Source organism: Hermetia illucens, chromosome 4 (assembly GCF_905115235.1).
Source record: "Hermetia illucens chromosome 4, iHerIll2.2.curated.20191125, whole genome shotgun sequence".
NCBI classification, from domain to species: Eukaryota; Metazoa; Arthropoda; class Insecta; order Diptera; family Stratiomyidae; genus Hermetia; species Hermetia illucens.
This window is the reverse complement of record NC_051852.1, coordinates 135,969,008-136,113,186: the sequence shown is the minus strand read 5'-3', so window position 1 is coordinate 136,113,186 and position 144,179 is coordinate 135,969,008. Positions and strand designations below refer to the sequence as shown.

Genomic DNA, 144,179 nt, shown 5'->3' with positions numbered 1-144,179 from the left:
TGTGACGATTAGGAGGAAGTCCTTGATATCACCCTACTAACCGACAATAGGATTCTTAGGGTGGAGAACTGGAGAGTGTCTGACCAGAAATCCTTCTCAGATCATAGTTGGATACTTTACAGTCTAAATCTTGCCGCAGAGTCTCCAAACCCTTCAGAGACACCAAGAGAATCGACTGGAAGAAGTTTGGTCAAGTAATCAAAGACAAAATCTCCGTGGCCTGCTAAATACAGCAAGAAAACACTGCCACCGTGGTGCAATAAAGATCTCTCCAGCATAAATCAGCTGACCAGGGAAATCTTTAATATCGGCTACAAGCGTAAATCCTGGCAGTCATATAAGGACTGCCTGAAGAAGTACAAGTCGGCCATTAAGACCGTCAAGAGGTGGTCAGAACATCGAAACCACCAGCCGATCTGCGAGGCTCAGTCCAAGGAACATAAGAGCCAACCCTTTCTTAAAAAGTCGGAAGGCTTCTGGATGGATCTTCTGGTGATACTTTGGAGCTACTGGTTCAGACGCACTTTCCCGCCAACAAGGAATACTGTAAGTCAGAGCCTTGTTTGGAGAGTTTGCAGCCACTCCAGCCGTGCGAAACCATCAAATCGGTAATTACCGAGGCTGGACTATAAACAGCTTTTCCGGGTATATATCTCCGGGTCTAGATGGCATAATACTACAGAAGCAGCAGGAAAGGATTGTGATGTAGCCTGTCGAGATTTACCGGAGCGGTATCTCTTTAGGATACGTACCACAGTCTTGGGGACGCGCACGACTGATTTTCATGCCGAAAACGAGCAGGCGCGGCCACGGACCCCCGAAGTACTTGAAGAAAACCGTAGAGCGCGTCCTGGATTTCACCTAAGGGCGATTAAGGGGAGAACGCCAAGTCCCAACATGCCCGCCTCAAAGACAGAAACCGCTCTCCACCAGGTAATTGATACGGCTGTGCGATCACTGCAGTACAAGCAGTATACCTACCCTAGCTGCCTTCTTGGATATAGAGGGATCATTCAACAACGTTATTACCAACGCCATCAAAGAAGCCTTGAACAGTATTGGATTGGAGGGGTATCTTACACATTGGATTGCTAAAAACCAGCATAATCCAGTCGGATCTGTTGCCGTATATTATGAGCGACATCATGGAAGAAGCGTTACGAAACGTGTGCCTGTGGGCCGCAAGAAGGGGACTCGATATAAACTCAACCAAAACAGAACTGATGCTATTCATCACCAAGACAAGGGAACCTGAATTCCACCTACCACAGCTTAATGAATAAAGATTAGTTCTTTCCTCCAATGTAAAGTATCTGGGTGTACTCCTGGATCTAAAGCTAAATTGGAGAGTTGTATGTTCAACTAAAGATTAAAAAGGCATGTATAGCCTGCAAGAGAACCTTTGCAAAGAAATGAGAAATGGGATCTCCGGCCGAGGTTCTCTAGATATACACTGCTGTAGTGCATTCCATCCTAACGAGCGGCTTTCTGGTATGGTGGCACGCTTTTAGCAAAGGGAACAAACATAACAAAACTTAATAAGATTCAAAAAATCGCATGTGCAGGTGCTACCAGGACGCTGCATTCCTGCTCGGCAGATGCTCGCAATGTACTCCGGACCTCCTACCCCTAGACCTCCACACTAAATACGCTGGAACGCGCAGTGCTGTCAGATCAAGTGAGTCCGGATGCCCGACAACCAAGCCCTACGGCCATTGTAACATTCTAGACAAAAGAACTCGGGAAATCTAAAGGAGGAGGGGTGCATGTATCTCGAGAAGTTCTGGGAGGATTGAAATTCATTTGAGCAAGCCATGAACAATGTCACATAGGTGTGATTGACACGGTATACCTCACTAAGGGCTGAGTAGCATATGTATTTTAACGAATAAATTAATCTAGATGTTCTAGTGAAACAAAGGAATCAAGTAGATGCGACCCTATCTGATCTGAACTTTAGCCTATCTATTTTCTGTTAGAAAAATCTAAAATCATCTCATCGACAGAGGGCAAATAATATGAAAAGCTGTAAACAATTACTAAGGGGGGTATATAAAATGATTAGGTATAGACCTGATTATGATCCTTTTTCTAATAATAAAATTTGTTAAATTGTTGCAAACAGTGTAAGAAATATCATTGCAACACATAAAAATAATCCAAAAACGACTTATTCTGCTGCCACTTCCAATAGGAATGACACTAAAGTAATGGTTCAAATTGAGATAAGAACTTGGTCGTACATATTGGCTTCTATGCTGACCGTACATAAACTCAGGAATAGATACTTAAATAGGTCATAAGTTGTTGAATTTTATTATGTTTACTGGTGATAACCTTCCTGAGTATTTTACTGAATAGTTGATCTGACCTTTGCATGGGGATATCTCTACAAAGTGAGCCTGTTTTAAAATTAAAGTCCACAACGTTTTATGGAAACTTACATACGTATCTCTGCGCCTATAACTTTTAATGGCTAGGTTATCAAGGAAATGTCGAAATAGCAGAACTGAAGCTGTTATCACTGGAAGTAATGTAACAGCTGCGATAAGGATTTATTCAAAATTTAATATTTTTATTGACAAGTAATTAGCAAAGAAAATATACGGAATGCTGACGGCAGTTACTAAAAACTTGGCGGATGGCCTGAATAGTCTGTTTGGCATTCTAACTAGTTACCTTCGTCCATCTTCCTAATTACTCCTCCCGTTCCAACTGGATGACTTTGGCCCTCCATTCTTTCTATTGCTCCGATAAAAATATCTTCTCTTTAGTCTTTCATCGGTTATTACATTATTGGGCATTTTTGTTGTGAGAGATTTTGTTGTTTTCGTAGCTTTTGCCAAAAATCATTTTTATTTAAATCGGAGCTTTCCCTTTAGGCGTGTTGTGAGTCAACTTTTTGAATGATTTCCTCGTAAACTATCCATGTCAACATAAGTGCGAGTACAAGGATTCACTTATGAATGCCACACTTTTTTCTGGTAAAATTTACATTTACCTCGTGTTTCTTAAGCTTCTGCCAAAATGCCAAAACTGTGCGGGTGATATATTCGTCCGTTGTCTTAAATAACAGTCTAAATTGCTTTTAATGTGTGATCGGCCTTAGCCATGTTCATTTAAGTGACAGTGCGAAGGTTTTCTTTTTTTTCTCAGATTTTTTTTGTCTTATTTTTAGTTTTGAAAATTGTCAAATTCATTTTTTTTTTCAAATGGACCTCATGACAACATCACATACTGCATACATCTTTCAACCCCAAGACATCACATGTTTGAATATTCGCAACATGCTCACATGGGAAGGGGGCGGGATCTTTTAAATAACTTGGAAATTATTGTGATGTCGGATAATCACAACTGCCGAGGAGAATTTTAAATTCGGTTTGATTGATTTACAGCACTTGATGGAGCTATTATGATGACAAATAGTTAGGTCAGTGTGGTAGACAAGAGTTTTTCTCGAAGAAGAAGGCCCGAGCGTTCAGAATTTTCCACAAAGTGTATACAGAGTGGAGGAAGTGAATAATCCGAGGTGAAAAATTCTTTTGTATGCTTTGATACTTGATATTTATAGATTAAAGAATTTTTATTCAGATTTTCTCCTCCAAAGACTATGATTCACGGCCGAAAAATAGCATGTTGAATTTTCAGATAAATATATTATCTTGATAATAGACGTTCCATGAAGGACATACAAGGTGCTGAATAAGTTCCCGGAATATTTTTGAATGTGAAAATTTTGTGAATGAAATTAATTTCTCTTAAATGTATTTAAACCGTCGGACTTTCTGCGATAAATACTTCAAGCAGTTAGCCAGCTCTTCCGCCAGAGCAAAGGCCACTCACTACCAGCACACCCACCATCCGAAAATTTATCAATTACTGCCTGAAAACAGAGTTCTTTTTCCCAAAATTCTTCAACATTTTACGAGAACAACCAAATATCCCAAACAACAAAATGCTTTCGACTACGACTACGGCAGCCAATGAAAAATAAAGTAGTGTCAACCCCGCTGACAATGGGCTAGGGTCATATTATACGTCAAAATTCCTACCAAAAATAGTCATGTTCGTTTTCGTGGGAAATGACCTCAAAATTAACACCAAAAACTATTCAGCGATATCTCTGAGGCCGAAATGATCCACTGTGCCGAAGAAACTACTCAAGTTGACAGCAGGACATCCAATTCAACGCCGGTTCATTGCTTAAAAAATGGCGAAGTGATTTTACAAAACTTGTTTAACAGCATGAGGCCGATATTTGACGCATGTTGCGGTTAACTAATTGCCATCATTCCTGGAGGTCTCCACAGAATATAATTTTTTCCAGATTAAATTTCACATTTTTGCTGATTATTTTCTATTTTATTGATTTTTTAGATTTTTTATTTCTAAAAGTCTGCGAACTCTTTCCACACCCTGCAGTATACATGTTTGTCGCCAATTCGAGGCCGACTTTCCCATATTTTGAAGGTAATGCCCAGCACAATGCTCGTGTTTGAGATTGACCTTGCACGTGTCTAGAATAGTCTCAAATAGTCGATAAACATTGGTTTGTCCGTTTTACCCTCTTGGAAGGTCAGCGGTTTGAGAAAAAATGTCTAAAACGGAAGGTGAGCACTTCAAATAAAAAAGGGTTTCCTTGTATAAAAACGTTGGACGTATTACTTGTCCATGTACATAACTATTATATATGGATGTTCCTAAAAACTAAATTAGAATTCAAGAACTGCCTGTAGAGACTATTAGTGCTTGCCTTTAAGACGAGATTTGTGCCTTATTTGGCAAATGCACAGTAATTTTTAATTAAAACAGAAGAAAAATGAATGGAGAAAAACAGAAACTTTCTTTGTTACTCTAATCTGTGAATACTTTATAATTACATTTTTGCAACCGCTACATCAAGCACTAACTAAAACTTAATGCTTCCAAATTGCCCCAACTAAGTTGTATCTACTTTCAAAAACGGTTAACTTTGCTGACCGACAGTGACGTGGCGTGGGTTTAGAATGAGGGGAAGTAAAACGATAATATATATATATAATAACCATTAACATATCTAAACAAACAATAAAATAAACATATAAAATAATTTTAGTATGGTAACACATTTGGTTCTATCAAATGCCTGATCCAATCCAGCGTTGTTGTTTCGGTCGGCCTCAATGTTCAGACCAATCTTGGCAAGTGAATTCTCGTTGAGGCGAATTACATGACCCTACCATCGAAGATGCCTCTCTCGCAGTTTTTCCACGATCGGTACAACCCAATATCGATCGTGGATATCCTCATTTCGGATGTGATCAAAACGTGTCACACCACTAGTCCAACAGAACATCTTCGTCTCCATTATCGCAAGACGCCATTCATTGTCTTTTATAGTCGACCACCACTCAGAACCTTAGAGAGCGATAGAACGGACGACATTGTGGTAAATTTTAGATTTGAGACGTTCGATGGTACGTCGATCACAAAGAGCACCAATTGTGGAACCCCACTTCATCCAGGTTGCGTTAACGCGTGAAGCAATTTCACAATGTAGTCCTCCATTGACTGATAGCATTGACCCGCTCAGTTCGCTCAGTTCTGGACAGAACACTGCCGCTGACAGTGATTGTGCCTGTTTCATGGGGATCGGTCGTCAAAAATGCAGTTTTATTCAGAATCTGAGACTATGAAATATATACATATTATCTATATCACAATACACATATAATCAATATAACAATGCTTTATCATTTATGGTCTGCAATGAGTATCTATCAAATTCACTTCAGATAAAGTCAAAATCGATCTCAAATGTTTAGATAACTCCGCCATGCTATTAACATAGTATGCTGGTCCCAAGCCCAGGTAAAGGAGGAGGGTTTGAGGCAGCGTACTTTGTACTATCCTCAGTAGCACAAAAATAAAGTGCTGAGATCAGGGAAAGGGATAAATAAAGTATAGTTGGAGTTATTCCACGATGGTAAATCCTACCTGATTTCTCTTGATGACAGGTCTCGCGACAGGCCGACCACGAAAATGCATCCATTGCCATGCCATTAAAGAAGTCGAACGTTTAGCTAATCGGCTGATGAAGCTCACCGTTATATCAGCTGATCGCACTATTCACTTCTTCGCCGCGTACGCACCACAGACAGGTCGACCTGATGCCAAGAAAGATGGCTTCTGGCAACTTCTCGATGAAATGTGCTTGCTGACGACTATATCATCATTGCTGGCGACCTTAACATTCATGTGGATGAACAGGCAGACGGCAGCAGGTGCCATGGGAGAAAGCGGTTTGGAGCGCGTAATGAGAGTAGCGAGCGAATAATCGGTTTTGCGGACACCCGCGACCTTGTACTTATGAATACATGGTTCACCAAACGATTGTCTCATCTTCCTACATTTTATAGTGGAAAAAGGAAAACGCAACTCGATTATATTCTCATAAGACGCCGACATTTTACCACTGTCACTGATCGCAAAGCCGTTCCCTATGAGACCGTCGCATCTCAACATCGGCCGTTGATTGCCGTCCTGCGAATTAAGCCACCGATAAAATAGCGTGAGGAACGCACTGGCCCGCGGCGCATTAAATGGTGGCGATTTAGTGAGAAGAAAGAAGAAACGGTCTCACTCATACGATTGCCAACCATTACGAATGTGGAAGAATCATGGAACCAAATGAAAGACACGATCCACAAAGCGGCTTCTGCAACCCTCGGGGTGACCAAGCCGGGTAAGCGGTACATCAACCGAGATACTTGGCTTTGGAATGATGATGTTGAAATGAAGGTCCGTGAAAAGAAACGCTTCTACCATAAATTTCTTGACGATAAAACGCTAATTGGCAAATTTATAATAATACCAACCGGGAAGCAAAGATAGCGGCCGCTGTCACCCGAGCGAACCATTTCAAAAATCTTTACGATAAACTGGACACTCGGGATGGCGAGAGAGATCTGTATCGACCAATAAAACAGCGAGAGGAACGCCACGCATTAAATGGTGGCAATTTCATGAGAAGAAGGAACAAATGATCTCACTTACGCGATTACCAACCATTACGAATGTGGAAGAATCCCGGAACTAAATTAAAGGCACGATCCACAAGGCAGCCTTTGCAACACTCGGGGTCACCACGCCAGGTAAGCGGTGCATCAACCGAAATACTTGGCTTTGGAATGACGATGTTGAAATGAAGGTCTGTGAAAAGAAACGTCTCTACCACATGTTTTTTGACGATAAAACGCTTGCCAATTGGCAAAGTTATAAGAATGCCAATCGGGAAGCAAAGAAAGCGATCAATGTCACGCGAGCGGTTCATTACAAGAATCTTTAAGATAAACTAGACACTCGGGATGGCGAGAGAGATCTCTATCGACTTGACAAAAACCGAAACGAAGGCACACAGGATACAGAGGCAATGTTTCACCGTGTGCCACATGAACTCTTCTGGCATCCTCTACGACAACACTTAGTGCCAGATGAACTCTTGCGCTGGGTTCAATTGCTCTTCCACGATCCGAAAAATAAAGTTCGAAGCGTGGCGGGTGTATCAAAACCGCTTCGTGTCTCTGTTGGTGTTCATCAAGGTAGCGCCCTCTCTCCACTCCTCTAATAGCAAAAATGATTTCGAGCAACTTGTACAGAAATGGAAAGATCGCTTGATGCAACACTGAATTTTTGACGACCGATCCCCATGAAACAGGCACAATCACTGTCAGCAGCAGTGACCTGCCCAGAACCGAGCGATTTAAATATCACGGGTCAATGCTCTCAGCCAATGGAGAACTGCGTTATGAAATTGCTTCGGGCATTAACGCAACTGGATGAAGTGGGGTTCCACAAATGATGTTCTTTTTGATCGACGTATCAACGAAATGTCGTCCATTCTATCGCTCTCTATGGTTCTGAGTGTTGGCCCACTATAAAAGATAATGAACGGTGTCTTGCGATAATGGAGACGAAGATGTTGCATTGGACTATTAGCGTGACACATTTTCATCACATCCGAAATGAGGATATCCGCGATCGATATGGGGTTGCACCGATCGTGGAAAAACTGCGCGAGCGCTAACGAGAATTCACTTACCAAGATTAGTCTGAATATCGAAGTCGATAGTGAGCGACCAAAAGACCGGCCGAAACAACGGTGGTTTGATATGCTGGATAAGAATTTAAAAGCCTTGCAATTACATCCAGATCAGGCATTTGATAGTACTAAATGTCGAAACCGAAATGACGATCCAACCCCGCTTGTGAACGGGACAAATGCTGAAGAAAAAGAAGAAGACCCTAGAAAGTCACCTGATTGATCTGGATAAAGGTAGTAGTATCTCGGGTGGTTCTTCCGAAAATGTCAATATCGTCAGAATATGCCAGTATTTGAGTGGACTTGAACTGGATGATGCCTCTCGCATTAACATTTGCACCGTGGATGCCTTTTCCGGGCCAGGATAAAGAGGATGCATTAGAGGAGATTCATTTGTCTTAGACCGTTGTTGATATTGAATGGTCCCAAAAATGATCCTGATGCTGCTAGTCAGTCTTATCAATTTGATCGGGATACCAAATTCCCTGTACAGAGATGGCGCTGCCAAGCAGCTAGCCGATACCCTGTTCCAATATAGGACTGATGTAGCAGCGTTACAGGAGATGCGTTGGATAGGGACCGGTTTCCAGAAGAAGAGTCACTACACCATATATTATAGTGGCCATCCAGTAAACCATGTGCACCGAGTAGGTTTTTTAGTCAGCAAAAAAATAGAAACTTGCTGTTATCGGCTCTGAAAACATAAGCGAACGGCTATGCACTCTGTGCTTACGAGGCAAATTTGGAAATATAAGCCCCATTAACGTTCATGCCCCTACAGAGGAGACTGTAGAGTCGGAGAAGGACTCCTTCTCCGAGGCAGTAGAACGAACCCGCGAAGCCTGCCTCAGATATGATATCAAAATCATACTCGGGGATTTTAACAGCCAAAAAGGAATGGAGCCCGTAATCAGGCGATACGTTGGCTCCCATAGCTTACACCACCCAGTATAGAAGAAACAGTCCGTGCAATTCATCGGCTTAAAAATCATAAGTTGCCAGGAACCGATGGAATTGCGACCAAATTGGTTAAATAGGAAGGCGACCAATTACACCAAGTGGTTCATCAACTCATACTCAAGGACAGCGAATCAATGCCTGACGACTGGCAACGAGGTATTATCTGTCCTACACGTAAAAAAGGAGATATCACACAGTGCAGCAATAATATTGGTATCACGTTGTTGAGTACCATCTATAAGATATTCTCCGCTACCTGCTGGGCCCGATACGCCCAGAACATCATTGACCCATACCAAAGAGGGTTTACTACAGGCAAATCAGCAACAGATTAGATTTTCTCTCAGAGGTAAGCGATGGAAAAACTACTGGAGTCTGGCAATCAGTTGCACCATCTTTTCATCGGCTTCAAGGCCGCCTATGATAGCATAGCCAGGGTAAAACTGTACACAGCCATAAGAGAATTCGATATGTTGACCAAATTGATAACAGCTGACTAGACTGACCCTGACCAATGTGATCATGCGTCCTCTTTAATCTGGCCCTGGAGAAAGTGATTCGCGATGCAGATGTCAATGCAAGAGGCAGCATCCTCTTCTTCATCCAACTACTGACCTACGCTGATGATATTGACATTGTGAGAAAAACAACCCGAGATTTATCTTATCTAGGGTCAACAATCACAACCGATAACAGCTATGACGATGAAATCGGTACATGGTTATTGGCTGCCAACAGAGCCTATTTCGGCTTACAAAAACTGTTTCGCTCGAAACGCCTCACCACAGAGTCAAAGCTCTTTCTGTACAAGACTATGATATCGCCAGTTCTTATGTATTCCTCGGAGACCTGGGTTCTTAACTAGAAAAATTGCGCACTCTTAGCCGCGTTCGAGAGAAAAATCCTCCGATGAATTTTTGGCCCCTACATGAGGATGGTCGATTCCGTAGCCTACATAACAACGAAATCTATGAGCAATATCACGACCATCTACTTGTGGATAAAATCAGGTTCAACAGGTTGCCGTGGGCAGGTCATCTAATCCGTATGGATGAGGATGATCCAGCCCGGAAAGTCTATAAAGGGAAAATCTGTGGTAGAGAACGATGGCGTAGGTGAGGACGATAGACCGCATTTACGAATATCGAATTGGTAGACCTCGTCGCAAAGCCGGGGTATCTAGTATTTCTTACTAAGGCGGGCCTAGATCGGATACCGGTTGTTGCATCGTTGATGATGATGATGATGTTGACATTCTCAGCCGAGCTCACAGAATGCCTGGTTTTGTGCTTCCGCAATGCTAACGCTTTTAAGAGTCTTTCGTTAAACTCTTACGCTACTATTACTTCCCTCTGCCAAGAATGCTTCACAAATGCAACCGCTTTCAGCTTGGTCCTTTGTCTTCATCATTTGATTTATTTAGAAAGAAAGTAGCGTCCATACTCTAATAATTTGTAATTTTTTTTCTGTCATTTTTGTTTTTATTCTCTATTGTTCTTTCTGTTATATATGCGCGTACAATATCTTCATGGATTTTTTATGTGTTGTACAGTTAAGGAAGGTTAAGGCGCAACGACCTTGGTAAAAAAGGTATAGGGGTGCGAAGGATGGGAAAAATAAAAAACAATTACAGAGTAATTAGTAGAGTTAAAAGTTACGGTATAAATAGAGGTAGTTTAAGGGGGTCATCCCGTGTGAAGGCCGTTTTTTTCGGCTTTTTTTAGAAATTTTTTGTGAAGAGCTGGATAAAGATACAAATACCAATTTTTCACCATAAATTTCTTAATATCTTGAGTGTGTTTAGTAATTTTTCCACCCCGATTGCATAGTTAGTTATTGGAATACAGGGCAATTTATACACGCATCTTCAAAAAAAGGTGTTTTTATGCTGCCACGCTAGAGGGCGCTGTGATCATCTTAAAGAAGAATAGTAAACGGCATTTTAACGTACAGACTTAACTACAGTCCGCAAACTAGGATTATTAAAAAATATTAAAAGCTAAATTTTTGGTGCCGTATTAAACTTGTAAATATGCTCTGAATATTCCGTTGGATAGATTTTGGGCTATGGTGGCAGCCGATTTTCAACATGCGGTTTCGAGAAAAACGCATTTAAAAAGTAGAATGCGATTTTTAACCATAAAATTTTAACTGACCCTTAATCTGCTATACCTAATCCGTAAACTTTAGGTTTGTTGAAGAAACCCATATACAGCCTTGGCTTCAATTTTTGTCCTTTTGGCGAAGTCATTCGAACGTGATTCGGATCGACAAATGTGAGCTTTATTACGGTGATCGACATAAACCTGACATGTTATTTATCACGTGTTTAACACTATAATTTCCGAAAGCCCCCGAATATCAAAAAATCACTTTGCCCATATATTCTACACTATATCTAGATATAATTGATGCCAAAAAAAAAATTCGATTCCGTCTCCGAAACAATTGTATCCGGAAGGAAAATAAAAAAAAATATTTACAGTATTACGAACAGTACCTAGTTCTTTTCTTAATTTATATATTAACAGTAAAAACAAACATGGACATTAATTTCAACTTAAAGTCAGCTAATTTTGAACTATTAACCGCAGTCAACAGAGGACCTCGAAATGAAGCATCAACCAACGATCTTCACAATCACCTGAAGAACGTTATCATAGATACGACCACAAACAGACTTGGCCCCAGCCGCAAAAGGAGTCGGAACGGCTGGTTTGACGATGAATGTAAGCTAGCAACGGAACAGAAGAATGCCGCATACCGAGTAATGTTGCATTCTCAAAGAACGCGGGCACGCGCAGAGACTTATCACGAACTCCGTCGAGCGGAGAAGTGACTTCACAGACGGAAAAAGGAAGCCTGGGAGAACCAACAAGTCTGTGAACTAGAAAAGTACAGGGAGCAACCGCACCAGGCGCGGAAGTTTTACCAACAAGTTAGCAGGATGAAGCCTTATACACCTCGATGCTCATCCTGCCGAGACAAAGAGGGAAATCTGATTTCCGACAGAATGGGCATATTAGAGCGATGGGTTGAGTACTTTGATGAGCTACTGAACTACCAGAACATCGGCGAGTTGGAGGTCCCGCCAACTGAAGACGACGGACAAATACTGCCACCACCAAGTTTAGGAGAAACAGTCCGTGCAATTCATCGGCTAAAAAATCATAAGTCGCCAGGAGTCGATGAAATTACAGCCGAATTGATTAAATATGGAGGCGACCAGTTACACCAAGTGGTTCATCAACTTGTGCTCAAGGTATGGGACAGCGAATCAATGCCTGACGATTGGCAACGAGACATTATCTGTCTCATACATAAAAAGGGAAATATCACGCAGTCCACCAATTATAGAGGTATCACGTTGCTGAGTACCATCTATAAGATATTCTCCACTATCTTGCTAGGCCGGATAGCTCCATACGCCCGGAACATCATTGGCCCATACCAAAGAGGCTTCACTCCAGGCAAATCAGCAACAGATCAGATTTTCTTTCTGCGGCAAGCGATGGAAAAACTGTTGGAAAATGGACAACAGTTGCACCATCTATTCATAGACTTTAAAGCCGCCTATGATAGCATAGCCAGGGTAAAACTGTAAACGGCCATGAGAGAATTCGGTATCCCGACGAAATTAATAAGACTGACTAGGCTGACCCTGACCAATGTGCGAGGCCAGATAAAAGCAGGAGGATCACTCTCAAGACCATTCGACATCAACAACGGTCTACGACAAGGGGATGCGCTATCATGCGTCCTCTTTAACCTGGCCCTCGAGAAAGTGATCCGTGATGCTGAGGTAAATGCAAGAGGTACGATCCTCTTCAAGTCCACCCAACTACTGGCCTATGCTGACGATATCGACATCATGGGAAGAACCACCCGAGACGTACAAACTGCCTTCATCCAGATCGAGCAGGCGGCGCGAGATCTTGGGCTGCACATCAATGAAGGCAAGACAAAATATATGGTGGCAACGTCAGCATCGAAGACGAATCAACCAACAACATCAAACCGCACTGGTCAAACACAAACACGAAGAAGAATAAGGATAGGAGAATACAACTTTGAGACCGTTGACAATTTCTCCTATCTAGGGTCGAAAATCACAACCGATAACAACTACGATGATGAAATCCGCGCACGGTTGTTGTCAGCCAACAGAGCCTATTTCAGCTTACAAAGACTGTTCCGCTCGAAACGTCTCACCATAGGGTCGAAGCTCTTACTGTACAAGACTATGATCTTGCCAGTCCTCATGTATTTCTCGGAAACTTGGGTTCTTAGCAAGAAAAATTGCGAACTCTTGGCCGCGTTCGAGAGAAGAATCCTCCGAAGAATTTTTGGCCCCCTACATGACGATGGACGATTCCGTAGCCTACACAATGACAAAATCTATGAGCGATACCATGACCGTCCGGTTGTGGATAAAATCCGGCTCAATAGGTTACGGTGGGCGGGTCACTTAATCCGTATGGATGAGGATGATCCCACCCGGAAAGTCTATAAGGGCAATATCTATGGTAGAAAAAAAAGACGAGGCAGGCCCTGCCTAAGATGGAGCGATGGCGTAGGTCAGGACGCCAGACAGCTTTTAGGGATATCGAATTGGTAGACCTCGGCGCAAAACCGGGATGTCTGGAGTTCCTTATTAAGGCAGGCCTAGACCGGATACCGGTTGTTGCGCCGTTGATGATGAATTTTGAACTATAGGTTTCGCAAGTCTGATTTAGAATTTTCCAAAGAATTTCAGATTTTTCCAAACTGATTTCAGATTTCTCCAACTCAGTTTCAGAATTGTTCATTTCCAATTCGGAATTTTCCATTCCAAAATCAGAATTTTCCATTTCAAATTCCGAAATTTTTCATTGTTCCACAATAAGGTTTTATATTAACATTTTACCACTGGATAAGGATGCAGTGAGAGAAAATCTTGGCTGCCCATCAATTTTCTGTCATTGTTTGATTTCATAGTCTGGGAAAAAATGAGATCTCCTTAATCTTTGTTGTTTTTCATGACTACTACTTATGACTACAATTAATTTCGCCGTTTCGTGCAGAGCCTCATTAATATCCGCTGATAATCAATAATAATGTTTGGAAAATGCGGAATTTGATTTGGAAAATTCTAAATTACACTTGCAAAACCTATATAAGCGTGCATCACGAAAATAGTATAATCACACAGTAATGAAAACCGCTGGGTACACCTTTGAACATAATATCCCTAATTTTCAAAACGAATTGAAAGAACTGTCGTCATACTTAAATTTTAGGGGAACCACAAAGTAATTATTCATTTTCCTATCATGTAATATATTCATATTAGCAGTTATAGTTTAATCACCCTTATCTCTATCTTTAAGGGTTACCCGTAAATTTTTTTTTTCTATTTAGAAAAAAAATCCAAAAAGTAAAGAATTCCAAAAATTCTAATTTCTATAAACCTACCAAGCAAAAATATAGAAAAATTGCGGTATTTCATTCTTCACAAAAAACGCGATCGTTTCATTATGTTAATACATATTTCTATGCTCATGTGTATACATTTGTGAGTATAAATGCCCAATGGACTTGATAATGAATAAAGGGAAAAAAGTCAAATAAAAATATTCTAGAAACTAAAAATAAATTATTTATTAACCGCATTTGCCGATAAGAAAACGAATCTGTTAACATTCAAAGGTCATTCTTAAGGGTCAGCATGGCATCCGATTTTCCTTTGCTTTCACATGAATATGCACGACCTGATCCATGACGGACGCGCCTATTACACATTTCCAATGATAACGAGCACCACTGTAATTCTACCATTGGTCGTGAGCTTGTCTGCGAAGGAATCTCAGTCGTTAGAATCTAATTAAAAGAAATATTGATTATGAGCCAGAATGTGTTTTTCAATAATCTTATCTCTTCTGACTTGTCCTTTTTTGTGGAATACAATATTTTTTGGATCGTTTCACGCCTGCATTCATATTTAAAATTTCGAAAAGATTCCTATTTATGGAAGCTGTTGATAACCTCCGCGATAATCCCTTTTAAGTTCAATTCCAGTCAGAACAGTAAAGAAGATATGGCCACTTTGTTGAGAGGGATATTTTCGCTAGTGACGTTATTGTTGGTCGGTACTTTAGGTTGGTACTATGCGTTGAATCATAGTAACATCTATGATCTCAAAATTAAACATTTTTATTACTGATAATGCCACCATTCCAAACTTGCAGTTGAATTACTTTAACTATCAAATTGTTATCATTAGGTATGGTCTCTTGTCAGCCGCCGACATTAAAATGTTATATTTCTCTAGTCATTTTTCGAATATATCAATTCAATTCCCAATTCAAATCAGACAACAAATTCAGAAATATTTAGGACAACACTTTAATTAAGCGGAGCGTTCAGAATTTTCGAATAACGATTACAGATACTTATTATGATTCAATTTGAATGAGTTCACTTTTGGCGCCAATAACATTCAGATCAGCAACCATCAAAAAAGTGATTAAAGAGCACAAAATCAGGAACCTGACGTCCACTAAGGACAATTTAATTTAATATTAAAAATTAAAATGAAATCTAATGTTATTATTATTATTCTGTTAAGGGAAAGTCGCACCGCGTCCTTGAAGAACTATTGTGCCCCTTTTACTGGTTATAGTGTACCTGTTGATCATAGTATCTCAAGCAGGCCTGTAACCATTAGGAACTTTGGTATGTTCCCCACTTCCAGAAGTTTCAGTTTTGCATCTGGTATTAAGTGTTCTCCCAGATGTATCGACCTACTTAGCACAAGTGCCGGACACTGTCCCAGGACGTGCATAGAAGTTTCGTCCTCCTCCTCACAGAACCTGCAGGCAGTGTCCGTAGATATCCCTAGCTTCCCTAGGTGATAGTTCAGCCGAAAATGACCAGTGAGAATTCCCACTATGATTCGGAGTTTCTTTTTGGTGAGGTTTAAGCAATCCTTTGTACGCATGGGTTCGTATCCCCCAATAAGCACCCTGGACTGCTCCATCCCTGGTAGGTCCGCCCAATATAGTTCCCTCAACCGTTTCTCTTCGTTTCTTAGATTCATAGCCATGAAACCGTTTCCGATTCCACAGGAGGATTCTGGCCCGTATAAAGGTGTCCCTGCTCCCTTCTTGGCTAGTTCATCCACTGCCTCATTGCCTTCCAACCCAGCATGGCCTGGAACCCAAAGTATCCAGACCTTGTTGGACGAGCCGAGTGTATTCAGTTTCTTAAGGCATTCCCATACCAGTTTAGAGTTCACCTGGTTGAACCTAAATGCCTTGATCGCTGCTTGGCTATCGGTGAGAATAGCTATGTTCTGCCCCTTGTAGTTCCTTTGCAGATTAAAGGAGGCACATTTGTCTATGGCGTAAATTTCCGCCTGGAATATGCTAGTGTACCTGCCCATTGGCTCAAAGTACATTTTCCTTGGACCAATGACACCGGCACCCGGTCCCTCTGCTGTGAGGGATCCGTCAGTGTACCAAGTAATCAGTTGGTGGTTTAAGTCGTACGTCGCAGCCACGCTCTCCCAGTTTGCCTTGTTACTCCAACGTGTTTCAAACTTCTTATCGAAGTGAAACCTCGTTGTCATGTTGTCCCTCGGTATCAGTAATTCGGGATACCGCCTAGAAAGGATATCAATCTTCCTTCGATTTAGGCAGCTCCCCGCCTCACTCATACTACCGGCCATCCTGAATATTGATCTCCTTGCCTGCATCTGTATGTGCAGATGGAGAAGGGTTAATCCCAGAAGGACCTCCAGGGATTCCGTTGGGCATGTCCTCATTGCCCCACTGATACACACGCAAGCCAGCCTTTGGAGCTTATGTAATTCCCTGGCTTGTGTGCTGAGTTGGGTTCTTTCTGCCCAGATTACCGCTCCATAAGTAATCATTGGCCTTACTATTGCAGTATATATCCAAAGTAGTATCTTCGGGCTGCAACCCCATTTTTTTCCTGCTATGGATCTGCAAGTCATTAGAGCCCTCGTGGCTTTCCGACAAGTGTTTCCGACATGTGTCTTCCAGAGTAATTTTTGGTCTAGAGTGATTCCCAAATATTTGACCTCTGTTTCTCGTTTCACCTCCATATCATGTAATGTTATGGCTTTCAGCTTACGCCTCCTAGTGAATGGTACTATGGTGGTTTTGGTTGGGTTGATCTGCAGTCCCACCTTCCTGCACCAGGCACTAGTAACCCTTAATCCAGTTTGGATTCTATCACATAGGGTATCTTCATATTTGCCCCTACAGATTAGAACAATTTCGTCCGCGTAGCCCTGGACTTGTATTCCAGTATTAGTTAACACGTCCAGGAGTTCATCCACTACCATACTCCACATCAGCGGCGATAGTACTCCACCCTGTGGACAGCCTTGAGTGGTGTTCATGATAATAGAATTTGTACCTGTTTGTACCTCTATTTGCCTGCTTTCTAGCATTTTGCCCATCCAGAGTGCCAGGGTGTTTCCCACTCCTTTGCGGCTCAGGGCATCCTGTATCTCTGTGTGCGATGTGTTGTCGAATGTTCCTTCGATATCCAAAAACGCGCACAGTGCAATTTCTTTTGTTTCAATGGCGTCCCGTAGTACCTCTGTCAGCTGATACAGAGCAGTTTCAGTTGACCGTCCTGCCCGGTAAGCGTGTTGACAGTGATGTAGAGGATTACGCTTTAGAACGTTAGTTCTAATATAGTTGTCTATGACCTTCTCCACCGTTTTGAGTACGAACGATGTTAGGCAGATTGGTCTGAAAGATTTAGGGTGAAAAGGATCCTTTTTACCCGCTTTCGGAATACCCAGTGCTATGCTCCCCCTTACCACCCTCAGAAGAGACTCTAAGATAATTCCTAGGCCTCTCTGGATAAGTGCTGGGAAAATGCCATCTACTCCGGGAGATTTCATTGGTTTAAAAGTTCCCACTGCCCATCTTAGCCTAGCTTCTGAGCATACCTCTTTTGCTAGTTTCCAGCTCTCTTTCCTTCCCCTTTTATTCGTTGTTGGGGTGTCAGGCGGATTGTTGTCGCCTGCCGCCGAGGGGTAGGACCCCGGGAAATGAGTTCTGAGAAGCAGGTGTACCCTGCCCTCCTCATTTTCGGTGAATGTCCCATCTTCCTTTTTCAAGCAGACAGAGGATATTCCTCCGTCTTTGGCTACAGCCTTGTACAGCCTGGTTGCTTCTGTGATCTGTTCAATCCCTTCACAGAATTCCCTAAAGCTGTTCCGTTTCGCTTCCCTGATCGCGTTGCTATACGCAGTCAGTGCATTTTTATACCTCCGCCAGTCCCCGGTTTGTTTTGCCCGGTTAAAGAGCTTTCATTCTCATTCTGGCTAGGTTCTTGTTCTTGACTGTCTTGGCCGGACAGCTGGAAAAATGTTTTAATGTTAGTTGGAAAATAAGTCAGAATCCGGAAGTTTGGCGCCTTCTTCCGGTATCTTCTTTACGGCGAAAGTTAAGCGTTCTTTTACACGCATTCAAAAATTCACATTTAAATCGACCAGAAAATAGGAAGAAGTAGCTTCATTATTTTTTTGATTCTAATGTACTGGCAAGTAACTGACGCTATTTTACAATTAATAGAAATATCTAAAATAATAAGGAAAATCTAATGGTCACCCAACCGAAAACCTACTACTTCCAGCAGTGCTTAATTTCAGTGATCGGACGAGTGCCGATCTTTTTTTGTGCCCAACAGATATGTAAGCTAGTCAATTTTTGGAAACGACCTACCATAACTTGATTAATAATACATTGTAGGAATTGCACAAAAAATACGAAATATTGCCTATTGGGAGTTCCTTTCTTTTCAGCTTTTATCCCTTTCAGAGCGGTGTCTCATGACCGGTTGCGCCATTTTGCTCGATCATAAGCCTGAGCAAATGGTTGTTCCCCATCGACTTCCAAGTTCAAACCAACCTTAACAAATGATCTCTCCTCGGTGTTAATTACATTTCCATACTAACGAAGATGTCTCTCCCATATTTTTTCCACAATCGATGGCATCCCATATCGACCGCAGATGTCCTCACCTCGGTTGTAAGCATGATGTATTACGCCACTGGTTCAATGCAATATCGTTTTTATTACCGCGAGGCACCGTTCTTTGTTTTTTATAGTCGGCCTGAACTCGGAACCATACAGACCAACAGGGCGGACGACAATGCGGTAAATTTTAGATTTAAGACGTTCGTTGATGCGTTGTTCACAAAGAACGCAACTTCATCCAAGCTGTGATGACACGTGAAGAAATCGCCGCCAATTGATTTGCAGCCCAAGACGTTCCTTACGTTATGTTATCGGTGAGTTGATTCGCAACGGCCAATGTTGAGGTACGATAGTCTCATAAGAAATGGCTTCGCAGTCAGTGACAGTGATAAAATGTCAGAATATAGTCGATTCGTGTTGTGCTATTCCTACTAAGAAGATGAGATAATGGTTTGATAAACTCGCTGCCTCAGCTCGCCTTCTCTGTACGAGGATTTCTCTGACAGATTATCAGAGGTTCTAATCGTTTTGTTTCCCTCACTTCCTTTCATTCCTGTCTTCTAGAACCTATGCTGACTTAGTTTCTTTTCAAATTTCTATGTTCCTCGGTCAAATTCTTAATACGTAAGTCCAGAAACGAATATTTGACCGGTGTTTAAGACGCACTAAAGCGCGGAAACTTCAAGCCTTTCCGGTCCCACATTCACAACTCTCGCTGTCCTGCCCAGTTATCCCCTCCGTCCATTTAATTCTCTAGCTCCTCAGGTAAATCTTTTGATTTACTCTTCCGCTACTTTTCCACAGCCACATAGATTATTTGTTCGGTTCATTACCTTTTACCGAATTGCTATACAATTCCATATCCATGTCTACCAAGACAATGCGTTAAAATAGGCCTCTAACTTTATGCTGTGCATTATCAAAATGAATGAACTAATACAACAGATACAAAGAACAGATAAAAAGAAATTGTCTAGCTCCGGCCAAGTTTTGATCCGAGCTATGGGCGGATTTACCCTGAACACATTCGTACCCTTGTTGTGCTTTACGAATTATTAAGGGAGTGTACAACACCGCTTCGGTCACGCTACTCCCAGGGCAGAGGTGAGGCGGCATCTAAGGAGTTGCCTTTGCCCTAGTAAGAAACTGTAGCCGTCTTCGTCCCTCTTTTCATTTTTGAACTTTGGATATTAACCCAAAAAGAGGAGTACGTGCACTATAAAGAATGCGAGCAAGTTGCTCTCCATTTGGTCCGGTCAAGCATTGAATGGATGCGAACTTAGGACTCCTCAATCCTTAAAAAAAACACATACAATTTTTAAAAAAATTTTAATGAAAATGATTATCTGGCTTCGAAACGTTTGACTGACTCCGCTTTGAACTTTAATTTGTCCACACACTGCTCCGAAAGGTGTTGATGTGGAAAAAATAGAGTGAAAACTAGCTTGCTTTCTGTCGATCAAGCTTTCAAGGTACTTTTTAGTTTAGTTTAGTTTATTTACTGGAGGAGCCGCAGCTCCAAGCACTCAAGCCATTGTTAGGCCCATTGTACTATCCCCGTAAATCGCCTATTCAATGGCTTTAGCGAATCTGAGCACATTCTTCAGAGAGTGTGCAGATTCTTCATTGAAGAAAACCTTGCCAAAATGTCTTCGTCTGAGATCTGAGGATGCCGGGCAGCTGCATAAAAATGCAGGGCCGTCTCCTCCTCCTCCTCACATTGGCTGCACATAGCCGCAACCACTACCCCAATCTTTTCCATATGGTATATTAAGGAGCAGGACTTGACAGTAGATGATCGGATTCCAAGAGCTGGTTCTAGCCCCACCATTGTAGATCCAGACCCTCAGCGAGCCAGTCTGTCAGCCTCCTCATTACCAGCGATGTTAGAGTGCCCCAACACCCACATCAGGAATGTTTTGTTCAGTCGGCCAAGCTTCAGCAGCACCTGATGACAACTCCACACCAACTGGCTTGATATGTCGTTGCTATTTAGTTCTGATAATGCCGCCCGACTGTCGGAACAGACTTGAATGGTGCGACCCCTTCACTTTTGTCACAGACATTCTTCTGCTGCCCATGAAAACACATATATCCGTGCCAAGTGCCACAGTCGGCGTAGTACTCATTTCTCCAGTAATACTTAGGCAACCAAGTCTCTGAATCTGCGTTAGCAGCTTCCTGCTGTTAGCAAAGTTCAGTCTTGGCCACGACGATGCATCCATATATCAAAATCGGTTTTATTATGGATGTATACATCCAGTATATCCGTTTGGGTGAAAGTCCCCAGGTCTTACCTATCGCATTCCTACAGCACCAGAGCAATCTGCAGGATTTCTGATATTGTTCCTGGATATGGTGCTTCCACATTAACTTGGAGTCGAAATGTACCCCTAAGTACTTGACTGTTTGTGCCAGCTGGATTTCCGCCCCTGCTAAGGTGGGTAGCGTATAACTACCCCACCTGACGTTCCTAGTGGGCATAACTAGTCCAGTCTTCCTAGCGTTCACCGTGAGTCCATTGCGGAGGCACCAGCTGTAGATTTCATGCAGAGTTGCATTCAAGCGGTCACAAACTGTAATACTAGTAGGAGCAAGCTACCTAGGTTTATTTTTATTTAGAAGAACTACAAACATCGGAACGATAACTATTTTTGGAGATAAAGATGTTGCGTCGAACCAGTGGCATAACACGCCGTGGTTACGTCCGAAATTAAGACATCTGCAATCAATATGGGTTGCACTGGTCGTGGAAAAATAACGAGATAGGCCTCTTCGTATAGGAGGGTTATTGAATTCGCTGACGAGAACTCATGACCAAAAGGCCGACTGAAGCAACGCTGGCTTGGTACGCTAGATGGTGATTTTAGAGCGTCTCGACTCGCAATCCGACAAGTCGCGTCCACCCCGAATCGATACTGGCTTTCCTAGGCAATCACGCAATTCAAAAAATAGACTCTTAACTGACGTGGCCAAGATGCCTTAGAATGCTTTCAATTTACTCACCGAATCAATTATTCATATCTTATCCCAACACCACTGCAGCAGATTAAACTTTTACTCGAGGGTTCGCCAGGGTCCATGAAAGTTGTCTGTCTTCAAGTCATCCTTGAGAAAAGTAAACAATATATTGCACTTTCGAGTAGGAAAACCCACTAAATGCAAATTTCCAGGGAAAGGCTGAGGCTGTTAAATTCAAATTATATAACGTGCAATCTAAAATTTAACACAGATAAAAAAAATAGTTCAGGAATTTGATGGGGTAAGCATTTATTTATTTATTCGCGAAATTGGTTCTCCTTGCAAAATTTCATGCTTTATTCAAAATGTACATTCGTAATACTGATCCGTATGAAAGTGGGTTATGTCTGAAAACTCCAGTTACCATCCATTATTCAACACCTCCAACACTTTTCATATATGTAAGTATGTTCAATTTCGAAAATCACTAAAAAAATCAAACATGACGATTGGCGAACAGCAAATCGATTCGTTTCTTCGATTACTTAAGTGGCCCTCGTAGTCAATTCTATGTATTCAGTGGCCACATTGGCCCCGATGTATTCCGCATTAACTACACAATGACCCCCGGTCAAGAGGTATTTTTGTTAGTCATGTGCATACCTTAATTCGCCTGGAATGAATTAATTCCTGTCGAATTCCTTTTCGTTATTTTTGTCATCATCCAGCAGACTGTGTGGTGTGAGGTTCCCATCCTTCTGGATATCCACCTCTTGCTGAAGATCGGCTCTTACCCAAGGCACTTAGTAGTCAATTTTCAATGGGGGACGAAAAAAATCAATTTGAAATTCTCGAGAGAAATTCCAGCTGCTGATTTTCTCTGTATAAAATGTGGGACAAATGTTGATGAATTTTGGTAATTTTAGATGAGCTCACGTAACCTCAGAAACACAACAGTCGAGATATTTTTATTTTACCTAAAATTACCATAGGACTCCAATGACTGCCTCTAGGTCTGCTGTATAAAAGGAACGATAGACAGAGAGGTCAGCCAGGAATTTTAATCGACCGCAGTCACTGGCCTTTTTCATGATTAAGCCGTTTCGTTCGAGGCGGAGTTACGAGGATTAGAATTTCAAATTCTCAAAAATATTCTTGAATGACAATATCGAGGGCGAATTTTGTTGATGTCTAATGGATAACGTCTAAATCGATTTGAATTCCCGAATATGTGGGGATTTTAATGCTATGAGTAACTCGTGGTAAGATGCAAGCAAGCGGAATATATGGAAGAATTTCAGGATTGTTCGAAAAACTATGTAGAATGCAGAGCTATAAACTGAAATAAATAACCCTAAATAGAGCGAGTGGGCCGGTCAAGACGTAGCCGAAGCTTGCACCATAAGAGATGGCTGACACATATAATTGTGCTGTTAGGCTAGCTATTTGGGAAAGTAGCCGACGTCGAGTCCTTTCTTGTAAAGGTGATAGTCCCATCGTTGGTTTTACCAAGGCAAATACAAAAACTGCCACGTTGAAAAAAAATCATCCCTCTATCTTCTAAGACTCCCTAATTTTGACTCCCTATAGCTAAAAGCCACGATAATCTGACTGGAAAGAACCCAACTCAGCACACAAACCAGGGAATTACGCAAGCTCCAAAGACTGGCTTGTGTGTGTATCAGTAGGGCAATGAAGACATGCCCAACGGCATCCAAACAGATGCAGGCAAGGAAAGCGATATGCAGAATGGCCGGGAGTACCAGTGAAACGGGGAGCTGCCTTAACCAAATTACTGATACCAAGGGATAACATGACAACGAGGTTTGACTTTGATAAAAAGTTTGAAATACGTTAGACTAACAAAGGCAAACTGGCAGAGCGTGGCTGGGACATACGGCTTAAACCAGCAACTGATTACTTGGTACAATGACAAATCCCTCACAGCAAAGGGAGCTGTGCTTGGAGCCAATGGGTAGGTACACTAGCATATTTCCGACGGAAATATACCCAATATCTGTCTATGCCCCCTTTAATCTTCAAAAGAACTACAGAGTAGTTCTTTTGAAGATGAAGCCGGTATTATCACCAGCAGCCAAGCAGCGATCAAGGTATTTACGTCAAACCAGGTGAACTCTAAACTGATATGGGAATGCCTTGAGAGACTAAATACGCTCGGCTGGTCCAACAAGGTCTGGATACTCTGAGTACCAAGCCATGTTGGGTTGGAAGACAACGAAGCAGCGGACAAACTAGCCAAGAAGGGAGCAGAGGAAGAGGAACGTTTGAGTTAACTATACTGGGCGGGCCTACCAGGAATGGAGCAGTCCAGGGTGCTTATTGGGGGATACGAACCCATGCGCAGAAAGGATTTCTTAAACCTCACCAAAAATAACCTCCGAATTCAAGTGGAAATTCTCACTGGCCACTGCCGACCGAACTATCACCTAAGGAAGCTAGAGATATCTCCGGACACTGCCTCCAGGTTCTGTGCCGAGCGTGATGAAACCTCTATACACGTTCTGGGACAGTGTCCGGCATTTGTGCGAAGTGAGTCGAGGCATCTGTGAAAACACTTAATACCAGATGAAAGTTGAAAGATCTGGAAGTCGGAAATATACTAAAATTCCTAACGGATGAATAGGTACACTATAACCAGCAAAAGGGGCACAATAGTTCTTTAAAGACGCGGTGCGACTTTTCCTTAACAGAATAATAAATAAAAGCCGCTTCACACCTTGTTGACCCCAGAAATTCAGAGGCTGTCGCTGCTAATGTCGGTGTGTACCAACCTCAATTTGTCCTAGGAACCAAAACAAATATTCATCGACACCTCACATTGATGCGCTAATTCAGCGCAGAAATTTCATGGTACATTACACCATCAATGGAATGAACACTGATTTGAGATGCTAGAAAAAATGCATCTGCACAGAGCAAATCGGTAGATAGCCATGCAACTGCGTCCGTTATGAGAACAAAGAATAGTGGCCTGAAGACTGGTGAATACCGACTGAGATATAAAGTGGAGTTAATGTATCGGCTAAACTTCAACATATGCTTTTTGAACAGTCGTTCCGAACTATCCTTGCCACTCAAGCATGATAGTAGCCGAATAATCAGCAAAAATTCAAAAAAGTAATATAGAAAAAGGGATATAGAATGTAACCTCCAGTAACCGAAGGACAACGTGAACCACCGCAAGGCGAACGAAACCGGGATTCAACAAGACGAAAAGCAAATGCAAGATTGAAAAGATATCGGTACCAAACTGCAGAACCAAACTGAGAAAAAAACAAAGATCCTTACGACTTTCCAGAAACAAAACGAAAGTTTACTTTAAAAGCACGAATAGGTCCTAATAAATACTGACAGTGGTCCTGACTAGAGTATTGTCAGACTACCTGGACCGGATCTTTTAGCAAGACCCTAAAGCAGTTAATCCAAAGGCACTTCCCCACTAGGGGCAAGGACTGTGAATCAGAAGCCCGCTTAGAGGTTGTGCAGCCCCAATCGTGTGAGAATACCGAACCAATGAATAGGAGAGGCGAGAAAATTAACTGGATTTTAAAGAGCTTGACTAGATATAAAACAGCAATAAAAGCTTATGGCGTGGCTTGTAGAGATTTATCGTAGCTACATTTAGAGAAGTATCGTAGCGTTCACACCGAAAGCGGGCAAACTTGGCCTTAGTCCACAAAGGGCTTTTGATCAATCAACCTCACGTCTTTCATGTTGAGGACTCTAGGGCCCGTCCTGGATATCCACTTAAGCACGATCATCAAGAAGTCACATTTATCCAAATCTCAGCGTGACAACCTCAAACGGAAATTTGCAGAATCGCTCTTCATAAAGCAATCAGCAAGGTTAAGTTGTCGTTACACTGCAAGGAGTATACCTTAACTTCCTGAATATAGACTGAGGGTTCAAGAATATGAATACCAAAACCAAGGAGGTAGCCACTTGACCAGAGCTGTTACTGGAGAGACGCTTCGGGATGGGGCCCTCTCCAATGGCCTTCTTGACAGTGATAGATACTATACTGCGAATAGAGGACAAGAGCGGAATGAAGGTAGTCGAATATGCCACCGACTTGGTTCAGGCAGATTTCCCTTCGTTATCCAAGGGGGCATGGAATTTTACCTCATTCGACTAAGTGGAAGAAAATTGGCGAGAGGCCGACGCCTTATTTTTTTGTACTTTTATTTAAGGACGAAAACCAGCCTTTTCTCTATCGATTAAAAGTTCGAGACATTCGATAGGAAGCATACAAATACTCCTTTAATTATTGCACTCAAGGTAAATACTCTTTTTTCAAATCTTCACGAGCATCCCCTTCCTACACTCCTTGGCATTTTAAGAATTCCCAGATAAATGGAAGTATCAGCTTTGTAGAAATAGCAAGAGCTGCAAAGAAAAATTTCACCGTAAGTTCGCTTAAGCTAATTTATCCACGAAAAACCAACTCCATAGCTTCAGATCGATAAGCCTATGAAGATCCTAAGGGTTTGATGTGAGGCACGTAGGCATAATCCCACAGTCTTCTTCGCACATGGATTGATTTGAAGACCACGATCAAAGTCCGTACTCGTACTCATTTATACTGAATGCAGGTTCAGCAGTGGATGTGAGCCATATCTGACACTTTTGCGGTAACTAAGGTGTACGGCGTCCGAGCTGTACAGCCCAACTCCACACTTGATTCCACAAGGAACTGGGTTCGTGATATGAGCACAACCACAACTAGTAAACTCCCACAAGAAAGCCAATCGCAAATAACCATGCCAAAAACATATCAACCAGAAATTCTCTTGATATATATGCTCTCAGAGGGCCATCTCGATTCCCATAGTACTAGATAACCTCCGATGAGGCCTCGCCTCTAAAGCCACTACGGATGAATCTCCCTCTTCCTTGAGTACGTGGAGACGGCAAATATGCCCAACACTGGTATTGGCCGACTATAAAAGGCAATGAATAACATCTCGCGATAATGGAGATGAAGATGTTGCATTGGGGTGACGTAACACGACATGACCACATCCGAAATGACGATGTTTGCGGTCGATATGGGGCTGCACTGATCATGGAAAAATTGAGGGTGAGGCGTCTTCGATAGCATGGTCGCGTAATTCGCGCTAACGAGAATTCACTTGCCATAAATAGTCCGAACATTGAAGTCGATGGTAATCGACCAAAAGACGGAGAGAAGCAACGATGGCTTGATACGCTGGATGAGGATTTGAAAGCCTCGCGACTGCATCCGAATCAGGCTTTTGATAAAACAAAATGGCGCAACCGATGACGACGAGCCGACCCCGCTTGTGAACGGGATAAATACTAAAGAAAAAGAAGTTTAGAATACAGTATTATACCCAGAAAGTATTAATCTTTGTCCATTTCACCCCGGTAGGTAGAATCCGGGTATCGTTGTCTTGGTTAAGTTGCATCAACTCCATTTTGGCTGGATTTATGACAAGTTTACATCTTGTAACCCACAGGCACATCTTTCCCAATGCTCTTTCCATGATCTCGCTGATAATGAAGGAAAACACTGACACCAATATCACAAAGCCACAACCTTCACGCTGCTGCTGTCTAGTATCAGTAGAATTTGATTCAGCGCTACCAACCAGAGCACTGGAGAAATGGTGCCACCTTAAGTCGCGCTTCTGCTTATGATCCAGGCCAAATTTGGAAAAGAACGACTCCATGGTTCTCACATGATTATTTCAATTAGGTACCGAATATACATCGAAACCAGCTTATCGGCAGCGACCGAAACTAAACCGAAAACGAACTAAACCGAATGGGGCTGTATACATGATGAGCCGTGGGAACCTTATTTATCTGTAAATATATGCTCATAGACTTTCTTTTCAAATTGCGCATGAGTAAGTGGTTGCTCATGTCTGATGCGTGGGCCAAAATGGCTTTGAGAAAGATACCTAGAATATAGAGCCACAATCGACGACAAGAGAAGGAGTAAACTTATGGTTCAGAGGCTCGGAACCCCAGTCCCGACGGATTTTGGGTGTGAACAAGCGGGTTCCCGGTAATCGACATCCCTCTACCGCAGTCCTTCGATGTTGGACAAATAGGCCACCATGGCGTATAATGCTAAAAGAAATCTTCTTACCGAGCACACCAGTAATATAATCCAAAAAAGATAAGCTGGAAGCAGATCACTGCCTGGCGAAAGCGGTACAACGCCCACCGCATTTGTTCATTAGAGGTGAAAGCAATATTTACTACAGAACCACGTCAACTCTGAAATCCCCGTCAATATTGCAAGATCATAACAGGTATGGTAGAGGGAAGGTCAATACATGCCAAAAGTGAAAGAATATGTAATTACTGTTCACCTACCATGGGGTAAAAATAGTTGTACGAGTCTATCAAGGACAATGACAACGCGCACCAAGCCAGAATGAATATAGACTGGGTTATCAGAGTCCTCTATAACAGGTCACCGAAAGATGAAAATAATTCCAAGGAGGTGGCACAACTTGTTCTACCAACGGTAGAGCAGGCCACCGTTTACCTTTAACCGCCAGCGAATTACGGTCAAATAAAAGAGTATAGGATAAAGATAGGGTTCCCTATGAAAATTAAAAGCACCTTAAGGGAAAAGAGAATGCAGGCAATTCCAAAAAGCGGAGCCAAAGGTTCATAAGAAGGAAAGCATGTGGCCAAGTTCAAATTTCGACAAGCGTAGCGGAACTCATGGGAGGGAAAACAATAGATGGTGTTTCAAGGGAACTAATATCAAATCGGGAAACTGGAAGCTGGACGCTTCAGGTACGAAAGGCTTTGTATATTTCTTAGTACGTAGCGCATAATATATGCATATATTATAATATGTGATGGATATTCGGGTGATATTGACATTCATAGTCTTGAATTTGTAAAGAAGCAACAACTTTGACGTATTACAGCTTTGTTAGTAATAGTGCGATTTCCACCAAACTTGGTAAGATCATGCTCTACATTATAGCCTACATCGTGGTGCTAGGATGAATTTAAGAGGGGTTGCTAGCCAATTACAAACAATTATAGTAATATACTATTATTAACTTAATTTGAAGAGATATCGGTACGGAAGGTATTTCGGAGCCCAGGCACCATATATAAGTGTATGGAGAAAGACCATATTGGCAGGGAGTGCAATAGGGACCCGGAACGCCCATTGCGCGACGGAATAAATGTAAATGCCTAGAAGACTCAGTGGTAAATGCCTGGAAGAATCGTTGCCAGGTCGCCCAGGATTTAGTTGAGCAGACCATCTACGAATCTCAGATGGAAATTGCAACTGAATATATTTTGCGGTAAAAAAGGGTTATGTGGTCATAGGTCATGAACACCTTCCGAAAATCCACAATTATAGACCTGTCCTTTGTTACTCCTGTACTGGCGCGTGGTATGTCCTAGGTCATTAGCGAGAACTACATCCACAACGAACATCACCATCCACTATGGGTGCATCCACAAGACAAATCAGTAGCATGCTCTAAAACGAGAAAGATTTAAGGCTGGTCGCCAAAACATTGAATAGACAGATTTTCATAAAGGCGTGGCTAGAACAAGCTAATAAAGTACACGCCTTTACGGAAAGAGTTGTCCATGTGGCAAAATACATCACCAAAGCATGTGACGCGTCCATGCCTCCGAGATGCTCAATCCCTGATCGAAGAAAGAGAAGAAGAGTAAACTGGTCAGCCTTAAGTCAGCCTGCCATCGACCCAGACGAATTGCTCACGGGCAAAAAAAAGCACGCCTATATGGAAGCCCGCTCGAAAATATATGTAAACCCTTGGGGAGCACCTGTAACATCGTGATAGAACGAGAAACCCTTCATCTCCGCAGGACACCTGACTAACCCTCTTAATTAAATTTATTCAGGAGTTATTTTCGCAGCAAGAGGGGGCACTGACGAATTTCAGCAACCTCTGAGTGTGATGGCAATTCCGGCAATCACCGGAGATGAGCTATCTGCGGTGGAATAGGAGACAACAAAGCCCCCTATCTGGATATCATACCGAATAGGGCCCTCATCATCGCCGTAAAATCCAGACCAGGCATATTCGAATACTGAGTTGTTCGAAGTGTTCATGTTCAAGGGTATATTTCCTGCACCATGGAAGCGGCAGAGGTTGGACTAGACCCATGTGTCTTCCAGATACTATGAGGATTTTCAATCTTTGGTCCGTTCTGCTCAAATGAGCAGATAAATAAGACTACACAAATAGGTACTCTGCTTTGAGTGTAAAGCACTTCCAAGTCTCAGACGGTGTTCAACTTTTCTTCCGGATAATTCTTTAGCACAACGCGTCACATCAGAGGAACTAGTGCTGCTCGGTAGGTTCCCACAGGTAAGGTTGCACTGGATGCACTGGAACACGTTTCTTCTTCGATTGGTTGAAATTAGTTTTGGTCTCGTTAGCTGGTGACGTTTTCCATTCTGACCTTCACTTGGTTCGGAGGTTCATTTCCAGCTCTGATGTTCGACAAGAATTCCGGTAGCCTGCACAGTTTAATAGGCCTTCCTTCTTCCTCAGTATACATAGTTTCTTTCCCCGTTTTAGAAGTAATAGCATCCATAGATATGCCTGCAGAGTTTGTGTTTCCACTGTTCTGACCAGTTGGCGGTGGTGAAGATTTTTTCGCATCCTGAGCTTGTGCATGGATTTAGGAGTGCGCTCTTTCCGCCGGTCTTTAGAGGTTGACTTGAGGCAATTGCTGTTTTAGTGCTTTGTAGTCTGCTTTTTTTGGTAAATTCTTGTTATGTGTTCCTGCGAGTACGACGCAAATTGATGGGACACGTTGCCAGCGACCCCATCAGACATGCAAAAGGGGTCCGATCAAAATACCATTTACTCCTGGCGCCTCTATTATGGGTTACGCTTGGATATCCCAAGATTTCCCAGGAAATAGCCCCTGCTAAAACCAGGTAATCACAGGACGGAGCTTAACCATAAATCAATATTCGAGCACTTTTCTGAAGTGTCCGAATAGCTGAGTGGTTAGAGCACAAGGCTGTAGTACGGAAGGTCGCGGTTCAAATCTCATTGGTGGCAGTGAGATTTGTATCGTGATTTGAAGTCGGATATCAGTCCACTTAGCTGTGAATGAGTACCTGAGTCAAATCAGAGTAATAATCTCGGGCGACCGCAATGCTGACCACATTGCCTCCTACAGGCTATCCTGTAGTGTACCATAAGGGTCTTGAATGAAGTGCTACAACACGCTTCAAGGCCCTGATCCCATTGGATTGTTGCGACAACGATTATTATTATTCTGAAGTCCACTACCTAATTTGAAGCTATTCCTCTCAATAAACAATTTGCAATTTTAGAAACATATTATAACATATATTTACGCTATGTACATAGTTTAATAATAAATTATTATTTACAATAAAAACCATTCATTCTGGCATCTACCAATTATTATGACCAACCTTTCCGCTGATCTCAGGACAAATTGTACTCAAATTGAAATTAGTCAAATTATTGCCACTACTTCCAGTGCCAACTTGATTGCAACCGGACAAGTTCGCTTCATCCCCAAAAGGAGCAACCACTTGCGCATTGGGATAGCTCGCTCCTGTGGTTTTCGCACCTCCCCAGCTATGCTGAATGTTATTTCCATAGTGAATGGGGTCAAAGGTGTCAACCGTAGGAAGCGGATGTGGCATAGATGGTGCATTATGAGCAGAGTCATATGGCATTAGGTTCGGCAACGGAGCTACATTGGATTGATCCTTCTTGTCAGTCGTTCTATATGAATTCCCGGAAGGAAGAGGCTTTCTGTTGAAAGAGGTAGAAGTTCTCCCAAGTTGGGTATCACCCGAATATGACGGTAAGTAGTCCACATCTTGCATGTAATTCTGATTCGCTGGCATGTAGTTGTAGAAATAATTTGTGTTGTAATTGAAGTTGTCACTTTCTTGAGACATGTAAGGGTTCAAGGAATCGTTTTGAGAGGGGTAGTAGTCGTTGTTATGGAGATGATGCACAGAATGCGGAAGAGGATGGCTTCGATGCTTTTCTTTTTTGGAGATGAGAGCCTCAGCTGAATAGTTATTTAAAGTTGAAGGTTTCTGGTTATGATAGACATTTTGTGAGGAGTTCAAGGTGCTGTTGGAAGAATTTTGAGCTTTAAGGCAATCCTTCATTTTGTTTGAGGTGCTTTTCTTGCCAAACGTATCGCAAGTCTTGGGTGCGTTCTGATCAACTAATTGACTTACGGAGAAGAAGCTTGTTTGGCTTTGGTTACTAGGTTTGTTGCATGGTTTGGTGCTTTTCAAATTTCCCTCGATTGGTTTAGGATATGACTTCTGCGGTGCGGGGTATGGTTTGGATTCGTTGTTGGGTGCTGCCAAAGGATTCAATTCGTTGTAGTAGGTCTGCTGCGCAGGGATAGATGGGAACAAATGGCTCGTGTCGAGAATTTTGGAAGGAGACCAAGGAGGCAGATTATCTTCAGGGTTTCCTGGTACAAAGCAGTTTCCTTTGTTATTGAAATCAACCGAAGGAGCCACATATGAAGGATAATAGGAAGGTGCCTGTTGATTGCAATTCGCTAGCTCGGAGTGCTGGCCTGAAGTCATCCAGTTTACATGGCTCTTTTGCGAGGTCTTAGTTTGCTTTTCTTGGTTCGACCCATAGTAGTTTGGAGGGTTTTTGGTTGCATCTTGGGAATGGTGGAAGTGGTTTGATTTATTCATATTCGAAGAGGTTTGTCGGAAGTCAGGATTTTGGGCAGTTGTTTGTATGTTTTGTTGAGGTATTGTATGCGTTTTCTGTTCATTTTGAGGACTGTAGGTTGTACTGGTGCCCAATGTTGCATCAATTGAAAACGAGCCAGTAAACCTTTGTGGGATCCTCGAATCCATTGATCCGGAACAGAGGGAAGCGCTTTGACTTGGTTTGGTTAAGGCGAATGTGAAACTTGTCGCTTCCTTAGAATATGTATCTGAGAAGTTGCTGTAGCTATAAGTGTTGTAGTACGATTGGTACTTTGATTCGGTTACGTTGCAGCTTGGCAATGGTTTCATAAGATCTGAGGAAACGGTCGTGGTACTTACTTTAGGCTTCGCTAACGAAAACGTGAAATTAGTGGCGGAGTTGAGAGTTGATGAAGGGATTACTTCAGGGAGAGTGTTCAGATGTTTGCTTTGACGCGAAGGTGGATTGTTAGTTAAGCTACTGGAAGAGTACGTCACCGATGGAAGGGTAACTTCAGGATAGGGGTATGCGCCTTTATTGAAAGGTGAAGCATCTGAAGACGATTTTATAAAAGAATTGTTCGATGGAGTCGATTTGTAGTACGAACAGCTATTCACTGTGTCGGTAGATGTGGTGTAGGTTGTCGTGCATGATGTTAAACTAAAGGTGAAGGGCGGACAGTATTCAGGCATTGTTGAAGACGGCAACCATTGCGCATTTTGGTTCACATTGGTCAGCGGGAAATATGTTTGATGTTGACTTGAAATCGCCGTTGTTGTGCTAGAAGACGAGGTAGTAGAAGTAAGGCTGAAAGTAAACGCAGCACTAATTGGCGGCACCATGGGTGGATAGTAGTAACTCGTTGTGGAAGTGTAACTTGCGGGATATTTTGAAGAAGCATTGCCTGTAACGATCGAGTCCAAGTTGAATAACGAATTCACTTTACTAACGCTGGTGGCAGAGTTGGGTTCAGCGACAGAGGTTTTAACCTCGGTTAATGATGTATTTGTGAATATCGGTTTGAACGTGTTGTCGATATTTAAAGAAGGTTGTGTAAAGGAATTTACAGAAACGAAAGTTGATATCGGATCGATCGACTTCGATAAACTCATGGCAGTTGTCGTAGTTTTACTGAAATGGGCACTGGAGGGAACTCCTCCCACCGTCGTTGGATAAGACAATTTCGTAGCTTGAACAGCGGAACCTGATATAGTGGAAGCGGCAGCAGAGGTAACTGAAAACGAAGTAGTCTGAGCTAAGGATGTTGTGATAGTCGTAGTGCATATTTTGCTATTGGGTTTCGCCACAAATGAATCAGCAGCACTACATTGGACCGAGCTGGGCCCTGAAGGTCTAAAATGACTCAGATTTGGCTCCGCCGCTCGCAGTGGGTCATGCGGTTTTGTTGAAGTTGGAGCTGGGTTCCGAGTGGTCGATATGAAACTGAAAGAATCCAATATTTTCGTCGAACTTGAGACTATAATTCCAGCTCTGTAAGCCGTGGAACCATCTGCCACTACTCCTGAAGGCCGGATTTCAGTCGCATAACTTGACGACCCTTTTCCAATTGTTGGATAAGAAGAGAAAAGCGTCGGGAAATTAGTTGGTTGCGGCAATGCCGCGGGTATTGGATTGGGGAGGGTATTGATTTTGGTTGGACGTTGCCCAGAGATGGCAATTTCAGGAAATAGTGTCAACTTATTTGTTGCACTTGGAAGACGCGTGCCATAATTAGGCAGGATTGTCGTCACTATCGAACTAGGAACGGTTTTAGGTTGACTACTGGAGGTTGAGTACGTTAAGGGAGTGTTCAGAGAAACAGGTTGAATGGATTTCCCTGGTTCTGATCGAATAGCGTCCTTGGTGCCAGGCACCTGTGAGCAAAGTTCTTTTGTGGTGACTATTGTTGACGTGCTACTTGTGAATATGCTCGAAACTGAGAAATTTGAAGGATGAGCTGCTGCTTTAGAGCTTGTAATATTACCCACAAACGGTGAGCTATTGATGTAACTGCCAGATCGACCGCTAATTTCCAATCCTACTGTTGTCGATGGCATAGAGTGTGCAATGGCTACAGGAAGCTCCGGACCTTGTGTCAAAGTTGAGTTTGATGAGCTAAACGACTGAACCGACGGTAACAAAGCTTGTGCCTTACTAGGAGCGGATATCAGAGCTGGGTAAGAACTTGTCGCTATCACAGAAGAGCCTCCAGACGAAGCAATCACACCACAACTTTGCGAAGGCCACGTAGGAATCGCTGGTTTATTCACTACTTTAGACTCGGTTAGCATTTTCGCTTCATTCGAAGAAACTATCGCTTCTCCCGACGTGGCACAATTTCCCGTTCCGACTGTCTTGGATGCACTCTCACCAGACGATTCCTTCTCATCCTCAATCTTATCTGGTCCGCTCGTACCTTGCCCACAGTATTTGAAATATTCTTTCGTGCTGAAAAAATTGTTAAGATTCTCTAACCCCTCACTCAAATGATGGTTGTCTCCTTTTTCGTGTTGGTTATCCTCAGCACCTTCTTCTGCTGCACCGACGGTTTTGCCTCCACCACTAGCGTTGACTACAGGAAATGAAAGCAAGAAAGCTGCTGTCGGCGAAACTGAAGTAGAATTTGAATTTGCATCAGGTATTTGGAGCGCCGTAAAATATTCTTCTGGCAAATCATTTTCCGGCATTGACACTTGCTCCTCAGTTTTCGTGATCGTCTCTTGGTTTTGTTCGATGCGTTTCTGGTCGTTGTTTTCTGCATTTGCTTGAGGAATCTCAACCGTTTTCTCTTTCGTACCAGACTCCCCTTTCTCCTCAGTTTTAGGCACCTTCGCATTTCTTTCGCCACGCGAGCAATCAACCGACTTAGATAATTTCCTCTTCCGACCCTTCCCTGTGGATTCTGGCGCAACCATTTTTCTTCTTCTTCTAAATTTCTTTTTCACTGGTACCTTCTCACGTTTGAGAGCTGGAATTGGTACTTTATTGTCCGTTCGAGGGACGTGTACCTTCAGAACGGGATACGGCAAGATCTTTACTTTGCCATCTTTGTCTTTTGCCAGCTTCTGAGGGAGGCAGTTCAGCCGCGGCAAGTTCTGAATAGCTGAAATGTTACATTTCGGGGGGACAACCACTTTCTGGACCATATTGACAGGCAATGTTGACTGCAACGGTTGGCTGGCAATCACAGGTGGCTGCAAAGTTTGGCTGGCTTGCGATGTTGGTTGACATGGTATCAGAGGCAGAAGGACTCCCATCGATATCACAGCTAATGGGAAAAATATTAATCATATCATTCTGTACATAAACAGGAGCGAAATTAGCTTACCATTCGTAGTTTTCGTGACAGCAGCAGTCGCAGCCGTCGTAGTCGAAACATTGAGGGCTGTTTCGTTTGACTTCGTAACAGAAACATCAACTTCCACTGGGCCAGGCTGTTTCTGATCCCCATCCTCCTTCTTTGCCTCATTTACATTCCCATTTTCCTTATTTTCTTGCGACTGGGCCTTATTGCAATTCCCATTGCAGACAACCAAGTTCGAATACTTCTTTGGACGTCCAACCGGTCGAAGCCTGAACTCCGAACTGGGGTTATCAGGAAGAAGATTGTTTTCCGTTAAAAGTTTGGGGAACTTCGCAGGAGGAATACTGATTTTCGCTTTGGTAAGGAGATCCGCGAGTTGACTGTTGCGTGATTTGAAGAATCTGAGGGTGTCCAGGAGTTCCTTGTAATCGCCTGAAACAGGACAAAGACGCTCCCTATAACACAACGTACACTTAAAGCAAATCCTACACTTACTGAGCGCCTTTGGGTCATGAGTTTCAAGCATTTTTTCGTGCTTTTCATGCAACTCTTTGATGTACGCGATCGACTTTTGGATGATTTCATTTTTGCTCCAAGTCACAGTTGGGTCGTATTGCGGCAGCAACTTGGCGAGGTCCTCAAATGTTCTATTGAGTCGGTCGCGTCGGTCCTTTTCCCATGCTTTGTTTTTCCTAATAATTCAAAACCCTGTAGGCAGCCGCCATACACAGATATTCAACAAAACCTTACTCTGATGGCTTTTTAGATTTTGCTTTTTTGATGGTTGACATGTTTAATAAAGTTCAGCATTGGCTTCCTCATATTAGCGACAAATATCTTTCATTATTTCACATCACAGATAGCAGCGGACAGCGCGGATTGCTTGGAACTTGTTTATTTACTTGTGGAATTCAAAACACAGCTGATTGACTGAAATGTCAGTTTAACGTCAAACGTCAAACATCGCGCTACATGGGAAGGTGGGCTTGTATAGTCTTTTTCGTCGTTGAAATCCAGTCGTAATTCGCGGTTACTTTCAAACGGGAAAAAATATTAATCGACAGAGTTAAGATTTCATACTCCTATAACAATTAATCCGGAAGAGTTTATAGTAAATAAGATAAGAAAAGTGTTGAGTGGGCTCTTACTGTTTAAAGTCCGCACTACGGTCGTCACGGAGCGTACTTTATTCAATTTTACAAGTGAACGCGGCTTACTATGTGTTCAGTTTTGCTAAAACAATTTATCACATGTTCGACATGGAAGTAAAAGTGAAATCTTATCAAAACCCAGGGGGAAGGGAAGAGTTACTTTTTTAATTCCAAAGTGAATAGAAAAGAAACATAAAGACAATGATCGATACGTACCACTAATCGTGAAAAAAACGCCTGTTAAGTAAGCAAAGTGCAAGGAGCTAAAAGCATAAAAAATGCATGGACTGGAAATTCCAACAGATGCTGCACCTGTCGATATCCAAGACATCAATTCATCCCAGCGCCACAAATTGTGACGCCATCGGATAACCACGAAATAACGGTTAACATAGATAGGTCTTGTGTTATTATATGGTCGTCATTCAATCCTCGATAGGACATAGCGCGTTAATCCGCGCTTACGCCCCCTCATAGGTGGTTCGCTGAAATGCGCTTCATCTCCTTTCAAAACTTCCCATGATGCTCGCACTCATCCGCACATCGCAGACATATATTAAGGAAGTCTTGAAGTTTTTAAATAACAGTAGGAGGTCACTTTCCATGTGCTACTCCTATTAAGCAACACACAATGAGCACTAGCATGAAACAGCCTCAACTTGATCTTGGTTTTGAGATAACTGCATTTCTAGATTTTGGACAAAGCTGTGAAAGCGGATCTAGCGCGGTTAATGCATCGAACGCAATTCAGTTCGATACTAACATTTCACAGTGGGTCGATTAAATAATTTAAGTGTAAAAACATTCAAGTAAAAAAAAAACAAAATTATCACGGTTCCGGGAGAGACTGTTATTTCGATAACCTTGATTTATACAATGTAGTATGTATTTATGAAAGATAAAGAAAGAAAATAGAAACAAGAACTCGTTCATTTTGACGGAGGCTTACCTGTATTAAAAATTGTTTTTGATTATAATTTTTCGTTGGTTTATCACTACCATCATCATCAACGGTGCAACAACTGGTGTCCGGTGTGGGCCTGCCTTAATAAGGAATTCCAGACATCCCGGTTTTGCGCCGAGGTCCACCAATTCGATATATCTAAATGCTGTCTGGCGTCTTGATGGTGGAGTGAAGGGAGAATTTGCTGTAGATGTAGAGAGAGACTGAGGGCATGATGGTCTGAGTAGGCTGCTAGAGAGGAGCAGCTAGTGACACATGCTGAGAGATTGGACGAGATTATAAAGCCGTCTAGGAAAGAGGATCCACGAGGAAAGGATGGCACTCCCGCGTTAATGATGTCCACGCTAAGGAATGGACCTGATTGGAACCAATCGAAGAGCACTTTGCCGTTTTCGTTGTTGACTGAGTCGCCCCAAGATACGTGCCTCGCGTTGAGGTCGCCGACAAGGCGTTGAAACTGCTCGCGATTTCCCAGAGTTCGTGCAGAATGGGAGTGAAGTGACGACCTGTGCCGCCCGGGAAGTAGAGAGCGCCGATTAGGACTCGGAGGGCGCCACCACCCCTGACAGGAAGTTTGACTACTGCTAACAGGCAGTTTGACGTCAGTGCAGCCGATGGGATACTATTTGCACTTAGTCCCGCTTTGACTAGTATGGCTGTGCTTCTGCCCGCGTCGTTGCGGAAAGTACTGTAACCGGGAGCATGTAATTTTACGTTGGGGGCTTCCCCCAGTCTGGTTTCGTTTAGGAGAGCGAGATTAGGATTGGAATCCTCTAAGAGCTTGTGGAAAGTGAAACGTTTGTCGTTAGAAATGAGCGAATTAGTGTTGAATGTGAGCACCTTCATTTTGGTTGTCTAGCAATTTGAAGAGGAGTTGTAGGTACGCTTCGAGTTTGTCTTCAGAGGGGAGACGGAGATAGTTGTGATAGAAGTCGGAAATTATGCTCCACAGCGAGGAGAAAGACATATTGAATAGAGACCTCGCTTCCATGAAGAAGCCCTTTGGAATGGAAGAATGTGCAGGCGATAAAGGGCTAAGGGTTTCGGGTCTTGCTTGACCCCTGGTCACTGTGGCAAAAGACGGGGCCAATGAGGGAGGGGCGGTCCAGTTGGCATGAGGCAGCGTGTTAGACTGCGAGACACGAGCAGGCGAGGGTCTGTCAAGGTGGGGGAAGGACGAAGCAGATCGAGAGTGCGGGATGCTTTTTGCTCTTTCTTTGCGTTGGATAGATAAAAGTTGGCAGGGTGACCCAATTGGCCACAATTTGCACATTTTAGTGGTGCCACCGACTCCTTTTCTGCGTTGTCTTCTATATTGGAACGGGGGCAATCCCTGAAGGCGTGTGGGCCCGCGCACTTCACGCATCTGGGGTCGTATCCGCAGTTTCCGGATACGTGGCCAAATTGTTGGCAATTGAAACATTGGGTGACTTCCCCTTTTCGGGGCTTCTCCCAGCTAATCCGTTAATGCAGGGGGGTATTTTTTTCTGTGACTATATTGGCCTCTGCGTCAGAGTTGAAAGTCACACGGAAGAGGCTCAGATTATTGTTATTGGCTCGTGACCACAGGGTCGAAAGCCTAGTTACTCGGACAGGTGTGATCTGCGTTAGCTCCTTGATTTCCGAAGCCACGTCTTCGGGAGTGAACTCATGGGGGAGATTCCTCTGAGGATGAGGGTTGGCTTCCTCTCCTCTTTCAGCGTGAAGGAATGTCCTTCCAATTTGGTAATCTTAATTAAATGTATTAGTTTCCTATGGATATTGGGACAAGTGAGCCGGACTTTGAGCCTGTCGGCCGGTAGGTTGGTAATTTCAAATGTGGAATTTTTGTCTATGTTTTTAATTACAAAGCCTAGTGCCCTGGCAGTCAATTCGTATAAGAAAATCGGGGGGAGAAAGCTAATTATATTCTTATCTTTAACCAACGGTGGAATGGCCGAGTCAGCGGATTTCGAGGTTCCGGGACGTGCGTGCGTCGCTTCGGGGCGATGCTCGTTGTTGGAGAGGAGATAAAATCGGTTTTTATTCGCTGGGGCCTCGTTGTCCGAGATGCCCGAGTCTGTTTGTTTTCGTTTGAAAACAGACTTACCTGAAGCAAGTTTGAATTCATCTTGGAATCCTTGGATGTAGTTAACGCAGTAGTTTTCTTCACCAGTCCGAGCGTCGGGCTGGTTCCCAGGAGGGAAGCTGTGGTCGTCGTCGACAGTTATGACGGGGCAGTCGTCACTTATCATTTTTTCGGCCGTAATGGTTTGTCGGCCGGATGGAGCAGCTGTGTGGAGATATTAGAGTTGTCCAATCCATGGGCGGCGGCAGTGTAAGCTGGTTCCGCGTCCTTTACACGCTGTGGTTTCGTGTCCCTCGAGTAAGGATGAGTTCCGCACTTGCGGCGCGAGGCTTATGCCGGCTTCACTTTGTTAACGCGAAGTCACGGTTATTAAAACTCTAATTGTCACTGTTTTACAGTTAAATAAACCGTTAATCAAACACGGCTAAATCAAATCAACATAGTCGCACTTTCATTAAGATTCTACCATTCGGAGCCGAGAGTGAAAGTCGAATAAAGTTCAACATAGTTCGCTCGATATGTTCCCATATTGCGGGAAGCCTATGGTGTTTTACGTAGGCACCTGTCGTGAGACTTAATCCTACGGTCTTCTTCAGACACGGATTGATTTTGTGACCACAATCAGACCCCCGCTGAGACAAGCAACAACGGTACCAGTCTATACCAAGTGCATGGCTTAGCATTCATACTGGTGGATGCAAGAATTACCTAAATCTCTACCGAACTATGGAGTACGGCACCCGTATTGATACGCAACACCACGTCGAGGCCCGAAGGCCTCTTCTCGCTTGAGCATAACCACAACCACCATGAAACTCTCACTAGGGAGGCCAACCGCAAATAACCGAGCTGTCCTCACATACAACAGAAGTTCACCCGAAGTATGTGAGTCCAGGGGCTTTCCCGGTTCCCATGGTATCAGTATACCCCTGGTAAGGTTTCGCGACCAATTTTCCACTTCAGATGAGTCCCCGTTCAGATTCGGGTCTGATCGCCCTGATTAGGCCTTTGGAGCATTCGCCTACTGAATCACGGCCGGCAAACCGAAGTGATTACAGCGTCTCCCGGAGGAGGAGGAGGTTCTCCTCGGCCACTTGGTTTTGGTTTGGCCGACAGGGTTGCCGCCCCATCTTCCTCGCCGCCACCTCTGAGCACCCCCATATTGCGGGAGAAACTTTAAAACCATTTAGGTTCAACGTAGTTGGAGGTCTTAAGGCCCTGAGTTGGTAAGTTAATCTCAGCACCTTAAGTGAGTGCGAACTGATAAGGTGACATAAGTCCATTATGGTTAGAGCTTTCGAAAATGGGCTGCGCCATCTGTGAACATTTGTAAGAGCTTCAACAATGCCTTAAGTCCAACATGGTTAAAACTATCTATAGATGTCGGAGTTTTATCCTCAAACTTGTGTTGTGACATTTGTCGTGGTTTGTCAAACAAGCGTTGTTTTGGAAGTAAATTTAATATTTAGTGGAGAAATGGAGGACAGTTTGATAAAACTTGTAAAGAGTCGTGAAGTGCTTTACAACAAAGCGCATCAAAGATACTTTGATGCGAAGTATAAGAATGCAATTTGGCGGGAAATTGGGGACACTTTGAACCGAAGTCGTAAGTATTTTTCTAAAAAAGCTGACTCTGTGTTTATTATAATTTCTCAACAGGCGACGAAGTGAAGAAGAGATGGAAACATCTACGGGGAACGTTTGTTAAGAAAATGAAAATATCCCCCACAGGCAGTTCCCCGGAGTGCCAGTCATGGCCATACTTCGAAAGTATGTTGTTTCTGAAGGCCTTCTTACGTCCTCGAAGGTAAAATTATTTTTACAATTCTGACGGCGAAGAGTACACTATTCCGTTCTTTACAGGACCCAATGTAGTGAAATATCATTTGACGCTGACACTCTGATCAGCCCCGTAAAGTATGAAGAAGAAATTCTGGAAAAGAACGATTCTGTGTCTTCAATATATGCTGAGATGATTGCCCCGCCCCCGCCGAAGAAAAAAAGCACGATGTCAACAACTTTAGCTGCCATTGAAAATGCCGCTTTGGCCATAAAGGAGAAAGTCCAAACCGAAGATAATGACTCCATCATTTATAAAACCATTGGAGTGCTCATGGGCGAAATTCCAGCGCACAACAGAGACGCAGCACGGGAGGAGCTATTTAATTTTGTATTTGAATTAAAGAGAAAGTATTCTTAGTTCGAAATAGACAATATAGCAAGTAAGTAAGAAGATACATGCGTTACAATGTTTTTCGTTATTCGAGTTTGCCATTGAATCTTTGAGGTATTAACGAACGCTGGATCGATGTATGTTCACCTCTACTCGCCATCTGAAGATCATCCATCATTATGAAGTTGTGTGGAGCCAGCAAAACATTTCTTACGGTGGCTGCCTGAATAGATATAGAGAGGGCGATGCTTCTCACAGTAATTCGCCTTGAGTAACCACGCAGAATATAGTCATTCAGCATTCCTACAGTTTCTGACTAACTCAGTTTGGCTGACGGTAATTCAAAAGATGCCGCGAATGCGGTTGTTATGGGGTATGGGATAACAGTAGGGTCAAGTAGTGGATTGCAGGGCAGTCTGACGCGGAATATAGCTCCTTTGAAGCCAACCCGTTCCTCTCTGGGGGGAGATATAACCCTCCAGGTGCCAAAACTCTCATCTACCAAGACCATTAGTGAGTGGTGACAGCCACACCCTATACGAGGTGATCCTACAATTAACAAAACGCCAAGGATCTAGACTGGGAAATCGAAAACACCTCCCGCAATCTAGGGTGTTATGCGAACCGTACGCATTGGATAGTTTGCGGTGGGGGGTAACAGACTGCATTTGAACGGAGCCTAACTGATACCCTCTCAGTAACTCTGAGTAACTTTCACCTTAGCGTGCTACGGGAAACTATGGCACCGCTGAGCTCCTAACCCCATGCTCGTGGGAACCAAATGCCCCAACGAATATTAAGAAAATTAAAAATAAATAAGCAGGACCCCGTGCCCCACGCAAACTGGTGGAGGCAAATCTCCGAAACATTCAGAACCAGGTGATTACACCCAAAAGGGAGGAGCTTGGGAGTCAAACAGTGGAGCCAAGGTCAACATTGGCCTACTGTGAGTATTACAACAAGAAAGGTTGCTGCTCACTGAGATTAGTATATCAGGCGTAAGGAAGAAGACAGGCCTCAGTGGCGCAGGTGCTATATAGCTGCATTATCTGAAGGAAGGCCTAAAACCAAAAGAATCTGAGATAGAATCGTGCATTTACCCGTAAGGGGCCAAAAACTCTTCGAAGGATTTTTTCTCGAACACGACTAAGAATTCGCAATTCGGCAAAGAGCCTAGGTCGGTGAATTGCCTTATTTTTAAGGTTTTGTGTAAAACAAAACCTTATTAAAATCGATTCAATGTCTGTCTGTCTGTCTGTCTGTCTGTCACATGCATTTTTCTCCAAAACGGCTAAACCGATCCGAACGAAATTTGGTGGACAGATGGGAACTATGAAATCCCACGCATACAGTGAGTGGCATAAATTTAGGTGGAGTTTAAAGGGGGGCTCCCCATACATGCAAAGGGGGGATTCAAAATTTTTTTTCACCGGATGTAGTTGTGTAGGGTATCAAATGAAAGGTCTTGATTTGTACTTTCCGAAACTGATATTAGTTTTGGCATAAATTGCAAAGTGCGTGAGTGATGAGTCAAAATGTACGCACTTGAAGTGAGACAGGACTCATTTTCGGAAACTACCCAACCTAAAAATCGGAGTGGTGCGCCTAGATGAAATCTAGGCCTCAAAATATGTCTCATTCCGGTATCTGCTCAAATAAACTTGCTAATAGTATATTACTACTTTTTAGAAATTTACTGAAAAACCCCCCTTAAATTCATCCCAGGACTTCCGAATTTTTTACCAGCATAGGGGACAAGATTTCGTATATATGTGCTAAATTTCGTGGAAATCAGGCAATTAACGCCAAAGTTATAGCAGTTCAAACTTAGCAATTTCGCGCGAGTTTACTGCTTCCAAAGCCATGTAAATCAGATGCTGACGTCATAATTACCCGGAATAATTGACATTCGCGTGGAATATTAAAGTCGCATATATGAAGAATCTATTTATCTGCAGCCCTTTTTAAGTTTTTGTGTAAAACACTTATGTGAAATCTAATCTTCGAGAGATGACCCATTCCGGTATCTGCTCAAATAAATTTACTAATAGTATAATGTCAACTTTTAGAAATTGACTAAAAAACTCCCCTTAAGTTCATCCTAGGTGTACCAAATTTCCCCCCGCCACAGAGGACAGTCTCGTGCATACACATGCCAGGTTCCATGAAAATCTAACTATTAGTCTCAAAGTTATAGAAGTTCAAACTTATCAATTTCGTGCTAATTAACAGCATCCTAAGCCATACAAATAAGATGCCGACGTCATAATTAACGAGAATAATTGAAATTCGAGTGAAATATTGAAATTCCATTCAAGAAGTATCTAATTCTGCCTAGCCCTTTTTAAGGTTTTGTGTGAAACAAAACCTTATAAGAATCGATTCGATGTCTGTCTGTCTGTCACAGGCGATTTATTCGGAAACGGCTGAACCGATTGTCACGAAAATTGGTGGGAGTATGTGACCTGCATGCAGCAACTGCCGCCATTTTGTGTTAAGTTTAAGGGGGGCTCCCCATACATGTGAAAGGAGGGTGCAAAATTTTTCATAAAATCTGGCCATGTGGGGTCTCAAATGAAAGGTCTCAATTAGTATTTTTCGAAACTGGTTCAATATTTGATATTGGGTGAAACATAGGGGAGTGAGGGCCCAAAATATGAACCCCAAAAAGTGTAACAGGTCTCGTTCTCAGAACCTATCCAACCGAAAAATCTTGAAAAAATCTCAATAGTGCATCTCTACGAAATCTAGGCCTCAAAATATATCTGGTTCCGATATCTGCACAAATAAAGTTAATAATAGTATATTTCCATATTTTAGAAATTTACTCGGCACCCCCCTTATGTTCGTCCTAGAAGTACAAAATTTGGCATGGGTATAATGAAGAATATAATGCACAATTTGGTCAAGTTTGAGGAAAATCCAACTATTATTAACAAAGTTGTAGGCGGTAAAACTTTACAATTTTTTGTGAATTTCGTGCACTCTACAACCTGATGACGCCATCATCACATATCAATTTGTCAATACCACAACGAAGTAAGTTCGTATGAATTGGGTGGAGAAGAATTATTTTGTTTTAGTTTTTTAATCATTTCTATATGAATATCAATTATTCCAACGAGACATGTGTATATGTAGGTATATAATATATGCGTGCTAATGAACTTTGCGGGTAGAGCCTAATTCAGATAGATATAAGAAGTAAATCGGAAATATGGGTACGATCAATTTATATACGTGCCTATATGTGTACAGTATTCGAAAATAGGCAGTTTGTTTGTTTAGGGTGAGCGTAACATCTACGGCTGTAATATGTACGTATGTCTCGTAGTTTTGTAGCTGTATACGGGGAGAAAAATGTCCGTTGAAATTTCTTAGATAAGATGAACACAAAACCTTTATACCCGAAGCACGAGCTTCCGGTATTCCGACTTGTTTTGTGTTATAGATGGAAACTTACGTGGGCCTCTCCAGACGGGGCCACTTTCAACCAAATTGACCACATGTTGATCGAACGCCGCCACCTCTCAGCCTTGATGAATGTCAGAACATATAGGGGGGACAATATAGACACGGATCACTATCTCGTTGGCATGGTGTTCCAAGCTCGAATAACAATACCACCTAGAATCTCCTCTGACAATCAGGTGAGAGTGAACACTGAAGCCATCCAAAACACAACCATCCGCGACACCTATAAGAGGGAAATGGATACCGCAATAACCGCAGTCAACAGAGGACCTGGAGATGAAGCATAAACAAATGATCTTCACAATCACCTGAAGAATGTTATCATGGATACGGCCACAAGCATACTTGGCCCCAGCCGTAAAAGGAGTCGGAACGGCTGGTTTGACGATGAATGTAAGCTAGCAACGGAACGGAACAATGCCGCATACCGAGGAATGTTGCGTTCTCAAAGAACGCGGGCACGTGCAGAGACTTATCACGAACTCCGTCGAGCGGAGAAGCGACTTCACAGACGGAAAAAGGAAGCCTGGGAGAACCAACAAGTCTGTGAACTAGAAAACTACAGGGAGCAACCGCACCAGGCGCGGAAGTTTTACCAACAAGTCAGCAGGATGAAGTCTTATACACCTCGATGCTCATCTTGCCGAGACAAAGAGGGAAATCTGATTTCTGACAGAATGGGCATATTAGAGCGATGGGTTGAGTACTTTGATGAGCCAGACTTTGACAACCAGAACATCGGCGAGTTGGAGGGGGGGCGACGGGCAAATACTGCCACCACCAAGTTTAGGAGAAACAGTCCGTGCAATTCATCGGCTAAAAAATCAGAAGTCGCCAGGAGCCGATGGAATTACAGCCGAATTGGTTAAATATGGAGGCGACTAGTTACACCAAGTGGTTCATCAACTTGTGCTCAAGGTATGGGACAGCGAATTAATGTCTGACTATTGGCAACGAGGCATTATCTATCTCATACATAAAAAGGGAGATATCACACAGTGCAGCAATTATAGAGGTATCACGTTGCTGAGTACCATCTATAGATATTCTCCATTATCTTGCTAGGCCGGATAGCTCCATACGCCCAGAACATCATTGGCCCATACCAAAGAGGCTTCACTCCAGGCAAATCCACAACAGATCAGATTTTCTCTCTGCGGTAAGCGATGGAAAAACTGTTGGAATATGGACAACAGTTGCACCATCTGTTCATCGACTTTAAAGCCGTCTATGATAGCATAGCCAGGGTAAAACTGTACACGGCCATGAGAGAATTCGGTATCCCGACGAAATTAATAAGACTGACTAGGCTGACCCTGACCAATGTGCGAGGGCAGATAGAAGCAGCTGGATCACTCTCAAGACCATTCGACATCAACAACGGTCTACGACAAGGGGATGCGCTATCATGCGTCCTCTTTAACCTGGTCCTCGAGAAAGTGATCCGTGATGCTGAGGTAAATGCAAGAGGTACGATCCTCTTTAAGTTCACCCAACTACTGGCCTATGCTGACGATATCGACATCATGGGAAGAACCACCCGAGACGTACAAACTGCCTTCATCCAGATCGAGCAGGCGGCGCGAGATCTTGGGCTGCACATCACTGAAGGCAAGACAAAATATATGGTGGCAACGTCAGCACCGAAGACGAATAAACCAACAACATCAAACCGCACTGGTCAAACACAAACACGAGGAAGAATAAGGATAGGAGAATACAACTTTGAGACCGTTGACAATTTCTCCTATCTAGGGTCGAAAATCACAACCGATAACAACTACGATGATGAAATCCGCGCACGGTTGTTGTCAGCCAACAGAGCCTATTTCAGCTTACAAAGACTGTTCCGCTCGAAACGTCTCACCATAGGGTCAAAGCTCTTACTGTACAAGACGTATGATCTTGCCAGTCCTCATGTATTTCTCGGAAACTTGGGTTCTTAGCATGAAAAATTGCGAACTCTTGGCCGCGTTTGAGAGAAGAATCCTCCGAAGAATTTTTAGCCCCCTACATGAGAATGGACGATTCCGTAGCCTACACAATGAAGAAATCTATGAGCGATACCATGACCGTCCGGTTGTGGATAAAATCCGGCTCAATAGATTACGGTGGGCGGGTCACTTAATCCATATGGATGAGGATGATCCTACCCGGAAAATCTATAAGGGCAATATCTATGGTAGAAAAAGAAGACGAGGCAGACCCTGCCTAAGATGGAGCGATGGCGTAGGTCAGGACACTAGACAGCTTTTAGGGAAATCGAATTGGTGGACCTCGGCGCAAAACCGGGATGTATGGAGTTCCTTATTAAGGCAGGCCTAGACCGGATATCGGTTGTTGCACCGTTGATGATGATGATGTTATAGATGGAAGTGGCAATTTTAGAAAGATGTTACTGCTCCACATTGCTGCAGGGTGTCGGATTTTCACTCACTAACACGACAATACTTCTTCGCCCATATACTTGCGGATTCATCGCAAAGTATTACTTCGCGGAAAGAGCTCCGGTGCATACCAGCAAATCACGCTTTCGCTCTTTTCGAACTCGCTCCGGTTTCAGTATCTTTTCTAATATGGCGGTTATTGTTACTTTTATTTCAGTTCAAATCGCTTCCAGTGTCCGGATAGCTCAGTGGTTAGAGCACTGGGTTGTCATACGGAAGGCCGCGGTTCAAATCTCGCTGGTGGCAGTGGGATTTGTATCGTGACTTGACGTCGGATACCAGTCGACTCAGCTGTGAATGAGTACCTGAGTCAAATCAGGGTAATAATCTCGGGCGAGCGCAATGCTGACCACATTGCCTCCTACAGTGTTCTGTAGTGTACCGTTACGGTCTTGAATGAAGTGCTCTAACACACTTCAAGGCCCTGATCCAATATGGATTGTTGCGCCAACGATTATTATTAAATCGCTTCCAGCACTTCCTCTATAAGATTATGAAGTCCGATAACTACGTTCAGGACAATATTCAAACTTCCTCTATCATCCACGACTCACTAATAATGGAATATAACATGCTCCGGGTCCTCGTTTATAGCACCCCATTCGGAGGAGATGGGTCTAAACCGCCTAACTCTGTTATTTACATAACCATTGTGTCCCATAGGGAACAATGTCAAGTGGTAATTTACTGTATCCGTGATCAGTGTATGGGTCCAGCGGCCTTTTTCGATATGATTCCACCGTTGCTGCTACCTTCTGCGCAACTTTTTCCTAGCAGCTTTTCGGAAAAAGCTTAAACAAAGTTGCTCTCCTTCTCTTGTAGAAACAACATTTACTTGAACAAATACTTCCTCACCCGATGTTGTTCTACATGCGCTCCATACCCTCATGTTGAACGCACGCTTTTCAGGTTCACCTGGTGGTAAAGTACTCCAGCTTAGACTGTAGCCGCATATAGTGGAATGTTTTTCACCATCTCTGCTACTATATTTTGACCCTTCGATTTTAGACATCAATCCAAATTTAGGCAGTCCTGTCTTTGCAACAAGTCAAAACCAATCAACTTGCCTTCTTTGTCATGCGAAGGCCAACCGCTCTATTATACATTATATTGCATTGTAACCTGTCTCCTTCGCTGGGCAGTCATTGCCATAGAAATACACTAGACAATCAGTTTGTTATAATTTTGTCATTCAGACTGATGCCAGACTAATGAAATACTGATCGTCTAAAATCAGCCATATACTAGTGGACTGAGAGACGGAGGATACTGTGGAATGACAGGACTATAGTCCCTAAATTACCAGGCTGGGAAGGAGCAGATTTGTCGTAATGTGCTGAGGATGATATACCAGGAGCACAAATGGTGACAGTGTTTCTTTCTAAAACCACAGCGCTAGAAACGGAGGATCTTATGGGTCTCCAAATATATTTCATCTTTCAGAAGCAAGGCGGAGCGCAGGTGACCGATCCCTAGAAGCAATCAAACGTCAAAATTACCATATCAACTATAAATCTGGTAACATACCATATGCACAGGGAAAAGTCGAGAAAGTACACTTCGGAGGAGACATCGGGTGCAAAACCTATCGAGTTCCCCGAAGGAATCTCGGAGACCATAGAGCCTGAAAGAACTGGATCAAGCAGAGAAGTAGACCTACTGTCCCGTGAAGAGCAGAAGCTGGACGACCTAGAACTGGATCACCTGGGGCTTAGGATGGACAGCGATTTACAGGAAAGGATAAATATGATACATACTCGTACAGTGGCGAAAAGCTCCAAACACTAACAGAGCTAATCGTCAGCACAAAGATAGCCCAGCTAAATCTCCACCAGTGTAGTGATTGCAAGGCCAATCTTCAAGGATAATATTGGAGTATCGTTGGCTCAAGAATCTTGAATGTGCCGGGGCAGATTCGTGGTCTGTAAGGATGAAGTATGCAAGTAACTTGGGACCACTGATGCGAAAAATCAAGAGCTTTAATCATTGTTAAACGTAAATTAATACATATACTGCCCGGATACCTTGAGGCCGTTTAACATACGTAAGTCGAGACCAAAAAAGCGAAAAAATGTTTTTAATCCAAAAACAGCCGAAACGGATGAAAGTAGTTTCAGTGCCTCGGCAAAAAAATTTAAAGAACAAGAGGAAATCTCAGTTCCGCGTGATCCGTCTGTTGAGTATCGCATTTTAAATTTTATAACAGTGTTTGCAGCAATTTCTGAAAATGTGAAATGTAAGGCCTGTGACGGAAATGTGAAGTTTCAAACTGCTTCTGAACGAGGACTTGGTTTTAAAATTGTTTTGCTGTGTGATAAGTGTGCAGATCGTAACATAAATTCTAGTCCTTTTGTTGCGCACTCTTATGAAATAAATCGACGATTTTTATTTGTCATGAGAGTCCTTGGTTTAGGGTTAAAAGGTGCAGCAAAATGTTGTGGATTAATGGATATGCGGGCTTTATATCACAGTCCACTTACGATTTAATAATTAATAATATTCACTCCAGTGTAAAAACAGCCATCGAAAAACTTTTTCAACATGCTTGTACTGAAGAAAAAAAAATTAACTTCCAAACATTCGACAGAATTAGCTGTATCTGGTGATGGCACATGGAAAAAACGAGGGTTTACTTCCTTGTACGCTGTGACATCATTGATCGGATACTATTCTGGTAAAATCATTGTTATTGTTGTAAAAAGTGCCTACTGAAAACTGTGTGAAACTTGGAAGAAGAAACTCAATACCGAAGAATACAATGAATAGTATGAAGAACATAAAAATACTTGCACTGCAAATCATTCTGCTTCTTCTGGCAAAATGGAAGTAGATTCAGTCGTTGAAATGTTCCAACGTTCATTGGAAAAATTTGGAATCATGTACAAAAATTACATCGGAGACGGTGACTCTAAAACGTACTCGGGAATTTTAAAATTTGCACCTTACGGTAACCAAGAAATTGTGAAAAAAGAATGTATTGGACATGTACAGAAACGAATGGGCACGCGACTCCGAGATTGTGTCAAAAAAAATGTTGAAACAGTTGAAAACAAAATAGGAAAAAAAAAACTTGGTGGAAAAGGCGAACTTACTGGAAAGATGATCGATAACTTGACAGTTTATTATGGCTTAGCGATAAGGAGAAATTGTGATTCTATTGAAAAAATGTATATGGGCCACATATTATCATTATTGTTCAACTGACGAAAAACCTCAACACGATAAGTGCCCGGACGGACCAGACCCATGGTGCAGCTGGCAGAGGGCTGCAGCTTCCGATGAATCATCCACTTTCGAACATGACTATCAGTCATTACCAGAAGATGTTGCTGTGGCTATATTTCCGATTTTCACAGATCTCAGCAGTAGGAATTTATTAGAAAGATGTGTAGGTGGTTTTAACCAAAACAACAACGAGAGCTACAATCAACTAATTTGGAAAGTCTCTCTCAAAATTATTCCGGCTGGTTCGACAACTGTGGACATCGCTGCATACATAGCTGCCGGCATATTTAATGAAGGAATGGCATCACTATTATATTATATGAAGGCAATAGGAATCACACTTGGACCCAATGCGCATTCATATGCTGAAAAAGAAGATGAGCAGCGCGTGACCATTTCCGATATCAGACCGCGTGAGAGCACCCGAGATGGAATAATGGCTCGCAGACAACATCAGCTCGAGTTATTAGAAGCTGCCGAAGCGACGGAGGGTTTATTATATGGTCCTGGAATAGATCTTATGTAAAGTGCTTTTAAAACTTTAAACGCGTTTTTCTCAAAATGGTGTTTTCAAAGTCGGTGACCAACATTACTCAAAAACGGCTAAACCGATTGATCTCAAATTTTGACACAAGCTTCTTAAATATATTTTTAGTAATTGATCGAAGATTTTATCTTACCGATTAATACTTTTTTTTATAAACAGTATAAATTTTGGCCGAAAATCAATTTGTGTCAAAAAAATTTATTTTGCTTATTCCTTCGATTAATTACTAGATTTAACATTACTTTAACGAAATCTGTTTGGTTTTTTAATTTCAGAGGTTCCAGTTCAGTGATATAGTGGTCACCGCAAAACGTCTTTTTTGAGAGGAGCTCCCGGAGATCAGCTGTAGCTCCTGTCCAAATAAATATTTTTACTAGTTTTAAGTCTGAAAATATTGTTAAAAGATACCATAATATATGTTCAAATATTTAGATCAATAAATTTAAAAGGTTTCTCAAAAAAAATTCTGGAAAATTCCCTTTTTTTCGGCCTTCTAACTGTATATAACCCCTTAAGAGATATTCTCATTTCTCTAGAAGCCTTCATTTTCAAATTACAAATAGAATTTTAACGAACTCACAAGTTTACTGCTTGACTTAGCTGGTTATACTGACTACCACTCTTAAATATTTTCCAGTTTGGAGAGAGCAAAATTAAAATTTACCTTTCAGGTATAAAAACGACAATAACACACTCAGAGTGAAATTATGCGGTGTTTCCAACGATTAATTAATTGAAATAATAAAACTTGTTGTTTCTTTTTCGTTGGTGTGGGTATTTATTCTTGCAAATACCGATATTTCGGGAACCACTTGTTCCCTTCATCAGTGCAAACAAGTTGCAACTTGTTTGCAAGAATAAATACCCACACCAACGAAAAAGAAACAACAAGTTTTATTATTTCAAATAACACACTGATGTTCTACCGATCTAAATACATTAGAAGGGAAAATTTAGAATAGGTAGGTGCACAAAAGGGACAGCGTTCCAGGTAAGCGCTGCGGCTCCGGCCTTATGCTTCCAACCGCTCTGAAACGCCTTTTAAAATTTGCGTGTAACTTCGAAAATATTCACCGGAACGATATGAAATTTTCTGTGTGTATTCTTAAATATATGTACATTAAGAAAATAAAATAAAAAAAATCGATTTTTTGAAAATTCTAACTGTATCTAACCCCTTAAATCTCACTTGAAACCGGGGGAGAATGCGAGAAGCATCGTGGCATCGGGTTACTTCCCAGGAGACAACATCCGGATCCCGCCGGAGCTAGTCGCTAGACTGGTGAAGTATCGTAAGAAGAGGGCGGTACCACTTCTCTTCGACTGCAATGCCGGTGCCTAGAAGTCTGGAGAATCAGCGACACCAAATAAAGGGGTGAGAACATTCTTGTATTTATTCCTATCAATAAGTTAGAAATAACATAGGGAACACTCCAACATTCACGACCAGCACGAGACAGAGGTGCTCGATATAACTTTACGGAAAACTCAGTTGAATGGACTGGTTAATAATTGGAGGAAGTTAGATGAGCCCTCTATGCTGGATCACAAAATAATCAGATGCGACATTGAGGGCAACTTCCACATAAAAAGAAAAATAAGGAATTCCAGAAGGAAAGATTGGGACTCCTATGCAATGCACCTGAGCAATAACATGACTCATCTACAAAGGGCGGTAATATCAGGAGCGAATTGGAACTGGAAGACGTGAACATAGTCGTCATTGACGCATATGAGGCCAGCTGTCCAACTAAGACAGTCAAGTCATCAAGGGACGTATCCTGGTGGAACCGGAAGCTGGCCAGAATGTAAAAGAAAGTGCGAAAAGTCTTCAACCGGGCGAAATAAACCGGGGACTGGCAGAGGTGCAAAAGAGCATTGACGACGTGTAGCAACGCGATCTGGGAAGCAAAACAAAACAGCTTTAGGCAATTCTATGCCGGAATAGAACAAACCGCAGAAGCATCCAAGCTATATAAAGCGATAGCCAAAGTCAAGGCTATATCTTTTGAAGAAGGAAGATGGGATATTTACCGAGAATGAGGAAGGCAGGGTACATTTGCTTCTCAGAACCTATTTCCCGGAATCTCACGGCGACAGGCAATAGCAACGGGCAAAAGAGGGAAAAATTGAATTGGTAACTAGCGAAAAGATATGCTCGGAAGCTAGAGTAAGATGGGCAGTGGGAACTCCTGAAGCACTGAAATTATCTGGGTAGTCCATACGATGAAAGTTTTTCTTAAAGAAGAGGGAACGGGTGAATTTACGTTGCGCCTTTTCAAAGGCAACTCAATCACAGTTATTGAAGGGTGGCCCGATATCGAGGCAATTCTCGAAGGTACTTCTCACGAGGTAGTTGAAAAGAGTTAAGGAGAGCGAGATGAGGTCAAAATCAAACTACCAGCGAATTATGAAGCCCGACAATTTTATAGCCCGATTGGTGACTTCGAGGCAGTCGAAGCGGAGCTTCTTGTTGAAAATAACTCCGAGGTCTTGACTGTAATTATTATTATTATTAATATGATAAGGAATATGCGTCAAGAGAGTTGGAAAAAGAAGTGGGTGAGGATTTGAGCGAATAGCTCATGACATTTTTTGACGCTTAATGCTAAGAGTGTCTAGGTTTGATTGAAGGGAGACAAAATCCATAGACGATGGTATAGCGGAAAAAAGCTTAAGGTCGGCATTGTATATACAGAGGCAAGTAAGGAAGGAAGTTGTTGATAAAGAATAAAAATAATAAAGGGCCCTGTGTTACCCCAGAAGAGAGTGAAAAAAAAGAACGGGATGTGTAGCAATCAAAACAAATGCGGCAGGATCGAGTGGAAAAGTAAAAGGTAAGCCAGCCCACGATATGAGAACGCTGAAAGAGGAAAGTTTGGACAGAAGTATTTTGTAGTTTACAGTGTCGAAGGCTTTAGCAAAATCAGTGTAGTTAGAATGCACTTCCAGTCGGGAATTTAGACATTTGGCCACAAAGTTAGTGAGGTCGAACAAGTTGGAGGCAGTGGACCTACGATTAACAAAGTCGTGTTGCTTTTTACTATGAGGCCAAATAGGCCGAAAAACCTGTCGTTGATATCCCTTTCCAAAATTTTGGAACAGGAATGGGGGAGCAAAATGGGACGGTAATTCTCAGTAAGAATGTGATTACCACATTTATGAATGGCGGTAATGAGGACCTTTTTCCAGAGGTCAGAGAAATGGTTATATTCGGGATTTTGAAAATAATAGAGAATGGAAAGGAATGGACTGAGTTTTAAGCTAAAACAGATTTGCAAGACCGTCGTAACTAGGGCCAACATTGGCGTCAAGCTTGCCTATGAGTTATTCAACAAGGAGAGCGGTAAGGAGGGAAATGGTAGTGGGAAGAAAGAGGAGGATGGAGAGGGAGCATAGATTGAGGAAAAGCAGTGGCAAGATAGTTGCAGCAGGAGGACAAAGACTCGTTAGTGGAGAGAGGAGGGGATCCCAGGTGATTGTCCGCAGGGTTGACCCAAGAGCTTCGAAGTTTGCTTTGCGAAAGTTAAACTTGGCGGGCATGTGCCCAACAGAGAAGTGGATTCGGGTGATCTGAACATCAAACTCGAGAGCAGGTTAGCATGGAGGAATTGGGAAAGACAACGTACAGGAAGGAGAGGGCAAGATTAGGAGTGCGATTTAAGTGATTTCTCGAAAGGTTAAATTGATGGGTGGCAGAGGTGTTCATGAAAGTGGATAAAGGAAGGGAAGGGCGCGTGAAGTTGCTGGGGTGGAAAGATCGGGAGTAGTAGGCCAAGCGAGCATAGGAAGGTTAAATTCGCCACAGTATGAAAGGAAAAGAAGGGAACAAAACGGTTAGGACTTCTGATAATCAGCCGAAGAAATCTTCGTTCAGAGAAAAAAGGTTGAGGCAGGCGAAGATATACACAGGAAATGATAAAGGGATATACGCTTTCCGAAATGACTCACAGAATCGTAGGTGGAGTAGGAAAAGATGGTTTCCCGGATAGGGGACTCATCAGTTATCGGGGCATCTCCGCCGGTTGATTTGTCAAGTGCAGCACAGTCTCTGTCACAACGAAATACAGGGTAATTTTTGAGGAGCTCGGAATCTAGAACCTCAGGTCTCAGTAATGGAGATAACGATATGTTGGAATGCTAAGGCAGTTAACTTGAAACATGAATGGTTATTAGCTCCCTAAATTTTTGGTAAAATAGTCTTTAATCATGAAAATCATTCAAAGTCGATGAGATATGTGACCGCGGTGGAAATTTTCTTGAACCTTGGTCTTTTGATAAGGCTTTACGAAGACCCCTTGTGACTAAAAGGAAGGTTGGACGATAGCGTGGAAGTCTTGGGGACATGTAACTTTGAAGGAAGCTATCACTCGGTCGCGAAGACTATCTTTCGTCAACTTTACCTATGACAGAGTTGAGTTGGCCCTACCTCTGATGTAGGTCGGAATATCGCCGGAAGTGGTGGAGTAGGATTCGAACTTTTTATGAAATACCTACACAGGAGTCGAGTGGAATTTTCATGCTTAACAGGTTTAATGCCAATTACTACTTTTTCAATTCGAAAGCTTTTGATCGATTATTCGCGATTCACGCTCAGTGGAGCCTGTCCGGTCTACTAGAACTTAGTGCATCGGAATTTATTGATCAATCACAAGCATCACGAAAACAAGCCCCTCAAAAGAGGAGAGAAAAAAATGATACTGCCGGACCAGAGTTTTCTCGGCAACTTGATTCCTTGTTCAATTTCGAAGGGGGAGACGAAGAATTTCTCTCAGCACAAATACGTCCAAAACGAGCCTGCTATTCAGTTAGTTTATATTACAAAATTTTCTATTTTTCACAGAAGATTCGCGGAGACCTGTCAGGAACAACACAGACGGATTGCACGACCAAAAGTCATCAATCCGTAAGCCAAAGGAAAGTATATTGTCACATTTTGTCTGAAGGCCGGCCAATGGAGGAGCAAACATACTAGTTTTCTCCAGAGAAATTATGTGGTTGCCATTTACATCTTGGTGAGGTACAGCGCGTCAACGACCTACGTGCCACCGTTCACGTTCACCTGAAATGCGCTTCCGCTCTCCCAGTGACTTCCTGAAGCGCCTACACACCTTCTCTTTACTGTTCTGCATCAAGTGCGACACAACTGTCGGCCATCTTGAGGGAGTATGTTCCACCGCATGGTGTAACCCCTTCTTACGGTATGACCTCTCCACTATCATTTCCGCCTTCCGAACACATTGCATACGGGTGTCCCGACCAAGTTCTTCGTTTGAAATAGTATCAGGCTTGCGTGCTACGACGCAGACAGCTGTTGATGAAGGTTTCGAGCTTGTAAGTAATAGTGCGGTTCAGTTTTTATGTGCTATTTCCATGTAGCCACACAGAAAGGGCGCTAGCATAGATTTGTTTCAACTTGATCTTGGCATTGAGATAACTGCATTTCCAAATTTTAGACAAGGCAATGAAAGCGGCGTCCGGTAATATCCAGTCTAATCCCACCGTAGGCAGAAACCATGCTTTCACACCTTCGATGCGCTACTCATAAATGATAGAGAGGGATTCAGTCCAACTTTACTTACATCTCTTTCTAAATCCAGAGCCATTTAGTCAAGGTCCATGACCCGGTGAGAGAGCAAACAGAGAGATCTGGTAGCATTTAGTATAGTGGAATAGCTCCAACTATACTCTATTCATCTCTTTCCCTAATCACAGCATTTCAGTTTTGTTTTACAGAGGATAGTACAAAGTACGCGGCCTCAAACCCTCCTCCTTTACCTAGGCCTGGGACCAGCATTTGATAAAATAAAATGGCGAAACCGATCACGACGGGGCGACCCTGCTTATGAACGGGACAAAGGCTGAAGAGAAAAGAAGAACAGTGCAGGGTCGCCTTTCTCTTCGTTTCGCCAAAGCTTCCATTTTTCGTTACAAGTTTATGAAGTATCCATGGATCTCCATCCACTTCGTCGACTAGGTCCTACTAGTAGCGTGATTTGCTTCTGTTTATTGCGCTGCGGAATCTTCACCAATACATAGAAGATTTGTCACATCTTGGTGCTCTTCTGGACAGGGAAGCCCCAGGGCTATCGTTATCAGGTTTGTAACTGAATTTACGATGGAGTCAGCTGCGCTTCGTTTTGACAAATCTCCCGGTGTTCACTTTCACGATATTCCACGCACAGGAAGATCGCCGGGCGGGTGCACAATGAGAGGTTGCGTCAACTACCTCAAACGGGTTTTGTTGCGAGCAGTGCGATTGGATGAAAAAAAAAAGAACAAATTTACGTTGGAATCAAATTCAAATTTTATTATATTAGGTTCATTTTCTAATTGGATAGGGTTCCAGCTAATACAAATATAACTCTTCTGGGGGCGAGTACACCGTTTACGCGATTTATATGGTTTCATTATGCTAATCCAATATATCGGTTTACGATTTCATCTCTATTTCGTAGGAAATGTTGACATTCTGTTTATACTTAGATCTGGAGTCCAGTTTCTAGTTTACAAACATGAATTTGTTTATGTCAGGATTTCCGTTACTGTTGTTTCAAGAGCTGTTCTCCGGTCACACCCGTGATTGCGACGCGAAGGTTACATCAGAAATGCTTCTTTCGCAGCTTGGGCGCTAGAGCGTTAGGGTGGATCCGGTGTTTAAAACTACGAGTGCTATTCTCGTCGCCATTTCGAGAATCCGTTTTCCTCTGGAGTATGAGGCATGCCCATTTTAAGTTCCTTGGCATTGAAGTGTCCTCCAACCAGGATCCCAAACTCCATGTTCAAGACAGCGTCCTCCAGAGTATCAAGCCTGCGTCGAAAGTCCGGCATCGTCTAATTCGGTATTAATAGACGACCCCAAACTTCGAATCAACACAAAGCCATTTCCTTGGCTCTGCGCTATTGCTTCTGCTTTTCGCGCATCTTCTATTGCTCACTTTTTCTGCTTATAGAAGAAAATACTCTCCAGGAGTTCCTCCAGCTCCATCAGTTCATTTTTCACGCTTTTAGTAACGTTTTCCTGGCGGTATGTTGCAGCTTGCATGCGCTTCACAACTGCATCGCATTTCCTGATAAGACTTCGGCTTTCGCAAGGACAGTCAACTACCCAATTTCAGCGGTTTTCTCTGTGCCTTTTTCTGAAACAGCAGGACTGCATGGTATTGGATGGTGTCCCATCGAGTTTCGATGTGTTTTCTGACCAATTTAACTGACAAAAAAGTGACAAACTATAACCAGTTATCAGAAAAAGTGACAGGAAACTCCATTTTCGATTTGCTTCCAGATTCCTGACGAGACTATAACCGCTTAAGAGTCGAAGTTAATGGGAAACGATTAAAAAACCATTCGAAACAACGATGGCTTGATAGTGAGTCTCTTAACTCTATCTAGATCAGGAGTATGACCGAGCAATTCAACGCTTCCCTAAAAACCCTTTCCCCCACTTTCCCTGCTCGTTGGAATGTGCGAGGCTTGCGGTGATCAACAAAAGGGAAGGCGACCCTGAGTTGCCGTCTTCATACCGCCCACTATGTATGCTTGACACTGCTGGAAAAGTGCTCGAAAAGCTCATTAGAAGTAGACTCGCTGAGCGATACGCGCTGCCAGAGATTTATCTCCACGGCAGTTCGATTTTCGAGCAGGGAGATCCACAGTTGATGATGTCATGAAAGTCATGGATGTCGTTCGACAAGCGGAGGCACATAGCCGCCGAACTCGATTGGTGGTGCTCCTCGTAACGCTTGGCTTCAGAAATGCCTTTATTTCCGTAAGATGGAAAGACATTCTAGGCACACTAGACAATACTTTCCACGTGCCGAACTATCTCTTACGGATATTGAAGGACTATCTGAGGAACCGCTCCCTGCTCTATGAAACGCTAGAGGGTCAGAGGAGGATGGAGGTCACGTCGGGGGTAGCACAGGGATCCATCCTAGAGCCGGACCTCTGGAACGCTACATATGATAGTCTACTTAAACTCGACATGCCAGAAGAGTCGCACCTGGTCAGTTATGCAGATGATGTCGCCGCGCTTGTTGCGGCACGTACTGTCGAACAGGCGCACAGCAGACTCGGCATATTGATGCGACGGATCAGCGGATGGATGACTACTCATGATTTCAACCTTGCACTGGAAAAAACCAAAGTAGTCATCTTGACTAAAACGAGAATTCCGACCCTGCCTCCCATATCGTTCGACGAGTCGACAATTGAGTCAAAACGAGCGCTAAAGTACCTCGGGCTGACTCTTGACTCAAAGATGAACTTTTTTCGGCAAATCAAAGCAGCAGCGAACAAGGCTGCAACTGGAGTTGTGGCGTTAAGTGGGCTAATGGCAAAAATTGAGGGTTCTACGTCTAGCAAGCGACATCTTCTGATGAGTTCAACGTAGTGTGTCCTGATCTACGGCGGAGAGGTATGGGCTGACGCTCTTGGCAAGCGTCTCGCGCAAGTACAGAGGGGGGAGCTTTGTGGGTGCCGCCTGCGTACTGCACTGTCTCTGAACCGGCGGTGTGGTGATCGCGGGAGTGATCCTCGTTGCCCTTCTTGCAAAGGTGCGTCAAGCCATATACAAGCGCAAGGGGGATGAGCCAAGGAAGGTGGTTGCTCGTGAAGAACGGCAACGCATCCTAGACGAGTGGCAACTCGTTTGGCAAAATGAAACTAGAGGTAAATGGACTGCACGGCTCATCGGCAACTTAGGTGCGTGGCCGAATCGGAAGCATGGTCAGACTGACTATTCCCTTACTCAATTTTTAAGTGGGCATTTAGGTTTTCAGTCTTACCTGCACAAGATTTGAAAGGCGCGATTTCCGGATTGTGTATTTTGCAATGGACTTGTGGACGACGCCCATTACACTTTTTTTCTTGTTTAAAGGGGGATAGGATTCGTCAGCAGCTCTATTTAAACACAGGGAATCTCTCTCCAGACAACATTTCGGAGGAGATGTTGAGGAGTGCTGACAGTTCCTTTCCTCCGAGTCCTTCTCGTTGGTGAAAGGAATTCCATGATTTGAAGACTCCGCAAGGCGGGAAAGTCCGGGGACTAGTCCGAAGTAACGGGACAAACGCTTCCAGGCTAGCTCTCTGACGATGGGGAGGTGTTTAGTGGGTAGTTCGACGATGTACCAAACCGGGAGTCCAACACTCTGTGCGTAAATGCATTCACCTTCCTTACCTAAAAAAAAAAAGACCGAGCAATGGCGCAACCGATAAACACAAGCCAATCCTGCTACTGAACGGGACAAAGGCTAAATAAGAAGACGAGTCTACACACAGAAATCTACATGCAAAAAAAGTAAAAGGTTCATAGTTTTACTTTATTCTCAGTCACTATCACTCGCATTACTATCATTCATACTTTCATCCGAACTCTCATTCCCATTTTCATTATTTCTAACTAAAACTAAATTCTCTTCATTCTCATCTTCCGCTTCATGATTTCCATTCGTCGCACTTGACTTCGCCTCCTTCTTTGGCAAACTGAGGATAACCTTCAGCGTATATTTGTTAAAATCACACCTGAAAAGTTCAAATTATTCAGTCTAATCACGACGTTACTGAAAATGCGATTCTCAAACTCACATTCTGTTCAACATTTCATATTTTTTCGACAGACTTTCATGCAAAGAAAGCAACGTCTGATGCTGGAACACATTATCCTTGTTGCCATGGTCTGTTAGCAAACAACAAGCCCATTTCAGGTAGAACTCTGCATGCGGGGTTGATTGAAGTAGCTTTGAAATGTTTTGAAGAAGTCTGTGCGCATATTCGTGGGATAAATTCGATGATATTAGGTCGACTGGAATGGGATTTGTTAGAATTTCCTTTTTATGGACAGACATAGAGTGAGCTTACTTTCTTTGAATGGAATTTTCTCGAGAACTTCTTGAATCAAGACCGGTTCGTTGAGTTTCAATGCCATAATGAGTGCGTTTGAAAATTCCTCGTTCCTGAGGCATTCACGAGTAGATTTGGGGGTGACCTCCAGTGAAAGGTTGAACGGATCGAAAACAACTCCTGTTACAGCAAGTTAAAGACAGGATTCTGTAAAATTGCTTAAAATTATTTACCTTTATCCAACGAATATATAAGAAGTCCCTCAGTTGTCGCTGCCGCCCATGATTGCCCTGTGGGAGAAAATCTAACACTGAACACCCTAACCTCTGGCTTGAAATTCCTGGAAGCCATGTCGCCCTTAAGAACACCAGGTAATCTAATCGCTACGTTACCGCCCTCAAGTTGTTCACGTTCCTCCACCAGAGCCATGTTTCCGAACTCGGTGATGTTGCGACGATTGATGTAATCCTAAAAAGTGAGGATATTGTAGTCGTTTCCACAAAAAATCGTACAATATTCTCACTAACATCCAAACCATCGAAACTGTGGTTCTGAGTGATCTCGAACTTCTTCAGAAGAATTGCCTCGCGGACGTGGTAGATGCAGACGTTTTTCGACTTACCCCCGGCTAGAAGGCATTGCCCGTCGGCTGAGTAGGTTAGGGATGTGAAGGCTCTGAATGAAACCGATTTTTAATTTCCTTTCCTTGCTCTCTCTCGGTATTTAATACTTACTTTCCTTCAAGGTTCTTCTTCGCGGTAACCATATCAACCTCCGATACGCCACTTCCCAAGTCGTTTTTGCCTTCGATTGAGCCAATTTGCTGTGATGTTTTCAGGTGAAAGATCGAAATGTTTCCATTCAGTGTTGAGACCGCCACCTGCAAGGAAAGTTTTCCTGCACAAACCACTTCATTAAAACATCATCTGTCATACCTCTTCCCCATTCGGGTTGAATGCCAAGCAAGTTACATCGGACAAAGTGTCGATTGTCTCGTGGTCCCCTGAACTTTCCAGGCAATTCCAAATTTTAATGGTTTTGTCCCACGATCCCGACACCATAGCTGTTGACGTTGGATTGGGAGAAAATGCTATTGACGAGACGGGACCCTCGTGTCCACTCAAGATCTCCAGAAGACGCCCTAATTTCATGGACCACAAATAGATTTCGAAAACGTCCTGGCCACCTGCCGCCACCAGTTCGCCGGAGTAATCGAGAGCTACGCACGCGAATTGAACTGGACGTGGGGATGTAAATGTTCGGAAGTTGCGATACCTAAAGTATAAATCTGCGAGGTCCAGACAAAATCTCGGATAGAATTGCCTCTAAACTCACCTGATTATGTCATAGGCCCGGACAGTTCCGTCTAGGGAGCAGCTAACCAGGAACTTCTTGCTGTTTCCAAACTCAATTCCTGTGATACTGCTCGAGTGCTCGTGGAAGGTGACAAAACAAAATCCATTGGTTACATTCCACAGTTTCACCTTAGCATCCTCGCCTCCCGTCGCAATGTACTGACCGTCCGGCGAGTAGGATATGCAATTCATTTCGCTGGAGTGTCCTTGTTGCTTCATGATGTACTGCTCGCCTAGGAAAAGGACTGAAATTGTAAAACTGCACAACTACCAAGCAAAGGGAGCAAATACTTTGCCATTCCCACACCAACAGGTGTCCTATCCCGGCAGCGCCAAGGGCAATCCAGTCACCAGTTGCATTGAAGGCAGCTGTCGTTATGGCGTGACCGGCTATGCTCAGCGAATGGATCATATTCACGTCAGGGAGTTCATAGAGGAAGAACGAGCCTGTCGAGAAGGCAATCACCAAAATTCTCGTCTTTTTGTGGTACGTGGCAGCGGTCACATGAGCGTCGTAACTTTCTTTTTTCGCTTCGATCGCCAGGAAGTGTCGTCCCAACTTTCTATAAGAGAACGGATGCGGCTTCTTCGAGTTGCCCGGCTCCTGATCGCTGCTAACTAATTCCAATTTCTCCGCAGTGTCCGATTCCTTCCGCTCAATGGCGTCCTGATTGTCGATGTCGTCTTCCGAGTCCGGCTCGGATTCTTCTTTCTGCTTCTTCACGTTTGGCTCCTCGGAAGGTTTTTTGAAGTCTTTTGGAGTTAGATCGGATGGTTCCAGGCTGCATTCCCAAATGTTTAGCTGGAAATCAAACAGGTTGGTTATCAATGACGGGACTCAAGCGGAAACCCATCGCGGTACCTGTCCATTTCGGCCCAATGTGTTCACGTGCATGCTCTCCTTCTCGAAGAAGCATCCAACGATTGAGTCAGTGTGACCCCCGAGCATGTACGTCCTAAAGTTGTTATAGTATCCGACCCCGCAGATTTTGGTGGAACCATCCCTCGACGCAACAGCCAGAAACCGAGAGTCGCTCGACCACTCCAGCCAGACAACGTCGTCATAGGCCCCGTAGAAGTGCCGTTCCAGCACAAAAGGGTTGTACTCGCCAGTGATTTCTCCCGGACTACGGAAAATGAAAACTGGACACAAGAGTTATCCCGGGAAGGCTCCGAATCCTACTGCATCCCTTACTTACCAGAGTTGTCCTTGGCAACTGCAAAGTGTCTACCGTCGGGGCTGAACTGGGCGCACTGCACTTCCTTCTGGAACTTGTGTCGGTGGATTACCGTGCAGGAGACCATACTAATGAGCTGGGCTTCTCCCTGTTCGTTGACTGCGAGCAGAAGAGCACCGTCTGGCGAAAGGGCGACCACATTGTAATTGAATTTGCTCTCGAGTGACAGAGTTTGCGCTTTGTTGCTGAAACGGCAGAATATTGACATTAACCCCGGGATCAGCGTATTAAACGCAGTAACCTACTTTTTAAGGTCATAGATTGTCAGCTTGTTCCCAACCGGGCTTATTATCGAATTGCCGTCCGGCGTGAAGGTAACGTTGCCTTTCCGATAAATCGTTCCGAGAAGGTTAGAAAACTGAAAATAAAACAATGTCGCGGGATGACTTCTTTGAAATAACGAAGGAAACTCTCGACGTGTACCTTGTAGGAAAACTTCATGCTTCTCGCTATTAATTATGAAACAAAAATCACCGGAAAATTAAGTTGAGTCGCGGCTTACAAGACGACACATTTGTCAACAAAACTTGACGTTTGTCAGCACGTGTGCATACACCCATGGAATTTAATTTGATTTCATGAATGACAGCTGTGAGCATTCACAATAGCATTTCTCTGAGAAAAAGACCTTCAGGGCCAAAAGTGCTCGTTTCAGTTCACGACGACTATTTAAAATTCTGAATTAGGGCATATTTAGTGATTTTTTCTTTGGAATTGCTGTAGCTTTGAGTCCGCCGTCCTATGGACCCTTTTTTGTGCTAGCACTCAGAGTTAAAAAAATACGGACGACACGGTTTAGTCAAGGGCAAAAGCAACTCGTCAGAAGGTACCTCACATCTGCCCTGGGAGAAAGTTTCCCTCCAATTCGTCCGGTTAGCTATCAAGTGGACGGCGGACACAGGGCGCTCTAGTAGGTAGGTAGATAGGCATCAGTGACCGCTCCGAGGAGCCTAATTAGCGTTGGGGTGCGCAGTTTTGATGCCACAAACTCCTAAGACCGGGACTGCTGTTACGAGAGCAGAGTCCAGCCGAATCGAATTTTCAGAACCAGCCTGTGCCATTCACAGAGGAAAGCAGCTCTCCCACTCTGCAGCTGGAAATCTCTCTGAGGTCCTCCAAAGAATGGTTTACCCGGTGTCTGTATCCTGACTCTAGCTAGAGCTGGGCAATCGAAAAGAAAGTGCATGACGGTCGCCTTTCTCCTCCCCGCAGCTTTGGCAATGCAAATTGGATGGTATGCCGAGCCTGGCGGCATGGTCCCCTATGGACCAGTGTCTCGTGCAGACTGCCGTAATCTTGAATGCATTTGCACGTGTCTGGCACAGGAACTCTCGTGATTGGACTATGTTTTAAGCGGGCCACATCCTCCTTGATTTGGCAAAGCTGGTAAGCTTTCGCCACCTGAGTCCTGCGGCTGCTAAGTAGTGTGAGTAGACACCGAGACTGTACCCGCCGAAGGTCTGCCGAGAGAGGAGCACCGCCTGGCCAATCCGTCAGCACGCTCATTCCCCTCTATGTTCCTATGCGCAGGAACCCAGAGGAGGTTGACCTTGATCGTGCCGCCCAGTCTGTTCAGTGTCTGTTAGGATTTGCCAGATCTCCCATCAGTCGCCACCCGAGGCGGCGGACAGGGGCATACCTATTGATGTGTAAATATATGTTCATGCACTTTTCTTTTCTGACTGTGCATGGGCTAGTGTTTGGTCATCTCTGGTGCGTGGACCAAAATGGCTATGGGAAGGACACCCAGAAAATACAACCAACATGGGCGAACTGAGAAGGAGTAAAGTTACGGTGCAGGGGCTCGGAATCCCAGTACCGGCGGCTTTGGGAGTGAACAAGCGGGCTCCCGGCCGTCGATATCCCTCGACCGCAGTGCCCTGGTGGTGGACAACTTGACCACTGTGGCATTTAATGCTACAAGTGTTTTAGATTTGAAGAAGGAGGTGTTCAAACGAAGCACAATTCTGCCAAGAACACCAATTGCAAAGACAAAGAATGAAGGGCTAAAAGCAGATATCTAGCAAAAAAAAGGCGCTTTCAACACCCATCGGATCCGATCAAGAGGTACCCCAGCAGCAGCAAATAAATCCATTCAGGAGAAGCTCATCAATTTTACGATCTCCACCAATACCAAAGCCGGCAAAAGAGAAAGCTCCTGGGAGTTCAGCAATTGAAAAAGGTGAAGGAGTCAGTAAAAGGAGTAATCGGGCCAAGACTCACCGAGAACAGAGCCCTAATCCAGAAGAACTACCTTTTTGCAGCTTGGGACTAAAATAGTTGAGCTGCCATCAAGGGGAAGCACAGCGTGTGCCAAGTCATTAAGAACATGGTGAGATCCATCAGAGTGCTTTACAATAGGTCGCAGGAAGAAGAAAAAAAGCCACAGGCGACCTAAGTGACATCAAAGCGCAAGGTCATCGATCCTCGATCAAGTAAGCGAGTGCGAGAAAAGAGGGGTCTTGACCAGTCCAACAAACGCAACTAAAAGTTCAGAAGGGCTCAAAATGCCCAAAGTAGGGACGCCAGCTAGCGAAGCGAAACTGAAGGAAAATAAGAACGGTGGTTGGACTAAGGTCGTGAACAAAAAAAGGAACAAGAAAACAAAGGTGAGAATTCGCCCGGAAGCAATTGTAATCTTCAGCAGAGGACATCTAACGTATGCAGAGCTACTGAAGAAGGTGAAATCTGACCCCGAACTAAAAAACCTAGGCGGAAATGTCAGCAAAATCCGAAGGAGTCAGAAAGGGGATGTTTGAGCGGAAAAAATCCAGCGTGGAAAAAACTGACGGCTTTAGTAACCAAATAAACTCACTTGGGGAGAATGTCAGGGTGATATACAGTGCAAGGATCTCGATGAGGTAACATCCAGAGAAGAGATCTGCACTGCCTTGAAGCAACAATTCAAGTTGAAGGAATTCAGCGAAGAATCTATCGTGAGCCTAAGAAAAGCTTATGGTAGTACTCAAACGGCCGCAATGCGACTGCCAGTGGAGACACCGCAGAAGTTGTTAGCCGTGGGGATGGTTGGGATTGGATGGGTTGGTAGCCGACTAAGGGAGCAGATCTCTTTAAAGAGGTGCTTCAAATGCCTAATGTTTGGACACTTCGCGAAGGCATGTCCTAGCGGCATCGATAGGTCCGATCGATGTCGAAGGTGTGGGGAGAAAGGACATATTGCCAAGGAGTGGAATAGAGACTCCAAATGCATTTTGTGCTAAGGAAAGCAGAGGCGGGATAACCAGCATATTGCCGGAAGTGGTAAATGCCCGGAATTTAGGAAGGCGTTAACTGCAGTAAAAAAATGAGGTTAATACAAATAAACCTCAATCGTTGCAGGGTCGCATAAGATTTGCTTGCGCAGACCACATACGAATCCGCGATTGAGATTTCTATCATTAGTGAACCGTACAGAAATCTTGACGGTGGTGCATGGGTCACAGATTTGACTGGTGGAGCGGCTATATGGGCGCTCGGTCGTCAAGCCATAAGATATAGCATCGGTCAGGCGGCTAGTGGCTTTGTGTTGGCAAAAGTAAGTGGTATATTCGTATACAGCTGTTACGCCCCACAAAGCCTCACACAGCCTGAGTTTGAAGACCTGTTAGATGATCTTGTTCACGAGGCAAGGGGACGAGGTCCAAAGGTGACAGTTGGATGTAGTTCTGGCTAACGAAGGTGATGTAAACACTTATCGGAAAGGGGATCTGCTCTATCACATGACATGTCCTGGCAAGTTAGCGAGGACTTCACGTACAGTAACCACCAGGCCATCACTTTTGAACTAAGGAAGAAGCCACAAGGCAGGAGACCTGCACCCCGGAAGCCCAAAAAACACCAGGATGGTCTGCAAAAGCGATGAGTGAGCAAACATTCATAGAAGTGTGGCTAGACCTGTCTAGCAAAGCAGGCACAACTACGGATAGAGCTTTCCACGTTACACAAAGTATCTCTAAAGCATGTGACGCGTCGACGCCTAGGAGATAGGCCCAATTATTGGTTGAATAGTGAACTTGTCAGCCTTCGATTGATTTGCCACAGAGCCAGACGAACGGCTCAGAGGGCAATAGGTAGGATCGATCAAGGGCAAAAGAAGCATGCCTATAGGGAAGGCCGTAAGAACCTAAAGCTCGCCATCCAGCGAAGTAAGAGTGAATGTTTTAAGGAGCTTTGTTCGGAAGCGGACATAAGTCCGTGGAGTAGCGGTTATAAAATCGTGACAGGACAAAGCCCCGGGTCTGGACGGCATACCGAATAAGGCCCTCAAACTTGTCATCGAATGTAGACCGGATATGTTCGCGGAGCTGTTCGAAATGTGCATGTTCGAGGGTATCTTTCCTGCACCGTGGAAGCGGTAGGAGCTGGTGCTGCTGCCTAAGCTTGGCAAACTTCCAGGGGAACCATCCTCTTATAGACCTATATGTCTTCTAGATACTATGGGGAAAATGTTGTGCTGCATGTTTTAGGCAATGCACATAAACTGAGTACGGTTTACAGAAGAACAGCCTTAAGGGTGTGTTCTGCCTTCAGGACCGTCTCAGATGATGCAGCGTTCGTTATCTCACGAATGATGTCGATTGATATCGTGGTAATCGAAATGATGAATATTTATAACACCAGGTTCATCTCTCCCTTATCGCAGGTGAAAAAAGCCGAAAGGGAGATATCCATAAGCAGATGGCAATAGCGATGGGACCAGTCAGAAAAGGGTCGCTGGACTTACGGGTTGATCCCTTCCATCGGAGAGTGGCCGGAGAGAAAGCATGGGGAAATCAATTATAATCTCACCCAGTTTCTCACCGGCCATGGGGGATACCGTCAATACCTGTACAGATTTAAATTCTCGAATACACTGTGTGTATTCGAGAAAACCTCCGCACCGACTCCATAGACCATCTTTGGTCCATCGGTAAAGAATAATGTTCCATAACCTTGCAAAAGTGTCCGAATAGCTCAGTGGTTAGAGCACTGGGTTATAATACGGAAGGCCGCAGTTCAAATCTTGCTGGTGGCAGTGGGATTTGTATCGTGACTTGACGTCGGATACCAGTCGACTCCGCTGTGAATGAGTACCTGAGTCAAATCAGGGTCATAATCTCGGGCGAGCGTAATACTGACCACATTGCCTCCTACAGTGTACTGTAGTGTGCCGTTACGATCTTGAATGAAGTGCTCTAACACACGTCAAGGCCCTGATCCCATATGGATTGTTGCGCCAACGATTATTATTATATAACCTTTCAACACGCCGCCGGTCTTCCTCTTTTCTCGGGTTGGAAAGTCCAATGCAAAGTTTCTCGTGAAGTTCAGCTTCACGCACGGTGAGATTGATTACTTTTTTACCCAATTTCAAAGCGGGCATGGAGGTTTTCAGTCTTACTTGCGCAGGATTGGGAAGGAGCAGTTTCCTGATTGTGTATTCTGCAATGGAGTGGCGGATGGCGCTGAACACACCTTTTTCTCTTGCGAAAAGTGGGACGGCTTTCGTCAGCAGCTTTATGCAAACACAGGGGAGCTCTCTCCAGACAACATTGTCAGAGAGATGCCGGAGGGCGCTGGCAGCTGGCGTATTATATTCGGGCTCTTCCTATTGCGAAGATGATTAAACTCGTCCGGCAGAGGGACGGGATGGCAAGGGGTTTCCTGAACTAACAACTCTCTTCCTCCCCTTCTGTTGGTGAAAGTGATTCCCTGACTTGAAGGCTCTCAAAGCCGGAAGAGCGAGAGGGCCAGCCCGAAGTAATGTGTCAAACGGTTTCAGGCTTCTCTTCTGACAGGGAGGTGTTTAACTGGTAGTCCGACAGCGTACTGTTGCGGGAGTCCCACATTCTGTGCGTAAACGCATTCACCTACTCTACTCCAAAAAAAAAAAAAAAAAAAACAAAAGAAGAAGGAAAGAATGGGAGAGGTTGTTGGAAGGAATCGGAAGGCTAGGATGATTGAGTCAATGGAGCACGGGGAGGTTAAAATCTACCCAAAGGAAGAAAGGGAGGGAAGGGAATTTGACAGTAAGGAGTTCAGACAAAATGTCAAACAATTCTTCGTACAGGTGAGAAGGGCAAGCACAGGAGATGTATATACAAGATACAGTGAACGTGAGGTAGTTGGGCGGGAAGACAAGAAAAGCAACATAGTCATAAGGAGAGCCAAAGGATGAGAATACGAGTTCGGCGCGGAGTGTATCTTTTATTATAATATGGTGTTGCTGTACCAGCGCAGATAAATTGAAGGCCTCCAGCTTGGTTCTGATAGAACAGACGGACAGTAAACATGGATCCATGGAAATTTACCCGCGAATTGGTGCCCTTGGTGAACACATCTTCAGGCCGAGGATAAGTGACCTTGAAAGACCCAATCACTTGGTCTGTTTTGGTGTCTTTTGTCGGTTTGACACAGGACGGAGGAGAAAGTTACCAACGTTTGATATAGGCACTATCTGCACCGCTCTGGGTTGGATGGTTCACCGAATTGTCTCGTATGCAGTGGCGTATGCGAAGGATGCGGAGCATGTGATGCTCCATTGCTCAAGGTTTGCGATGGAGCGAAGAAAAGTATACGTAGGAATACGAACGAGCTGCTGAAGGAAGAAAGGAGGAGGAAAGCTCAAAGGTTGGGTAGTATGAGTACCTAAAGACAAACTCACCCATAATACTTAGATGGTGGCTCTGGGGGCTGGGGCTGGAGAGAATGTTGGTGGTTTTTAGTGGCTGCAAAAGCTCGATTGAAGAAAAAGTAGGGGACGATCAGTATAGGTTGGTTGCTCAGGAAAAGTGGAAGACTTTGTAGATTAGTAATAAATATTGAGATACAAATACAGAAACAAAGATAGTTTTCTTTCAATATATTAAATTACATTTGTATCTATTTGATATTTACAGAATCAATATTAAGCGCCAAATATAATGAAATATAAAATAATTATAGTAAAATATAGTTTAATCACCTAAATATTGTCATTATTTAGTGTATTGTTCGGTTGAGGTGCTCTTGATCAGCTAACAAGTGATAAATATTTTATTCTTTAGACTAATAGTATATTTCGTAACACAGCAAGCACCAATTTACAATTCAGAATTGTATCTTTTTATTAAATTGAAAAGCTAAGCTTATTGGGTTCCATCTTCCATAATGGAATAATTTTGAATATGGGTCATTCGCTCTTAATACAATTTAAAAAATAAACAGATTCGTATTCGATTACTTTTCAGGAAATCATGGAAATAGTTGTAAATACCAGATTCCGGACAAACTGGAATGTTAGGTTGTTAAAATTTTTAGTATGATATTTTGAGCTTTACTAGACATGCATCGAGTCGATGATAGCCCTAACTACGTAGAAATTTACTATTTCATCAATTATGCACAAAGTATCTTTTTTACAAAATATCATTTTCTCTTGCGTTATAAATGATTTTGATTTACACTCATTCTGTTATAACAATCTATCTAAAATCGCATTTGATCTGTTCTTCTCTACGCGGTGATCTGCTTATTGACGAGATTGTCCTTGCAGTAAGGCAGAGTTTGAGGTGCTTCCTGCGGTAATTTAGCGAGGTGTGGATTAAACTTGTTGCGCTAGGTCTAAATATTTAATTATTATTTATAGTTTTCAATTATTCAAGAAACGAACTAATTCCATGAAGATTTTTTCAATAAGGTTTAATTCGTTTGTGGATAATCATTCCCGCCTAAGTTTGTAGTTGAATCAGATTTTTACAGCCAGATTACATGCATAGATACTATCTAATCTATCTAAACCCTTTTCGAAAGATACGCGCCATTAGTAGCATAGCAAAATACTGTCTGTAATAAATTAGGTGTAATTCCATCAAAGTAGCTTGATTACATCTCACACAAGTTTTCCTCCTAGACATGTATGGTAGTGACCTTCATGATGATTTCATTAGGAGAATGGGCCAGTAGAGTATTACGAAGAGTAAAAATAAAAGAGGAAACACCACGCGTGATAACTTATCGATTTCCCTCCACATGATCTTCTCCACACCAGTGTCGGTATCTGTCCACGCCACGGATAATAAACTTTGTCGCCTCGCAGGTTTCGGCGGGCCTCCATTTCCTTGTAACGATGTCTGTTTTTGGATAAATATATGGGAAAAAGGATAAATGATGTATGTGAGTTAAGGTTAAACAAACACCTTGCCTACTACTGAATTGATTATATATCGTGTTGCAACATATGCACATAATTATGTGTGTAATGAGTATTTACCTGTCCAGGTGTTGTAGCCGTGGGGGTCGCTTTGCGCGAACGAACCGCCCCTCCTTCCCAATTCGCTACGGTCGGGCATTGTCCTTTTTCCATAGCACTTATTCTCTAGAGTAAATACATGTAGTGTTTATAGTATTTCGCCTGTTTTGAATGGGGAGTTTTGTGATATATTGTTTGGCTCTTACCATGGGTAATACTTTTGGTATTCTGTTCACTTGGTACTGATATTGGACGTCGAGGACTTTAACCACAACAAACTCTCCCAAAGCGGCGAAAACAAAAACCATGCAACCGGCCATCCATAAGTCCAGTGCCTATCGTGGAAATAGAAGTTAGTGGAACATAGTAGTTTGTAAATGATACAATGTCTGTATTATGGTTTGTCATTAATTATATGTACGAATATATCTTCAATTAGGGTAACAAGGGAAGTAAGTGCTGAAAGTATGAGATACTACGGAAGGGAATTACCGATGTCAGCACCGAAGAGGAAGAAGGGTACTTTAGAAGAACAACTAAGACTAACCGCGCTTTAGGAAGCTATTTTGGTCGATATAGTGTTCAGGGAGCATGGACCTCCAACATTTTCCTATAAACAGCAGCAATAAAAAATGCTCTTTGCAAATAGAGCCAGCGACTGGACTTTGCCAACACAGCGGTAGTATTACTGATGCATTTTAAAATATATTCTGCCACAGATGGTCCCAAGGTTGTTAGAGATCGGAGGAGAAGAAGTCAATATGGTCAGAATGACCGTGTAAGCGTGTCAGGAAGTAGCTATGGTAAATTTCACCGGGGCTGATATTATTCACTATTCACCCGAGAAGTCGATGAGCCTCTGAAGTAGTAACTCCACTGTGAGCTGTGTACCTGTCGTAACAGGTGACGAGGAGGGCTAGTGATTTGCGAGCTAGCAACTCCCAAATTTAGAATTTTCTTTATGCTTTGAACATGATTTCGAGGTGAATTGATTTTCCGGGTATGGTCTTTTGCCTTTGACAACGGATTAGAATTCTGTAATGTGCGAATGCTTCTCACAATAATTTTGAGAGAGCTCGCTTTCTCCATCTTTAGCAAAACTTTTAGTAATATAGGCAGGACATTCTGGGATTAAGCGAGGTAAGATGGTTTGACCCTTGGGAACACTCGCCTCCTTCTTGCGGTATTGTGTTATGGTACTTTGGCGACCCTGGTGAGAGTAAGCGTCGATTCGGAGTTGGCTTAATGCAAGGCGCGTCCTCATGGAAACTAGTGTTGCACAGTATATTAATTGTGGGATTCTTATCCAAAAGGGAGTATAGTATAGTGTTACACACCAACAGAAATTTTCAATGCGAAGGTGAAGGATGCCTTCTATGAGAAATTGAATGCAGTCCAGGAGAAGCTTCCTAAAGGTGACATTGTAATCGTGATGGATGTTCTGAATACTGAAGTGGGCTCCGACAACATCTGGTTAGGACATGTGATGGAGAAAAACCCTCTTGGGGATCGCAATCACAATGGTTAAATTGGTTAATTGTAGTTGTGGAATTCCAGGGAAACTGTTATCATAGCCGCATATTATGGTCTTAAATGTTATATGCTGTATCGAGGTCAAATCTCAAAGGAATTTCAAGTCCAAAGCAAAGTCCGGTTGCGTTCTGCATGTTGTATTGTCTGCAGGACGTGAAAGGTTTTAATGACCTCCTTTCTCCAAACACCTCGTCTATCGTGATGAGATTTACTTGGTCTCTCATTGTCAAATTATCATGAATTGGGAGTAGCAGGCAGGTGTGGCAAGTGGCAAGTGTTTGTTCTTAGGGAACAAACTTTGGACGCGCCCACTAGATACAGTTAGCGTCTTTCGAAAACGATCCGTATTTTCGTTGTCAGGTCAACAGCGAGTACATCGACATTCATCTTTTGGGCCAAGTTGGTGGAGTCTGCTGCATTGTTAGCTTCAATCGCCAGTCCAATAACTTCCAGCGATTCGACTGAAGCTTCGGAGTCGGCAAGAAATTACAGAAGCGGACGGTTCGTGTCAGTAAAGTGTTGTTCAGAAGTTTTTGTAGACACAAAGCAAGAATCATTCAAATTGGAAACAAACCAGCGGAAAACAGAATTCTCCGGTTGATCGCTTCTGCCGACGAATTTTGCGATAGGAATTTTGCGAAGAAAATTCATGTGTAAATAATTGAAGTTTCAAATAGAGGATTCCTTAGAGGATACCAGAATATTCAGCTTCATTGTCAACAATTTCGTTAGGACATGCAGAGCAGAAGGCAAGCATGTAATGGAAAAATGTAAATCGCAGATTATTTCGAATACTCAAAATTGCTCGAGGAATACAAAGAAGGATAAGCAAGAGTTCCGCAGTCGTACTTCTACAAAATCTCCAACCAACTTCAGCTCCCAAACAACCTTGGACTTTTGCTTCACCTCGGAAAAGCTACAGGAAGAAGAGAATGCTAAAGAAGAACGCGAACGATCTGCTGAAGAAAAATTCGACGAATGGTTGGCACGTAGAGCCGAAACCAAAGCAACGCGGCGCAAACCTTTTAAAAATTTATCCACTTTGTGCTGCCAAACCTCCACTGAGTTCCAGTATTTAGAACACCTCGAGTCCATTTTTCAACACCAAAGACTCCTGAACATCAAAGACTCCCGTCTGATTGTGCAGTTCCCAGAGACTATCCACGCGTTTGAGACCACCAAGCAGCAGTTAGTTACATTTTTAGTTACATTTTTAGGGAGTTTTCTATCTTCGGGTCAACATCCAGCATATGTATAATGCGAGGGCCATACAAGGGACCGAGGCCATATATTCCGGCCAATTTTCGAAAAGGAGGTATTTCACGCAGTTCACGATCTGGCGCACTCAGACGTTCGGACAGCGAATCGGTTAGTCATCTCGAAGTATTTTTGGCCGTCCATGAATTCTTGGGCCCGACATTGCATCGCATGTCGGAAGTGAAAGACTACAAAGCATGTGACATCATTTGTCCTTTGCGTTTCAGGTATTGCCTCGCAGTCATCGATAAGTTCACGGGGTGCCCTGAGGTGAAAAAGATATTACTGTACAATCTTGTGCAGAGGCCCTTTGTTGAGAATGGATTTCATGCTTTGGTGTGCGGGTAATTATAATCACCGACAAGGGAATGCAGTTTGAGTCCTCCCTTTTCTCAACGTTGGGCAAAATTCTCATCTTTAAACGCTACCGGACAACCGCGAGGCTCGAAAGGTGGCACAGGATGCTGAAAGTCGCTATAATGGCCGAAGACGACCCTTTTTGGTCGCAGGTCCTGTCACTCGTTTTACTTGCAATCGGGAAGATTTTGCTGCAAGTCTCGCGGTATACGAGGACAACCTGGGGCTCCCCAGCGACCCTGTTCTCGACTGTTGCGTTTGCTCAAGGACGCAATGCCAAAGCTGAAGCCGCTATCACCCATCAACCACGAGAAAGCCATGGCTGACGTGCTCAGGGATTTTGAATCCTGTACATATGTCCTATTTAGGAGGACGCTCCTCGGAAGTTGCTGCACCCACCTAATAGGACCTCTTCGGAGTCCTCGAGCGAGGCCGACATCATTATAGCTTCAACGTGGGGACACGGTCAAATGGCTCGTCGGCTCGATGAATGCCATTCGTTCAGCAAGAAAATAGAACTAGGGAAAGAGGCGCGCGGCGCGTCCGTTTTAACTTGTCGCAGTCGAATTGAGGGAGCCATGTGTGATGTGTCACCTTATGTGGTTGTTGCCAGTCCACTTGGCAATCCCTGTGATGTGCCACCTTATGTGATTGTTGCCAGTCCACTCGGCAATACCTTATTCTTCTTTCTTTCTAGATTAGATTATGGTTAGTCGGAGCAGCTAAATGCCAAAACTCCAGACTAACCAGTTATGGGAGCAGCAATTGCCTGAACTCCACAATGACCTAATCAAGCAGTGTAAATTATGGGAGCAGCGAATTGCTTGGACTCCACAGAATGAAACACGTTAAGCTTGAGTTTGATAGTTCCAACGAACTACGTATTTTTAATTTATATTTCCTTTTTTATACAATTTTTACCTATACTTAGTAGGCCGGTACATATCAATTTACAGTATTTTAGGAAAAATATTACATAGTAGGCAATGATAAGTTTACAGTATTTTTAGAGAAAATAATACATAGTAGGCGATGATAAAGTGAATAAGTTTACAGTATTTTTACACCTTACCCCTTTTGAAAAAAATGAATTGTCTTTAGGAACGGTAGACAATTCGTTTTTTCTTTATTGTTTATATTATGTATAGTTAGAAGTTTTTTTTTTTTCTTTTTTAACAATAATGAGTAATATTTTTAAAGTCTACTTATTGTAATAGTATTGTATTGGTATTGATTAATTAGGTGGTATATTTATATTTATAACAGTATAGGCAATTTCAAAGCAATTTTGTTTATTTTATTTATTTATTTATTCGTCTTAACCTATTTTTGTGAATTTTAGATATTTTATTGTCCTGGTCTTTTATCAGGCAATTTACATTGTCAATTGATATTATGCTATAAGGACCTTCATACAATGGGTCTAGTTTTCGTCTGTTTTCGACGGATAACAAAACTTGATCTCCTATTTTCAATGATAATGGGTTACATTTTGGGTCATTTTGGTTCTTTGTCTTTTTCTTTGCTTTTTCTAGAAGTTGTTTGGCTTTGCTAATGGAATTTTGTAATCTGTATTTTAGTTCATTATTGTACAAATCGTAATTATATATTGGTTCTGGTTTTGTTTTAGAGAGTTCTGAGGGTATATTTACTTTTTTTCCAAACACTAACTCGAATGGTGTGTAACCATGTATGGAATTGGGTGACGTGTTGTAACAGAAAGAGTAGTATTGTACCCAATCATCCCAATCGTCTTTGTTTTCGTTAACGAAACTTCGTAGGTATTCGTTTAGACACTTATGGTTACGTTCTAGAGCTCCTATGGTTTCAGGATGAGCTGGTGTTGCAAATATTTGTTCAATTTTTAGCAATTTACATATCTCTGAGAATACTTGATTTTTGTATTCAGTACCGAGATCTGTTTTTATTTTGTTCATGGGTCCGTAGTTTAATATGAATCCATGGACAATTGCTCTTGCAACAGTGTTCGCTTCCTTGTTTGGAATAGGTATTATTATCACATATTTGCTCAGATCACACTGCATAGTTACAGCGTATTTATTACCTTGGTTGGTTTTGGTAAACGGTCCAACTGTGTCTATGGACATGGTATCGAATACTTTGGTTGGTGTTATTGTTATCTCTAGTAATTCCCTATTTTGTTTTTGATGTTTATTTTTTGTACATGAACTACAGTTTTTAATATAATTAGCGATTGTTTTTTTCATGTTTTTCCATTTGTATATTTCACGAAGTTTTTTATACATTCTACTCTGTCCAATGTGTCCTGCTGTTGGAGTAGAGTGATTATTATGCAATATTTCTATTATTTTCGATTTGTCCGTTATCGTAATTAGTGGTTTGTATATTTGGATATCCATATTTTTCAAAGTATGATTCGCTAGCGTTTTAAATGCGGTTGTATTTAATATAGTGAATAATTCACTTTCGGCCGATAGTTTCAGAGTCTTGATCTGAAACCTATTATTTAGATATTTTTCCAACTCTGTGAGTTCCTGCACTAATGCGGGTTCAATTGATTGGTTATTATTTAGATTTATATACCGCTTTATTTGGACTTTATTTTTATGTATTATGTTTATCTCTATATCAGTATTTTTATTTTTATATTGCGCAATATTAAATTTCAATTCCGGTAAATGCATTACTTCATTAGGTGATAGAACCTCGAAAACGTGCAGTTGATCAGGCTGCATGTTTTTGTTAGTAATGTGGTTTTCTGAAGTATTGTGAATGAGTTTTGATTGATTTGTGTTTTTGGTCATTGCTCTTGTTTGTATTTGCAAGACATTTTTCAGGTTTGTCAGGTCTGTTATATCTAGTTCTATTCTAGATAATGTGTCTGGGCCAATGTTCTCTTTACCTTTAATGTACTGTATGTCAAATTGATATTCTTCTAGATCAAGCCTCATCCGTGTTAGTTTAGATGATGGGTTTTTCATCCCAAATAAGTAAATAAGTGGCCTATGATCTGTTCTTACTATAAAATGTCTTCCATAAACATATGGTTTGAAATACATTATTGCCCAATGAATTGCTGTTAGTTCTTTTTCTATGGTAGATTTATTTTTTTCACCTTTAGTGAATGTTTTGCTAGCGAAAGCTATTGGCAATTCAGTTCCATCTATTGTCTGTGATAGTATTGCTCCACATGCATTTTCGGATGCATCTGTGGATATTGTAAACTGTTGTTTAAAATCAGGGTACTGAAGTATGGGCGGGGACATTAATATTGTTTTAAGGATGTCGAATGCAGTGCTACACAGTGGTGTCCATTCGAATTTAACATTTTTACGCAACAATTGATTTAAAGGTAGGGCAATTTCAGCGAAATTTGGGACAAAACGTCTGTAATAATTACAGAATGCGACGAATCGTCTTACTTCGTCTGGGTTTTTTGGTACTGGAAATTGTTTAATGACTTCGAATTTTGAAGGATCAGGTTGTATTCCTTCGGCAGAGATCTGATGTCCGAGATATGTTACTTCTGATTGAAAGAATTTACACTTATCAGGGTTTAACTTTAAGTTTTTGGCTCGTAAGCACTGAAATACTGAAGTTAGATTTTTTAAGTGATGGTTTTTCGAACATCCAGTGACTATTATGTCGTCAATGTATAAGAAAGCTGTGTCGGGTGATAAACCTGATAATGCTATGGTCATCATTCTCTGAAAGCTATTGGGACTAATATTTAGTCCGAAGGGTAGGCGGGTAAATTGGTAATGTCCCTGGTTTGTAGAAAAAGCTGTGTATTTTCGCGATGATTGTTTTAGAGGTATTTGATGAAATCCAGATAGTAAATCTAAAGTGGAAAAATATTTGGCTCGACCCATTTGGTCAAGAATTTCATCTATTCTGGGAAGTGGGAATTTATCTGCTACCACTTTTTTGTTAAGATTACGAAAATCAACTACCAAACGCCATTTCTTATCTCCTGTTGATGACTTTTTAGGGACTAGTAGTATAGGTGAGTTGAAATGCGATGTTGAGTGCTCAATGATATCGTCGTCCAACATTTGTTTGACTTGACGATTTATTTCTGTTTTGTGGGCTTCAGGTATACGGTAATTTTTTGTGTATACCGCTGAGTTATCACTCAACTGGATATGTTGGCTATAAAAGTTGTTGGTGGTTAATGGCTCATTTTCCATATTAAAAATATCCGCGAATTCTCGGCATAGTGTTTTAAGGTCTTTTATTGCATATTCTGGTACGTGTTCTACGTTCAATGTATTTAACAATTTTTGCATTCTTTGTGTGTTATGCAATTTATCGGTATTGTTGTATACAGAATAATCCGAAAGGTGTTCCCATTGAGGGTTGAGGTTTTTGATTTTTACTGTATTTGAAGTGGTGTTTAGGATTTTAACTAGTGGGTTTTGAGGAGAAATAATTGATCCTGCTAAGAATATTCCGGGTTGTATTTCTTGTCCGGGTATGACTATGTCGTTTAAGAATTGATTGTTTAGTTTGCGTATTACTTCGCATCTGGGCGGGATTAAGATTGTGTTCCGTATAGGACCATCTAGAATTGGAATTTCATGAAGAATATTATTGATATTAATTGTCAATATCCAGGTGTCATAGTCGATTATTGCCCTATGTTTAGTAAGGAAGTCTAAACCTAGAATTGCATCTGCGTCTAGTGGAAAGTCATTAGCAACTATTTGGAATGTGTGCTCAATTGAAAGAGTACTATCGAATTTTATATGGGTTTTTGTTGCACCAATTGATTCTTTTTGTACCCCAGTAATGCCCTGTATTGTGCATGTGTTATTTGGATAGTATATTTGATTATTGTCAATTTTTCCCCGTTTAAATATAGAAATGTCAGCTCCTGTGTCTATTATAAAGGTACATGTTGTGTTGCACATGTCAACGAAAGCTCGTACAAAGCTTGTGAGTGATGGATTTATAGTATGGAATGTGACCTTTCTTATTGATTTCCCCCCAACCGATTTTGGTTGGTTTCTAGTACCGACTGAGGGGGTTGGGATTCCCCCGAACTCAAATGGTTTATATTTTGTCGGTTGTTACTGTTGTTCCAGAAGGGTCTTCGGTAATTGTTGTTATTATTTCTGAACCTGTTATTTTGGTTGCGGTTATAATTTTGGTTTCTATTTGGAGTATTGTTTCTGTTAAAATTTTCATATGAATTTCTATTTGCGATATTATTAAAACTTTGATTATTACGTCGGTTTTGGTTATTGAAGTTATTATTGTGATTGTTACCTCTTCTGTTTGTTTTGTAATGATAGACATTTTTGGGAATTGGTTTATCGACTGCAATTGCCTTTGCAATTGTGTCGGATAGATTTGTAAGATTACCGGCACGCAAAATTAATGAGGTTTCGCTGTTCGAAACATTTTCCGCTATTGTTTGCATTGCAAATTTTTCGGCTAATTTCTCTGCAGTTTCGCCCTCTGCGACTTTTTCTGATATAAAGGCTCTTGTCAATTGCCTTGACAAGTCCTCTATTTTATTTGTAAAATCAGTTAATTTGGTATTTCCCTGTTTACAACTTTTAAGTTGTGCCAGAACGGCATCAGACGATATTTTTATAGAGAATTTTACTCTCAGTTTATCGATTAGTTTAGTTATTGTGTTTAATTCCTCGGATACCGTGTATTTGGCTTTGCCGGTTATCCGGGTTTTCACAAATTTAAGTAGAATACCTTTGTGTTCTACTGGTGTGAGTTCGTTCAATAGTGAAACTGACTCAATGAAGGATTCTGTTTCCTCTGGGTTTCCGTCAAAGTATTTGACTAAAGCTGTGGCTGTTTTAATGTCGAAAGCCATGTTCCCTAATTGTTGTTTGTCTAATATTGAAAGTATTTCAGCAGATAGTTGCTGTATTTCCTTGCTAACTCCCTTAATTAGAGTTGCTGTTTTAACGTCTGTTCGTATATTTTGTTCAGTCGATTTTGCGTCTATTAGTGTTTGTTCAATTAATTCGCGTTTTTCACGTATAGTTTTTTCACTGTAAGGACGATTTACACTTTTCCGTAGATTTATTAGTGTAATTTGAAGTTTCTCTTTTAGAGATTCTAATTTGTCCATTTAGAAAAAGCAAAGAATAACATTTTCAGACATCTACTTTTATATTGTTATATTGTCGTGCTTTCAATCATGTGATATAAATACTAACATTATTTAGAACAAACAAAAAAAATCATTTATTATTTATTACTATTACATTTATTAAACTATCATAATTCTAATTTGGAACAAACATTTTTTTTTTTTATATTATTTTACTGATTAACTTTATTATTTTTTTTTTGCATTTTTTTTAAATAATTTATTTCTTTTTTAACTTTGGTTATTAAATATTTATACTTGTTGGTCTCTTCTGGTGTAGCTGCGATTTCCTCTAATCGTTTATATTTTATGAACTGCCGCTGGAGTTCTCTTCTTCGTCCTCCTTTAGCGCTGACAGATTCGTTATTGGATAGTCGTTTCGTACGTTTCTTATATTCTTCTATCGTAAGGCGTCGAGGTCCCGCAAGTTTATCATCAACCGTAGTTGTCGATGTTGATTCTGACGGCTTCCAGCGTGGTGGTTGCTCTCCAATTTTATACAGTGTTATGCCTCCATTGTTTTGCTCTGGTTTTTTGAGCAATTGCCAGATTTTCTGGTAAAGCTGGTCGAACTTTTCCCCAATGTCGTTCATTTACACGACCTTGATTTCCAAATTTTCACGATAATAAGTAGAAACGCTAGTAAGCAGAAGTCTTTAGACTGTTACTTATGTATGAAGTCTTTAGACTGTCACGGTCGCCATGTGATGTGTCACCTTATGTGGTTGTTGCCAGTCCACTTGGCAATCCCTGTGATGTGCCACCTTATGTGATTGTTGCCAGTCCACTCGGCAATACCTTATTCTTCTTTCTTTCTAGATTAGATTATGGTTAGTCGGAGCAGCTAAATGCCAAAACTCCAGACTAACCAGTTATGGGAGCAGCAATTGCCTGAACTCCACAATGACCTAATCAAGCAGTGTAAATTATGGGAGCAGCGAATTGCTTGGACTCCACAGAATGAAACACGTTAAGCTTGAGTTTGATAGTTCCAACGAACTACGTATTTTTAATTTATATTTCCTTTTTTATACAATTTTTACCTATACTTAGTAGGCCGGTACATATCAATTTACAGTATTTTAGGAAAAATATTACATAGTAGGCAATGATAAGTTTACAGTATTTTTAGAGAAAATAATACATAGTAGGCGATGATAAAGTGAATAAGTTTACAGTATTTTTACACATGCGTCTGATTCCTCGCTGAAACCACCTTTGGTTTCAGTTGGGTGTGGAGTATTGTGACGGAGCGAGAAACTTTTTGTGAAAAACTTCTTTTTGATGACGATCGCTAATTTCGTTATGGGTAAATGGGTTATGGGCGAAGTTGGAAAAAGTGTCCAGCGGTTCCCCTATGGTACACTACGTATAAACTGGAAAAATCTGCCGACAATTCAGGGGGACATTTCCGTTTCACTATTTATGCGTAATTTGCAAAGGATTTGCCGCCCTTTCTCAATGTATGATCTATTTACTGCCGCTTCCACCCTCTCATCAACATGCCCGCAGGTACCTGGCCTATATGCGGACTAACTTCTTCATTTGATATTATTTTAGGCCAGCATACCTAGACGACACGACGTAGAGATGAGTTGTTGAAAGCTTAGAACTTTTGATTAACAGCGATGATCACATTCCATATAGAAGTTCGGAATATTGACCCGGAAAAGCATCAGTTTGAGAAAGATGTCCTTCAAGATTTTCAAGATTTTGGGGAAAACCGTGAGGATAGATTGCCGCGGTCGGCAGAAATGATGTTACCTGTTTATACAAACTGTTTCGCCTCCTCATCACATACAAACAGGAAGTTTTTGATGACCAGTTGGACTATGAAGGAGACGAGGCGGGGTCTGTGGCACAAAGCCGGGATGGCTAGATTTTTGGGACTATGCTACCCCCTCTAAAGATGTTTTTGAAGGGTGAGGTTATGTAACAGAATGGGAGTGATTTGAAGTGACAATCTGCTAGTATGATTCAAATGGGGCATCGGTTTGATGAAGTTGGCTATCTGTAGCCAATGAAAGGTTAAGGAACAGAGGACTGTGTATTGGCCGATTTAAGGCGATGGTGTCTATGGGGATCTTCAATAAAGAATTGGTGTGGCCAGGGCAGTAGAGGAAAAATCCAGTTTTGAAGTGAAAGTTATGCGCGCCCACCTATTATTCCTTTATTTAAATAAAGTCTCCACTCCCGCCTCTGGAGGAAATTTCCTTCCTCTGCCTCTCACCAGGCCTACCTTTGTTATGGAGCTCTTTGTTCGTAGAAATTGTGATATATGGCCTCGGTTTCTGAAGAATGTAAGGAAAACTTCAGAAACCGGAGAAGTCTTGTAGGCAACAAATGTGTAGCAAGAGGTGAAACAAGATCATCTAGACGTTGAGTTAAGTGTTACATTTTTTGTTGAGGATTCCATACCCACTTGATGACGGAACGGACCACTTTAGAAGCAACTTACTTTATTTCTTGTGGTCCATGCACTTTTTTAGGTTGAACACCCAAGTTTTCCAAAAAAATTGACTGACGGTTTCGTCGAGGACAGAGGCGACTCATCAGACGCTGTCTCACCTCTGGGGAGCAGCGTGACCGAAAGTAACAACAGGTGGTAATCGCTCAATTTATATATAATCGCAAACATGTCATGAGTACGAATTATATTGAAGTGAAATTTGTGGTAAATTCAGACAATGTTCCGGTTCCCAGGCTGCGAGGGAAGCATTCTCGACGTAACCTTCGCGTCGGAATCACTGGACGGATGGCGAGTTCTGGAAGACTTTTCGGCAAGCGATATATTGCCCTCGAAGTGGTTGACACTAACGCTCAATGTATGCCACCCTGGCACTTTTTCTGTGCGTGGAACATGACAAAAGTGAACATCGGGAGGTGAGGCCGCGCTGGAGGGCACTCCTGGGGATGGCGGCATTGCAGCTGACGCTGTCGTCAATTCACTTATGAACCTGATGACGGCGGCCTGCGGAGCTGTCATGCCCAGGAGGGCATCAAGACGTGGCAATCTTTCTATGTGTTGGTGGACGGTGGAAATAAGGAGTGTCAAAAACTCCGCCGCTTGACGTAACGTCAAAACGATCGGGAGGAGGAATGTGCCATAATCACAGAGTTCAGTTCAGCCAGAAGGAGACTCCGCAGCACAACAAACTCGCTTCTGGCAGTACTTGGTTGACAAGGTGAATGGGGATTCGGTTACAAACTGGTAACCCGAAAAATTGGGTCTCGAGGAAACCCTGTTCACTTAAGGCCAAACAGATGGACCATATTGTACGGCCACTATTCCCTGTGCATCCCGTACGGGAAGATGACGGCAGTGCGGAGAGTGCCGTGGACTGTACACTTTTCTCTGCAAAGGAGTTGGAAGAGGCGGTCGACTCTATGAAAAATAAGAAAGCGCCAGGGCCCGATGGTATTCCAGCGGTGGTATACAAACTGATGCTGTAACATCGGTCAGACCCACCGCTCGGCATATTTAACGCTTGTCTGAAAGAAGGCATTTTTCCGTCTCGTTAGAAGTGGCGAGGCCGTCTCCATACCGACTATTTTGTATGCTCGACACTGGACAAGCTCATCAGAAGTAGACTCGCTGAAGCGGTATTCATTATCGGAGACTTGTCTCTACAGCAGTGCGGTTTTAGATCGAGGAAAACCACAGTTGATGCAGTCTTGCAAGTCTTGGATGCCGTTCATCGAGCGGAGACACACAGCCGCCGATCTTGACGGGTGGAGTTCCTTACAACGCTTGACATCAGAAATGCCTTTAATTCCGTAAGATGGAAAGACATTCTAGACATCTTAGAGAAGACTTTGCACGTGCCGAATTATCTCTTACGGATATTATGGGATTATCTGACGAACCGCTTCCTGCTCTATGAGACGCTAGAGCGTTAGAGGGGGATGGAGGTCACGTTAGGGATAGCACAGCGATCGATCATAAGGCTGGATCTCTGGATCGGTTCCTATTCCAGTCTGGTTAGATTCGACATGTCAGAAGAGTCGCACCTGGGCGGTTATGGAAATGATGTCGCAGTGCTTGTTGCCGGACGCACTGTCGAACAGAACAGACTTGGTATATTGATGCAATGGGAAAGCACATGGATGACTGCTCATGGTTTCAACCTTGCACTGGGAAAAACCGAAGTAATCATTCTGACTAAAAAGAGAATTCCGACCCTGCGTCCCATATCGATTGGCTAGTCTATAATCGAGTCAAAACCAACGATTAAGTACCTTGAACCGATTCTTGACTCAAAGATGGACTGTTTCGAGCAACTCAACTCCGCAAGGAATAACGCTTCAGCTGGAGTTTCGGCATTAAGTCGGCTCATGGCAAATATTGGAGTCCTACATCTAGCAGGCGACGTTTCCTAATGAATTCAGTGAAGTCTTTTCTGTTCTACCGCACTGGTGATCGAAGAAGCGCAAAGCTATATACAAGCGCAAGGAAAAAGAGTCAAGAGAGGTGCTTGCTCGTGAGAAACGGCAGCGTACACTAGATGGGTGGTAACTCTCTTGGCAAAATGAGACTGGAGGCAGATGGACTGCGCGACTCATTAGCAACTTAGTAACGTGAATGAGTCGAAAACATGGCGATACTGACTATTTTTTACCTAGCTCCTAAGTGGGGAAAGGAGGTTTCAGTCTTATCTGCATATGATTGGAGAGGCACGATCTCCGGATTGTGTGTTTTGCAATGGAGTTGTGGATGACGCCCATCACACCTTTTTTCTTTGGGAAGGTGGGATGGGATTCGTTGGTAGCTCTATTTAAACACAGGGGATCTCTTTCCAGACAACATTGCCGAGGAGATGCTGGGGAGGAGGTGGAGTGGTGTTGCGTATTACGTTCGGCTTCTTCTTGCTGCAAAGAAGATACAGCTTGACCGGCGGAGGGCCCGGATGGCAGGAGGTTCCTTGAACTGGCATTTCCCTTCCTTCTTTCTCCTCCCGATTGTATAAACAGACTTCGAATGTGGCCTTTCCCCCGGTTAAAAAATTTGATCATCCCGTCACCTGGTGTCAGACAATTAGGGCTCGTAGGCATAAGCAAAATCAAGGAATATTAAATAATTTCAAGTCGTCGGAATGAGAAATATCCAGTTGATTACTAGTTTCCATTTAATCTCAGAATTTTGTAAGTTCAATTTCTGTTTGTCATTCCTGGTCATAGCTTTGATCTGCTTTAAAATGTATTACATCTTAATCTCATATTAGGCTGGATGGTTTTTCTTGATTTTACATATAAAGTTTACGTACCTTAACATAAGCCACTGGTGGTATATCTGCTCGAAGACCCGTGAACATTGTAACTAAAGTCAGCATACATGTAACTAGTAAAGTAACCCGTCCAGGTATAGCATCAAGTCCTAGCCAAAAGCTGAACCACGACAGAACCACAACCAGCGCTGAAGGTGCAAATGTCTGAATTAGGTGATGACCTATTTGTCGCTGAAATCTGAAATACACCGTCAGTCGGGAGAAATTTCCAGCCTTTTCCGGCATGTATCCGTCACTTTCCTCTATTTCCAGTGGTTGTCCTAAATTGTACTGAAGGAGCTTGAGCTCAGGATTTAAAGTCACGCCTGATTTTGACCATTTCAGTTTTACTTTTTGATTGTTGTGTGAAACTGAAATTAATTTAAAAATATCTGATATTTTTATGATTTTTAAAATAGATTGATTGAAAAGATTTGTAAGAAGTTAAAAATATGAATTATTTAAAGTGAAGATACCAATTTTATTTTAGTTTTTCTTCTCTGGTTAGATAATTTGGTAACTTTCCATGGGCTTTCCATTTTCCCCCAACTCAGACTATTTCATACCAACCCCCAAGATTCTACTGAAAGCAGTTATTTACTGCTACCTATGTCAGTAGATAATGTCTTCCTTACATTAAATAAAGTTATTATATTTCAATTGAATGAGTTTCCGAGGTGTTTGAGGGAGTATTAGGAAAATAACAAAAATCGAGTGATAACTAATTACTCTGGATGTGCATACATATATCACTGGCGACTGCTACTAATGTTCCGTTGTTGATACAAAGGATTGTATTTTAAGGTAATGACATTACACATGGCATGGAAATAGTTCACTGTTAGCAAGCATGCCACCCATTGTTCTCATAAAGTCGTAAGGTTAACTTGCCCATATGTGACAGTGGATCGATCGATACTGCCATTTTATTGGTCTGAATATAAAATGAACGAAGTGCAATTTACTGACATTGACATGTTGAAAGTGTGTCTCGAACGGATACAAGATATCCTTTGGAAGGAAGCACATATCTTTTAATAGAAATACCCACGCTATGTAGGTGATTTGCTGGCTGTTATCGTCGATTAAAATTGAAAGTTAGCGGGGACTATGAGTACAGATTATGAATAAGTAAAGAACTAAGCTCAGTATATCCTAATGACCCTTTTTGATTTAATATAAGACCGTAAAAATTAAGACTTTTGCACGTCATTATTGAACATCGGCAGCTCATTAGGTGTTACTATGTCCAGAAGAATTAGTCAATGAATGTTACTACTTGGTAGCTAAAGGGTGGTTTGTGTGTCAAGGTGATAACTGCAGTCGATACTGTATGTTGCGGAAAAGTTGGGAAAAAGCGCACTAAATTGGCATTGACAGCTCTACTAACAAATTCTCTCTCTTATTTCCACCTTGGAAACCGCCGGGCAGGGCGCAAGTAACAAACGAGTTTACGAGTCGGTGAGCAAGTCAGGAGTATGCCGGAAAATCCTTTTTGCAACAGGGAATAAAATACAAAATATACAATGTATTCTGGCTATCTAACGAATTAAATGGTCTTGGAGCTAAATTTTTAAATCTTTAAAGGTGACAAGTCCTTAGGAACTAAGAGTTTGGCTGGTCTACATTATCGGTAGATCAGTTATGCAATTAGCGAGCATATAGAATCCGTCTTCGGACGTAGTAGGCTCATCCAACTGACGAGGATTTGCTTGGCTGCTGGTCATGTGTTAGGGTGGATCTGGTGATAAATGAGCTATTACTTTTGTAATAATACAGTAGCCACCGGGAATCATCCTCCCTACACTGGAGAAGGTGTTAATTGAACCCGAAGCCAAGATGGAACAGCATACGCCGAGGGCTGCGTGGCCAATGGGGTGCTTGGTCTTTAGTATGCAAACTCTGAATACCGTGGGCACCTTTAGTTTCAAATAAAACTCTTTCATTTATGGCCGAGCTAGCCAGGGCGGACATTCTTCCCGGACTACTCGTGGGACCAAGGCATGGACTGAATTAGCCAAATAATAAAATAAATCGACGAGGGAAGGAGAAGTGGTGATGCCAGGCGCATCATCGGATGACGAGTTGCTGGTATCGAGTCAGGAGATAGTGATAGCCGTAGTACCGCTGTGATAAAACCAACCGCAGGGATCTCCCGGAGCGAGACGGAAGAGGGACTTGTGGTTTCCAGTCGGGAATCGACTGTCATCAAGATGACTGTAGTGATTACGAGGTATAATACTCCTAACCCGAAACCGTTGACGTCGGAGGATCCCTCAAAAGTAAAGACCAACAAGAACATCGACCACCAGAAACTGGCTAAGAAGAGAAGATCCACTGGTGTCCTATTCAACAGTCACTCCCAGAAGGCCATGCATGGTCCTGAAAGATTGCTAAGAATAAGGAGGTTGATACTATCGACGAGCGGGATAAAAAGGACTTTGCTAAATACCAGGAAATTGTTGAGGAATCCAACAGCAAACATTTGGCAGACGACCAGAAAGCGAAGCCCACCGCTCTCAAATGCAATCGATCTTAAGACGAGGTCGAACAAAACACAAGCGGAGCAGGGTGAGCAAGAGTTCGGACGCTAAGCAACATCTGAAGAAAAGTAAGCAGCAATAATCAGCCGACGAGCCACGAACTGCGAAACCCTTCAATGACGCGACCAAGAGCTATTTACATGTGGGGCTGGCGGACGGGAATTCCGCTAGCGACAAACTAGCATCGGAAGTGTGGACCAGTGTTGAGGCCAGGCTGTCGGAGATGATCACCGAGCATGTCCTGGACGCCAAAAGCGAACATACGGGATCCATCCCTTGTTTTGATTTTTTTTCAGATGGTCCGTGGGTTCCACGTTATAGCTTATGAGAATCAATTCTCCAGGGACTTTTTTGGTTCGTGCGTCGCTAATATCAGCGATGCCTGGGAGAGCGTAAAGCTCAAAGACATCCCCTACGACGAGATTCCCAGGAGACCGATCGCTTGCATCTGTCGTTGCCGTTGCTGAAGATCGCATGGATAAGGACAAGCTCGTTCAATGCTTGTGCCTACAATCAAGAAGGAGGAATCCCAGACAAATAATCAACCTTTTCTGCCCCGTATAAACAGAGAGTGCCTGGAGGCACTGGAAAAGGTAGAATATATAATAGAATCGGGAATCCAAAAGTGGAAGTATTCCGGTCTGCAAAACCGGACGACGACTTGATCTAATCGACGCCGCCAACGAGATGAGGAGATGAGGATCGACGGAGACTGACTGAGGGCAACGCAGACAAGTCTGTTCCTCGGCTAATCTGCTCCTCTTCCTCGTAGAGAAAGACATCGACATCGCATTAATATAGGAGCCTTGAGTTGGAGGCGACCGAACCATCAAAGGGCACCAAAGCAAATATAATAATTTTGTCGAAAGCACAGGAGACGCTGATCACGACAGACCAAGAGCATGTATCCTCGCGAGGAAGAGTCTACACGCTTTTCTGTGTCCGGACCCGAGGTCCAGTGAGCTAGTCATTGTCAAACTGAGCAGGTGGGGGAGAGTACGTGTATATTTCCCCGGCTTACATGGCTCATAGCCGACCATCTCCGCCAGAAGAACTACAACATTTGACGAGCACCAAAGTAAGAAAGAAAGCGTTACCATGACCGTCTGATAGTGGATAAAATTGGGCTCAATAGGTTACGGTGGGCGAGTCACCTAACCCGTAAGGATGATGATTATCTAGGATCGACTGGAGGAAATTTGGCCAAGTAATCAAAAACAAACTCTTTCATGCTCAAATTGGCAAGATTGGCACGACAGACGAGCTGAAGTCAAAACTCAGGGCTCTGGAAAAGGCATTCCAAACCACCTTTAAAGTCTCGTGCCCTGTTAAATACAGCAGGAAAACATTGCCATATAAGGACTGTCTGAAGAAGTATAAATCGTCCATCGAGCGAGATTATCAATCATAATGGTATACGCAAATGCTTACAGCCTGTTTGAAGGAAGGACCTTTTCTCGAATAGGGGAAGATACTGGAACTGGTACTAATTCCTAAACTAAATAAGGCTCTGGGCATATGCAGCATCGAATAACTACGTGAACGGGTAATTTAAAATAGGTTTATGCCAACCACAGGAAAGGAGGGTGGTCTCTTTCGGGTAGGCGATTCCGATTCCGAAGGGGAGAAATAGGATCATACTGATTATAACTTTAACGGCTTTCTGAGTTGGGGTTTAAGAATATACTTAAAGCTCTTCCGGCTTATCACAAGAGAAGACTAAAAGGGATTAAAATTAGTCGGCTAGTAACCTGCAAATTTCGAAATTTTACTGTTACCGAAACATCAACAACGCCTAGTATAGGGGTTGACCTTACGCCGAAGACCTTTGGCTATCGAAAATTGACTATGATTGATTTCTGGAATGCGTGCAAGGTCCTTCATAACTGTAGCGAGGAACTTCAGAATGGTCGCTTTCTCCAATTCGACCGAAGATGTTAACGATATAAGCTGGATATTCTGGGTCTACATGAAGGAACATAAGACGGGGGATTCTGAAGAGTACTTCTCTCCCTTGTGCGCACAAATGGAACTGTGGTTTTGTGCTCTGGAAAGCCGAATGGCAGCAGACGCGAATCCGATGTTGGGCTGTTTCTAATGGCTAACGCAAGGCGCGTTCTCTTGATCTCGGAGACGGTTTCTGACAGACTTTTGACTGCAATATTCCGCTCCAGATTAAGGCGCAACATAGTTGTACAGTGTCATGCATCAACGGAAATTTCCGATGCATCTAGTTCAGGAAAGGGTTCCTAAAGATGAATGCCAAGGTGGGCTCTGACAACACTTTGCTCGGACATGTTGGGAGGAAACACGGAGGTAGGTTTCTGGAGATTTCATTGCCTCTACTGATTGGAGGCACATTGTTCGAATACAGAGCTTCCTATAAGGTTAGTGGGGTTTCAGTTGACAGATATTGCACTAGCTCTTAAATGTTTTCACGCCGCTGTGATGGTGCCAAATGTCACAATTCCCACAAAATTAGGTTTATTTCTCGCTGAAGAGTGGAAACTTGTCACTAAGTTCTAGTGTGAGGTGAAGTTTTACTCAAAAATTAACAGCAATCTTATGCAATGCTCCAGCTATGATAAGCGACTACAGTAGTCAGATAAAACCTGCATATGTTCCAACAATGAAATTGATTATGAAAAATGTCGACAAAGACCGTTACGTTTTGATATTAAACAAAATATGTATGAAACAATTTTATAAAGTATACTTACAGCTTTCTATATAGATTGGACAGACTTGAATATCCATTGGATAATGTTGAAATTCCATTTGACAGGCGATAATGGCATGCATTCGCGCTGCATATCGAATCGTTTTATTTTTATATAAAGAAATAGAAGTGAATTTATGATTTAAGGATGCAATTTCTGAAAAGAGAAATTTCATGGTATTTAGAAAGTAGAAAGATTATATTATTATTTGAGATGCTATTTTCTAGCATAAGAATTTTTTTGTCCAGAGACAAGACCAGAGCAAAAATGTATTCTTTATTTAATGTTTTTATCTTAGGCTAATGTAAATCCTTTTTAATCTTTTCTGTGAGCGTAATATTATATAGTATAATTATAATGATAATGGAAGCTAGTCCAGGAATGCAAATTGTACAAACTGGTCCCTCAGTTTCGCACTTGGGTAGGGCTGACAACCATATACGGAAAACTAACGTTACGAAGCCACGAAAGGCGCCTCGGACAGGATGGATTTTATAATGACGAACCCGGCAACAGAATAACGATATGCGCATTTTCTCATGGAACTTGCGCTCCTTGTGCAGATCGAATGCTTCATCTAGCCGATATCTTACACCAATATAGGACTGATCTAACAGCATTGCAAGAGATGCGTTGGACTGGTTTCCTGGAGAAGAGTCACTACACCATATATTATAGGGGCCATTCGGGAAGCTATGTGCTCCGAGTACGTTTCCACCCCCTACAGAGGAGACTGCAAAGATACCTTCTAGGAGGCAGATGAGCGGGTCGCCGAAGCCTGTCCCAGGTGTGATATCAAAATCATAGTTGGAGATTTTAACAGTCAAGTAGGGACGAAGCCCGTATTCAGGCGATACGTCGGCTCCCACAGCTTACATAAGGATACCAATGATAGCAGACTGCGGACTATTCAGTTAGCAGTATCACACAAAATGGTTGTTTGAAGTACTTGGTTTGCGCGGGAAATAGTCCACAAATACATATGGGCCTCTTCAGAGTCCAGATAAGTCATCCAACGTTCGAGGAGAAGATTGGACTTCCAGGAGCTGCTCTCCACATTCAAGCAATTGAGACATGGTATTCAGAAAACAATCAAAGCAAAAACAGAAGCTTTAAAAACCTCTGCAACGAAGCGGACGTAAACCTCTGGGACGCAGCCTATAGAGTGGTGATGTCTAAAATAAATGGGAAGAAATCACCGCAAGTAACTTTATCTGACATCGATAGTGAAGATACTGTTCCCGAAAAGATCGAACACAGTCATTAAAGCAATTGGTGCAGCTGGGTTAGAGACCATACCGCGTTTCACCGAATATAAATTGCTGCAGGTATGCAAAAAAATAAAGGACAAAAAAGTACTTGTCCTGATAGTATTCCCAATAAACCTGTGAAAGCAGCCGCCATGCGAGACCAGAGATGTTTATACAAGAAATGCAAAAATGCCTCGATGAAGGTATATTTCCTAAAAAATGGAAACAGCAGCGTTTGGTTTTGCTGTCAAAAGGAAGGACACAATCTGGTGATACGTCGTCGTATCGCCCAATATCCCTTATAGATACGATAGCGAAGATACTGGAGGGAATAACTGTTAAAAGATTGCGCGAGACAGCCGAAAATAAAAGTGCTCTTTCCGATATGTAATTTGGATTCAGGAAAGGTCTCTCCACCGTCGATGCAATGAAGGTGGTGGTAGACACCGCTGCAGCTGCCATAGAAGCAGAGGGTACTGCGAAGTGGTCACGTTAAGCGTAAAGAATGCTTTTAACGCAGTAAACTTATTGGCCATCAAAACGTCCCCCATCCGAATGAATACACCACGCTACCTGAGAAACATAGTGTCTAGCTACTTTACAGATAGGGAGCTAAAGTACGAGAGCGACAGAGGCACAAATTACTACTGTGTCTCAGCTGGAGTCCCTCAGGGATCGATACTGGGTTTGCTCTTGTGGAACATCATGTATGATGGAGTCTTCCGCGTGCATTTACTAGAAAGGGTAAAAGTAGTAGATTTCGCTGACGATATTGCTGTGGTTGTAGTTGTAAAGCACATTAACAAGATTGAGACAGCATCCAATGAAGCGATCTAGAGGATCAAGAGTTGACTAGAAACTGCCGGACTAGTGCTTGCGCTTCTTGTCTGAACCAAACAAACACACTGCAAAGTTCAATATGTCGAATAATAGGGAGATTGCAAAAGTATTTTGCAAAATCTGGGTGGAATTTTGGAGTTTAGACGTAGGCTGAACATTTAAGACAGACATTTAATAAAATAAAAATAAAAAGTGGGATTTGTATCGTAACTTGACGTCGGATACCAGTCGACTCAGCTGTGAATGAGTACCTGAGTCAAATCAGGGTAATAATCTCGGGTGAGCGCAATGCTGACCACATTCTATCCTACAGTTCACTGTAGTGTACAATTGCGGTCTTGAATGAAGTGCTCTAACACACTTCAAGGCCCTGATCCAATATGGCTTGTTGCGCCAACGATTATTATTATTAAAAATAAAATAAAATGATAATAATTTTGCACCAAGCGCACCAACGCCATCAAGGAAGCCTTGACCAATATTGGATTGGAGGGATATCTTATTCGGTTATATCCATCCAACCAGTATAACCCAGTCGGATCTGGGAGGCAACCACTTGATCAGAGCTGTAAAAAGAGGCACGCCCCAGGGTAGCGCCATCTATCCGGTGCTCTGGTTAATAATGATGGACGAAATTTTGTGAAGGTAGTGGCGCAAGTCGACGGCTTAGAGATATTAGTGTCACGGATGTTTCCGTCCATTATGAGTGACATCATCAAATGAATGAACAAAGATTGGTTATTTCCTCCAAAGTAAAGTATCTGGGTGTCATCATAGATCCGAAGCTAAGGAGATTGAAGATAGAACTGAGAATTAAGAAGGGCTGCCTGCAAGGTGCGTCCCCGGCCGAGGATGGTTCTCTGGATGTACACCGCTGTCATGCGTCCAATCGTAACGTAAGGTTCTATTGTATGGTGAGACTTTGAGCAGGATTCAAAGAGCTGCGTGTGCAGGTGATACTGGTGCTCTCAATTTACTCCTGCATCTCCTCCCCCTAGACCTCCACAGCATGTTGCAAGGCTTTGACGTAGTATCTTTCATCGATGGATCAAAGATGTGGAGTCGGTGCGGGCGTTTTCACGTATACACACAATGTATCCGAGTCGTATGGTCTCCCAGGTTTCGTCAGTGTAGTCCAAGCGGAAGTACTGGTGATACTGGAAGCTTGTCGATGGCTGGGGTATGATCCTAGCCCTAAGCGTAACATAGCCATTTTGACTGACAGCCAAGCGGCCATTAAGGCCCTGTACTCAGCGACGACATCCTCCAGGTGACGAAGGCTCACCACCTGTGCCAAGTTAAGGAGAATTTGTATCGTTTATAACAAAACCTGATCAGGAGAGCTCCTGTGCCAAACGCGTGCATATACATTCAAGATTACGGTGGTCTGCACTGGACACTGGAGCATGTCGCCAGGCATACCTCACAATTTGCATTGCTGCAGTGGTGGAGAGTCCTCAGTCACTTTCTTGCCCAGTTCTAGCTGGAGCCAGGTTACGGACAGTGGGAAAACCATTCTTTGGGGACTTCGAAGAGATTTCTAGCTGGAGGATGGGAGAGCTGCTTTCCTTCGCGAAGGCTGGCTCTGAAAAGTTGAGTTGGACTCTGCCCCCCCCCCCCCCGTTCTCAGGACAGCAGTTACGGTCCTAGGACTTTGTGGCATCAAAACGCACCAAAGCGCTAATTGGGCTCCTCGGAGCGGCCACTGATACCTACCTACCGCACATCTTATCAGGTTACATTCTAATGTGATCCTTCTTTTGTCCCAGATATCAATTAGGTACGGCTTCCAGCGTAGCGATATCCTCTCTTAGATCTGGATTTCGGATCCAACCTGGTGAGATCCCAAGACACCAGTGAAGGGGATTGAAATGCTCTAAGGACCCTTTTACATTCTCTAGCTGCAACCGCATTTCGAGGGGACTTTTCAGTAGAGATACTCTTAGGTGCTGGCGAACCTGTACTGTCAATTTTTATTCTTAAACATATAAAGCTTTTCACGTGTTTTGCAAGTTCTTAGAATTTAAAGGATTCGATTCTCATGACATTTTGGAATCATTGCTTTCATATTGATTCGTGATAAGCGTTGCATTGTCGATAACAGGAAGTGCAGTCTTTCTTTGCTCTATGTCTAGCCACTCATAAATCTCCAATGCGACCGGCGGCCAGTGCAATTTTCAACTGCACAAAAACACTTGAAACGTCCCTCATAAATACCATCTTCACATTCAATTGAAACAAATGTTTCGTTGCAATCAAACCGATTAGAGGCTCCCAGCGGGTAACTTAAATTCAAATAAGAGATTTCTTTGGTGTTCATGAATGTTTCATGTTTCTACAATTTGCATGAATTTAAATGAAATGCATGCGATTACTGCATTTCTTGGACGCTAAGTGAAGTTTGCGTGCAAAACGTTTGAAAAGTAGATGCTTCCGGCTGAAATCCGGTTAGAAGTCTGGCGATATTGGTGGGGAATTCCTTTCCAGCCGATAAATTAAAATCACACCTGAATTCAACTCAGCCGAATGTTTCGCGAAAGGTCCTTAGTTCTTTGACATTGAAGAGTGGCCAAGGTATTTCCCAACTGACGTTATCAGGACCTTATCGGAATTTTCAAGGTTGGAACACAGTCGAGATATACAATAGACAGAAGTTGCTGTCGGTCAAGGTACATGTGTATAAATTGTTCGTCCTTTGGCTAATTCCTTCGCACATGGAACCACCTACAACCCTGAATGTTTGTTCGACTAAATTACACACAAACTAACGGCGGTCGCGAATTGAGAAACAAGTCCTTTGTTAAGGAGTCTTGAGTGAGGTTTCGCTCAAGTTGAAGGTCAACTATTCGGGCAAGGCACGTTCCGATTTAATCGATATTGATAAAACGGTTTGCCACTAGCCATGGAACTGTATACCAATCTTCAAGGAACTTTAACGCGGATTTGTTTTTTTTTTTCTGTTTGACGGAAAGTTTGAAGTTCATGTATTGCAAGGGTGGGAAGGAATTCATTCGTAGTTCAAAACTTTCACTCGATGGATTGTCGCATTGCAGTTCAGACTGCGTATTAAAGTGAAAGGGGAAGTAAGACTACATAAGTTGAGTAACGCAAGAATGAATGGAATTTAAACTAAACGCGAGGATTACAATCATGGAAGTAAATTAACAGGTGGAAATGTGGTTTCCTTGCCATAGATTTTGTTAGTTCTGTATGTAATGAGGGAAGTAAATCACAAAGATGGGGGGTTGATTAATATTCGAGTCCTGCTGTACCCTTTTTGGTTTTCAGCCTTGGAAGCAGGTGAGGTTGCTGGTTTTTTTCCTAGTTTAACAATATGGCGAGGCATCGAAATGTTTAATAAGGGCAATGTTAATACGTGGGAATCTGAACTGAAATATGTAAAGCACCTGAAATGCCAAGAGAATGCTCTGTAAGAAAAGCATGCCTGCTGGAACAGTTAATGCTTCAAAGCATGGGCGAGGTCGACGACGTTTGCAACTATCTCTAAAGATTTTTCGACGCCATTGATCGAGTTTATGGTCAGAAGTGCGATAAATGGTATAGTTTCGATGTTGCTGGTCAATCGTTAACATGGCCACTTACTAAAATTGTTACAGTATCAAGCGCCGACCGACGATCCCCAACAATGCAGAGCAGAATGAAGTAACCGAGCGAAAAAAATTGCATCTTAATTGAAATGATCTACTCCAGAGTTGAGTCTCCACCGCAGAAATAATGTTAACTGGGAACTTCATCAGGAATCGAGGCTCCCTGCTGTTTTATTGAAAGAGAATCCTTCTATAAGATGTAGACGGGAGACGCGCTGAATGTTATAGACTTGCAAGAATGTGGTTCGCCTGTTTACTGCTTAAATCGAATCACGAGTGCAGGCAAGTTTGAATCATTTATACGAAGAGTTGTGCTCTTGGACTTTGCTGGGGACTCCAGAGCTTCCAAAGTTTGGATCTCTGAGGAACACCGAGTAGAGATTTCGTGTGTTGCACAAGTTTTAACAGAGTCTCATAAGGCACAAAAAGATCAATGTAAAGACCTTAATTCCCAACAGGCGACTGATATTGCTGAGACAATTGTTAGTTCCTATGTTGATAGAAGAACCGAGGTGAACGTGTTGACGAAAGATAGTGTTGATGTTATACCGAACAATGAGGGAATGATAATATTCGAGCTCGTTAAGTAAGCGAGGGCCAGCTTTCAAGGATACTTTGAGCGACAATGATCCTTTCGTGGGCTTTAATGTGAACCCAGCTGCAATTTTACATGTGATTCCAGCTCCTAAAGTTGTAGCTTCCGTGGAGTGTAAGCACTACACTATTGAAGAGAAAGTCAAGGATAATCCGAAAACCACAAACACAGCGGCAGTTCCAACTAAATTCGTAACCTTTGGTCCAGAAAAGCCCATTCAATTTTTTATGAATGTAGGTGATGGGCGACCAATTTCGTTTTGTTGTTTGATGCTTCCGGATAGATTAACTGTAGCAAGTCGAATAGGTCAGGAATAAACATGGGGTTGATATTTGTATAACTTGAAGAAATGGCAGATGTCACAAGGGGACTTTCCATCGCTCTGGACTCGCGAGAGCTACGTTCTTGTAGCACTTTTTAACATGCAAGACAGTTCGACATTTCCACTGCTTTTCTACATGAAGAGAAAATTCATTTGTAGAGTCCTAGAGTCCTAGAGTATATCGAGAAAATTTTGAAGTTCAGTATTGAAGGGAAGTGTAGTAGTGACACTAATATTAACAAAATGCTACGGATCTAGACTGGGGAGTCGAAAAACACCTCCCCAATTCAGGGTGTTACGTGAACCGTGCCTATTGGATAGCTTGCAGGTGGGAGTAACTGACTGTATTCGAATGGAACCTCACCGGTCTCAGTGGCGGAATTGCTAAATGGTACCTCCGTTTTCTGAAGGAAGGCCTGAAATCAGAAGAGGCACTTAAGAAAGCTCACAACAGACCTAAGCCGGAGCCGGAGCCCAGAAAGCGGGGAGCAGCGGAGATCAACCCGCATGAAGGGAATGCTCCAAAAGAATACAAACCTGAACCCAAGAGGGGAGAAAACCCAGGCAGGCCAGGGATGAAGGCAGGAATCGGAAAGCCCATTATTAGCTATGCTGGTGCGGTTAAGAGCATTCGACTGACCGTACTGCCAAAAATGTTTCCTGAGTAAATATTCACTCGTGAGGAGCAGGAAGCTATTGAAGTCTATGAAACTTGTGTGCACAGGGATACGCTTTCGACCAGGTCATATACTGGTGGACTGCGCGACGGAAGACATTACAGATTGGCTTAGGACCATAGTCCCTGAATTGCCAGGCTGGGAAAGAGCGGAACTGCTAACATGTGCTGGGGAGGATATATCAAGGACACACATGGTAACAGTTTTTCTCTCGAAAGCCGTAGCAATAGAGACGGAAGATCTCATTGACTTCCTAATCGTTCCGAATGAGGATCTCCATACGCGATTTTGGAGAGTCTTCAGAAGCAAGGTGGAGGCAAGGGTAGACTCCTCACGATCGAAGTAGATGACCGAGCCCTGAGGGCAATCAAACGTCGGAGTTGTCATATCAACTATCGATTTGGCAACATACCTGTGCACGTGCACAGGGAAAAACCGAGGAAGACACCTCGGAGGAGACACCGGGTGGAAAGTATACCGCGGTCCCCGAAAACTCTCGGAGGCGGAATAGAATGGATCTGCCAGGGAAGTAAACTTGCTGTTCAGTGAAGAGCAGACGCTGGACCACTTAGACCTTAGATCTGCTAGGGGACAGCAACGCGCAGAAAAGCGCCAGCCAGAGAAGGAGAATGATACTCCGACCATGGAAAAATGTTCCAAACAATAACGGAGCCAATGGCTAGCACTAAGATAGCTCAGATATGCGAAAGCTGCATTTGCGGTAATTGCAAGAGCAAATTCCAAATAGAACGTTTAAATAGTGCTGGCTCAGGAGCCCTGGGTGATCCGAGGGCACATTCGTGGTCTGAATTGAGGCAGTATCTGGTAATCCAAGTCTCACTGGAAGCCGGGGGGAGCACTCGAGAGGCAGTCGTGTCATCGGGATACTTCCCAAAAGACGATATCCGGGTTCTATCGAAGCTGGTCGCTAAACTGGTGAAGAGGGCGTTCCCACTTCTCCTCGGCTGCGATGCCAACGCCTATCACGAAGTCTGGGAAAGCAGCGACACCAATCGAAGGGGTGAGTACCTTCTTGAATTTATGCTTGGCAATAAGTTAGAAATATATTACATAGGAAACCCTCCCACATTTGTGACCAGCACTAGACAAGACCTACTAGACATAACTATAGGAAATACTCTAATGAACGGGCTGGTCAGGAATTGGAGAGTGTCCGATGAGCCTTCTATGTCTAATCACAGAATAATCGGATTCGGTATTGAGGGCAACTCCAAAATAAAAAGAATAATAAGGAATTCCAGGAGAACGGATTGGAATTCCTATGCAACGCACCTGAGCAACAATATGGCTCAGCTTCAGGAGCGAATCGGGACTAGAAACAGTGATGAAAAACCTCAACACAATCGTCATTGATGCATATGAGGCCAGCTGTCCGGCTAAGACAGTTAAGTCATGAAGGGACGTACCATAGTGGAACCGGAATTTAGCCAGAATGAGAACAGAGGTACGAAAACTCTTCAACCGGGCAAAACAAGCTGGGGACTGGCAGAGGTACAAAAATGCAGAAAGGGGATCAAAATATGAATGGGATGTCCAAAATGGTTAGGAATATCAAAGTATGCCGAGAGTATATGTACCAACAAGTTGAAAAAATCCCTCGTATGCAGAACACAGTAGGTAGATACCAGTTAAAGGTGCTTATAAAAATTGCCAGAATACTAATAAAAACTATCTGCTTTATACATAAATTTGGAAATGAATTGGAGTTGGTACATGTTTAGCCAATGGTGATGTTAAACCGAAGTTCACTATTATTAGCGATCAATCTATAGTGTGCCTTGATTATTTTGTAATGTAATATGGTTTGCGATATATGAAAATACTTACCAGTACAAACATTAATAATTTATCTTACCTGCAACTTTTGAATTTAAAAAATATGGATCTGGTTGCCATAAACTATTAAATAATTCAGGAGGAAGCGCTACAGAATCATCACCATCTTCGAATATATCATCCTTCAATTTCAGTCGTGTTTCCGTCCATTTTTGATGAACAAACATATCTACTCTGCATATAATCGAATGATATTATAGATTTATGTGGTTAAAATGAAATCATTTACCTAAAATCCATATCTTCTACATTAATTGAATTAATATCTACAACAAATACGCTAAATTCTACTATCACTGGAGTTCCTCTTCTCGAAGGCGGACGTACTTCTGCAAAGAAAAATGGATTGTCAAGAATATTATAAGAAAAAATTTTGAAAGGAGTATTAATGAATTTTTAATAAAAGTTATTGGTTTGCTAGAATTCTGTGTTCTTCAGCATCGTTACCCGTATCTAACACCGGAAGGAGTAACTTTAATTCAACCCGGTGTAAGCATTGCAAGGGCAAAGTATATATGCTTACAGAAGAATTAAAAATTTATAAAAAATACTGAAGCCAACTCCGTTTTCACACAAAGGGAGTGCCTTCAGTGCGATTGGAAGAGAGGAATATGGTTCGAAAGTGCAGGGCTTATTAGACCACAGAGCTACAAGCTACTTAGAAACTAAATAAGACTGCTGTGTCCGCCCCCTCCCCCCAGAAAGGGCGACAAATTCAGTCTAACATTCTAACACTTGTCATGGTCACCACACCCAGGATTAATGAAGTACCAAAATTTCATAAACTTGATTGTCCGATGAGACCAATGTTAAGCATAATGTTTGGACGACAATGTTTAAGGGGCGTGAGAATGAATGGAAGCGATTGTCAAGCTACCCTGGATAAAAGCCTAATTTTCAGATTTCCTCATAAATAAGAAAGTATTGTACATCGAATAGTTATCGTTCCGTTCTAAAAGGTAAAGAGAAAAACGTAAAAAGGTCCACATGCAGGTAGGGATAATCTTATAACTTTTGGGTTGATGGCCATTAATTATCAATAGTTAGTGGGTGGTGCGGTCCCTATGTTTGTCAGCGAGTTTTTTAATTAGCCTCGATGCACAATTCCCTCCATCTATGTTCATCAATTTTGCCGCATCCTTTCGCAATATTTCCAAGCTCTCCCATGCGTCCAATGTGTGTGGCTTATTCACTTGTCGTATCAGCTCCAAATTTGGCCTCGTCACAGAATGACCCTCCTCGATGACGTGTATCGCTACCGAAGAACGCACCGTGTTGGCTCCTCGTCTTTCTCCCTTCTCTACTTCCTTAGGTGTTCTTGGAACCTAGTCGTGATGAAGCGTTTTGTTTGGCCAATGTAGACCATCTCGCAATCATTGCAGCTGATTTTGTAAATCCCACTTTTTTCCTCTTCCGTTAATGGGTCCTTTTCGATCCCTAATTGTCTTTTAAGGGTTGCGTCTCTGCTGGAACACTTTTATGTTGTATTTTCCTAGGAAGGATTTTATTCTATTCTTTTGATAATGGTACGCTCACCCATTTTGTATCAGCTAGAGTGCTTTCTTGCTCGAAGAATGTTGAATGTTGGTTTTTCCATATCTGGTCTTGGTTTCTCTTAATCAGTTTTTCGATTATTTCGACCGTGTAACCATTCTTGATTGCTGTATCTAGTATGAACATTCTTTCTTTATTCATAACTTTCATGGCTTTCAAGCCATCCTTGTTTAGGGGGTAAGTGCAGAGACGATGTACCATTGAATTGTAGGAAGCCATTTTTTGTGTTGCGGTATGAGCCGAAGTTGCTGGTATAGTTCTTTGGATTGCCGTTGGTTTCCTGTATATCCCGAATTCGAGATTTCCACTATTGTTCGTTACTCGTAGGTCCCAAAATGGTAGAGATCCATGTTCATCCTTTTCTATTGTGAATTGGGGTGTATCCTATTGATTTCTGTTAATGTGTTGTCAACCTTGTCCTTTCCCACTATGGCAAATATATCATCGACATATCTGAACCAAATTCTCGGCATTATCCCCTTTTCTTTAATGATTGATTCCACGTATGCCATAAACATTTCCGTCACCAGTGGTGACATTGGGTTGCCCATGGAGACTCCTGCTATGGTTTTATAGAATTTCCCACGAAATGTGAAATAATTTTCACCCATATATAGTGACGCCAATTAAATGTATGTTCTCACTTTGGCCCTCCAATCTATTGTGTTGTTCGATTTATTCTGCCAAACTTCTGGTTGATGAATAGCTGGTTTGATCGGTGTGTTTGGGAACAAGGATTTAACATCGAATGATACCATCATTTCGTTTGTGTTTATGTGCCCTGCTTCCTGTAGCTTGCTGGTGAGTTCACTCGTGTTCCTTATTGCCAGTTTGCTCAATGTGTTTCCCACGACTGAAAATTCTTGGACTAACCATTTTACGATTTTGAAAGTTGGTGAATTGGAGTCGGCGATTATCTCCCGCCATTACGAACATTGAGCAACATTGAAGAGTGGCCAAGATATTTCATGCTCGCGATTTTTCGCTATGCGACCGCATCCAGGACAATTCGGCGAATCATTCAATACAAATAACGCAGATATTGCCTGTAGCAACCACGGTATCCCGCAAGAAACTGGGTAAAGCGGTAGTTGGTCTCTCCGTTGAGAACTCTTCGTAGAATCGTCCCATCTCCGTTGATAGAGATAATCTGATTCGGATCTTGCGGCATTCCTGTGCTTTCTGTGCCTCTCCATGCGTTTGGCTTAGTACAGAGTAATGAGCTCTTTCGCAGAATATCGGCTGGGGCCGTCTCTGAGAGTATGCAAACGCCTCCGCCCACACACATCATTTCGTCTAGAAGGAAACTCCGATAGTGTTTTGGCCGGTCAACCTTCGGCAAAGTGTGCATCAAAACCCATACTGGCGGCGAACAGACATTGCTGCTTTTGTCGATAGGTAGCAGTCTGAGGTAGTTAGATGACTTTCTCAGTCATCTTTCCATTTATCGAATAAGCAGGTCGGACGATATGATGCTGGATCTCCAGATAGGTTTGGAAAGTAACAAAAAGTTGTGCTCTTTCCGCAGAGCTGGGAATATTTCTTCTTTTAAGCACGGTTAAAAAGTGTTGTAGAAAAAGTCGGGCTTAACCTTCATTGCCATCCAAACCTGTGGCTTTTTTGTCGCCAATCCTACCACATATATTATTTCCTGTAGCTCTTAATCGATTATTGTAGGTACCTGACACACGTTGAGTTGAACCATCTTTTGTCTGCTGTTTTGGTGGTGAGAAAACAGAGCCTCACGGGCAGGTCATCTGAGCTAATCTTTGCAACCTCCTCATTAGCAGCCTGTATGCCCCATCCGAAGGAGGTGCTGTGTGGAGCATAGCAGCTATATATGTGAATTCCTTTCAGTTTTGCTTTGATAAATTCGCAAGTGGAAGACTTGTTCTTCGTAAGACTTTAGCACTGCTGAACCCATTTGGTCTTTCACACAAATGCCACCACTGTGATTTTGATATAACTCACTAATTATGATTACATCGATGTCTTTCTCGATGTTGTTTCGCGAGAGTGTGTCGTTTGCCGCTTGGCAGTAGTGCGGTTAATTTGTATATTCATGATTTCGCCATGTTTTAATGCCACTTGCTCCTTAAGGGGAGAGGTTTCCAGAATCTAATTTTTTTATTGCATAGATTGTTAGCCTAGCTACCCCAGAATACGCTGGAGAAATTTTAAAACGAAATTATTTGTCCTTTTGATTTTATAGGGGTAGAAGCGAGCGATTATCGGTTACAGCCTCAATATACACTGCCCAGGAAGTAACCGCTTTATATCCTTACGAAATCTGGTAGTGTTGTCTAATTGGTTGAATTTCGATCAACTTTTCCTACTAAGAAAATTCCAAAAAATACGTGAAGGAAGGTGTTTTAATGTGTTTCCTCCTTAAGCCGACACATAGCTTAGCCTATTCTTACTCTCCCTGTTTCTGTTTCACCATGAGCTCTCCTTAACGTTTTCATTGCTGACTCTCTCCGATAAGGTTGAACAGCTTTTCCAGGGCCTCATGAACCTCCTCCTTCGATGTGATCTCATCTATACCCTTACAGACTAGTTATCTCCTGCCTAACAGACTTATCAACCATTTTTCCGAACTCCAACATAAGGTTTCATTTCTGGGACCTTCTAATGCGGCTAATATTATCTTCTAAATTGGTGAGCTCGGAGTCTGCCTTTATTATCCTGCGAATGTCAGCGGGTGATCCCCCACCAGATTTGGAGATGGTGAAAACCGCGGGCCTTATCTTCCTCCGATCTCTCCTTTTCCGGGGTGTTACCCAATGCTATAAAGGCAGGTCCCGACAGGTCGCAGCCTTTTATATTTCTCGGGTGGGTTGACGTCAAAATTTCTTTTTTTCTGCCTTATGCCTGATGAGAGATTTGGCAGTTCCTCACAGATTTCAGTCTGAACACTTCCACAAGAACGATAATATGTAGTGAACTCGTCTGAACTCATATTTGCACGAGCTCTAGCGACTTTACGCGAAGTGATACTAGTCCTTAATTTCCAAAAATATTAAACAATTTTCGTTAGAGGATGACATGGGAAATACTTCTCAGCTTCCAAACAAATTCAAGCAATTCCTACTGTAAAACAATCGTCTATCTAGAAATTACCATTGCCCCTGATATCGACAAGGTCGGAAGCCGTAGTAATCGTGCCTTGAAACCTCTGTACCCCATCATATGCTTTAACAAACTTTCTCCCCACTTTCGGTGTCACATCTTGGGCTGGTATTTCCTACGAAGTACATGCCCAATGATATCTAGAGACATAGCTACTCAAATGCTGAGGATCGTCATAGTATTGGCTAGGTACGAAATGAAATTCATAGAAAAGTGTCAATTGAGTACCTGGCGAATGGGTTCAGCAAGAGTGATCTCTTCTGCTCAAATTAATACCCCTGATCCTCATAATTTACAACAGTGGTAATCGTCAATTCGAAAAAGATAGAGCATCATATCTCAGAAACAGTTGCTTATATTGGTACTGTAGATTTGATACAAAGATGGGACCAGTGAATTCCCTCACATGCAGTGAGTAATATATTATAGTTCTATGTTGAGTTCAAGGAAGTGTCCTCATTCATGCAAAAGGGGATTGTAAAATTCCTTTTCGCCGAATATAATCATGCGAGGTATCAAATTATAGGTCTCGATTAGTACTTACCAACTCGGTATTAGTTTTGATATTGGTTGCTAAGGGTAGGTGTTCGCAGGTCCGAAATGGATCAGTTACTTCAAGAACTCGTTCTCAGAAATTACCCAACCGTCCATACATAAAGTATCTTGGCCCTAAAGTTGCGATATCCGCTCAAGTAAAATTAATAATAGCATATTAGTATATTTCGAAAATTTACTGCGAACTCCCTTAAGTTCATTCCAGATCGGGAAAAGTTTGGTGGAAATCCTACTATTATTAACAAAGTCATGGTGTGTAGAAATTGCCACTTTCGCGTCAAATTTCTACTCCCTAGGAAGTAAAATGCCAGTATCATATCGAATTTAATATCGGGGGTATTCAACGTATATACACTACACGTTACGTATAAATGGGATCGTTGTACACTCAAATAGTCTTAGATAAAAAACCAATAAAACGTTTCATACCTGAAGCACTGAACTTTTGGATTCCGACTTGTTAAGATTTCGTGGAAAATAAAACTTGATGATTGGATCATCGCCTATCTGGCTGTCCGTCTTATGTCTGTCAGTACGTTTGTCTTTCTACTGCATGGACCTTTCTCGGAAACGGTGATACCTATTGCCACAAAAATTTGGTGGAAAGGTTGGAACTTTGAACCCCCACGTATACAGTCGATAACATCGTTTTATGTTAATTTTAAGGGGGTCCTCCTTTTTTTCACCAAATATAATCATGTGAAATATCAAATGAACCGTGTCGTTTAGTATATTACGAGGCAGGTCATAGTTTGGCCAGTACTTGTTAAGGGTTGGAGTGGGAAGGCGTAGTACGAAAAGTGATACTTACATTAAGTGGTCAGTCTTAGAAATTCCCCAACCGAAGGATTTGGAAAAACTTGGAATAATATAGACTACAATATGACACAAAATATTGGGAAGTTTGGTAGAAATCCTGCTATTGTTATCGAAGCTATAGTAGATCCAAATTACACATAAATAGATGTACCGCAACGTAAGACATTATACTGTCATGTAGAATGTAAGTACAGCAGAAAAATAAATAAGTGCTGGAAACAAATGGAGCAGTTATGCACTCATATTTTCTTACATGAGACATCCAGGAATCCAGGAAGCGCCGAACTTCCAGTTTCCGACTTGTTCTACTCGTAGTATGCGCTTTAGACAACGGGGAAGATGGTCACAGCGTCGGTGAAAAAGCTAAGTTAACTGTTAAATTTTCCACGGGAAATAAGACTAAGTTTGTAACAGAAAATAGTGTGCACTAACTCTGGCGAAGTAACCGATTAGCTATAAAAAATAAATCTAGTAAAGATACCAAACAAGAATCACTTATTATTCCTATATCTTATAAGCTAAGATTAGTTGCTATTAGTTGCTCAATCTAGGATATTATAAAAAGGATATAATATGATAAGTTTTGAACGACAAGATACTTTGTAATACTTGTGAAGCCATCGATGTATAATGCAGTTATATTTATCGTATGGGCATTATCGAATTTGGAAAAGGACCGTTTAGATTTACACATTTGAGGATCATTAGTGAGGATCATTAGAGACAAGTGGTGACCTATTTTACTTGATTTCAAAAGCTACATTACCATACATTGTATCTAGATACTAACTCTTCAACCTGGCAAAACAAACCGTTGGCGGGCAAAAGTTGTCTTTATTCCGAAAGCGGGTAAAAAAGGATCCTTTTCACCCTAAATCTTTCAGACCAGTTTGCAGCTCGACAACACATCGAACACAAAGATACAAGCCATGAGCCGTAAGGGAGTGGGAAACACCCTGGCATTCTGGATGTTCAAAATGCTAGAAAGCAGGCAAACAAAAGTACCGACAGGTACAAATGCTGTTGTCATGAACGCTACTCACGGCTGTCCACAGGGCTGGGTACTATCGCCTCTGATGTGGAGTATGGTAGCGAACGCACTCCTGCACGTACTAACAAATACTGGAATACAAGTCCACGGTTATGCGGACGACATTGTTTTAATCTGTAGGGTCAAATATGAAGATACCCTATGTGATAGAACCCAAACTGGACTAAGGGTTACTAGTGCCTGGTGCAGGAAGGTGGGACTGCGGACCAGCCAAAATCACCTGAGAGCCATAAGGTTACATGGGGTGGAGGTGAAACGAGAAACAGAAGTCAAATATTTAGGAATTACGCTAGACCAAAAATTACCCTGGAAGAGATATGTCGGAAACACTTGTGGGAAAGCCGCGAGGGCTCTGATGACATGTAGATCCATGGCAGGAAAAAAATGGGGTTGCAGTTAGAAGATACTACTTTGGATATATACTGCAATAGTAAGACCAATGATTACGTATGGAGCAGTAATCTGGGCAGAAAATAGCTATTCTCACCGATAGCCAAGCAGCGATCAAGGCACCTAGCTCCAGCCAGGTGAACTCTAAACTAGTGCAGGAATGCCTTGAGAGACTGAATAACTCGGCTCGTCTAACAAGGTCGGATACTTTGGGTTCCAGGTCATGCTGGGTTGGAAGGCAACGAGGCAGCGGACGAACTAGCCAAGAAGGGAGAAGGGACGCCTTTACATGGGCCAGAACCCTTCTGTGGAATCGGAAACGGTTTCATGGCTATGACTCTAAGAAATGAAGAGGAACGGTTGAGGGAACTATACTGGCCCGCCCAGGGATGAAACAGTCCATTGTCTATTGTTCCCATTGTGCTTATTGGGGTATACGAACCCATGCGCACAAAGGATTGTTTAAACCTCACCAAAAAGAACCTTCGAATCATAGTGGGAATTCTCACTGGTCACTGTCGGGTAAGCTATTACCTAGGGAGGCTAGGGATATCTACTGACACTGCCTCCAGGTTTTTGTGAGGAGTAAGAGGAAACATCCATACACGTCCTGGGACAGTGTCCAGCTCTTGTGCAAAGTAGGTCGAGGCATCTAGGAGAACACTTAATACCAGATGCAAAGCTGAATGATCAGGAAGTAGGGAACATACTAAAGTTCCTGGCGGTTATAGGCCTGCTTGAGATATTATGATCAATAGGTACACTATAACCAGTAAAAGGGGCACAATAGTCCTTTAAAGACGCGGTGCGACTTTCCCTTAACAGAATAACAATAATCTACATACGATTGCAGCTTGGATTAATTCTTCATTGGCGCCTTTGCACATACCAATTTATGTTTAGGTACCCAGCTCTGTCCAGAGGATTTTAAAACGTTAGTTGAAATGAGTGGCGCCTATTATTAAGCCAACGGTGATTATTTTCAAATAACTGGGTTGATATCTAGCTAGAAAATCAGCCCTTCTTTCTCCTAATGCCAAGAGTGAATTTCAATTTTGATTTTGACTGGCGAACTTTTTAACTATAATTATCTGCAAAGATGTTGCATTCTCCCCCATATACATATAGCTGAACCATGCACTGCTAGATTTTACAAACTTACTCATTTCATTCCTACATAATTATAGGAAGGCGTGATGAATGCCTTTCTCTTTAGGTAATGTAAATTATGTAAAAGCTCAAACGAATATCTTCACCATCCTTTTCAGTACAATGCGTGCTAATTTCTTAGAAAAGATTTCTGCTGTTTTTATCTTAATACGTTAAACAGTTTATAGAGTCGCGAAGCTAATCAACATTCTTTGCCTGTAAGTTTTGATTGGAACCTGTAGATAGCATTTCAACTGCACATTTTCCCACTCAAATATTCGCTCCAGCAGTTTATTGACCAGTAAATTTTGCTTTCATATGCCTCCATTTCGACTCCTTCCAATGGGGTCGTTACGGTTCGCTATATCAGTTAACCGTGGTAGGTCATGAAAAATCGAAACTGCATGTACAAATCCGTGACGTCAATTCCTGGGAAGCATTTCACAAGAATACACGCAACATTTTACCTCAGTCAGCAACTGTTTGATGTAATAAACATGTTTGCTCCAATAGAGTGAGTATGAACAGGATAAGATATCGATGTAGGGTAAAAATATGCGACATATTCTGTATAGGACTACACACTGTATTATATTATCCGGAATCCGGAATTCATACTTGTGTTGTATCCGACTGTTGTTTTCATGCGGTACTTACCCTTGACATAGTGTTCAGGAAGAGTTACACGAGGCTTAACTGTGTAGTTCCTACGAGCTTCTGTGTCCTTTGGCAACCTGCAATATTGTAGAAATAAATTGCTTCATGTTTATTTTTAGCTTACAAATTTATTGCTTAAATGCATATCAAAGTCCAAAATAGACACAGTCATAATGAACTAAATACAAGTGGGGTTAAAAACCCAAGTGACTGCGTCAGTGACATACTTTTCGAAATCACAATTTCTATCATACAAATGTGAGCGCGACTGTCAGGCGATGATTTTCATTTTCCTATGGAAACCATTAATGTGTGATTCATGATTTTTGTTTATAGGAAGTGAAGGCTTTTCCATCAGATACAGATTACAATCAAATTTGGCATTTATTCCGGGTAATTCCAGGAATTAGTTTAAATGAATGTGTGGGAGTTTGTAGCCTGAAAGGGTAGAGCTCTTTTCCATATTTTTTCCAAGACGGAAATTGTTCTCTAATCTCAGTTAAATGCTTTACTCCTTTGCTTCCCTTTTTTCACAGGTAGCAAGTTCAATTCGGAAGATCCTATTTGTAGAACTTGTATTTGAACCTTCAATTTGTGTAAACTCAAAACCTTATTAAAATCGGTTCAATGTCTGTCTGTCACGTCCGATTTACACAGAAACGGCTGAACCGATTGTTACGAAATTTGGTGAAGACATGTAGTCTGTATGTCCCTTTACATGCAGCGAGTGGCGCCATTTTGTGTTGAATTTTAAGTGAGGCTCCCCATACATTTTTTGACAGGAATATGGTCATGTGGGGTATCCAGTGAAAGGGCTCAATTAATACTTGGTCTTTTTTTCTGATATTGTTCCAAACCAAGGGGAGGTAAGGTGAAATGCGTGTCACAAAAAGTGAAATGGGTCTCGTTCTCAGAACCTACCCAACTGAAAAACCTGATCGTAGTGATGCAACCATATGAAACCTAGGCCTCAAAATACATCCGCTTCCGACTTCTGCAGAAATAAAGTTAATAATAGTATATTACCTTGCTTTTGGGGTCAAGCAGTGTACTGCAGGATAGACTGATGCGGAACATAGCACCCCGAGGCCAACCTATCTTTCTCTAAGGATGAGTTGTCTCTCCTCTGGGACGGTGTGTGGCCAAGCCTCTCGTCTACCAAGACCGTTAGTGAGTGGTGATAGCCACACCCTGTACGAGGTGACCCTACTATTAACAAAACGCTACGGATCTAGACTGGGGAGTCGAAAAACACCTCCCCCAATCCAGGGTGTCATGCGAACCGTCCCCATTGGATAGTTTGCAGTCGGGGGTAACTGACTGTATTCGAACGGAGCCTCACTGATACCTGGTCGCCTCAGTGAGTAAGTTAGATCTTACCGTGCTACGGGGGGCTATGGCACGGCGGACCTCTCAACCCCCATACTCGTGGGAATCAAATGAGTACAAAACTAGAAAAGAAAACAAAAACCAAAAAAGCGGGGCCCCGAACCGCACCAAAACTGGTTAATCAGGCGGAGGCACGTCTCCGAATTACTGAAAGCCAGGTGACTACACCCAAGAAAGGAGAAGTTGGGACGTCAAACAGTGGATCCAAGGTGAGCATTGGTATACTGCGTGGACTACAGCCAACGAACACCACTGCTCAAAGAGCAGGGACCAGCAAAAGCACGTCTGAGATAAATATAACAGACGTCAGGAAGGAGACAGGTCTCAGTGGCGCCGGGGTTAAATGGTACCTGCCCTATCTGAAGGAAGGCCTGAAACCAGAAGAGGCCCTTAAGAAGGCTCAGGACAGACCTAAGCCATCTCTACCGGAGCCGAGAAAGCGGGGAGCAGCAGAGATCAGCCCGCATGAAGGGAATGCTCCCAAAAAACCCAGACCTGAACCCACGGGAGGAGAAAACCCGGGCAGGTCAGGAGTGAAAGCAGGACCCAGGAAGTCCGGCATTAGCTATGCTAGTGCGGTTAAGGGCATTCGACTGGCCATACTGCCAAAAAGGTTTCCTGAGCAAATACTCACTCGGGAGGAACAGGAAATCATTGAAGAACTTGTCGTCAAGCAGATGATCAAGGGTTGGACGTCGAAACTGGTGTTCACCGGGATACGCTTTCGACCAGGCCTTATACTGGTGGACTGCGCGACGGAAGGCACCGCAGAATGGGTTAGAACCATAATTCCTAGATTGCCAGGCTGGGAAGGGGTGGAACTGTCAACATGTGCTGGGGATGATATACCAGGAGCCCACATGGTGACAGTTTTTCTGCCAAAGGCCGCGGCAATAGTAACAGAAGACCTTATGAGACTCCTAATTGCTCAGAACGAAGATCTCCATACTCGACTATGGAGAGTCTTCAGAAGCAAGGTGGAGGGAAAGGGTAAACTCCTCATGATCGGGGTAGATGACCGATCCCTAGAGGCAATTAAACGTCGGAGTTGTCATATCAACTACCGATTTGGCAACATACCCGTGCATGTGCACAAGGAAAAGCCAAGGAAAGAGACCTCGGAGGAGGCATCGGGTGGAAAACTTACCGATGTCCCTGAAGAAGTCGCGGAAGCCATAGAGGCGGAAAGAACGGGATCAACCAGGGAAATATACCTGCTGCCCAGTGAAGAGCAGAAGCTGGACGACCTAGACCTAGGACTCCTAGGGCTCGGGGTGGACAGCGACGCGCAGGAAAGCGCCATGTCGGAGGAGGAGGGTGACACTCCGACAGTGGAGAAGAGCTCCAAACAATAACGGAGCCAATGGCCAGCACTAAGATAGCCCAGATAAACCTCCACCATGCAAGAGCTGCATCTGCAGTGATTGCAAGGGCAAATTCCAAGGAGAACATTGGAATAGTGCTGGCTCAGGAGCCCTGGGTGTACCGGGGGCAGATTCGCGGTCTGCAAGGAGGAGACATGCAGGTAATTTGGGACTCCTCTTGTGAAAAACCAAGAGCTTGCATAATTCTCAAACGTAATTTAAAATACATATGTCATTCAGAGTTCTTAACCGGGGACCTTGTGGCTATCCAAGTCTCATTGGAAGCCGGAAGGAGCACTCGAGAGGTATTTGTAGCATCGGGATACTTTCCAGGAGACGAGAGCCGGGCTCTACCGGAACAAGTCGCAAAGCTGACGGAGTATTGCGAGGAGAGGGCGTTACCACTTCTTCTCGGCTGCGATGCCAACGCCCACCACGAAGTGTGGGGAAGCAGTGACACTAATCGTAGAGGTGAGTACCTTCTCGAATTTATTCTTAGTAATAAGTTAGAAATATACAACGTAGGGAACACTCCAACATTTGTGACCAGCACCAGACAAGAGGTACTAGATATAACTCTAGGAAATACCCTAATGAATGGGATGGTCAGGAATTGGAGGGTGTCGGATGAACCCTCAATGTCTGATCACAGGATAATCAGATTCGACATTGAGGGTAACTCCGAAATAAAAAGAATAATAAGGAATCCCAAGAGAACGAATTGGGAATCCTACACAATGCACCTGAGCAACAACATTGCCCACCTTCAAGGGGGCGGTGACATCAGGAGCGAATTAGAATTAGAAACGGTGGTGGAAGACCTCAACACAATCGTCATTGACGCATATGAGGCCAGCTGTCCGGCCAAGACAGTCAAGTCATCAAGGGATGTACCATGGTGGAACAGGAACTTAGCCAGAATGAGAACGGAGGTACGAAAACTCTTTAACCGGGCAAAACGAACCGGGGACTGGCGGAGGTATAAAAATGCACTGACTGCGTATAGCAACGCCATCAGGGAAGCGAAACGGAACAGCTTTAGGGAATTCTGTGAAGGGATTGAACAGATCACAGAACCAACCAGGCTGTACAAGGCTGTAGCCAAAGACGGGGGAATATCCTCTGTCTGCCTGAAAAAGGAAGATGGGACATTCACCGAGAATGAGGAGGACAGGGTACACCTGCTTCTCAGAACTCATTTCCCGGGGTCCTACCCCTCGCCGGCAGGCGACAATAATCTCCCTGACACCCCAACAACGAATAAAAGGGGAAGGAAAGAGAGCTGGAAACTAGCAAAAGAGGTATGCTCAGAAGCTAGGCTAAGATGGGCAGTGGGAACCTTTCAACCAATGAAATCTCCCGGAGCAGATGGCATTTTCCCAGCACTTATCCAGAGAGGCCTAGGAATTATCTTAGAGTCTCTTCTGAGGGTGGTAAGGGGGAGCATAGCACTGGGTTACATACCAAGGGCATGGAGACGGGCAAAAGTGGTCTTTATTCCGAAAGCGGGTAAAAAGGATCCTTTTCACCCTAAATCTTTCGGACCAATCTGCCTAACATCGTTCGTACTCAAAACGGTGGAGAAGGTCATAGACAACTATATTAGAACTAACGTTCTAAAGCGTAATCCCTTACATCACTGTCAACACGCTTACCGGGCAGGAAGGTCAACTGAAGCTGCTCTGTATCAGCTGACAGAGGTACTACGGGACGCCATAGAAACAAAAGAAATTGCACTGTGCGCGTTTTTGGATATCGAAGGAGCATTCGATAACACATCGCACACAGAGATACAGGATGCCCTGAGCCGCAAAGGAGTGGGAAACACCCTACCACTCTGGATGGGCAAAATGCTAGAAAGCAGGCAAATAGAGGTACAAACAGGTACAAATTCTATTATCATGAACACCACTCAAGGCTGTCCACAGGGCGGAGTACTATCGCCGCTGATGTGGAGTATGGTAGTGGATGAACTCCTGGACGTGTTAACTAATACTGGAATACAAGTCCAGGGCTACGCGGACGACATTGTTCTAATCTGTAGAGGCAAATATGAAGATACCCTATGTGATAGAATCCAAACTGGATTAAGGGTTACTAGTGCCTGGTGCAGGAAGGTGGGACTGCGGATCAACCCAACCAAAACCACCATAGTACCATTCACTAGGAAGCGTAAGCTGGATCACCTGAAAGCCATGACATTACATGATATGGAGGTGAAACGAGAAACAGAGGTCAAATATTTGGGAATCACGCCAGACCAAAAATTACTCTGGAAGACACATGTCGGAAACACTTGTCGGAAAGCCACGAGGGCTCTGATGACTTGCAGATCCATTGCAGGAAAAAAAATGGGGTTGTAGCCCGAAGATACTACTTTGGATATATACTGCAATAGTAAGACCAATGATTACCTATGGAGCGGTAATCTGGGCAGAAAGAACCCAACTCAGCACACAAGCCAGGGAATTACATAAGCTCCAAAGGCTGACTTGCGTGTGTATCAGTGGGGCAATGAGGACATGCCCAACGGCATCCCTGGAGGTCCTTCTGGGATTAACCCCTCTCCATCTGCACATACAGATGCAGGCAAGGAGATTAATATTCAGGATGGCCGGTAGCATGAGTGAGGCGGGGAGCTGCCTAAATCGAAGGAAGATTGATATCCTTTCTAGGCGGTATCCCGAATTACTGATACCGAGGGACAACATGACAACGAGGTTTCACTTCGATAAGAAGTTTGAAACACGTTGGGGTAACAAGGCAAACTGGGAGAGCGTGGCTGCGACATACGGCTTAAACCAGCAACTGATTACTTGGTACACTGACGGATCCCTCACAGCAGAGGGAGCGGGTGCCGGTGTCATTGGTCCAAGGAAAATTTACTTTGAGCCAATGGGCAAGCACAATAGCATATTCCAGGCGGAAATATACCCCATAGACAAATGTGCCTCCTTTAATCTGCAAAGGAACTACAGGGGGCAGAACATAGCTATTCTCATCGATAGCCAAGCAGCGATCAAGGCACTTAGGTCCAACCAGGTGAACTCTAAACTAGTATGGGAATGCCTTGAGAGACTGAATACACTCGGCTCGTCCAACAAGGTCTGGATACTTTGGGTTCCAGGCCATGCTGGGCTGGAAGGCAATGACGCGGCGGATGAACTAGCCAAGAAGGGAGCAGGGATGCCTTTACACGGGCCAGAACCCTTCTGTGGAATCGGAAACGGTTTCATGGCTATGAATCTAAGAAACGAAGAGAAACGGTTGAGGGAACTATATTGGGCGGGCCTACCAGGGATGGAGCAGTCCAGGGTGCTAATTGGGGGATACGAACCCATGCGCACAAAGGATTGTTTAAACCTCACCAAAAAGAACCTTCGAATCATAGTGGGAATTCTCACCGGTCATTGTCGGCTGAACTACCACCTAGGGAAGCTAGGGATATCTACGGACATTGCCTGCAGGTTCTGTGAGGAGGAGGACGAAACCTCTATGCACCTCCTGGGACAGTGTCCGGCACTTGTGCAAAGTAGGTCGATATATCTGGGAGAACACTTAATACCAGATGCAAAGCTGAAACTTTTGGAAGTGGGGAACATACTAAAGTTCCTAACGGTTACAGGCCTGCTTGAGATACTATGATCAACAGGTACACTATAACCAGTAAAAGGGGCACAATACTTCTTCAAGGACGCGGTGCGGCTTTCCCTTAACAGAATAATAATACCTTGCTTTTGACGATGAATATAAGCTAGCTACGGGTCGGAAGAACGCTGCATACTGAGTAATGTTGTATTCTCAAAGGACGCGGGCACGCGCAGAGACCTATCACGAACTCCGCCGAACGGAGAAGCGATTTCACAGACGGAAAAAGGATGCGTGGGAGAACCAACAGGTCCGTCAACCCGAAAAGTACTGGGAGCAACTGCGCCAGGGCGGACGTTTTACTAACAAATTAGCAGGATGAAGCCTTACACACCTCGATGTTCATCCTGCCGAGGTAAAGAGGGAAATCTGATTTCCGACAGAATGGGCATATTGGAGCGATGGGTTGAGCACTTTGATGAACTACTGAACAACCAGAACATCGGCGAGTTGTGGGTCTCTCCAACTGACGGACAAATATTGCCACCACCAAGTACAGAAGAAGCCGTCCGTGCAATTGATCGGCTTGTAAGTCACCAGGAGCCGATGGAATTACAGCCGAATTGGTTTAATTATACCAAGTGGTTCATCGACTTGTGCTCAAGGCGTGGAACAGCGAATCAATAACTGACGATTCGCAAAGAGGCAATATCTGTCCCATTCATAAAAAGGGAGATATCACGCAGTGCAGCAATTATAGAGATATCACGTTGCTGAATACCATCTATAAAATATTCTCCGCTATCTTGCTAAGCCGGATAGCCCCATACGCTCAGAACATCACCGCCCCATACCAAAGAGGCTTCACTCTGGGCAAATTAGCAACAGATCAGATTTTCTCTCTGACGGAAAGCGATGGAAAAACTGTTGGACATCAGTTGCACCATCTTTTCATCGACTTTAAAGCCGCCTATGACAGCATAGCCAGGGTAAAACTGTACACGGCCATGAGAAAATTCGGTATGCCGACGAAATTGATAAGACTGACTAGGCTGACCGTGACCAATGTGTTAGGCCAGATAAAAGCAGCAGGATCACTCTCGAGACCATTCTACTTCAACAACGGTCTAAGACAAGGGGATCGCCTATCATGCATCCTCTTTAACCTGGCCTGGAGAAAGTGTTCGCGATGCCGATGTAAATGTGAGAGGCACCATCCTCTTCAAGTCCACCCAACTACTGGTCTACGATGACGATATCGACATCAAGCGAAAACAACGAAGATAGGAGACTACAACTTTGACACCGTTGATAATTTCTGCTATCTAAAATCGTCTGGTTGTGGATACAATCTAACTCAACAGGTTGCGATGGGTGGGTCACTTAATCCGTATGGATGAGGATGATCCCACCCGGAAAGTCTATAAGGGCAATATCTATGGTAGAAGAAGAAGACGAGGCAGACCCTGCCTGAGATGGAGCGATGGCGTAGGTCAGGACGCCAGACAGATTTTAGGGATATCGAATTGGTGGACCTCGGCGGAAAACCGGGGAGCCCCCGCCTTCCGGGTTATTTATCGCTGCACCTACAGTTACTGCAGATTTGCTACTTCCACTTGCATGGAAATCTTGAGAATCCAAAACCTTTTCCAAAGAGTTGAATGTCATTTGGTGAATTGTGACAAAATCTTAGAGCAGTTCAAGGTACGACGCGGAGTTCGCCAAAGTTGCATTTTGTCACCGATATTATTTCCTCTTATTATCAGCGATGTTCTTCATCCTGCCTTATCTCTAAGTCGTGGAGTAATTCAATGGATGATTACATCTTTCCTCAAACACCTCGACTAAGCTGATGACATCTGTTTGCTTTCTCACCGGGTCATGAGCGTTGATCAAATGGTTCTGTATTTGGGAAGAGAGGCAAGTAGGGTTGAGAGATTTTTCTATCGTGGTAGCGTGATTTCTGCCGACGGTGACACTGAACTAGAAGTTGCTCGTCCCATTTACAGCATTAGATTTGCTTTCGCAATTTTGTCTAAAATTTGGAAATGTAGTTATCTCAACACCAAGATGAAGAAGACTTTTCAGTGCGAATATTCTCTCTGTCTTGCTATATGGGAATAGTACCTAGGAAGTGACCACTATGATCACCCAAAACGTTCAAGCTTTCGTGAACCTTGGTCTGCGAGGTATTGAGGTAGTACGCCGGCCTGATACTATTTATATCAAAGAGCTTGGTCGCCACACTGACCAGTTAACCGTGGGCGATACGATTGGAAGGCGGAAATGGCAGTGGATAGGCCACACATTAAGGAGGGGCCACTATTCCATTGCCAACTATACCATGTAGTGAAATCCACTTCCCCAAGATGGCCCACAAGGGGACTTATGCGGGTATCTCGGAAAGTTATGGGTGGACTGATGCGCATTTGGTGTAACCGGGAGGTATGGCGTGTGGGTGTGATTGAGACTCGTTATATCCCAACAAGAGGTGAATGAAATTCAAAACTAAACTGAAAACGGAAGGAGTGCAGGTTAAGAGCCTCGTACGATAGGACATTTGGTGGAGTGAAGAAGCTTCGGAGAAAATTATATAAAGGGATGTTTTTTATTCTGATTTAATATATAAATTGGTATCTATTAAAGCGCAGATCTACAATTTAATGCTTTAGTGCTCCATTTTGATGTGAAGGTTGTGATTTATGTATTATGGTACTCTCAGCGTGACGTGATGATCAGGTGACTAACTCATTTTCTAAATATGGAGGTTAAGAACGCAAAACCAATTTTTGTTGTTCCAGGATATGGTGGATAATTTGGAGACCCCGTTGTTCGGCTGACAGCTCCTGGGAGAAAATCAACCAACAGCAAGCATCGAGGACCATTGGATTAAGGATCAATGCAATAATGAAAAGTTATAGCACTGAACGGAATTGAATTTTGAATTCAAAGGTCCCGGTTTGCAGGTGATAGGGATGAGATGGAGAAAATGAAAAGGTGGCTTTCGAATAAAACATATTTGTGCTATGCCATACTGACATGTGAACAATACAGGGCCAATACAATAAATATTTTTGGTCCCGCTAAAGGGATGGGGAATGGAGAATTAGGTTTAACAGGAATGGAAAATTAGATTTAACAGGAAGTCAAAACTGAGATTTTAAACTCAACTATTTCTGGGTGCTTTCTGAATGGAAGATGGAAAACAAGTCGCCGATCCCTGCGAAAATCAGGAAATTAAAGGGAATACTCGATTGGCACCCCCAGTCGAAAGCTGTTTCATTTCTTCCAATTGAAGGAGTAAAGACGAATTCTCAGATAGGAGAAGGATGGAATCTGGGATGTAGCGATTTTCTGACAGTTTTGGAAAACTGAAAGGCAGGTAGTTCCTGGGTTAATCAATTTAGAATATTTCGACTATCAGAACTAGGTAAGTTTTTAAATTGACTCTCATAATCTGAATTAGGGTGTTGATTTTCAAGACATTCATGACCCTTTTTTCCTTATTTAGCATTTGTTTTATAAAACACCAGTTTTCCTCGGTTAGATAGAAAAGAGGAAATGTTAAGATTCCTGACTCGTAATTAAGGCCTTATTACTCCTGAGAAAAGTGAGAAGGTTCATTGGATCCCTTCGGGGCAGAATCTTTGCGCTGCTACCAGAAAACGATTATCTACTCGTCATGCTGATGAAGATGAGCAGCAAAAACTCGGCACAATCCCACCACGGAATCACCAACTTCATTGTGGAATGTTGCATTATAAGTGTTGACATTACACTCTGGATAATATTTTTTTTTTGGGAGTAGCGTAGGTGAATGCGTTTACGCACAAAGTGTTGAGTGTGACTCCCGCAACAGCACGTTGGCATATCTTCAGCATCTTTCTGACAATGTTGTCTGAAGAGAGCTCCCCTGTGTCTGCATAAAGCTGCTGGCGGAGGCGGTCCCACCTCTCGCAAGAGAAAAAGGTGTGTTCAGCGTCATCCGCCACTCTATTGCAGAACACACAATCAGGAGATCGCGCCTTCCCAATCCTGTGCAGGTAAGACTGAAAACCTCCATGCCCACTTAGAAGTTGGGTAAGGAAGCAATCAATCTCACCGTGCTTTCTGTTCAACCATGGGTCTAACTTGTCGATGAGCCGCGCTGTCCACTTGCCCCTTGGCTCATTTTGCCCAGAAAGTTGCCACTCGCTAAGGGTGCGTTGACGTTTTTCACGGGCAACCACTTCTTTTAAGTTTTCGCCCTTACGGCGATAGATAGCTTTGCGCTCCTTGGCAAGGAGGGCAACGGGGATCACTCCCGCAATCACCATCACAGCCGGTTCGGAGACGGTGCGATAAGCAGACGCCACTCGCAAAACTCCCCGCCTCTGCACTTGAGCGAGGCGTTTACGATGCATCTCCTTGTCAAGGGCATCAGCCCATACCTCCGCACCATAGAGAAGGACGGACTGCGTTGCTTCCATGAGGAGACGTCCCCTGGTTGATAGAGGGCCCCCGACATTCACCATTAGCCGACTCAAGGCTGCGACTCCTGCTGCAGCCCTGTCCGCTGCTGCTTTGATTTGCTCGAAGAAGCTCATCTTCGAGTCGAGCATTAAACCAAGGTATTTAATTGCTGGTTTTGACTCTAAAGTCAACTCGCCGATCGATATGGGACGCAAGGTCGGGATTCTCCTTCTGGTCAGGATGACTACTTCGGTTTTTTCCAGCGCAAGGTTGAAACCGTGAGCAGTCATCCATCCGTTTACCAGTCGCATCAATATGCCAAGTCTGCTTTGCGCCTGTTCAACAGTGCGTCCGGCAACAAGTGCCGCAACGTCGTCTGCATAACCGACCAGGCGCGACTCTTCGGGCATATCGAGTCTCAGCAGACTATCGTAGGAAGCTTTCCAGAGGTCCGGCTCTAGGATGGATCCCTGTGCTAATCCCGACGTGATTTCCATCCTCCTCTGGCCCTCTAGCGTCTCATTGAGCAGGGAGCGGTCTTTCAGATAATCCCTCAAAATCCGCAAGAGATAGCTTGGCACGTGAAAGGAGTTCTCTAGCCCAGTATATCTGTCCATCTTACGGAATTGGAGGCATTTCTGACATCAAGCGTTATAAGGAGCACTATCCGCCGAGATCGGCGGCTGTGTGCCCCGGCTCGATTAAACGCATCTACGACCTCCATAACAGCATCCACTGTAGATTTCCCTGTTCTAAACCCGAACTGCCTTGCGGATAAGTCCCCGGCAGCACGGATCGCTTCAGCGAGTCTACCTCTGATGAGCTTCTCGAGCATTTTTCCGGCCGTGTCAAGCATACACAGCGGTCGGTATGCAGACGGGAGCTCCGGGTCTCCTTTACCCTTACTGATCAACGCGAGTCTGGCCAGTTTCCAGCGACAAGGAAAAATGCCCTCCTTCAAGCACGCGTTGAACACTTCAAGCAGCAATTCTGGCCGTTGGCGGAACACCAGTTTGTAAACTTCCATCGGGATGCCATCAGGACCTGGCGCCTTCCTGTTTTTCATAGTGAGAACCGCTTCTTCGAACTCTCTCATTGTAAAAAGGGGGCAATCCACGACGCTTTCCGCGCTATTTACATCAACCCGTACAGGGTGTCTGGGGAACAATGCCCGCACAATGCGGTCCATCTGGTCGGTGCTCAGTATGTAGGGCTTCCGCAGAGCCCCGATTTTCTGAGTGGCAAGCTTATAGCCAAGTCCCCACGGGTCCTCATTCATCTCAATAACAAGATTCTGCCAGTAGCGAGCTTTGCTTTTATTTATAGCGCTGGGGAGTCTGCTTTTTGCTGATCTATATTGTGCCTTTATGGCACATGCCTCCTCGTTGGCGTACAAACGTTGTGCCAAACGGCGGAGCTTATGACACTCCTTCCGTAGGTCGGCAATTTCTGCCGTCCACCAGTACATAGAAGGCTTGTCACGCCTGGGGCCCCTCCGGGGCATGGAAGCCTCACACGCCGTCGTTATCAGAGTCATCACTGAATTTACGACGGTGTCAGCTGCGACACTACCACCCCCCGGAGTGCCCCCCAGCGCGGCCATACCAGCTCCAAGAGCTTCGACGAACTTTCCGATGTTCACCCTCACGACATTCCACACGCAGGGGGAACGTCGTGTTGGTGCTCGCCGGTAAGTAGCGTCAAACACCTCGAACGCAATGTACTGATGATCACTTGCCGAGAAGTCTTGTAGGACTCGCCACCGATGATGCCAGAGATTCCGACGCAAAAGTGATATCAGGAATGCTCCCTTCACAACCTGGGCGTCGAAGCGTTGGCGTGGATCCGGTGTTTAAAACTACGAGCCCGGTTCTCGCCGCCATTTCCAGAATCCGTTTCCCTCTGGAGTCTGACTGAGGCATGCCCCATTCAAGAGCTCTGGCATTAAAATCACCGCCAAACCGGATTCGTCCCTCCGTGCTCGAAACTGCGTCCTCCAGAGCATCAAGTTGGCGCCGAAAGTCCGACATCGTTTCATTCGGCGTCAGGTAAACGCTAAAAAACGTTATCCCTAAACACCGGATCCAGACAAACCCGTCCCCCCGGCCTTCGGCAAGAACACGAAGTCGAACGTTGTCCCGAACCCAGATGGCAGCGGTGCCCGATAAGTCGAGATACCATGAGGACGGGTCCTTGTTTCGGTATTGCTCGCTAATCAGTACTAGATCAGCATTTACTTCTGCAGCGAACTGTACTAGCAACTGATGAGCGGTTGCACTCCGGTGCATGTTAATTTGCAAAATGCGGATCATAGCGTTCGCACCCTAGCCCTCTCCAATTTCGCCCTGAAGATTGGACATCGTCCCGAGCCCGCAGTAATGGATAATATTGGACATTGTTAGAGCGACAAAATCCATAGTACAGCTTCAGTCTAGTTCTCTAGCTAGGGTCTATTTTTGTGTTAGGCGGAAAGGTGTCACATTCAGGGCTTGCCTTGTTTCGGCTGATTCCTAGCATGTTGATTGGAAATGCAGTCTGCACGCTCTGTAATCAATATGTCATGAGAAACAAGGTAGTTGTTAAACTCTTCTTCGTGGAAACTCGCGACTCTATCTTATAAGGTAAGTACAGGGTGCCATGGACTGCCAGATAACTCACCTACGCATTGCGTACGGCTTAGCTATTGAGGTTCGTATCGATTTGGTTGATATTGATGTCCAGACGGGCGTTTCTCGATTTTATTGCCTTGTACTTGACGTGGTAGAGGTTTAGGTAGACTTCGGTTCCACCAGTAAAATGGGGGGCAACTGTACCCTTCCATAAACTGCCAGCGTCATAGACTTTTTCTCTTCCGTACGCAAATGAACCTCCCCAACAAGATGTCCGATGGATTGTCCTTCTTGACGCCTCACGCCTATTTTTGACAGTTAAATCTAAACTTTTTGAAACGGTTATTTTTCTCCTGTTCAAATTGATCACCTAATAAATATGGTTTCCGCAACTTAAATTCTTTGTTTTTCATCTTTCTCTTGGATTAATCTTTCACAAGAAAATAGAACGAAAGATTACTGAAGTATTGCAGATAGTAGATACTTGAGTTGTCCCTATTCCCTGCCTTCTTCGAATTAGTGTTTGTATGTTTTTCAATTATTATACACGTGGCTGTCAGTATGAATTATGAATAAGAAAAATTCGCAAGAAAATTTCACTTTACCTCTGTTATGGTATGAACATGACCTTTCAGTCTTCTATTCATCCTTGCTAGTTGTAAATATAATTCAGCAAAGCAGCAATCAGTTGCCAATCAAATAACAATTCCAAGCGATTTTGCGATTTATTGCAGGTACACTTAAGTAAACTACGTACATCAGAGGGGGTATAATCGATAGAACCCGCTCAGTGATTTGCTTAGTACAGAGCTCACCACTGCATAGTATCATGATATACTCGTACCTTGTGTTGGTGCTAAGTGAATTGCCTTCGCTATTGAAATTATTTCAAGGTATTACAGTCCCTTACTAGCCTTGTTAGATTCTGATCGGTTCGTATGTAGTACATGCATATGCGTTCATCATAGATTATCCTGTCTGCAGTTTTGGGCTAATTTCAAGGTTAGCTAACATTCTTTTTTTAACCGTGTGTTTGAGGAATATTTACAGCATGTACACTTCAGAAAGGAGCATCGAAAGGTGGGAAGAACTGTAAGGACAATAGTCATGTTCATTTGGAACCGAACTACAAAGGGACGATGATTATTGACTTTTCCATCTCCTCCGCGAGATGTTGGTTTGTGTAATTGAATGATTATATTGCGTGACTCTTCAAGTTTCATGGTTACTTACACGAAAATCGTCGACAATTCTCATTACTTTCTTTTATATTTTCCTATCTTAAAATCTACCTAAATAAAAAGAAAATATAGAAGAATTCTCAGGCACCTTAATAATATCCCTTGAAACTATGAATGAAAGCTCTGAAATCATTCTCGGTGCAGATTTAGATATATCACAACCTCTGGAATCTAATTATCTTGCTGGCATTACACTTAATTGGTCACAAGTCCCGCATAAGTGATCTTTTAATTTGTTACACTTCATTACGAGCAATTAAGATACTTTGTACACATTAGCAATAAATCTTTGAGATGGAAGAATTCACCAAATGTGAACTGTGAAGTCTACTCGTGTACGGCAGGAAGTATGGAAGTTTAGCCTAGTCACACGATCTTGACTTCTAAATACATTTTTTTGGACTTGCTATTAATTATATTTAACCTTCTTACAGTTTAAGGGTTGTTAACATTATTCGCACTTTATGGGCACTCAAAATGTATGAAGGGATGAGTAAATAGCATTGGAGCAATACTGAACAGAGCTATGTGGTATTACTAGTCTCAATGTATGCAAGATTCTACAAATTGTTTGTTGAATATTACATATTTTATTTTGCTGTTGAACTACTCAAATCTCTCCTAAGAACGGTTGAAGGAGTCGGAGAAAGCGGTCTCTATGGTATGGGGATCCGGCAAATATTTAGTCCTGTTTATTCAGTTAATAAGTAGTTGTCATCAATGCCGATGTACCGATTGGGGTGAGGTTGAGAATTTTTACCCAGGAAAGGTAGTAACTAATAGTATTCTGCTGGGCTATAAGGGCTTCAGGAATTTATGGTCATATTAAGGAGGCAGGACTTTAAATATATATTGCGGGGGGGGGGGGAATGCAAGCCACCGATGTTTTCATGGTATTTTCCTTAGCAAGGTTTCTTGGCCCCAAAGCCAAGAAATCGTGTAGGAACTGTAACTTGAAGTTTACGAGAAGTATTAAACATGTTTTTTACATAGCATGCTGCTCCCAAGCCCAGGTAAAGGAAGAGGGTTTGAAGTAACGTACTTCAGCACTATCCTTAGCAAAACAAAAATAAAAAAGTAAAAATCAGGGAAAGAGATTAATAGAAGTATAGTTGTAGTGTTTCCTTTATGATAAATCCTAAATATCTTGGTGACAGGTTCCGTAACAGCCCTCGGGAGAATGCAAGGGGGTTCACCTCAGTCGATGTGGCAGATTGGCCCCGGTTCTGTCAAGGCGTTTAGACGTAAGTAAATTAGTCCAAGCAAATCAAATACTTGTCTGCACGTTAAATATTGGTACCGTCACTGAAAATACCGAGGAACTCGCAAGGGCCGTTCGTAAAAGGCGCACTAGTATCTGCGCTCTACAAGAAACTTGATGGTCTAGTGCCAAAATGGCTATAAACTTTTGTATTTTAGTAGCCCACACACCCAATACGGCGTTGGTATTGCAATCTCTCGAGGTTTCCGTGATACAATTAAAGAAGTCGAACGATTTGAAAAGAAAGATAGCCCAGCAGACTGTTCGAAAGCGAATAACAGTGAATCAACCCGGCTTTGTTAAGAACTGCAAAACTAAACATCGTGAGAGGTACTCCCCCTCTCTTTACACTGCATTTCTGGATCAAGAGAAAGCGTTTGGCTGTGTGCCACATGAACTCATTTGGTATGTTCTGCGACAACACCTAGTGCTAGAAGAACTAGCGCGTTGGGTTACACGGCTCTACCACGATCGGAACAGTAGAGTTCGCAGTGTAGCGTTTCGTGTCTCTGTCGATGTTCACCAAGGAAGTGCCCTCTTACCATTCCTCTTGGTCCTTGTTATGAACACTATCACATGGGACATCCAACGTCCAGCGTCCTCTATACTCCTTAATCCAGATGATGCTTAACTAACGTGTAATAGCAAAAATGATCGCGAGCAACTTGTCCAAAAATGGAGTGAGCGCCTCATGCAATACGATCTCAGATTGAATCTAAATAAAACTGAATTTTTGATGACCGATCTCTAAGAAACAGGCACTATCACTGTCAGTGACCCAGTCGCCCTCTATGGTTCTGAGTGTTGTTAGAAAAGAAAATGAAGGGCACCTTACGGTAATGGAGACGTTGTGTTGGACTAGTGGCGTAACAGCCCTTGATCACATCCGAAATGAGGATATCGGCCATCGATATGGGGTTTCACTGATCGTGGAAAAATTGCGAAGAAGGCGTCTTGATTGGTATGGTCATGTAATTCGCGCTAACGAGAACTCACTTGCCAAGATTGGTCTGACCATCAAAGTAAGGTAGTAAGCGACCAAAAGGTCGTCCGAAACAAAGGTGGCTTGATACGCAGGGAATTAATAGGGCAACCGATCACGGTTGTGAATGGAACGAACGCTAAAGAAGGTCCAGTAAACAACTTAAGGGCTCTCCCTTCAAGAAACACTAATACTTGGTGGAATGGAACGGTAAATTTGTATATTTACAACGTCACATTGTTTGGTACTGAATGAACATGCTAATCTTTTCCAAAGCATTTCGGCCATTAACAATATAACTACTTCGAGGTCGAGGAAATTATTGTGGTTTGTAGCTGTTCCATTGATAAGCAAGTCTCTGAAGTTTATACCTGCTCATATCTAACATATATATATGATCCTGATGATTTTCCGGGAGCTGATATTATGCTTATGTTGAAGGCGCGATGATGAGTGTCAGCCTTTCAATTTTGCTACTCTGGGAATCTGTGGTCGTTTTATGTTTGTCTCGCTGCTGTGAGCTTATCACTTACACAGCATTAATTGTGATGAAACACACCTTAACTGTGCAGATGCCATGTACTCCACTGCAGTTAAGCAGTTCGCTGAGATGTGCGTCAGCTTCAGCAAAGTCAACAAAACCTCGGAGTGGTACATATCACTTTCATCAGAAATTGGTCCGTCTATACGCCGACACACTTCCATTATTTTTCACCAAAGTGAAAATAGCGGAAAGACGCGAAAATGAAATTAAGAGGAAGCTCCTTGAGAAGAAGTTTGAAGTTCTACTGGCCGCAGGATCTGGGGAAAGTGGCTGGACCTTATGTTCGCCAAATCGACAACTTCATGTTAAGTCAATCTTCGCAGCCCTTCCCAGAAAAACAGTTGAAACTTTTAAATAACTAACTGAATTTTGTCCTCCAAGGTCGAGAAAATATTTTGCTTCTAGTCACCGACGTCGAGGCTGGAATAAATACATACTCCTCGACATCACCAATCACTCCAGAGCAAAAAGAACGCATCAAGAAGTAACAACAGAGGCCGTGAAAAAAAAATAATAGAAGCTTAGAGAGTGTTTACTCGTACCACATTAAAACGTATAGACGGCGACTATGGTTTCGTCCAGGGCAGAGACAACATATCCGGAATGGCTATCGCTTCTCCCATATATCACTCCACAAGCACTTCATGCGTCCAAATTACATAAATCAGAAAAACTACCTAATAGGGCAGAGGCAGCGTCTGATGAGTTGCCTCTGCCCTGGACGAAACAGTAGTTGTCGTCTGTATATTTTGAACCTTATGTGTTAGCCCAAAAAGAGTAACACCATGGACCAGAGAAGTGGGAAGAAAGTTTCTCTCCAATGGGTCCGGTCCACGATCAAGTGGACGGTGGAGTCAGGGTTCCCTCGATTCCAAACAAGAATGATTACTAAAAAAAAAGACTGCGAAAACTCGATGAAGGATAAGCTGGAGAATGGACCGGATAGAAGACGAATGACCGATCTGCTACCACCACTTGTAAAACTAGTGCCCAGTATTATTAGGGAATGCCAACCAATTTTAGGCCGTACTTCAATTCTGCTGTTCTGCACCAAGTGCTCTTCGGGCAACCCAGTCGTCGGTTACCTCGGGAGAGTGGATCCCAGTGCAAACCGTAGCCTCTAGTGGAAGTGTCCCCTCTCCTTAATGTGTGACTTATTCACTGTCACTTTGGCCTTCCGATCACATCGCGTGCGCCAGGCCTGCTTGTCAACCAAGTTCTTCGTTTGTGTTGATGTGGTCAATGCAGGATGGTCTGGAACAGAACCAACTTGCTTTCTGTCGATCAAGTTTTCGAAATATTCTTTGATGTGTTCCAGGATTATTTCATAAATTTTTTTGCGACGACTGAAAGCACGTAGATGTCTTACCAATTATACAGGTGCCCTTCTTTTGAATCTCAATGATTAACCCCATCTTCTTCTCTCTAGAAAATATCTGCGATTAACAAGATTTCCATACTAGCGGAAGTAGCAGATCTACAGTAACTGCAATTGTTGAGGTGATGAATAGCTCCGCTGGGAGATCGTCATGCCCAGCGGCTTCACTCCGTTTGAGTGCATTGATGACCAAAATGGCCTCTCTCTACTTGGAGGAGCAGTATGCATTCGCATAAGGACAAGAGGAAGAACATCACCGGACATGATTCGCTTAAGAGCCGTCATCGTGGATAAGGAGTTGAGCATGGTAGCGGAGTTTGAGCCCATCACGCCTGCCATCACTCGTAGCGGTTAACAGAGCCTTTAACCTCTTTCTTCAGGCGGGTCTATCAGAGTGGAAGTCCGATAGTAAGATAGCTCTTTCACTGTCGAGCGATAGCTAGAACATACAAGCGGTCTATGTCCAACCCTGCGTGAAGTGACGGAAGCAACACGCAAACGAACTTAAGCGACCATCAGATGGCGATCTCTTTCAAGGCCGATGTCAGCATCTTACTTATTACGCACATTGAGGAGACTACTCCTAAATCTGCTGCTGATCATGAAGTGGCCGATCTGAATTGTCGTGGGGTGTCGGCCAGTTGAAACCCAACTGACCCTATGGGCTTATGCCATGAACAATGTGGCGGTGGAGGTTTCAGAAATCCAGAAACATCCCACCATTATCGTTATAGTCCTAAATACCGTTGTTCCGCAGCACATGTCCGAGTAAGGAGTTGTCAGATTCCACCTTGGCATTTAGATCACCCATCATGGTCACTATGTCACCTTTAGGAAACCTCTCCTGAAGTGCGTGTAATTGCTCGCAGAAAGCATCCTTATCCACTGCATCAAAAGTCTCTCTTGGTGTATAGTAGAAACCATGTCCCAGGTCAAGAGAGCGCGCTTTGCGGTAGCCGTCAGAAATAGCTCGACACCGGACTCGCATATGCTATCACTTGGCTTTCCAGAGTACAAAAGCACATTGCCACAGGAAGGAGAGGAATGTCTAGCAAAATTTCGTTGAAATTCCCGTTTAGGTTGTAGTTCTGATGATCTTCACCACAGTCGCCGAGGAGCGTGCGCTCATTCGAAAAACCAATCATAGTCCGTTTTCGATCGTAGCCGTAAGGTCAGTCCCTATTCGAAACGTGTGTTGACGTTTGGGTAAAGTAAAGTTTCAAAATTTGTAGGATGCAAGCCCACAAATTTCTCCCATGGTCGGTCGCGTTTTACGACAAGCAGGGAAGACTGAGTGTATTCTTAAGCCCCAAGTTAATTTTGGCATGTGTTGATTGGGCCAGTCAGAGCGGTCACTACCTACTTGCTTGCCTAATGTTCGCATTCTAATATATGGAGGCAGTGACTATGGTAGAAGAAAAGGATGTGGCTTCAAATGAAACGATTGCGTAGGCAGGATGTCATATAGTTTTATCGAATTGGTGGACCGCGATGCAAAGTAGTGAAGTCTAGAGGTTTTAACAAGACTGACCTAGACCGGATTTCGGTTGTTGCCCCGTTGATGATGATGTTATTTGTTATCATCCCTGCTGCGGACAAATTATTTGGTTCGCCCCATGTGGGCGCACAATCTGTGCGAGAGTTTTTGTGGACTTCGTTTCAATTCTTTTTTCGGCCTGTGCTGCAAACTTGAGGTTTTTGAGGATGCAATAGTGACATTGTTATAAATCGAAGAATAGGTGCATATAGGGTATGGACGAGATATTGATAATGTATAAATTATATTCACAAAGCGGGAGCTACTTGATGTAAGTTTCCGGTTCGATGGGTATATTGACCTCCATTTAGGAGTAAAAACAATGCGGTATGAGAAAATAAAGTAGGGATAATATTCTTCTAATTCAATGGAAGCAATTTATACATGTTTTATACATTTGGGTTGACGTTCATTCGTTTGATGCGAGCGAAAGTTTCTCAAAAGCTCCTCTCCGATGATTACTTCCCACGGGTAATCAAACCCCATGCCAAGGTATAAATATTGCACAGAGTACTTGGCGGTTACAGGTGTAAGATGTGGCCTTCGACGAATGACTCTGGGTACCAGGTGGCCCGCAAAAAGGGCTATGTCGATATCGGCTTAGTTTCCCTTTAAAACTAAGTTCGTGGCATCCATTCATAAAACCAAAAAAACAACACCTACATTATGAAAATTCGAAATTTTGACAATCAGTAGAAAATCTGAGGTTCGCTAATGGCATTGGACTATTTGCAACGGAAAAAGTTATATCTGCGAATAAGTAACCGCCTCTCAGTGAAAAAATATCCCCTGAGTTTCCCGACAAACGGCTTTAAGGCTAATGTACTCATCAGCCCCTGGCAAACTATAATCCTAGGCTGTGCCAGCGTTAATGTGAAGGAATTATCTGTAAGATCTATGGAGAATAATTTCTACTAAAAGATCAACAAAAAACCTTTGGCCGGCAACAGCTAATGCTCCAATTATTGAAGCTGATAAGTTGCCCTCTTACAAGAATACCCATTATATTTTACATTTTAAGGTCACGCTGGATCAATCAGCAAGGCATTTATATACCTCATCTAATAGTCATGGGCTGAATTGATGCTTTTCGTCAGCATTGGCGGTAGTTGAAAGAGACCACACTCTTAAGCCCCAGGGGCATAGGTTTTGTATTAAACATGGAAACTCCACTTCAAAATCTGCAAACGGCTCGGCTGCCTGCAAGGCGTATAAAATCCATAATTAGCAGCATCAGAGGAGCTTGCGAGAAAACTTGTCCCCTTAGTTTGTAAAGAACAGAAACAAATCAATCAATCAATCTTAGTAGATTAACTAAACTGAAGATGTTAATAGATATAAAGGGACTCGGCAAGCTCTGAAAATCGGCAAAAGAACAGTACAACACTGGAGTTTAACTTTAATAGTCCAATTCTCTGCAAACCACACTTTTTAGGTACACCGGAACATAGACTGGGTTTTTACAATCAATACTCGATAGATTTAACAATTAGACTTTATTAAATAGTTTATTTAAAGAATGAAGAAGAAGTGAAGTGACTATTTGCTCGTTAGAGGCAGAAGAGAATCATCTCCTTCATGTGTTTCTTTTCTGCCCCTAACTCATGGCACACTTTTCTCGCCAGTCTTCCACTCCCGTGGCGAGCTCTGCAAAGTGGATAGTTCCGCGCCATCTATTTGTTCGCATTCGCAACATTCGAAATAAATTTCGAATGCTGCGAATTCTGCCGCGCCACATCACTCCGCCCCCAAATGAAACCTAGGGGTTTCGGCGACTGATCCCGGAACTTCGTTCACCGTCAATCCACAAAACGGACACGACGCTGCTTCGGGGCGGACACGGGTTTCAGCCTGGACAGAGAGACCGCCTTCCTGTGTCCACCGATCTCGAGCTGGAAGAAATGTTCTCCCCGCTCGAGAACGCGGTACGGGCCCTCATATGGAGGCTGCATCGGCTTCCGGACAGCATCCGTCCTGACCAGAACGTGCGTGCACTTGTCCAGTTCCTTGGGCGAACAGGCAGGTGTGGACGAGTGTCGGGTGGGTGGTGTGGCTTTTATGCGTCGGAGATTGTCTCTCAGCAGACGCACCAACCCCGACTCTGTGAGACCCGATCTCTTGTCGACGACCGGATCGCTTGGGAGTCTCGGGTTCTCCCCGTATACCAGCTCTGCGGGGCTGGCAGCAAATTCCTCTCGTCGGGTTGTACGTAGGCCGAGTAGGACGAGAGGCAAGACTTGGGACCAGGACGGATCGTCACGTGCCATAATGGCGGCTTTCAGCGTCCGGTGCCAACGTTCTAGCATCCCATTGGATTGCGGGTGGTATGCAGTAGTCCCCTGGCGTTTAAAACCAAGGAGTTTGCCTAACTCGGAGAAAAGGGTGGACTCAAATTGCATTCCCTGGTCAGTGATGACCACTGCAGGGACGCCAAAGCGAGGTACCCACTCGCGACAGAGGGCTTCGGCACATGATTGCGCCGTAATGTCTTTCAGAGGTATTGCCTCAGGCCACCGCGTAAACCTGTCGATGATTGTGAGAAAATACCTATAACCGTGCGAGTCTCGCAAAGGCCCTACTATGTCGAGGTGTATTGTGTGGAACCGCTTGGTAGTGCGGGGGAATGAGCCAACTTTTTTCCTTACATGCCTGGAGACTTTACACTTCTGGCATGCGATGCACTCTCTGGCCCAGGAATTGACATCCTTATTCATAGAGGGCCAGAAGTATTTCTCGGTGACTAGCCGATTTGTTGTCCTGATGCCTGGATGCGCTAAGTCGTGAACTGCGTGGAACACTTCCTTGCGATAGGTGGCCGGAATGTATGGCCGAGGTCCCTTTTCCGAGTCTTCGCAGCAGAGAGAGAGGTTTGAGCCGAAGATGGGCAACTCCCGAAATTTGTATTTGGGGTTGGATTTGAGGCTCTGAAATGCTGCGTCATCCTCCTGCGCCTTGGCAATAGCCGAGAAATCGAGTGAGGCGGGGATGTTAACCTCGGAGACACGAGACAAAGCGCCAGCAACTATGTTGTCCTTGCCGGACACGTGCTGGATATCTGACGTAAACTGGCTTATAAAGCTCAGATGACGAAGCTGACGAGGGGACGCTTTGTCGGGCTTCTGTTTCAAAGCATACGTGAGAGGCTTATGGTCCGTGAACACTGTGAACGGCCTGCCTGCTAGGGAGAAACGGAAGTATTTGATGCTCAAATACGCGGCGAGTAGTTTGCGATCGTAGGTACTGTAGTTCCGTTGAGCGGAATTCAACTGCTTCGAGAAGAAGCTCAACGGCTGCCAAACTTGATCCACCTTTTGGTGAAGGGCAGCACCTACTGCGATGTCAGAGGCATCAACAAAAACGGCTAGGGGTGCATCTTGCAGAGGGAATGCCAAGAGTGTAGCGGCGGCCAGTTGTTGACGGGATTTGTCAAACGCGCAGATAGCCTCTTCAGACCACACGATCTCTCGTGTGTCCTTAGTTTTGGGGCCAGACAAGTACGCGTTCAAAATGGACTGGTGATGGGCGGCCTTGGGCAGGAAACGACGGTAGAAGTTCAGCATGCCCAAGAACCTCCTCAACTCCCTCACTGTCTTTGGACGCGGGAAGCTAGTTATCGCTTGCACCTTGTCTGAGTCGGGCTGTATTCCTTTAGGGGAAATGAAATGGCCGAGGAATCTCACCTGTTTTTGGAGAAATTTGCATTTCTCAACGTTTAGGACTAAATCGGCCTCAAGGAGACGTTGAAAAATGCACTCGAGATGGGCTAAGTGCTCAGACTCAGTGGAAGAAGCGACCAAAACATCATCCAAATATACGAAACAGAACTCGAGGTTTCGCAGGACTGAGTGAATGAACCTTTGAAAGGTTTGCGCCGCATTGCACAATCCGAAAGTCATCCGGGTGAACTCGAAGAGTCCAAAGGGTGTGCATATTGCCGTCTTTGGAATGTCTTCAGGAGCTACTGGGATTTGGTGATAAGCCTTGGTTAAGTCCAAGGTCGAAAAGATGCGGCAATTCGCGAGGTGATGCGCAAAGTCGTGGATGAGTGGAATTGGATATCGGTCAGGAACAGTCTGTGCATTTAGCCTTCTGTAATCCCCACATGGGCGCCATTCGCCGTTTGGCTTAGGGACCATATGCAGTGGGGAAGACCAACAACTGTTTGAGGGCCTGCAGATATCCTGTTGAACGAGTTGTTCAAACTCTTTCCGTGCAATAGCCAGTTTCTGGGATGGTAGAGGACGCACCTTCGAGAAGATCGGGGAACCAGTAGTGATAATGTGGTGCTGCACATTGTGCTTCACTGGTTTGGAGAGACTACACTCGGTAGTAATCTGGCTGAACTTTTGGAGAAGTGCCCGAACACGAGAGTCGGTAATGTCTTCTAAAAGAACGGAAAGATTATTGCCTGGGTGAGATACCATTTGTCCCGACGAATTAAGGTTGGTCGTGGGGTCTATAAGGGACTTATTTTGCAAGTCCACCAGCAATCCATAGTGACACAAGAAGTCTGCGCCTAATATGGGGAAGCTGACATCCGCCAGGATGAAACGCCACGAAAATGTCCTACGCAAGCCAAGACTCACGTCCACTTGCCTATACCCGTATGTGTTTATGCGGGAGGAATTTGCTGCCGCAAGTTTGAACGGTTGTGGGAAAAGTTGATGTTGCCGAGGTACGGGAAGAACCAAAACCTCCGCACCAGTATCGATGAGGTAGCTGCGCCTGCTGAGGGGGTCGAAAATAGTTAGGCGACGTGGCGCTGCGTTCTGGGTGGCCGTCGCCAAGACCCCCCGCGGACCTAGTTTTTTGCGGTAGGCGCGAATCTACAAAGTAGCATACATCTTGTCGCTTTATCCCCGAATCTGCGGTGGTACCAGCAAATCCCTCGGTCCGCGGACTGTGCTGACGACCTGCTACCTGATCGCCCGAACGCTGAGCGTCCAACGTCGCCCGCATCTCGGCCACACTGGCTGTTAAAGCGGCTATCTCGCGCCTCAAGTCACCCACCTCATCCGACGGTGGTTGAACGGCCGCCAAGGTTGGGCGTACGTACACCTCCTGCACCTGGTCGGCCGCCGCTGCCAGTTCCTCCAAGGAACCGGAGACGCAAGCGAGGATCGCCTGGGTGCCCTCCGGGAGCCGTCGCAGCCAGAGCGACTTGATCAGGTCTTCGCCAATCTTGCTCCCACCCAATTGCCTCATTTCGCGAAGCAATTGGCTGGGAGTTCGATCACCCAACGTTAAACCCGCCAGCAAGTGGTCTAATTTTGCCGACTCGCTTGCCGACAGGCGCCTGATCAACTCGCTCTTGAGCTGTGTGTACGATGCCGACTTCACTACGTCGGATACCAGAAGAATAGACTCCTCGTCCAGGCCGACCACCGCGTAGTTGAAGCGGGTCGCGTCCGATGTGATGCCGGACATTTGGAACTGCGCTTCCAAATGCACGAACTACAGCTCCGGGTTCCGCCGCCAAAACGGAGGAACGCGTACGGCGAGGGCGGTCACTTGCGGGTCTGATGGGCCTGCCGCGTCTTTGCTGTCGAACGACATCTTGAGTAACGAAAAGTACGAGTTTGCAATGAACACGCGGTGAGTTTATAATGAAACGCGGTGAATTTTGCTCCGACACGGCAGGCCGCACCCACAAATGCACGTACGAACACAGAAATGACGACCGAAGCGGACGCTCTCCAGCGCAGACCGAAATCACCACCCAGAAACCCGCCAAGAAAACGGAGAACCCGCGATGAGAAACACTTCAACGCCGTCTCTTGCAGCGATTTTTAATTATTATTATCTGAACTATGAATATAATATAATAATATATATTAAATATACAAATGCGGAATAAATAGTGTAGAAAACTTCTATGTGGTTTTTATAGTAAAAGGTGTGGTTGTTGTGATGAAGTCAATTGGTTGCCAAATAATCGTTCGTTTTCTAAGTTGCTGCTGCCAATGTTGAAAGGTGGTCGCGCTCGTTGAATTTCTGATGCGGCAATAATGCTGGTGTCAGCTACGTTTGAGATGGTGATGGCTGCGGCTGCGGCGGCAACGATGGTGGCTGCGGCAGTGATGCTGACGTCTGGCGCTGTGGTGCTGGCGTCTGGGGCTGCGGTGCTGATGTTTGGTTAACTTGATAAAACGCGCTCGAGATCAGAGGAACAGAACGAGTCATCTGAGGTATCGGCTGCACAGGTTGTTCAATAGTTATGTTTACAGGTGAGGGTCCAGCCTCTCTTTCTTCACTTTGGATACTGATAGTACTACGACTTTGATCACGTCGGAGTCACCAATTTAACTTTAATAGTCCAATTCTTTGCAAACCACACTTTTTAGGTACACCGGAACATAGACTGGGTTTTTACAATCAATCCTCGATAGATTTAACAATTAGACTTTATTAAATAATTTATTTAAAGAATGAAGAAGAAGTGAAGTGACTATTTGCTCGTTAGAGGCAGAAGAGAATCATCTCCTTCATGTGTTTCTTTTCTGCCCCTAACTCATGGCACACTTTTCTCGTCAGTCTTCCACTCCCGTGCCGAGCTCTGCAAAGTGGATAGTTCCGCGCCATCTATTTGTTCGCATTCGCAACATTCAAAATAAATTTCGAATGCTGCGAATCCTGCCGCGCCACAGGAGACTGTGAAAAAATGGACTCACTGGAGGAAAGCTCGATGTTAACGAATCTTCAATATAAACTATTTTTATTTAAAGATTGAATAGGCTCTACGTTTCCATAAAAGTATTGACGGACTGTACCGCATATTTTCAACATTATCTTCAATACTTTGGTATGCGGATTATTCGGTTGTGATAAGAAGCTATTTTTCAAAAATCAACACAAATCCTCATTTTACAAGTGAGCAAAAAATGTGTGCTTCTGCCGAGTTGGCGCCTGATGAGTTGCTTTTGCCTTAGACGAAACCTGATAATAAGGGATGATGGTTTTGGCATCCAAGCAAGCCTGATAGGCTTAGGGACTAAACAGCTGAACTGTGGAAACGAATTTTGTGGTTTGATTCTCACTGGTATCAGAAAGATAGGACTAAATTTATATACATAAGAAACCTACAGAAGCTATCATATCTGAAGGGTCAGCTTTGGGTTTCCGCTTTGCTTAATTTTTAAGGTTAAACTGAAAACAAAACCTTGCTAAAATCGATTCACTGTCCGTCTGTCTGTTACACGCACTTTTCTCAGAAACGACTATGCCGATTAACACGAAATTCGGTGGAAGATGGGAACTGTGAACACCCCACACATGCGGTAAATCACATTGCAATTTTTTTTCAATCAATATAGTCATGTGGGATATTAAATAAATCAGTATTTTTCGAATCAGATGTTAGTTTTGACATTGGTTGCAAAAGAGAGGAGTGCGGGGGTCCGAAAAGGGGCAATTACTTCAAGGACCCATTCCCAGAAAGCACCCAATCCAACCCAAGTACCCATGGTGGTCCGAGCATATGGTATCTAGGCTTCAAAATACTCCCAGTTGCGATATCTGCTCAAATAAAGTTAATAGTAGTATATTTTTATATTGCGAATCCCCCCTTAAGTTCATCCTGGATTCGTAAAATTTTGCAGTATGATAGGTTTTGATGGGAAGCATCGTGCTGGAAAGTTAGGTGGAAATCGTACTACTATTATGGTTATAGTAGGTCGAAGTTTCTCCATTCGAGTTAAATAACAACGTGCTAGGAGATAAAATGTCAGTACCACGTTGAATTGAATATCGGGTATATTCAACGTATTTGCACTACGAGCTATATATAATATAAGTGGTACCATTGTGCAGCAAATATTTTTACACAAAGGATCAACAAAACCTTTCATATGTGAAGCGGCGAACTTCCGATTTTCAACATGTTTCTTTCTTTTTATAATTTAGTTTAATGTTTGAACTTAAGGTTGTTGTATAGGTGGCCGGGGCCAGTTACAGTGTCTACAAGGATATTTTCCTTATTTCCTCCCCTTTTCGACAATTTAAAATAGGTTGTTCGCATCTGGAATTGTAGTTTAATAGTTGATTCGTGGTATTATCTCCCTACCCTAATTATATGATTTCTTGGAAAAATTTACTATAAATTTCCACCTGGAAAGTGCTTTGAAAAAGAAAGAAAGGCATTTACAGGATTTCATTGCACGACAGGAACAGATGTCAGACAAATGGTTCAGGACCAACTGGTAGCAGTTAAACCAGAATTGATACTCTTCAAATAGAAGCAACGACTTATACTTTGCATAATGCGGACCATTTCTACTTCCTACCCCGCCTATAGTATGAACTTGAACGAGGTTCCTCTGTTTCGGGATTTACAGGAACAGCCAAATATAAATTTAAAAATTCCATTTCGTGACATACTTTAAGAAGAAATTAAACTTTGAAAACTGTTGATAGAGCAATGCTTGTGAGTTATCACTGGGGTGCATTTGGATACCAAAGCATATCGAGAAACATTTATGTTGGATGGAAAAAAAACGAAAAGAAAGTGAATGATTATGGGAAATCACGAGGAATAATAATTCCGACATGCAAAGCTTGAAGGCTGTCTTTATGGGACATAAAGTTATTTCAGGCTTACGCTACGTTACTTTCACCAATAAATTTTTGAATGCATTTGCGAAAGAAAGATCTCATTTATTGGCAAGTTATAACTGGATACTGAATAACTATGAGACTAAGGATAATAAAATATTATATCTCATAGATTTCGTTAGTTATGGTTTCGGGATTCTCAAATTACTGTTTTATTTTACGACATTAATTAATTCTATCGGTAAACGATTTGTATACTAGTTTGATGTCTTATATGAGAATGGGAATGATAAAAACGCATTTAATTTAAGTTGGCCTGAACATGTATACGATTTCATGTTTATTCGATTTCAAACGATTCAGGATATATATTCCGTACTGAATATTATTCCAATTCACTAAATTACAATTTTTTGTTTTTATCTTTTTCTTTGGGCATCGACATTTTTTTTAATTTATTTACTAAATTAAAATATTTAATTTGATACTCACCAGCAAATAATGAATCCCAATCCAATGGTGAAAATTATGTTGCTTATCTCCAGCATTTTAATGTTATAAGGAAAACAATTTCCTTGGTTTCATATGTTTTTATTATTTTGCATTTTCTAGGACTCACCAAGGCACATTCAACTACATAAAGATTTTATTTTCACACTTTTGAACAACATTTTACATTATTTCGCACATTATAACTTCAAGTTTAATTATGTATTCATATTTTCATATTATAAACATATGTGCATATTCGGAAAATTCGCTATCCGTATTATTTGGATTCTCTTTCACATTCGAACATTATTAACTTTTATGGTTTTTTTTTATATAATAAGATTTATTATTATCGATGAATAATAATTATAAATCAAGATTCGTCATTCTGTACAAACGATCGAAGGAAAATCGAACATATCTGAAAAAATCAACGTTAGGAGACAAATAAAATTTATGATGGGAAAATTTTTCGACAATTTAAAACCATCGGATCTAGACACCGATCGCGTTATGGGCAGACTTTCGACAGACTGGAAACGGGAAGAACAGAATAAAGATACTAATAATGAGCTAGTGAAGCGGTCCAGAAGCTGTGTTCTAACAAAACTTCCTAATTAGCTCGTCGGTTTGAAGTTGAAGAGGGGTTGGCTACTTTTTAAGCAATTTGGTCGATAGTATCGCATGGATCGCTTTAACATTCCCCATGATAATACAATTACAGTGATCCTTTAATATTGGTGAGCTTACCTTTGGTGGTTTTCATTATTTACCTAATAAAAATAGTTATTTAAGATTTAACGTCTTTCAGAAAAGCAAGGCTTCTTTTTGCACCATTCTTTTTTCTCACTTCTTAATTCGCTTAAATCTATCACGAGAATAATAATGGCATAATGTCTCATACTCTTCCAAAAAGGAGAAAATGTACTGACTCTTGGGGAAAATAGAGCGCGTAGATTTTTCGCTGAAGGAGATCTTCAACAATTGTTTTCGTCTGAGGCAGCTCCACATGAAGTTAAGAAAGTTTTGTCCTCCTTGTCCTCTTTCAATAGGTGCATATATGGCCGTAGGATGCCATTGCAGAAACAGTATATTTATATGGTATACATTGTCCTCTAAAAGGGACTTAATAAATCAGATTTACCACACGCCTTTGTTGTCGACTTCCGGAAATGTGCTTCATCTCCCCCCAGAACTGTTTGAGAAGCCTATATTCCTCCTTCACTGTTCTGTGCCACGTGTTTCTTGGGAGTTCCATTCGTTGGTCTTCCTAGTATAGTAGATTCTGTCATAATAGCATAAAGTTGTCGTCCTTCTCTAATGTGTGACCAACCTACTATTGTTTCAGTCTACTTACCTCCAGGCTCTTCAACAGGGAGTTCAATATGGCCCTCAGTAGGCTTCTCTCTTTCTGTGAGAGATATAACAATGTCCTCATCACTGGGGATTTAAATGTCAGATCCAAACATCTTGGAAACTACCTCACTGATGGGAAAGGGATAAGCTTAGAGGCCGCTGTACTCAACTTCTCTTTTAATTTTCTTAATAATCATTCACTTATTTCAACCCACCGTCAATGCTCAACCAATTGGGTTCGGTTTTAGACATTACTTTTGCTAATTCCGCTAGCCAATGCTGGCAGGGGAATACGATCATGGATAAAATATCCAAGAGCCACTACACTCCCATTTGCATCTCTACTCGTGTTTTGGAACTACATTAGTTCCAAAATTTTAAATTGACGCCAATTGGTTGAAGATTCAGATTACCAATATAAGCCCACAAGCAGATATTTAACATGTCTGTCGCCGATGGGAAGAGGAAATGATGGCGTGATATTTAGACCGAGCTGACTGTGATAAATGATGTAAAGTCTTTCTGGAAATCCATGAAGGATTTAGTGACAAATCTCCGTGCTGGAATCCAAGGAGAAATTTTGAATTTTTGACTGGGCGGTTCTGCCCCTCATCTCCCTTCCTGCCTGACTACCTTAGATATCCCACAATTTCTCAGCCTTTGTCTTAATAAGAGCTAAGAGTGTCCTGCTCAGGTACAGGACAGTCTCCGCCCCTGGTCCAGACATTATTGCTTACCAGTATATACGCTGGTTAGCACCGGAAACGTTCTCTGCTTTGTTGCAGGGTCTATACCCCATCTGGTGCAATTTAAGTCCGCCTGAGAATCGCTCTATTATTAGGGTGGTGCCATCCTCAAAACCCCGCAAGACCCCAAATTTTTGACTAGTTACCGCGCAATTGTTCTCATGAATGAATTTATTGAACTGCTTAATTCAGTTATAAAGGTTCGAATCAATAAATTCATTGAAGAATACAAAATCCTCCCGGCAAATTGTTATGTCTATTCTTGATCGCTAAAAGTAAAGGTCAACAGGTATTGGCTGCGGCGATTGATGAGAATAATGCCTATGAGAAGGTTGATCTGGCGACCTTGAATGACACAATGTTAAAGCTCCTTTTTCCTACTTAAATTGTTCTATGGGTGACAAAGGTAATGTCCAATAGACGCCTTTAGCTAGGTCTGGACTGTGTGCAAGTACGCAATGGCATTTCCCAATAATGCCAATGCCAATAATGTAGATTGGACCTACCGATCAACTTAAACAAATCCAAATCTATATCCTTTAAAAGAAGTAGGGTAACACCCCTGCTCATGAAAATAATGACCATACTCTCACCCATGTTAAATCCATCACCTTTCAAGATGGGGAGATAACGCAGTTGTGCTCTCTAAGGGACCATTTGAACTCTATCATTCCTAAACCCCTCAAGATTGGTAGATTGATTATTTTTTCAACTGGAGTTTCTTGAGGTCTCCCACCCCAAAAGCCTATTAATCTACATAGATCATTAGTAAGGAAAATTATAGAACATGCCGCTACTTCTACCATGAACTCTACAAATTACTTTGAAAACAAACTCAATTTAATATCTACTTGTATTTTGAGAGGATGTCTGGGGCTGACCAGAAACACCTCTTTACACCAGTTATTTGCGCTGGTTAAAGAGCCATCATTCCGTTCCAAAGATCCTCTTCACGCGGCAACTTCTTAAATTAAAGGAAAGAAATACTAAAACCTATCAAATGGCGCATCTTTCTTTGCATAACTACTCGCAACGGTCAACTTTTTTTTGGCTTGAATAAACTTGAATAAAACTATTACAAGAGCCGGCAACATACTGGCATCTCAGAGAAGACAGGCAGGTAGTGACACTAAACACAAAATACGGAGCTTTCGAAAAAAATTGACACTCAGGTTTTGGTCCGGTTATTATTAGCAATAAAATTGTACACTGAAACGTCATAACTGTGGCATTGCTTTTGTTAGGTATAGTGGTATTAGTGTCAGTTCCTTCCAAACTTTAGAGTGTGTTTGTACGCCCCAACCTAATTTTTGTGGCAACTTTACATGCGTTACATTGGCGACTTCGATCCAAAGCGGAAGAAATTCCCAATCGCGTTTAAACTTGTGACCAATTACTACCAGAGCTGAAGTTCTCTTGTCCTGAATGAATGAACCCGAGGTAAAGATGGTAAACTAAAAGGAACCCGAAATGCAAAGTAGATCAGGAGACTACAAATCGATGAAAATTACTATGTTTTCAGGCAAAAGCCCCAGAATATGTTGTCTACTGTGTCAGGAATAATCTGGATCAAAAATTGATAATCACTCATGGTTTGAGTTAGGAGGTAGTTTGTTAGCCAAAGGTTCTGAAGAGTAGTTCCTTACTGGCTAAAAAGGTTTCGGCAAGAAAAGCAAAAACTGTATTTGGGAAGCCAACTATCCCTTCTTCAGTGTGTTTTCTTCCATTCA

The 144,179-nt window shown here is 43.0% G+C and overlaps 4 protein-coding genes across 5 annotated transcripts; 1 reads left to right on the top strand and 3 right to left on the bottom strand.

The window, feature by feature from the left end:
- Positions 1-31,372: 31,372 nt before the first annotated feature.
- On the bottom strand, positions 31,373-36,969 carry LOC119655000. Its single transcript, XM_038060668.1, has 4 exons — positions 36,790-36,969; positions 36,535-36,731; positions 36,064-36,471; positions 31,373-36,003 (listed from the first exon to the last, which is right to left on the bottom strand). Exons 1-4 carry the CDS (start codon positions 36,828-36,830, stop codon positions 31,445-31,447), a joined length of 5,205 nt encoding a protein of 1,734 aa, XP_037916596.1. The 5' UTR covers positions 36,831-36,969; the 3' UTR covers positions 31,373-31,444.
- Positions 36,970-41,566: 4,597 nt separating this feature from the next.
- Positions 41,567-42,459, top strand: LOC119655001 (transcription factor Adf-1-like). Its single transcript, XM_038060669.1, has 3 exons — positions 41,567-41,828; positions 41,882-42,029; positions 42,086-42,459. Exons 1-3 carry the CDS (start codon positions 41,603-41,605, stop codon positions 42,420-42,422), a joined length of 711 nt encoding a protein of 236 aa, XP_037916597.1. The 5' UTR covers positions 41,567-41,602; the 3' UTR covers positions 42,423-42,459.
- An 18,935-nt stretch (positions 42,460-61,394) lies between these two features.
- Positions 61,395-65,060, bottom strand: LOC119655706 (periodic tryptophan protein 2 homolog). The gene is made up of 13 exons (XM_038061724.1): positions 64,945-65,060; positions 64,767-64,879; positions 64,483-64,706; positions 64,146-64,426; positions 63,575-64,085; positions 63,264-63,516; positions 62,864-63,203; positions 62,663-62,808; positions 62,456-62,603; positions 62,162-62,396; positions 61,947-62,108; positions 61,674-61,890; positions 61,395-61,610 (listed from the first exon to the last, which is right to left on the bottom strand). The coding sequence occupies exons 1-13, from the start codon at positions 64,960-64,962 to the stop codon at positions 61,415-61,417; spliced, it is 2,844 nt and encodes a 947-aa protein (XP_037917652.1). The 5' UTR covers positions 64,963-65,060; the 3' UTR covers positions 61,395-61,414.
- A 6,287-nt stretch (positions 65,061-71,347) lies between these two features.
- On the bottom strand, positions 71,348-140,464 carry LOC119653814 (glycine receptor subunit alpha-2). Of its 2 annotated transcripts, XM_038058842.1 has the most exons (9): positions 140,348-140,464; positions 110,961-111,037; positions 101,886-101,985; positions 101,676-101,830; positions 92,508-92,663; positions 87,245-87,615; positions 72,937-73,065; positions 72,752-72,856; positions 71,348-72,611 (listed from the first exon to the last, which is right to left on the bottom strand). In XM_038058842.1, exons 1-9 carry the CDS (start codon positions 140,401-140,403, stop codon positions 72,411-72,413), a joined length of 1,350 nt encoding a protein of 449 aa, XP_037914770.1. In that variant the 5' UTR covers positions 140,404-140,464; the 3' UTR covers positions 71,348-72,410. The 2 variants fall into 2 exon arrangements, with proteins under 2 accessions (XP_037914770.1, XP_037914772.1); XM_038058844.1 differs by lacking the exon at positions 140,348-140,464 and having other exon boundaries at positions 72,411-72,611; positions 101,676-101,825; positions 110,961-111,001.
- Between the last annotated feature and the right edge of the window lie 3,715 nt (positions 140,465-144,179).

What these genes read in the sequence shown, in the direction of transcription:
- LOC119655000 (XM_038060668.1), bottom strand. Translation starts at nt 36,830, where the DNA reads ATGTCAACCATCAAAAAAGCAAAATCTAAAAAGCCATCAGA. An exon ending in TCATGACCCAAAGGCGCTCA is followed by an intron (nt 36,472 to 36,534) that starts GTAAGTGTAGGA and finishes GTCCTGTTTCAG; the next exon opens with GCGATTACAAGGAACTCCTG. An exon ending in TGTCACGAAAACTACGAATG is followed by an intron (nt 36,004 to 36,063) that starts GTAAGCTAATTT and finishes TTTTCCCATTAG; the next exon opens with CTGTGATATCGATGGGAGTC.
- LOC119655001 (XM_038060669.1), top strand. Translation starts at nt 41,603, where the DNA reads ATGTCGGAGTTTTATCCTCAAACTTGTGTTGTGACATTTGTCGTGGTT. An exon ending in GGACACTTTGAACCGAAGTC is followed by an intron (nt 41,829 to 41,881) that starts GTAAGTATTTTT and finishes ATTTCTCAACAG; the next exon opens with GCGACGAAGTGAAGAAGAGA. An exon ending in GCCTTCTTACGTCCTCGAAG is followed by an intron (nt 42,030 to 42,085) that starts GTAAAATTATTT and finishes CGTTCTTTACAG; the next exon opens with GACCCAATGTAGTGAAATAT.
- LOC119655706 (XM_038061724.1), bottom strand. An exon ending in CATTGGGCCGAAATGGACAG is followed by an intron (nt 64,086 to 64,145) that starts GTACCGCGATGG and finishes TTTGATTTCCAG; the next exon opens with CTAAACATTTGGGAATGCAG. An exon ending in TCAACCCGAATGGGGAAGAG is followed by an intron (nt 62,809 to 62,863) that starts GTATGACAGATG and finishes CTTTCCTTGCAG; the next exon opens with GTGGCGGTCTCAACACTGAA.
- LOC119653814 (XM_038058842.1), bottom strand. Translation starts at nt 140,403, where the DNA reads ATGCTGGAGATAAGCAACATAATTTTCACCATTGGATTGGGATTCATT. An exon ending in GTAGAAGATATGGATTTTAG is followed by an intron (nt 101,831 to 101,885) that starts GTAAATGATTTC and finishes GATTATATGCAG; the next exon opens with AGTAGATATGTTTGTTCATC. An exon ending in TACCAAAAGTATTACCCATG is followed by an intron (nt 72,857 to 72,936) that starts GTAAGAGCCAAA and finishes TATTTACTCTAG; the next exon opens with AGAATAAGTGCTATGGAAAA.